The sequence below is a fragment of the Pyrgilauda ruficollis genome, unplaced genomic scaffold (genome assembly GCF_017590135.1).
Source record: "Pyrgilauda ruficollis isolate IOZ18807 unplaced genomic scaffold, ASM1759013v1 scaffold19, whole genome shotgun sequence".
Classification (NCBI taxonomy): Eukaryota; Metazoa; Chordata; class Aves; order Passeriformes; family Passeridae; genus Pyrgilauda; species Pyrgilauda ruficollis.
The window spans coordinates 6,090,407-6,205,936 of record NW_024518095.1 but is presented as its reverse complement, the minus strand read 5'-3'; the positions used below and the strand labels follow the sequence as shown (position 1 = coordinate 6,205,936).

Below are 115,530 nucleotides of genomic sequence, written 5' to 3'. Positions count from 1 at the left end.
GTTTGCTCAACAGCAGGAGTGCTGCTGCATCTGTCAGAAGCACACACACGCTGATGTGCAGCTGGGCCAGGGCAAGGAGATAGCCAGAGTGGGCAGGATGTGTCCTGGAGAAGAAGGGATCCCTGGGGAAAGGTGGGTGGGAGATGCCACAGCCATGGAGTGAGGGTGTCCAGCCTGCCGCTGTGTACTTGCCCAGCACTGCATTGCTTTGTGAGGTACTTCTCTTTGACAGGTTGCATCAATACTGGTATGAGCCCCAGGCTATTTCTTATGTGTGTAGGGCTGGTCACTCCAGAAGGGTTACACACAGAGCCCAACATGCCAAACTCAGCACTGCGTCCATGACTGCCAATACCTTACCTGCACATGGAGAGGGCAGTGAGCCCTCTGCCCCTCTGCCAAGAGCCCAGCCCCTGAAGTGGTATAAAAGCCGCATGGAAAGTTAAAATTTTTGAGCATTGTTTGCTTTAACCACAGAGACTACTAATAAATGTTACTAATAAGTGTTAGTATTACTACCACTTTCTGGGAAGTGGAAGGCACAGGTGTGCTATACACACTAAACTCAGGATTGCTGCCGTTTCCAGAGACAGGGATAACACCAATGGGCTTTGTGCCACCAAGCAAAGCACAGTCAGGGAGACCATCCCATAGGATGTGGAATAGATGGAGTGACAGCCCTGTCACTTGTTGGAAGTTTGCACACAGCCCAATTGCACACAATTATCAGGTGATAATTTTCAACTCGACCCTGCACCATCTTTCTGATGGTGCTCAGCACGAAGAAATAAGGCTTGGCATGGCTCCAGCATCAGCAGACACCTGGAAACTTTGTCTGGCTTGGCTTCTAGCAAGAGTTTCTCCAGCCTCAGGAGGAGTAGCAGGAAGTCACTCCTGCATCTCACAGAGTTGGGACTTCCCTGAGCACGGGAAAACTCCATAGGTAATCCTAACAAAGAGCCCAGGAAAATTGTTGTGTTTGCTGTTTCTCATCTCCAGCTTGGGTACATCAGAGGCTGTACCAGACTGTACTGAAGCAGCACACTGTTGCAAAAAGAAAGCATAAAACCAGCACCAAACATTTCACTCAAAGGCTGTGTCATGGTTTGTCAGCTGCCAACCAAGCATCACCCAGCCCTCACTCAATCCTCTGCAGTGGAATGGGGGAGTGAAGAGTAAGAGTTAGAAAACTCATTGTTTGAGATAAGAGAGTTTAACAGGAGAGAAAAGGAAGTAATAATAATAATAGTAATAAAATAATTGCAATAATAATAAAATTATGAGAGTACATAAAACATTTGCTCATCACCTGCTGGCTGATGCCCAGTCAGTCCCCACACAGTAGCCCCTGGCCCACTTTACCTCCAGTTTACATATTAAGCATGATGTCTCGTGGTCTGGAATATCCCTTTGGCCAGTCTGGGTCAGCTGTCCTGTGTGTCTCCTCCCACTTTCTTGTGCCTCTCCAGCCTTCTCAGGGCATAAGAAGCTGAAAAGTGCTTATATAAGCACTGCTTGGCAACCACTAGAAGCATCAGTGTGTTATCAACGTTATTCTCGTATTATAACCTAAACACAGCACTCTACCAGCTACTGAAGGAAAATTAAGCCTATCCCACCCAAAACAACATCAGGCCTCAGTATTCATAACATTCTCCTGGAGACAGACAGCTGTTTTCTCATTATTTAAATAGGACCTAAACCCTGTAAGAGAAGCTGCAAGTAGTGGTCTCCTTATGTCTCTACACAGGAGGCTTCCCAGCTCTGGCACTAAACCATCTCTTATTAGACAGCCAAGCTATAATTACATCTGGGTCAGAAGGCATTAGCTGACAAGTTTTACTTGGAAACAATAATTGGGAAAAGAAGCAATAACTTAGCGGAGATAATAATTTGGGATCCATTTTGTCCTTCTGAGAAGGCTTTTCACAGATTCTTATTACCCCAGGAATTAATATAAAATCCACATCACGAAGGGTATGCAAAAGAAATTGTTCAAAGAAAATAGGCATAACCAGAAAAATATGCAATAAATTCTGAATTCTCAGATGAACACACTGGAATGGGAATGTGAAGCAGTGGTATAAGGGGTTGCTGTAACATCTGGGGAATTTGGCTATTCTGGTAGGAAAGAAAATATTCCCTTTTTCAGATCTTTGGGAGACAAGACACCAAATTTGAGCATCCATTTTTAATTGCATTCAATGCTATTTCTGAACTCTTGCTAATTACATTGGCTAGTTATTATACCCTTAAAGAAGCCCATGGTGAAATGCAGCCAGGTGTCTTAGCACTGGCTGTCACACACTAGACCACAAGTGCCTTGAGGAAGGCAGTTTTTGTTCCATCTTTTTGGAACTTCTTGTAGTTCAAGCAGATGCCTAACTGAATTAGATCATCAGTGACTGAGCTGCAGCCATGACACATTTATAAAAGCAGTGCCAAGAGGCCAGTAAGAGGGAAAGAGGGTCATAATGGGATTACTGACTGTTTGGCCTGACTTCCTGTGTGATGGATGCCAGTCAGTCATTCCTGTGTGCAGGCCATTTCTGATATTTGTGCTACAAGACATAAATTTGGTCTAACGAGTAACAAACAGACATGGAAATGAGACCTTCCAGGGAAAAGCTTCAGACTGCCAAGCTTTTCACTCATGGCAGCTATCTGAGCTCTGCACGTACCTGCTGCAGACCACGTGCTCCTCTGGGCTTTTCAGCACACCTACCTTGGCTTCAGAGACACCAGGGGTGCAAAACTGAGCAGTGTGGTACCTCTTGTGTGACCCTGTGCAAGCAATGAGTCCCAAATAAATGGTGCCATCCTGAGGGTGCCACAGAGACCAGGTGCTTCAGTAGACTGTACCAAGGAGAAGCCCTTCGACATTTGATACACTGCAGGAAGGTCATGGTGAGCACATCCCTGGCCCTGGCCTGGGAACAAAGAGGAGAAGTCCTTCAAATTCCAGGCTAAGGAGAGAACACTGAGGGAAAACTATGAGCTCTACCATTTCTGAGGCAGGTTAGCTTCAGATGTGTTTTCAGAAATTTCCCTTTCTCGAGGGGACTTGCAATGCCAGGCATAAGATGCTGTCCCTGCTTTGTTAGGGAGGTAAACAAGACATCAGCAGATCAAGAGCAACGTGGTTGGTCTGTCTCCTTTAGCTGTGGCTGTGAAACAAAGCAGTACAGGTTGTGTCTGTGAGCTGCAGAGAGGGGTAGAGGCTGCTCAGCTGTGGTGGCTCCTGGTCTGGAAATAGGTCAAGCACAACAGGGAATCAGACTGCAAAGAGCAGAGGAGACTCTTGTCCTTCATGTTTTCATAAACCCAAGGATCAGTCTCAGCCTGGGGAGTGGCTGACTGGGGAAAGAATAACAGGAGAAGGAGAATGGGGCTGAGAGGGCCAGAGATGAACTTTTCTAGGAATGGGGGAAAAACCATAGATGTATAAAATGTGGAAGGTCATGAAAAGAAGAGTAGAAAGCAGGAAAAGCCTGTGCATGGGTGATCCTGTGGAAGTCCAGGGAGAAGGAGCATTTAAGAGCACAAAACAAGTTCTATTCTTAGTACAGTCTATTACAAACATGTACATTTTCTTTAATGGATGTTAGGTTAAGCAAGGTATACTTAAATCATGTTGAGCACATTGCATGAGGTGAGCAAACTCCTCTGATGCTCCAACAAGGATGTAACATCTTTCTAGCATCTGGTTTTGTGCCTACATCTCCTTATGAGCAGCTCCTTGGTCTGTTCAGTTCTGGGCAGGGCAAGAAAAGCTCACATGAGACTGTGACCACCAAGAGCCATTGGGGTCTGCCAGGGGGGCGTGCCTGGTACAGAGATGTGCTGCATTAACCCTGCTGATGGTCTTGGGATGCAATATGCCTATGAAACGAGGTAAGGATCTGCATACATGCATACCTAACAGTCCACATCAAGACATGTGGTGTCCTGCAAAACCCCTCCCAGGCTGAGAGGACTGTGCTGCAAACCATTCATGTTCACATTAAAAAGGTTAATTAATCACCCACATAGTTGGGATTATGAAGGAATCAACTGATAACATTATTTAAGATCAGTAAGCTAGGCTTGGCATACTTCTCCCATTTTTAAATAGAGGTTCACAGAGGTCCGTCTTTCTAGCAAAGCTCTGACAGAGGCAAAACACCCAAATATTCCTGACATGAGAAAGAAACTTCTTGTGGTCACCAGCATGAGGTCAGATTCAGGTACAATGTGGCCTCTTTCACTCTTCCTAATGTTCCTTTCAAAATACTAATACCACTGTGTTCCTAAAAAATATCAAAAGATCAACCATAAATGGCTGCAACAAACAATACTTCTTGTCCTCATGCAGTTCTTCTCCCTCCAGGGCTACAGATAATTTAATGGGAGAACTGGTTATTTCAAAATGAACTGTTCATTACAGTATTTTCATTGACAGTTCAGTGAAACTGTCAGCTCTTCTTGCTCTAATTGCTTTTGATCAACAAAAGAAAAACATGCACCCTTAAAAGAAAATTATTTTGATGCAGCTGGAACAGCTCCCTCTTTAAAGAGACTGATGTGGCAAAGAGCAAGCAACAGACAATGATGAGAAAATAAAGGAGGGAAAAATTGACACATTTTCCCAAACAATAACTTGTTACTTCAGTGTTTCTGCAGTCAAATGCAGTCACTCCAGAGGAAAAATTTCCATGTCCTTCAGCAACCTCTGCCAGAAGAATTTATCTGGATTAGCTTCTGCAGGCACTCAAGAAAAAGTCAGTTCTCGAGTATTTATAGGGGAGCAAGTGGTTAGCTTGTGTTGCATGAGTCAGGTTTCTCACTGGTGCCATTCAATCAAGCTACAGAGATTAACTTGGGTATACAGTCTAGTAAAACCTGCCAGAGAATACTCATAATTGAATATAGCCTACAACACTAGTCATAGCAGAAGTAGCAGCAATGTAATCTTAAACTCTAGTGGAAAGTATGATCTATCAACACTCAGGGGTTAATGGACTTCTGTGAAACACCTTGTAGAAAAAAACTTGGTTGCTCATTGCCTGCCCTTGGTAACTCATTAAGCATTACTACGTCACACAGAAAACTGACCAAAGCCACGGTCCTTTAAAAACTAAACAGAAATTTGCCTCTGTTTGGTTCACTTCTCTTTCCCAAATACCGAAGTATGTGAGAGAGAAAATAAAACCTTGAATTCCAGTCAGATTTGGGATCAGATTACAAGGAAGGCCTTGCACATTAAGAAAAAGCACAGGAAAACCCCCAAACTCTGGACAAGCACAGCTCACGCTTTCATGGGACTCTGGGTGGCCAGAGCACTGTTGCCCCACAGAGTGCTCCCCTACCTGAGACAGGATGGGGATTCAAGGCCAGGTGTCCCCTCTCCTGCTCATCTGTGCCATTCACTGCCCAGACACGGTCAGCCCTTCCTGACTCCCCTGCTGGTGCTGCACCCCCACTCAGAGCAGTGCTGTGTGGGACCCCACCTCAGCCCTGTCCCCGCTCCTGGCTCTGGGCACCAGCTCCCTCTCTAGGGCCAGGGGCACTGTCGGAACCCAGGACACCCCTCTGGGTGCCCTGGATGGCTCGAGATCCTGGCAGGGGCTCAGAGACCCTGGCAGGAAGCCAAAGACACTTGGGATTTTGATCTTAACCCATGGAGCAAATTACCAACATTATATGAAGAATTACAAGTCCCAAAAGTTTAAGTAGCATAATAGTAGTTGTCACAGGGTGAAAAGTGGAATTTTGGGATTTTTAGAACGGGAGTTTGGAGTCCCAAGATGGAGGAATTTGGGTGTTCCTTGTCCTTCTTCTTTCTCCTTCCTAACCTCCATGTTCTGGGTGATGCTGGCACATTCAGACTAGTTTAGAGTAGAGACAGACTGTCTAACATAGGTGATAGGTATTGGAAAATAACTGTAAATAAGGTACAGGTAGTTCTTAGTATAAAGAGATAGCACCGCCTCAGGGCAGTGCAGTGTGCCCTTGACTGACCTGCAGATCAGACTTCTGTGGGTCTGAGGGAAAATATTTTAGATAATAGATAATAAACAACCTTGTGAACCAGAGCCGAAGAATCCCGAGTCTTTCTTCAGCTGTCAGGCTGGGAAAAAGGGACTCTGGGGTCATCCCGACAGCAGGGAACCCAAGAGAGCACCAGGCTTTGTCTCCAGGAAAAGCCCCTGACAGAGACCTGGAGGGAGATTTCCAAGAGGGTGATGCTGATGAGAGTCCCCATTTGGTTCCTAGCCAACTTTTCTAGGAATAGAAAAGTTAGATCAGGTGTATGAGTTCAAGAAGAATAAAGCCAACTGCTGACCACCTCTGGGACAGGTGTCAGCATGCTCTGAGAAGGACCTGGCTGCACACCAGGCAGCTAACTCATCCTGGTGCTCCTTTCTTCTGGCAAGGGCCTTGATTTCTAAACATGTAAGATTAGAACTGATTTAGTTTGTTTTAAAAACCTCTGCAGCATACATTCTCTCCTAGCCAAAATGGTCACCCTTGGGATTTCAGCAGCATACGTGCTGAAATCACTCAACTCTCCCAGGAACTGAATCACTCTTATTTGTGTACCTAATCATGGCTTTAAAAGCTTAACTTGTAACATGCTGGTTTGAAAAATGCAGTCACCTCCTTCCTGATTGTACACAGCAGACATGGAAAAATAAAAATTATTAAAAAATGTCCCTTAACCTGAAAGAGCTTGTTTTAAAAGCCAAACCAGCACCTCCTGGGAGCACAAAGAGGATACCTGTGTTTAGATGCAAGAGATAAACTGACCAGCTGTGAGACAGGGAGGATGGGAAGAGACCTTGATTTATCAAGTCAAATCCAAGCTTCATGTGGAATTTCAGTCCCAATATAATCCTCTATTTTGAATAGCTGAATCCTCAGGCACACAAAAACTGCAGTTTTGAACTGCAGATTCCAAAATAGCAGGGGGAAAGCAAGAGTACCCATCACCTCCCTGGTAGCCTCTGCCAGCTCCATCTACCCATTTTTGTGAAACATGTTCACCTTGCACATGCAGCGCAATTTAGAAAATAAAACTGGGCTTCATGTGATCACATTTCTCTCATGACCTTGAAGAAGACAAGATGAAAAACCAGTGGTTTCACGATGCCTTTGCAGCCCTGCCTTTGCCCAGCCTGTAATGATCCAACCAGGGAAGGTTTAGATGGGATATTAGCAAAAATCCACTGAAAGGGTTGTCAAGCATTGGAACAGGCTGCCCAGGGCAGTGGTTGACTCCCCATTCCTGGAGGTATTTAAAGATGTGTGGCACTTGGTGACTTTGTCTAGTGGTGAACTCGGCAGTGCTGGGTTTATTGTTGGACATTATGATCTTAAAGGTCTTTTCCAGCCTAAATAATTCTGTGATTCTGCAAGAGTAGCACCTGCAGGAGGCTGCAGAGCCCACATGCTGTATGTAATCCTGCAAAAATATCAAACTTTTTTTGCTTTCTGACTTTTTTTTTCTCCTTGCTCTGTATTTCCCTAGAAACCTCACAGTCAAGTTTATTCTAATTTTGCCCTTTCTTCTGTCAGGTTATTTTTACTCCTGCATTCCTAATGTAGCTTGAAATTAATGCAGCCTTTTTATTTATATATCAGCCTCCTCAGTGATGTATGCACAGTTTGAGGAGAGATATAATTACAGGCTGCTGTGGAAGAGCACAACAGGCGGGTGTCATTACATCCCAGGCAAACTTCAGCTTTGTTTGGAATTCATGGCATATTGGATTCTTTTGAAAATGTTTGATCTGAATGTCATTCCCCTAGACCTGATAATAATCTAAGTCAGATCAGGACACAGGCATTTTCCCTGTGCAGCATCAGGAATCACAGAAAAAGGGGCTGAGAGAGCACATCCCTGCTGCCTGACCGACAGGGCAGTCCTTCATCCAGGGATTTTTGAGCCCAAATAAGGAATGAGGTAGTTTTGATTAATACTTTAGTTAAAGCACTCCAGACAAACACATCTAAAACTAAGAAATGGAGGTACAAAATTAATGAGAAAAACCAAAGTCCCCTTTGCAATGACCCCATTCTTGAATTTGCAATGTGTTGTCAATCTGTGGATAAATCACTTCTTACCAAAAAAAAAAAAAAAAGGTAAACCTTGCATTGCTATCTCAGAGAAGAGGTTCAGCTGTGACCCACTGGGGCCAGCCATGGCTGTGTATTTCACATGGTGAGGATTGCAAATGAGGAGAAAACCAAGGGACATTCACCTGGAGACTCTGACCTGAAGCAGCTGCTAAACAGCAATAAGAAGAGTTAAAAAAGATAAGAAGGATTAAAACTTTCTAGTGTCTTTCTAATGGCTTTTGCTGGGGTATCTTGCTGTGGCCTATGAATATTTAGATAGAAAAAGTAGCAATAAAATTAACATGCTTTTATTTTTTTTAATAAAGCTCACCTCACCTTATCAATTCCCCCAAGGGTACTGTGGTTGAGATTAACTCTGGCTGAAAATGGCTTTCTCATGCTAGGAAACCCCAGATTTCTTAATCTCAGGGTCTTTCACCAAAAAAGAGAAGGTGAAGGGGAGCCTACAGAAAGTACCAGAGGACAAGGCAGAAGAGAAAAAAAAATTCTCAAACTTTCAGAACATTCTTTATATATTAAATAGAGCCCCATCCATGGATGCTATATATCTTTACTGTACAGGAGGGACTGGGGTTTAAACAACTGAGATTTAGCCATTGGATCTGTAATTTCTATTCTTGGCTAAATTCAATTTCCATTGAAGAATATTTGTTGAATCTCCTTAATTTTTTCTTTGTATAAATGGCATATATAATAGGGATGAAGGCAGCAAAAAAAAAGAAACAGTTGCTTATGAAAATGAGACATTTTAATTAAATTTAAACATCATGGTACTTAGTATTATTTAAGTAAGGAACACTTTTTGTTTAACATTGCTATGGGATGCTTTTTCCCTTAAATAAATTTTGCATTCCAGTCCAGGTATCAAACCAGGATTATTCTGAGTACTCTGAATGAACACTGGCCAGTGGGACATTGCACAACCTTGTGGTCTAAAGACCTTTGTAAGTGTGTCAGTAAGCTGATAAATTGGGATGGCACTTCTTTTACCAAGGTGTGGGCTAGATTAGTCTAATTAATCATGGAGGCTCCCTCCTCTGGCAAAGGGGAAAGAGAGCATCTCCAAATGGCAGATCATCTCCTTAAGGGTTTCAGATTTGCAGGTAGAATAGCCTTCTGTGGGTGCCTCTCTGCCTGCTCTGAGCATGGAGCAGAAAATAGAAGAGTGCTTTTGGCATCTGTACTTACTACTAGATGAATAAAAATAGAGATGACCTCATGCTTTAGATCAAGCCTCTAATTTACTAGCTTTGGCACAAACTGTAGCACTAATTACTAGGAATTACTCCCACATTTCAAGGGGAAAAGCCCAACAAAACAAAAATGGAAATAGTAAAATGTGTGGCACTTCAAAAATTCCTGTCCCAGATAAGCAGTTTTATATAAAATGGAAGATCAGAAACCAATTTAAAATGAAAGGGAAGGGGGGGGGGGGGGGGGGGGAGGGAAATTATCTCTGCAGCCTGTACAGTTTCAATCTCATAAGAAACAAACTATAGTTGGTTTGGTTCTATTTTGAAAGGTATATAAAAACATCCCAAAAGGAAATCTCATTACACTATGAAAACAATAAAAACACTTTTTAGCTGACCAGTGGAGCAATTCTAGAGAAATACCTTTGAAAGTACTGAGCAGAAAAACAAGTGGATGGATTTGCTTACGTTTATGCAAAAACCTCACTGGACAGCTTTGGGTGGAAAGAGGGGGAGGCTCAGCTCTGCAGACCTCCCCATTTAGCAGGAGGGAGGACCTGTGTCACACTGTGTGCACTCCCACATATTCATCAGTCATCTAGGGAAAAAAAGATTGGAGATGGACTTTGCTGGATGGCACTGAAAGGCTCTGGAAACCCCCAGGTAACCAAGGGGGGACACTGTGAAATGCTTGAGACTAAAACCAAGGAGTGAGGGACCTCTGATTTGATCCATTCTTATGATGATGCCAAAGTAAGTGCTCCTCTGGTCTGAAACAGGATTCAGCCTTTCCACATCACTGCAAAGGTCCAAGTGATTTCTCCAGTGAATATCAAGAAGAGGGAGCTTATTGCCTTATTGGCCATAGGCACAAGAGGGCTGTAACCCTGCTCTGCCTTGGCAGATCACTCATGTACCCCACGGCCCCTCACCAAAAGCCCCTTTGTTTCTCGAGGGCTGAGTGTTGGATTTCATCAGCATCTCAACCCAAAACCTCTCTGACATGTTTTATTTCTTTTCTCTTAGAAGGCAAGACAAAAAATTCAGCAGTGTTAGTCCCTAGCTAGCTATCAAAAAAATGCACAATTACATATTTGAAGTGGAGATGGGGAACATTAAGGCTATTCCAATTATAAAACCACCCTACTCTTTAGTGAAACCTGCCATCACGAAAAACAAAACAAAACAAAACAAAACAAGCCATATTTCAATGTGATATTTTGTAAAATGGCAATACTGTGATAGTGGTACGATTACTGCAAAGGCTGTATAATTGGATGATTTAGGGTATGCAGGGTTTTTGAAATACATTGGGCTTGTTCCTTTCACTGAGATTGCTAACACTTTCTTTTAAGTCTTTCATTTTACATTAATGAATTAATTTTACAAAATCCCCATCTTATGCTAGTACTAGAAGGAAAGTCAGTTGGGCCAATTTGCTTTCTGTGTACTGTTTGTTAATGCACATCCTTCCACATGTCCCTGCATTCATCTCCACTCTAGCTGAAAAAAATCTATTTTTTCTGTTGTATTTCCCGGAGATCTTTTCCTGCTCTCATTAATTTTTATTGCCTGGTCCAGACCACTCTCTGCTCTGCTAAACAGCAGGCTCACAGAACAGATATCATGTTCCTAGTAAAGTGGACAGCAAATTCCTCGAAAGGAAAAATAATAACCCCATGTAATTTTTTTCCACTATGTCCCTTACACAGTCTGGCACTTGAGTTGGTTTTTTTTTTAAATCCCTAACTACATCAGCTGGGGGTTTTCTGTGTTCTGTCATCAGTCACATCTAGCTTTTCCCCTCCATTCCATCTGCAAATTAATCCAGCATCCCCTGGGGTAAATTCATTGTTCAAGCCATTCCTGTCAGCAGCTTGTGAAGGTCTTGGCTGGCTCGCCAGGGCAAACACTGATCCCAGACCTTGTCACCTCAGCTGGGACACAGCTGCTCAGTGCCATGCCAGGCTGAGTCCTGTCCCATGGCGAGGGCCAGGACACCCATGGCACAAAGATACAGCAAATTTTGTCTCTCAGCAAGAGGCAGGGTTAGGGCTTGCTCTCATTCATCATCCAGGAGGGACAGAAATACTTTTTTACTCCACTGTGTGCTGTAACCTCAAAGGGTTGTGCCCCCCTAATACACACCAAAAACAAAGACCTTAGTTAATTGCTCTTCCCAGTCTGTCTGCTCTAAGGGGAAATAGCTGGTGCCAATGAATAATAAATTGAGTATTTGCATATTTTCTTTTTTTTTTTCTTTTCTAAGTTAAATACTTGGTGTCATTTGCCAACTATAGATCTATTGTCTTATTGCCCCTTTTTGAGGTGATTTATACTCTCAGCAAATAGCTCCTTGGCTCACCTAGAGAAGGTGGAAGTGCTGGCCTGCTGAGCAGTGCCAGTTTCAAAATCAATTATTTCCTTTTTCTTTTGATTAGAAGACAAAGGTGGCAAAACCAGTTTGCTTTGCCTATTGCCTACCTCCTTTCTTTGAGCCAAGTTATTCCCACAATCCATTCAAGGCATCAGAGCTAGTCAGTGTAATGGAAACCCTTCCCTCTGAGCTCACAGAGAGGACAGCCTCAGCTCCTGAGGAGCCCTTCCCCTTGGAGGTGTGGAGACAGGGTGACCACCGAAAGACTGGACTCACTTCAAGCCTCAAAGCATTGGCTCTGTGTGACAGAGCCTCAGCAGCCCCATGGGAAAAGTTATCCTGCCCAGCTGGCCGAGGGCAAAACTGACAGAAAAAACACTCTGTTCAATTTTTTGTTTTAATCTGAATACCACTGAGGTGAAGCTCAACTAAACAACATATAGGGTGGGCCTCAAGTAACTATGTAGAATAAGAAAAATTGTTGTCACTGGGATTTTTAGGTTAGAGGAGCTATTTCAGTGCTTTTACAAGATTGTAAGGATAGTGTTTGAGAGTAATTAATTTTCTAGTTTATCCGCAGAATGCTTGAGTAGAGATAATTGTGTTTTACGGTGCTTGAGAGAATCCAGAAAGCAGTTCAATGTCAACTTTTCTGCTGAGGCAGTCCAATCTTGCAGATTTAATACTGATAAACATACCAAAGATACACAGCTCTTGGTAAATGCTAAAGCTCATCATACTGTAAGTGTAATTTTGATGATGACTATTTTGCCACTAATTCAAAACACCTGTCATTGTGTTTGAAGTAGGCAAAGTGCTGAAACGACAGTGCTGGAAGCTGTGCTCCTTTATTCAGAGACGCCTTACAGAGACACAAGTGCAGCATCAGCTCCTGCAAACCAACTCATCTTCAAGTTTCCACATCTTATGGGAAAGGCTGTGGCTTTTGGAGCATGAAAAAAAATCTCTTTGCTCATCCCTGATCTCTCTACCAAAATAGGGAGAAGCAGAGTGCTTCTACAATACCAGCTTTTGCAAGAGGCTTCCTTAACTGTGGTTGAATAACACACAGATAACATCCATGATACCCTGTCCCTTTGTGACAGCTGTGGGGGAAAACTAAGAGGCAGTGACCTTTGCTCCTAACCTATGCAGAGGATGGTTCATTCACTGCCTTTCATGCTCTGCCTCTCCAAAATCCTGCTTGCTGGGCATCCCTGTATCACCTGAAACCTTCCTTAATGATACAGCTAATTTCTCTGTTCCTGTTTGTAATGTATCAGCCACTATATTCCTTTCATGTTCTTCTTGGCCAATGAAAACCTAAAAGTTAACTTGCCCAAGAAGGCTTGTTGAAGGACACGTACCAAGAACCAGTGGGCTACAGCATCCAATTCCACTGCTTTTGCACCCACATCAGATCAGCCATGGGTTTGCCATGCTCCTCAGTGCTGAGCACACCCTGGTCACAGCCCTGGAAGCAGAGCAGGGCACGCTGGCAGGGTGGGCACAGGAGGGCTCCCATCTCACACTCACGGCCCAAGGATCTGCCCCGGGCAGGGCTGGTGGAGCCCTGCACATCCTCTGCCCTCAGCTTGGGGCCGTGTCACTGCTCACACCAGCCAAGAGCTCCAGAGTTTTCATCATTCACGTGACAAATGCTAATTTACTGCTTAATTACATCTCAGTGAGAAGCATCTTTTTCCCTACAGAAAATATTATTGATGTCAGATGGGGCTAGCAGTGGCAGGGGTGCAGAAATCTATGCTTGAAGTAAGATATTATCAGAGCAGACTGTCTTCCCTTCTTCTGTTTTAAATAACACATTGTTATTTAACAAGAATTTAGCAATCACAATACAAGTTTAAATACAAAGCAACAATTGTAGATTAATTAAAAGATGCATGATTAAAACCAATCATTTTGAAGATTGATAATTTTGCAACTAATTTTATGTTTCATAATTCCTGTTCTCCAATATTGTTTGCAAAATTCAATGGCAATTAATTAACATTATACCATTCAGTCAAAACTAAAAGAACTTTGGACATTTGATTCTATCTGTTAACAGCTCTATTAAACAAAATAGCCAAAGCCCAAACTACATTTTCATAACAAAATTTCTTGATGACAGTTTCTGTCCCCAGCTTCTTGCAAAATGAGAATGAGTTAGAAGAAGCCAGATTTATCCTGAGGGACAAAGGAGGCCACCTCTGTCACATCAAACTGCTCCAGGATAGTGTGAAAAGATGCTGGTCATGTCTACTGGCCTTCACCCAGCCACAACCACTCCAGAGGTGAGCAATCATCTCCCAGCCTCTGCTGCAGAAAAATAATTCCCAATGGGTCATTATACTCTGTGTACTGAGGGGCAAAGCTAAAAATCTCCATTAAAAAAAAAATCTGAAATCAAAGAGAAGAGGAGAAATAAGATGTCATGGCCAGGAAAAGGATACGGCAACTAAAACTGTCGCTTAGGGGACTTTGAAATAGCAAATTAAAATACTTCTGGAACAGAAGCAGGCAAATGTCATACCAGCTAATGATAAAAAATGCAACACCTGAGCCATAAATCCAACAGTCAAGATCTGGAAACCATCTGACCTCGTACTTACCTTTGCCTGCTAAAGCACCTGATGGACAATTAGAGGTGGCTGGGGGGGCTCATGGCTGAGCTGCTGGGCTGGAGATCTCCAGGCTCACCTCACACCCCTCCCCTTCACAGGGCTGGAGCTGCAGTCTCACCAGGAGCACCTGAAGATGAGGGTGCAGAGACCCCCTGCCCACCCAGTCAGAAATTGCAGAGACCCCCCTGCCCACACATGAAAATCCCAGTACTGGGAGTACTGGGGACCATGTAGCAGACAATAAGCCTAGTAATAGATGCATGCAGGAAAACAACTTTAAAAAGCACTGTAGGATTGAAAGTCTTCCCTAACAGAATGCTGGATGTCAGCCTCAGTTGATTAGCATTACAACTGAAATGTGCTTATAAATATGTCATATTTTTGTAGCACTCAGAAACCTCAGGAGCATTAGACAGTCCTCAGGACAGTTTCCCTCAAATGCAACCTACAAAAATGTTCTCATTTTCCTCAACCCGCTGGAGAAAAAGATAAAGGTTTATTGGTACTGAGGCATCACACATAGGCCAAGGGGAACATATGGGCAACGTGTTATTACAGCATTTATGGGCATTTTTCCCAGCAACATTGCCCAGTATGGAACACAGGACGCTGACCTAGGCGTGGGCCTGGGATTATCCTGGAAGGCAGCTCCTACATCCACAAAACAGTGACAACAACCCATTACTGTGAATCTCTCACAGACATCTGTTAATTATTTTATGACAGACAAAGCCAAGAGAGAAAAAATACCAGGGAAAATGCTTCCCCAGTGGCAATTTATGGCTTCACCTTGGTACCTGCAGGCAGAGACAACCACTTTGCACTGATAACAGCCAGAACCTCCAGCTAATGAGTCTTCAGGACTGCCGTGAGCTAAAATGTGGTACATCCTCTCTGGTTTCCAAAGGTGGTGGAATTTGGGGGTGTCCTTTCTTGGTGCTCCTTTCTGCCTAAGAGGAAAGCGTGGACTTTCAGTGTGGAGTTGGCACCTCAGTCATGCCCATGTCCTGTTCCCATAGTCTCCCTCAGGCAGGGCTGGGGGTGCTGCTGCCACACAGGGTGTCAGATCAGCTTATGGGTCTGACCAGGCATTAACCTCAGCCCACTCATTTGATGTGCCAGGTCTCAGTGTGTTCTCAGCCTGCACCCAATGTACCCCTCAGTGTCACAGTGCAGCTACGGACACCCGCACAGAGGGGAGTGCCAGGTGGAAAGGGCAGAGCCAGCCGTCCCCCTGCACTCCAAACTCAGCTTAAGTGCATCAAGGTAGACTTGGTGAAGATGGGTATTGGAGAAGGTGGTTATGCTGCCACTTGGGATGTCTCAGTAGCATCCTCTACATTGATCTGAGCAAGCAGTTAAATATGACCTCATTGCTTCTGTGATGGAACTCAACATTTTATGAATTTGAAACAAAAGAAATAGCACTAAATCACTAAGAACAAGCACCATGCAAGTGCAGTTGGCTGAAAGTCAGATGCATTGGCTGCCAGTGAATTTTAGTTTGTGCCTGTGAATACATATTTTTTGTGCTTTTGTTTATAAAGTATGCAAAAATATCTGGAGACAATATTTTAAGCAGAGGGCACAAGACATGCTCAACAGTCAGACTTGAAAATAGGATTTAATTGTATTTTTTAACTTATTTGATTGTGTCATCATCAAAAGTCAGGGTTGGGATTGTTTCGATTAACTGACCTAAACCTGTTCTTCCATGTGTATTTTAAGAACATATTAAGGAAGACCCATCATTAGCCAAAGCTTGGGCAATACATATGATCTAATTATTAATTGAGTCAAAATACAGATTAAATAACATTGATTAAGACATCTTTTACAAACCTTATTTTCTCTCACCCCTGAAATGAGTATAAACACATAGCTGTCTGTCTTGTCTCTGGAGGGAGATTTACTCAATATTTCTCATGTGATTTTACCTTTTGGAAATTTTTTTTAGAAAATGTCTATGTCCCTATTTATATTATGATTTCTCACCTGATTATTCCTTATTATTTCAGAGTTATACTCTTCCTGGATGCATGTTTGGTAGTCTCCCTTTTCAAGGGTATACAAATGATTAAAAGTTTATTTTCACAAAGTATGTGGAGTGGTTTTCTCTGCTAAATACCAAAACAATATTCAATTGGGAGAATTAAGCTTGTGAAAGAGATGTTAAGGCAATGTCAAAGATCTTTCAGGAAGACGGAACTTCTATGCAATAACAACATGGTTGGATTAACTTTACAACAAAAGGAAATTAGACTGGATTTCTACAGAGTCAGTTTTGTTATTCTAGCTAACAATATGATTAACATTGAATGAATAGTAAAGGCCTCATTCATGCTCCGCTTAGCCCAAATTAATGTGACTGATTACCCAGCTTCTCTGTACTGGCAGAAATTCCTGTGTCTCCTAGGCTCATTTATCTAGGAAGTCTCACTTCTAAGGGAGTTGACCCCAGGTAGAAAAAAAAAAAAAAAACAATAGCTGAAGCCTTTGAAACTTTTGCACTTCATTGCCTTTCCTCTGGACAACCAGCTCCACCTTCATGTGGGGGTAAAAGTCTACAGCCCCAAAGATCCAGCTGGGCTCCCTTGTAGACATGCAGTTTGACAGTAACTTCAGGAACTGTTCCTTTCTCAGGGAGGTTAATTTATTTCTTAAATTATTCCCATGCTCCACATTGCCAATAACCAGACCATCCTAGACAGAGGTTAGTACTAGGCTTGGGATTAGCTGCTTGCCCTCGTTGAGGACCCTCCCTGACTCCCCAAGGTGCCATGAATTAAAGCTGCTGCTGAATACCTCCTTTCTCCCAAGCACCTGAGGAACCTGACAAAATCTTATGGGCTGTGAAAATGACAATATGCACATCAAGTGCTGTTTGTGTTCACAGTGAAAAAACAAGTCAGCACAGACCGACATCAATGTCAGCATGATAAAGGCTGCAGAAAAAACTAAGCTGTAGATTTATCCTAAGAGGCAGGAAACCAGGCAGGAGCAGTTAACTCCCACCCCTCCTGCTGCCACTGCCCCGTCACAAAAGTAATACTGGAGCAATCCACTGCCTCGGCCAAGAGTCAAGAGCCTTGACTTTGCCTTCTCCTCATCCTCACCTAAGTACAACACAGATGAAAGCTGGAGGCAGTGAAAACAGTACACGTGCATAAGCAGGCAATTGTCTCTTCACAAGCTCACATACTCCTTACATTATCCCTCAAAATAGCTTCCACATTCCACTACAGGAGCCTGACTTTCACAAATGCACAGAAGGTACCTGCAAGACTGAGTGCCTTTTGTGGTTTCAAGACCTGCTGATGCTTGAATCCAACACCCACCCCACACCAAGAAAGCCTTCAGCTGGATTTCGAGAGCTGGACTGATGGGAAACCGAATCCTGGCTTTATCCTTATGCATTCATGGCTGACTCAAAGGGAATCCACTAGGGATGTAATGGCCTTGCCAGGGTTCTCACTGGGGTATTGGCACTGACCAGTGGGGATCTTACTGGCCACCCTTCAACTTCTGTCTCTTTAATCACCAGAAAAAGGACCATACTCTCTTAAATGGCACTAATTCTCCTGCTGAACATAGTGCAAGGCAGTGCAGTGCTGCCTTAGGGGCAGAGCCTGAGTGCAAGCTGGAGGACACAAAATGGGAGCAAAAAACATTGAGTCAAACCAGCTGCAGCTTCCTTGGCTTCTGCTACTGGCAAGGTACTGGGAGGGCAGCACCTGGAGATGGCTTTGGGAAGCCGGAGGAAGACAGGGAAACGTGAGGAGGACTGAAGAATGCTCTGATGGTTTGTGGGTGGGAGAGGAGGAAAGCAGGTTGCTCAGAGTGAAAATCCAGAGGAAACTCTGACACACCTAGGGGTGTCACATTATATTGTCACAATACTTCCATTTTTAAAGGCACTCAAAGTTGAAATGCCCTCCACAGTATAAGGAAGTTCATCCAAGCTAGACAATAGGGTATGAATCCTACCACTGGTGAAGTGAAGGCAGCACCTCCTTTTTCATTTGCTCAAAAAGAGCGCCTGAAGGAAACTAATTCTGGTACTAGTCATTCAGTAAATTACTTTGAATGCAATTCTTAACACTATAAGCTAGGTAAATCTTAATTTCTGTGTTCCTTCAGATAGACAAAATACAAACCCAGTCTCATACCAAGACTTGACATTAAACCAATTACTGCTGACTGTGAAGCACATGCACATCTTGACGTCTTTTGATCTTTCAGAATGGGTGACAGAAACTTCTTGCAACACACTCCGTACTGAAATGACCTGGCTGCGGTGCCACGACTCTGAACACTGGCATGTGCTGCAGACAATGTGACTCACAGAAAAAAAAAGCTTTACTCCTTTGCATTGGTCACTGGTTCGAGCAGTGGAAACCAACATTTTTTGGTCCATTTTCACAAACTCACATGAGAAGAACAGGAGGAATTACTGAATACCTCCTCCAAATCCCATGCAGTTGTCACTGCTGGTAGCTCCTGCATGACAGTGTTTGTGTCTCCTGAACGTCTTTCTGGCATCTGCAATGCACATGGCACTGGCAACCAGAACCAAACCAAATCCTCCTTGAGTCCTCTAAGACAAACAAGAGAAGAATGGAAAGTATCCCAATATTCATCCTGGGAAAACTCTACAGAGGCTTAATTTTTATCACCATCATGGAGACTATGTCTGTTAAAGTAAATAAAACAAAGAAAGGAAAAACAAAGGTTTGTCCAATTAATTGCATGTAATTTTCATAGCAGACTAAGTCCTTGAGTCATGCAAAGGACAAAGCTGTGATAAAGCTGGGTGATATAACCCCATTTTTCAGCCCTACATGCTCTAAATATTCACATCTATTTCACATCTAGCAACATTTATGTGTACTCCCAAAAGTAAAATGTGCATTATGATACATATACATATCTGTTTGACTCTTTCCTGGACAAAAAAAAAGATTTGTACATTAAATTGGAAAGCCCCATAGTCCAGAATATAGTTCCAGAATGAAAACAATGTAAAGAAAATTGCATTCCAATAGATTGTATTGTCATACTTAGTCCTTAGCTAAAAGCAAATCCATGTTTAATTTTAAAGATTAGTCATTAGGACATAAATATGAAGTAGCCTGAGCAAGAGACAGGAGAGGTGATCAGATTTTGTTACTTTTTCTGGTGTTGTTTTTTTCATTATAGTTAATTCATCTACAAACTTAACTCTTTGTACAAAATGTTTTGTAGAACTTACTGACTTCATGCTTTTAAAGATTATCCTGGCACAGCCAGTAACACAGAGCATTGTTTTGATGATGGCAATGATGTTGAAAGCCAGTAAGATAACCATTCCCCTTCCTGAAAGAACACATGGCTTTTATGAGCATTTCTAGAAACAAAATAATAATAGTAATATGGCATTTGAGAAGAATGCAGAATTCTTTCAGGATAACACTAAAGGACATTTAAAGCATGTTGAGATGCTGGAGCATGTCCACAGAAAGGCCAACAAGGCTGGTGAAACAAGCTTTGAGGCTCCAAGGCTGGAGACATGTCCTGTGAGGAGCCTCTGAGGGATCTGGGGTTGTTTAGTCTGAAGGATAGGAGGGTCAGGGGAGATCTTACCACTCCCTACAACCACCTGACATGAGGTTGTGTCCAGCTGGGAGCTGGTCTCTTCTCCCAGGCAGCCAGCAACAGGACAGGAGGACACAGTCTTAAGCCACACCAGGAGAAGTTTAGATTGGACATCAGGAAGAAATTCTTCACAGAAAGGGTGACTGGGCATCGGAATGTGCTGTCCAGGGAGGTGGTGGATTCATCATGCCTGGAGGTGTTTAAGGAAAGACTGGATGTGGCACTCAGTGCCGTGGTCTGGTTGAGAAGGTGGTTATGTCATAGGTTGGACTTGATGATCTCAAAGGTCTTGTCTAACCTTGTTAATTCTGTGATTCTGTGGATTTGGGGAGAACAAAGAAAGGACTCAAGTCCTGGAAAGACAAATATGATGCCAGAATCCAGAGTAGGATACATATGGGATTAATTACACAACAGGACAATATACACAAATACATCTGCACACTGCATTACATACCATCTTTTTCTAAATCTAGCAAGTTTCCCTGCTCTGTCATGCACATACAGTTTTCCAGGCTGGCTATTACAGGACAGAAGTCATTTACCCAAGATAACTCCGCCAGGAAATCCCTCGGGAAGGATGAAAAGCAGGAGCTCTCTCTCCCAGGGCCTCCTGCCCTTTGATGTCAGCCGCATGTCCCCGCTTGGCAGCAGGCAGGTACTGCCCACGATGGCCCTGTGCCAGTCACACTGTGCATCCGTGGCTCCTGGCAGAGAAAGCATGTCATTCCTGGGAAGGAAAACCTCCTCTGGATGCCCGGGGAGCAAAACAAAACGACTCCTGGCAGGATGTGGCACAGGGATTGTTCAAGCACAGCAGATCCAGGTATCAGTTTGCAGAGTCAGAGATTGAAAAACTGACAAGACAAACATGACTGGGAGGAGGAGGGACAGAGATACAGAGGGATCTCTCCCCTTGCAAGCCAACTATACTGCTTTTGGCAAAAACGTGATTAAAATTTAATTAATTACTAGGTAAGAACAATCTTAGAATCCCTAAAGGAAAACCCTGAGTTGTTCAGCAGGAATAAACCACCAAATTAATTTTTGTCAGCACTTGCATAATCCAGGCTAAAGTAGAACTATCATTAGACTTAAAAATCCCTGTAGAGCAAATCTTTGCCTTATCCTGGGTGGGATTAAATATCCATGAACATGCTCAGTTGTGGTATCACAAACAAATAGGTTTTCTGTTAAAATAAACATATAGAATAGGTTTCATTGAGCTTATTTCATAAACCAGAACAGGCAAAAAACTCAGAAAGGCTGCCACTGAACACAACCTTGCATCTTCACTCTGAGATGGACACATTGAATGACAAGTGAGAACATCTGGCTTCCACGATCAGCAAACTCTTTTCCCCACAACCTCAATTTCTCCTTCAGAAAGACTCAAGGTACTGTGCTTTCCATGTTTTTGCAGATGACAGAACAACAGAGTAAGGCAAGTATGTCAGCTAAACATCTGCTTGGCTAGTGTCACTTAACATTCAAACCAAAATCTTTCAACAGTCTTAAGAGACAGAGGGACTCCCTATTGAGCTGCATCTACCTTCCAAGCTTGGGCAACAGGGACTCTCTTCTAGTTTCATCACCCTCATCATAAAGATCCTCTTCAGTTTAAAATCATTACACCTTGTCCTGTCACTACAGGTCCTACCAAACAGTTTGTCCCCATCTTGCTTATAAGCCCTCTATAGGTATTGCAGAGCTGCAGTAAGGTCTCCCTGGACTTTGGAGGCTTCTTTTGTCCCAGATGAACAACTCCAGCTCTCTCAGCTGTTCCTCATAGCAGAGCTGCTCCAGCTCTCCGATCATTTTCGTGGCTGTAGTCTGGACTTCCTCTAACAGGCCCATATCTTTTCTGTGCTGGGGACCCCAGAGCTGGATGCAGAGTTCCAGGTGGGGTCTCACCCGAGCAGAGGGACAGAATCTCCTCCCTGGCCATGCTGCTTTGGATGTAGCCCAGGATATGTTTGGCTTTTGGGGCTTCAGGCACACACTGTGGGCACATATCCTGCCTCTCATCTACCAGCCCCCGTAAGCCCTTCTCCACAGGGCTGCTCTCAATCCCATCATCCATCAGCTTCTGTTGGTACCAGGGTAATCATGGCAGTCAAATAAACACAAGAAGCAAAGGGTAAAGAAGTTTTACAAGAAGCTGCACACACACGTAAGCAGTAAAGGACTGTGAAACCTGGGACACCTCATAGTACAAACCTGTAAATACTTCACCATCTGATGCAAGTGAAGCTGTTTTGGCTTGCATAAGAGCAAAACTGGCTGCCACTGCTTCAGGCATGACATAGTGCTTGTGGATCCAAGCCCATGTGTGTCAGATCAGTTGATACAGCTGGAAAACACAGACAATACCTGCTCTCGCCCCCCAGCCTCACCTTGCTCACATTCACTATGGCTCAGTGAAGTTCCAAGAACCAGGCACATAGCCCTGCCAGAGCTTACAGGGGAGCCATGGGACCTGGGCAATTCTAGTGCCCCACAGTCCTGTGTCACAGATGACACCCCACCGCAGAGACAAAATAGCTCTGCCAGCCTGAGGGCTGCTCTGGACCAAAACACCATAGCTATTTGTGAGAACCAGGCTTGGACAGCGATGTTGACATTCCCTCCCCAGGGACACACCAGGCTGCTCAGCAGCAGCTTGTCTAGCTCAAGCCTGCCATCTGCACCCTGCGTGTGTAAATATGCCCTTTGCAGCTGTGCAGCCCCCCTGGATGTTTCACTGACCTATATTCCCACGTGTGCACCGCACAGAGCAGCACCAGTGCTCTGCAAGAGCCATTTCTTCCACACATCACAGCAGCTCCCCGCTGTGCCCACCCATCACCTTGAACACTGCAAAAGGACCGCTTCCAGCACCACCTCAAGCCTCACACAAAAGCACAGCTCTTTGGCTGAGAACTTAGGCATCACCTCAGCTCTGACACTCTCACCAAAAGGGTTCAAGAGATGAAGCAGCACAGCTCAGTTCACCAGATGTACAACTGTGTCTGAACAGCAGTGGGCCAGTATGTCAGGCACTGCAGGAGCTCACTAAACAGGCCCATTAGCCAGAAAAATAGGGCACTCTGCCAATTAAATTATTAACCTCCGGGCGTATTTGCATGCATCGAACATACTCAGCCTTTCCAGTTTTACTCCTTTTGCTACACTCAGTGACCCATACATGTCACAGCACTCTATGTGGCTAGGAAAACATTTTTATAACGTTTTGTAAGTGAAGAATAGCAGAGACTAAGTCCTGCAGAATATCTTATGGCAAGTCAAGGGAAGAGCCTGGAGAAACGCCTCCTGACTCACCATACAGTGCTCTGTCCATCACATCACATCACATCACATTTCAGTGACGGGACATTGCTGTGTCTGCCACATGCTGATAAAGTTGTACAACTACAAACAAAGGTAGTAAGTATGAAATCTTAAATCACGTGGGATTTTTACCTAAGTGAATGGTCTCTTTGTTTTCTGTTCAGCTTCTTGTATGGATGAAGTTATATGCAGCTTAAACCCTTCATAGACCGTGCTTTAAAAGGTGCAAAGATCTTGCACTTCAAAATCTGCAAAATAATAATAATAATAATAATAACAACAAATAGATATAATTGTTCAGCTTGCATGGTACTTTTTCCCTCTCCTTTCTGCTCTGAAGCAAATGCATGTTTCCAATCAATGGCACTCTGGGCTCTGTTGCATGGGGTAAATAACCCTGAAGTGCTATCAAAATGCGCAGCACAGCAGCAGCACAGGCCCCAGCGGCATTATTAGATCCTCTGACTACATTTATGGTCACAAATTTTTGACTGTAGTTACAGCTGAAAAGATGACATTCTTTCATTCCTCAGGTCAAACTAATTCATATTTTAAGCATGTCAAAACTTCTAAAAATCACTTAATCATTTAAATCACAGCCATAGGTGTTTCTTCCCCTAAGTTTGAGCAGGGGAAGTACAGACATAAGCATGCTGGGGGAAGCTCTGCAGCATAGGAAACTCCTAAGTACAGCTCCCACTGGTTTTCAATGGGAATTATGCCCTTCAGTCCCACAAATGCTTTTGAACACTTACTCCACGATGCACATCTTTCTTTGCAAGCTCCATGCCGAGCAGCACTGCCCTTTGGCAGAATGTCTGACTGCTCTCCTGATGTAATGCAAAGAGAGAAGTGAAAGAGAGAGACAAAACCGACCTTAATTCAAATCACAGAGCAGGGTTGTCTGTATTAATCAGTTCAAAATAAGAATATCAAAGAGTGTTTTCCATAATTTAATATATTTGACAGGGCATTTTGAGAGGCTCAGGGATGCAGAAACAACTTTTATATAGTCAGAACAAAAAGAGCAGAAAAAAACAGGTGTTAAAAAGCCTCTAACACTGCAGAGGTTCCCTTAGAAAGTCTGTTTTGATTATCATATTTTAATTTCACACAGCCGTTAGGTGAAGAGCATCTTAGCCATATGCTCTAGCACCATCTAGCTTGTGCCTAAGGTACTTTCTCCTCAAGTAGGGAAGTGGTTAATTTGTCATAAATGTGTCATTTCCTTCAAGTATGACTGTGCTTCAGGTGTTTTAGTTATTTTGACATTATAATCCAAATGAAAGCAAAGGTAGTGAGTACAAAGCAGCCTCACATGTTAAAAGAGGCCCCTTCATGGATAAATTCCTTCAGCTGTACAGTTTTCCATCTGCCAGTTTATCTGTTCCCTCTTTTCTGTGCTTCAATCCTGCCAAAAATACATGTGTGTTAGAGATTTCTAAAGTTTACACTTCCAATTTTGTTTGCTTAAACAAGGTTCCTTAGAGGAGCTCATTAAGAAAAGCAACAAAGAATGGGCCAAAATAACGCAACACAAATTCTAATTAACAAAGGAAAAAGCACCAGCAATGGAAAGCAGAGAAGAACTGCTGTTCCTCACAGGCAAGGCTAATGGTCAGTATTGGGAATGGCTTTCTCATGGAGGATTGAGGTGGTTCCCAGGGGCCCTTGTGCCCCACAGAAGTCACCTTGATGCACTCTCTGGCTCAGAGCTCAGATGCAGGCAATGCAAGTGAGAAGAAAACCTCCACGGAACCACTTAGTGATGTGGGAACTGTTGTTTGACTTGGATCACCCAGAAAATGATATGTGATTCCATTCAATACTCGGGCTGACATGAGCTGTCCTGCCCAGACTCCCAAAAGTGAAACTCATACTTATGGAAACTGTGATAAGGACCACCATTACCCTGCAGCAGATGTCAGAAGATCTCTCCTAAGGAGAGGCCCACTTCTGCCTGGAAAGCACCTCGTAGCTGAGCACTCACCCTTATGGCACAGGTTTACACTGCAGCAGAGGGTACCAGAGGATGAGGCTTGCAGACAACTGTGTGCAGTGCCACTGGGGGAGGTCACATTGAACTGGTGCTCGTGTTATCTCCCTCCTGAAGGAGGGCAGACAGGTCCTAATGCACAGTGTCTGCTCCAGCAGCCCTGGAGAGCAGTCTCAGCTCCTCCACTGCAAAGGCAAAAAGCAGCTGGGGCAGGCATTGATTTGGGTATTGTTTCCATTTTTGCTGAGCCAAAGCTTTAGGGAGGAACTCAGCTGGTTTGTTTTGCTGTCAGCAGCTTCATGACTAAATTAGCTAGTGAGTTTCAAAGTGGTGATGCCAAAAGTGCAGCAATGCAGGGAGCCTGGTCACAAGCAGGTGTATCTAGAGACCAAGCAAAACCCTGTTCTTCTGCCAAAGCTGCACATAGCTTTATGCGCTTATGTGAAAAGCCCTTAAGGCTGTCACTCAGCTTTCAACTTCATTTTGCAGACATGATAAGTCTCCAAGACTTGAGCCTTTCTAATACAAGGTGATGAAAAACCCAGGGACCAGGCTCAGCAGGGACATTGCCCTTCAGAGGGATTTAGAGACTCCCAGCTCAGCACTACGCCAGGACAAACCGTTTTCAAACACCGCATTTTCCTGCCTGCAGGTTACAATATGCTCACAGAGGCAGAAAGCTCATTACTGGCCCGAATCTAAAGGCCAGCCTCCCTGGCTCGGTGTCCCCACGACAGGCCCGTGTCCCTGCTGGCGGGCAGGGTGCGGGCACAGGCGCAGCGCCGCGCGTCTCGCCGCGGCCTTTGGCAGCACGCAGCGATTTCACAGAGGATGCTCCATCTGTCACCGCGCTCTGCAGCAGAGCTTGACCTCACTAGCACTAAGGAAGCCCCAGCAGATTAACATTTAATGATGCTTTCAGTTTCAGCCCTTGTAGTTTTTCATCTCTCAGAGGGCAGACATGGAAGAGAAAGAAAATCGTGTACTATGTACAGCATATGGGTCTTCTTTCAGCCATCTGCTTTAATATGCTTGACTTTGACAGGTTCTGATTTTTTTAAATTATTTCTACTTTGACAAAAAAAAAAATTCTACATATATCTTATTCCAGAAACAGATCATTATTGCTTCTTCTATACCCAGACCATTTTTGTTTAGATTTGTGTAACCGTCATCCCTAATTCAGTTTAAATAAGTAAACACAGGGGATATGGTTCTTGGTAGCTGTCCGAACAGAAGCAAGGAAACTGAACCTTGCCAAGACAAATGGATTAAATGAGATCCTTCATGTCACTCCTTGTTGTCTTGAAAAACACATATAACCACACAACTTAATGCAAAAATAAATCCTTAAGGGACAGTAAAGTGAACCAGAAACACAGATTTTCCATTCCTTTTGTTAAACACTTCTATTCATTTTTTTCTTGTATTTTCTGCTTGTGAAGCATCTGGCTTGTGCTCTGTGCCCACGAGCAGGTGCAGATAAAGCACCTGGAGGTCTGCTCTATGTTCCCAGAGGCCCATCAGTGCTGCCTGGAGCACCTGCTGAAGTCAGTAAGCTCATCACAAGCACAGAAGATGTCGAAAAAACAAAACTGTGGTATGAAAGTTCACAAAGTATATATTTGGTGGCATGGCTGAGCATTCAATGACTAAGGTTAGTATTTGTAGGAAATAGTGACCTGAAAGAGTGATTTACCTGAGAAAGTATAGGGACAAAAGTGATGGCACAGAAGGAAGGAGAAACACAAAACCCAGCAGAGAGATCCCAAGCCCACTGAACATTTCTGGAAGATAAAGGTAAGAATTTTAATTTTGGGATTATAGTTACCAAGAGACAAGGCAATAGTCACATCCTTCAAGCAAGTAGGTCACCTAGGAAAGTGATAAAACAACTGGCACTGCTTCAGCCATGGTACTGTAGAGGGGAAGCTAGATGGGAACACAGAGGTACAGGGGGAGAGAAGGAACTGAATAGCACTACAGTCACTTCAGCAGCCGGAGCCCAGCTGTCATGTGCACTGCAGTAAGAGATGGCAAAAGTCCAGTGCAAGTAAGAGCTGTGCAGTCATGAGGGTAAAAACAAGACAATTAACCTGTCCCACACAGTAGCTTTCATAGTTTGTTTTTTAAGTAGTGCCCATGAGCCTTCAGCAGCCAGCCAAGCAATGCTCACCAGCACCCTACCAGCAATGAGGTTACCTCAACAAGTCGCTAGTGCAAGTTTTCTTTTGCCTGAAGAAATCAGAAGACTATTATCAATTCCTAAAAATACTGACCAAAGTAAATTGGGAAGACAGGAAGTCACTTTTTTGCAGCCAAGACCCTCCAAAGGAAGAAAAAGAAATTGCTTCCTAAAGTTTAAAATTGCAAAATCACAAGGTTGTAGCAGACTCCCAGACAGCCTAGAAACTGAGAATCATGAGTTTGTAGAAAGGGTGCCCAATAAAATCTTAGAACACCTGCAGTAATTTAGAGAACAACTCCATTCATAGATAGAGCTTGTGCTCAGCTGCCCAAGTCACAGCAGATCTGGCTCAGAGGAAACTTCATTCTCTTTGGTATCATGACAGGCCGTGGGTTTCATGGTGCAGGTATTTTATATCTTGCTGGCCCATCTCTGTCCTACTCTGCTGTAGAATAGATACACCTGCCCTGGTGAGAGACATGCTGAGCTGAAGCATATCATTCCTCAGAGGGAAAGAAAACCTTCTGGAAAAATTTGGGACCTTGACTCTTCAAACTGCACATCTCACATCCCCTTGCTAAAGATCAAAGCAGATAGCAATGGTATGAAATCCAAAAGGAAATTCACTCTGAGTAGTAAAAATGGGTGTTTGCAGTTAAATGCAACAATGGGAATAAAAGAGTAAAGCCTAACACAAAACTGAACTCCCTGCAGCAAAACCCTGAGGTATTAGTAGGCATTGTTTATGAGCATCCTCATAGTATGTTCTTTCTGCCCCAAAGGTATGCACAGACACAGTCCCCAACAGCAACAGAGCAGGGAAGGGAAGAGTGCAGCAAAGCCCTGAAAGCAGACCTGTCTCCCTGTGCAACATTTTCAGAGTATCACCCTTAAGTGTAGGGTCTTGGTCCATGTATGGGTGGCATAACTACAGGACATAACCATTATAACCACCACTAGATGTAAAGACATCCAAACACATCAGCAAGAATAGTCACAGTCTCTAATTAACACAGTGAGAAGTCAGAAAATATAGATCATGCTTAGCTACTGCCTCATTTTGTTAACAAGGGATAATTGAAAAAATACATGCTAAAGTGATTGCCTAATCATCACATCAAATTTATTAAAAATTCAATTTGCTGTGATCAAACAGTTATTTACAAAAAAGCAACAACACACAGAGCACATTACTTGTCTGGGGTCTATCTCACCAAGTCTGAACAAACAGCCTTTGTGCAAGGAATTTTACAGAGGAAGGAAGATCAAAACTGTGTCCCAGCAGCTTTTGGGCTAATTTTGGGACACAGAGTATCCTTCCTGCTGCTCCATCACCTACAGTTTGAGAATTATTCGTGTCCCTTTGCTGTGCATCCTGAGGAACCTCTGATATTCCCCCTTGCAGCACTACCCTGACCCCAACCATTCTCCCTCTACCATCAAGGTAAAGGTCATGAGAGTCAACAGGAAGAACTTGCATGACTCTGTGCCTCCAAAATGCAGGATTAGGCCTACTGACAACTAAAGTCCTCTGTCACCTTCACTCCCTAATGATATTCTCTTAATCTAGGTTTTCTGTGAGAAAATGTGTCATCCAAATGCATAACAAATTATTTGTAAGTAATTTACTAAAGAGCTTTGTTCTGAATTCATGTCAAGCTCTGCAGATATGACAAAGCAGTCAGGACACAACTTATTTTAGGAATCAGCAATATGCTTTAGGCAGAAATCTCAACTTGTAAATATTGCATTCTGGCCCAGCAGATTTCCTTCACGATAGACCATGACCACTTCATAATTCTAGGGCAGAACCATGAAGATTAATAAAAAGCAGAAAAAGGATTTTAATCAACACAGCCAGCTGGTCTGTGGTTTGGATTATGTTGTGGAAGGCAAAGTGTAACCTTAAGATTGAATGAAAAATGCAAAGCGCTGATTACCCTGCAGACTATCTACCAGCTAAATTAACATTAAACTCATATTTGCAAATCCTCTGCTTATATTACTGCATGTAGGCAATTGAGATACATGTAACATCAACTAGAAATTTTTAAATCTGCCTTTAAAATAATGAGTTTTGTTTCAAATCCTGTTCACAGAAGTCACTTTCCACCGGTTACTAAGAAGATGACCTATTTTAGATCTCATCCTTTACAAGTATTGTGATGAGTTCCTTTTCTGGAGGGAGTAAAGCAGGACACAGGATGTCTGGAAAGCAACGAGTAAGGGATGAGGACAGGGAGCCTGCTTAAAACCTAGGAGCAGGAAGATGAAGGCTTATCCAATAGAGGGGCATGCAGCCAAAGGATGGGACTTCTGGTCTGCAGAGGAACAGCTCTGGGTGCTGGGAGAAGGTGCCTCCTCCAGGACACAGACCAAGAGAGGCATCAGAGCTGCAGCCTGACCACTGCTCCTGATCAGCAGATGCAGGCTGCTGCCAGCTGCTGTGGGGTGGAGGGAGAAGGGGGGAAACAATCTGGCTGGACCCTGGCCAAGCAGCAACAAAAGGCTTGTGTGCCATCCCCACATCGCGCTGCTCGCCGGCCACCCAGCCCACAGAGCACCATAGCAACCAGAGCTAAAATGGGTCAGGATTGCCAGTGCAAAACCTGTTATTTTGAATTTAGGGTTTGCACTGAAAATGTTCATTCATGTGCTGTTTTGACAGAAAACGTGCTATTTGGTGAAGCTGAAGAGGGGAGAGGAAACTACGCTTACGAGGAAATCAGTGCCCAAAGTGCTGTGAGTGCATGGATTTTTCTTTTTTTACTGGCACTGTTCCTGGACAAGACACTCTAGGACTAACTGAAGTGCCATGACACACCTTGAATTCACTGAGGTTCCAGGCAATATCCACAGTGCATGGGCGCATCAGCCAGGCTGCTCCTGACCACCTGCCAGCATGGCCCAGAGACAAGCAGGAGGGGAAGCAAGTCTCTGGACAAATATATATGATCTAGGACTGGGACATGCTTATGCCTTGGCCTTTCCTTAGAAAGCACAGTTCTTTCAGCTAAATGCATGACTCATAGCCAGCAACTGCCGTTCCAGGTATTATGTGATGGTTTGCAGATGTTTATTAAAATTATTCTGTCCATATTAGAAGAATTTCATAAATACTATGCATGCATAAGTGCAGGGGAGGGGGTGTGAAAGTTTTTTTCAATTAACTTGATCCCCACTGTACAGGAAAAAAAAACATTCATGCTTTTTCTGGAGAAATATTTCTGTAACTTAAGAAAGACATTGAGTTAACATGCCAGAATCAAAGCATTCAAGCTGAAAAGCTAAATCTAGACCTAGTACCTCACTGAGCCTGATTTTTCTAAAGTGTTGATCACATGGTTTTACTAAAACAGGACCTGTTTGATTAGCACAAGACATACATAATCCTGACACATCTGAGCATCTCAGTGTGCCTGATTCATTCACCCTTACAACACTGACCCACTTCCAAATCCTCTTCCCCTTCATGAAGTAAAAACACAATTAGCAAAGTTTTATTTGTGAGCAATGGAGGCATGAAGGCTTCATCAGTGGTCCTAGGTCTATGGAGGAGGAGGACTGCATCCCAGCCTCCTTGTGCCACAGATGTTATCCAAAGCTTTGGAGCTACAACATAAAACTTCCCAGATATCCTGTTTCTAAAAGAAGCATCTCCCTTAAGAAACCTGAGAGACATTACTCAAGATTCTTTTGTCTGGAATGAACTAAATCCTGGCTTTTAACCCAGCTTTTAACCCAACCCAAATTCACAAGCTGAATATGATCATCTTCACTGTTCTGCTTACTAATAATTTTTAGGTACTGACCAATTACAATCAAATTTGATGGAGGCTCAGCCAAATTATGTTTCTTTAAGATGCAAGAAAATCTGAAGCCAGGAAGCTGAAAAATACAAAACTTGTGCCCACAGAAAGAAACAGATAGGAACAATTTAATATTTCCAAAGGCAAGTAAGAAATCCCTGTGTGAGGGAGCATCCAGTTGTAGCCCATCAGTATGAGAAAAGCTCAAATGAAAGCCAGTCCTGCCTTTTGCCTTGTCCAACATGTAGAGAACATGAGAGGAAGCAAACATCTTGAGGAGGAGCAATCCACAAAAGCCAGCAGAGCAGCTGTGATGTTTGCTGTATCTCAGTGATACAGGACACAAATCTGAAGTTGTTTCTCTGTAGCACCATTTATCTGGGACATTAATAGAATTATTCTAAGATGAAGGCAAGATCAGTAAATTATTCCTTATCATGAGTTTCCATCAGTTGGTCAAAGCTTCCAAGGTTTCACATATAAAAGCCATGTCTTCATATAAAGCTACATATCATTAAAAAGTCTTACAGCACTGCAACTGAAAAATAATTATTCATTTTCTGTGTATTTTGAAAGTAGTTTCTATACCTAAAATGAACTGGCTTATTTAAAACACACTTATTTAAAACACATTCATATCAATAGAAAGAGTAAACCTGATATAAATCAGGTTTGCATCTTGCAAATGGATTGGCTCAGGTTCTGTACAACAGATTTGTAGTTCAAGAAGTCCATGACTCTTGAGTGAGGAAGTTCTTGTACTGTGAGTAGAATTTAACCCAACAGCAAATCTTAATGAAAGTATTTTTCTGTTTTTATAAAGGAAGCTAAAATCCTAGAAAAATGTAGATAATCAGGACTTAATAAAAAGCTCACCCCCAGGTCTCCCTTCAAACCTGTGCTGGGCAGGACTGCAAACCCAGTTTTGGGATTGGTGACTTCTCAGGGTGGGTTCACATCATGTCACCAGGCAGCCTCCTCACTACCTACCAGGCATCTTCTGAACAAAAGAGTCACTTGAACTGAGCTGAGGCAAGAGACCACAATTCCTCTTTGCTCACAGCTGCTCACAGATGTGCCAAAGGCCATCAGCCATTCCAGCTGCAGACTCACACCTCAGAACGCTCACTCTGCTCTTCTGCCTTGTCCTGGGTTTCCATGAAGGATTTTCTGCCTTTAAAGCCTCGTGGCTCAATGCACTGGGCTTTGAAGTGATCTCTGGCTCTTACTTCAAATGCTGCTGCCACTGCTAGATCAAACACAGAGAAAGCACAGCGAAGTAATTTGTCTTACAGTCAAGTGAAAACATGAATTGCCACATCACGTTCTTGGTATGCACAGCATGGTTTGAAACCCAGATCAGATGGCACAAGATCACCCCATTCTAGGCCTGCATTTGCCTTCTGCAGCTTACAGCTGTGACTTTCACACAGCCTGGCAGTTTGCCTTGCCTCAGCTCCCTCTTAAATTAGGCAGACATATTCCAGTGATGGATGTCTGAAGGTCTCTTACAATCACATTGTGGTAAAAATAGATAAGGGAAAGAGAATTTCCTGTTCCAAGTAGAATTTACGTAAACCATTAATAATTCACTATTCAGTATTCACAAAAATTCTTTCAACTTAGAATGACCACTATTAAAAAATGTTGTAACTTCGTTACTGAGGACGCAGGAATGGAAAAAAAAACAAACCAAAAAAACCAACAGACATGCTTAAACTTGCTAAAACCTATTCATTTGGAAAGGTCAAACCATACTTCCTTTGGGTGTACAGGATGGAAAATGCTGCTGGCCATATTTTCCCTGTGGTATTCTTTTCTCTGGTAGTTCTAGTTCAATACCATACAAGGGAGAAGGACAGCAGGAGGCCAAGAATGTCACCAGTCCAGTGCTGTCAAGATGAGTTCCCCTTCCCCAAACACAGTAAAGTGAAGGCTTGGCAGTTAGGAGAGTGAGAATCATTCCTTGAGCTTCTATATTTCCAGTCCAAAATGGATCAAAATCTGGCCATGTAGGTCAGTCACTCACTGGGTTTCTGGTGGGGCTGTGTCACAGCCTAACCCCAGTAAGCAGCTAAACAGCACCCAGCCACAGTTCTTTAAACACCAAGTATTTCATTTCTGCTAGGTCTTCTCTAGCTTTTGCCAAGATTGATATTTGTTATCTCAGCCACGTTAGAACACAGCCTTCATGTAGCCACATGTCACCTTAAACCTGAATGAAATCTTCAACAGTATCTTACTACAGACATATGACAGAACTAGAGAACCAGTTGAAAGGACTAGAGAACTAGTTGAAAATTCTTAAATGGGCAAACTGATGTGTAAGTAAATCACCAGAAGCTTTTTAAGAATGAAAATAGTTGCTATCCCACATGCACCTCACGCTAGACTCTAATTACAGAAACCCTTTTAAAGACAGGAAACACTTAAGAGTTTACATTCTCTGCAGGGCTCTGTGCCAGTGGGAAGGGAATTACAATCCAGAATAGTGTGATGAAAACCAGGTGGGCCTGAAAAGGTAGAATTTTTGTTCAAAATGCACATGCATTATCATCTGTGACTGGTGGACTCTATCCTCAAGTATGGACTACAAAAAATTAAAGGCACAAAGTTCTGGTTATTTGTATCCAGAGTTCCAACACCAGTTAGTCTCTGGAATATTACAGAACAGTAGTTTACACCACAAATACTTCCCAGGAAAAAAAAAGTCCACACCACAAAAATCCCCTTACACATATAAGGTCAAACAAATGAGTCATTTAAGGAAAAGAAGCCAGACATTGCAATTGACCCCAGCTAAGCACAAGAATCTAAAAAAAAAGTCAGTGAGAAGGAGATCTTAAAGGAAATCCCAAAACAGTGACAAAAGAAATGCCAAATCAAGACATAGAAACAAATTAAACTCTCCCATCACATTGTCAGGCAATAAATATATAATTGAAGCACACTGGTGTTTACAAAGACTGTGGCAAGGTCTTTTTTAGACATTAATTTTTCTTCCTAATGTTTCCCTTTCACTGCTAAATAATTTCATTCAGAGTACAGTTTTCAAACATAGCTTTCACATCATAAATCTTTAAAAGCCTACAGTCAGTCTATTATATTTACTTTCTCTTCTCTACACAAAAAAGGATTGATCTAAACATACCCTACAACACTATTTACACCTTAGTTAATTATTATATCTGATTTCTTTCTGAGCAACTAATGTAAAATTTCATTTGAATAGCTCTTCCTTAAAAATGTATTTCCTAAATACAAACAGAAAGAATTTTCCCACACAGGTGTGTATCCATATGCAACTTAGAAAGCCACGAAGGCAAGACATTCTTCTTTTCTATTCTTTTATCATACTAACACAAATCACAAACACCAAAAAAAAAAAAAAAAAAAAGTGACCTGAATTTAAGAGTAAATAGTTCATTCCTGTTTCAGAGGGGGAAAAAAAGGTAGCTAAAACATAACTCGTTGAAATAGCAGCAGTGTTGTTAAATCACGCTGCTGTGGTGGTAATGGTGGGCTGCTTTCTGAAATGCAACACTTAGACAACTGAATTGACCTGATGTTCCCTGACTTCTTTTAGAAGGCATTAACAGAGTGCTACATTTCTCTTTTAGAGTTTTGGTTGGTTTTGGTTCTGAGAACAAAAAAATAAATGTATTTGTATCTAAAAAAGGGCAGCAGATACTAAAAGAAGGTGTATGCCTATAGGACAGAAGCAGGTTATTCCTTATTGCAAAGGAATAATAAAAATAAATAAATAAATAACATTTAATAATTATCCCATTTTCTGAAAACTGAAGGGCATCCCAACTCAGCAGTGTTCCTACCCATTTGCTCTTGTCTCCTGTACATACAATATCATATAACTTCACTATGATCCATACAATCATTTTATTTTACACATCTGTAGCAGGATGCTCTGTCTGGGATGCAGTCAAGACTTGAGCAATGCAAATTTTTCAAAGCTATCACTGGGAACTGAGAGGAGGTGTCATGCTGCTTTTGGTGTTGAATTACACAAAACCAAATCTGACTCATCAACTCCAAAGTTAAACATCCTGATAGTGAGGTGAAGGTGTGGCAAATATTGTAAAGTATCCTTGTCTAAAGATGCTGAGCTGACACAGCTGACTTCTCCATAACCATATAGAGACATATGACTGACAGTGAACCACTTTATACCATAAAAAGTACCACTTATATATATACTATAAAAGTGCCAGATGGCAGGGATTTCTAGCACACTCCTTCTTGGAGCATGTGTGGAGATTCCTCCCTTGGGTGGGGACGCCTCTTAAGGTGAGCTAAAGATGTTTGCCCACAATCATTGGTATGGGTGAGTAACATTGATCTCTACTCAATGATTGTTTCTTTTTTGGTAACTTTAATATCATTGCTTTAATACAGTACATTATTATATACTATACTAGCAGTGTTAGCTTCTATACCATGCAGTAAGTAATTCCGGATACGATATATTTGTCTAATCATTTATCATAATAAATCATTCATTTTTATACATCTGGCTTGTCATCCTTAATTCTGCATGACAAAGTTGTACAAAGGTTCAATCAATGTGTATAATTCCTTAGACTTATACCGTTGACCAAGGCTGGGGCTAAGATTGGATCCAACCACGCCCAGACTCCTCTCTGAGGAGTTAAGAAAGCCAGAGGTCATTCTGCACCTTGTGACTCTATGGGAAGTCTTCTCTAATAAACTTTGAAGCTCCCACTCCACCCACAACAGCATCGTATATTCCATTACCTCATGTCTTTTTAGAAACAGTTTCTGGAAATGCAGAGCTATGGTTGTTGTCAAATACTTTATTTTTCTACTTTTTTTTTTAATTTAAAAGTGAAAAAAAAAAACAAGAAAGTCCCATACAACCCAGAAAGAGGCTTAAAAAATATCCAGGATTATTTTCAAGTCTCTTTTTCATATTAAGTGTTTCCTCATCTTTTCCCCAAAGAACAGAATATTTGGCAACATTTTAATTACACTGCCGATAAAAGTAGAAGTAGTAATCAGTAAAAAATATTCCAGCAAAGAAACGGTCAGTTGAGCAGCTAGCAAAACCCTGCAAAAAGAAAAATAAAGGAGGTTCATACAGGAACTTCTCTCAGTTCAAATGCCATTTGTCTTTTGCTATGCTGCCCTTTGGAAAGGCTTACCGGCACAGCTACGCGGAAAGAGTACGCGCTGTCATACAGCTTAGCTACAGGGAGAGCCCAAACGTGCTGCCGTCCCTAGGCGACAAATGAGAGACAGATTAGATAACCTCAATCCACGGGAAACTGGAGAGAAGGACAAATTCTGGAAGTATTTCATTGACAAATGCAGTGCAAGGTAATTATGATACCGAGACTTGATAACTACAGGCAAAGTATTTAAAGATGAAGTGCTGACTTTAAACCCTGCAAATGTGGGTTTGCTCTGATCAGCTCCACGTGGAGGAGAACTGGCAGGCATCTGACTCCCAGTGACACTCAGCTGGCTCTGAATACCTGGATTCCCTCACTCGTTTTCTAAGCAAATTCCCCCAAAAATAGGGATTGTTCCTGATATGCCAGGTGGCCTGAGAGCTTTAATTTGTAATACTAGCAAATGGCAGTTCTGCTGATTTTGGGACAGCAACTTTAGCAGTGCTCAGAAGACATAAAATTTCCTCCATATATTCTAAAGATATAGGTAGAGTCTTCACTCACTATTTCAAAACCAGATACCTGCAAAGTTTCATGCTATTTTTTATTACAGTGTTCTGCCATGCAAAAGTGAAACAACATATTTCATACCTGAAATATTTATGCTACAATGAATAAAACAAAATTCAATCCTCTCTATTACCTAATGACCCACAGTAACTTATATTTCTAGTGTCTCCATTCCTTTGTCTTTCTCTCCTCACTTCACTTTCTGACACATCCTCTCTGCTGGAGACAATATGTTCACGTGACAAAACCTACATGGGACTGGTGAGTCCAAATGATTGCTGTTCTGCCTTTTGGTAGGGAATAAGCCTTCCCATCCCTTGAAAAATCATCTTAAAAGAAACCTCTTCAACTAGGCAGCATTTCTATTCTGAGTCACATCAAATCTGAAAGCTTGCTGCTGCTGAAGGCTAGTTAGCTTTCATCTTTTGATGTGAATTTCAGGTTGACACAGGAAATCTCTTTGACCAGTTTTGTCAGTAAGCTTCAAGGACACTTCTGCATTGTGGAGCTCTCTATGTCTGACTTAATTTCAGTTCTGTTGAAATTACAGCAGACAGATCAAAACTTGGAAAATTTGGGCTTTCGGATGACTATGCCACTGTTACAGAGAAGCCTGAAACATTTTGCGAGATATTTGAAAAGTTGAGCAAAAAGTCAGCTGGAGGTATCTCAAGTGCTGTAATCTGACTAAGCACAAAAAACCCAATATCCAAACAAACAACAAAAGTCAAGCAAAAACATGCTATATATGGGATCATAGATCAGAATTCTGAAGACTCTTCTCCAGAAGAAATTGGAAATTACTTCCAAATTCAGAGATGTTTCTCCTACCATGCGTTCAGAAATGCTATTATCATTACTTCTGCTTTTCCTGCTGTTTTAGCCAGAATAAACATTTCTGAACAAACATTGACAAATGGGGGCCCTGAAGGAGGCCTTTATGTCCAGGGAGCATGAAGAAAGTTTAAAGCCTTCATGAATTTGCTGGAGATGCTTCAAGATTTGGTCACTAAATATTTTTTATTGGGAAAATCTAACCTGTTTTACCAGCTTTTATCCCTGTTGAGGCAATCCAGAGAATGACACATAAACAATTTTGCTTTTAAAATGAAGAATTTTCCCTAGAGGGATTTACTGGTAAACTCCTGTTCACACAGAAGTAAAGCAGAACATTACCATTGTTGCCAACAAATTCTAGACTTTAAAACTGGAATTAATTACCCGTAAGATAATAATGGAAACAATAAAGTAGATGATAGTTTGGAGGACTCTCCTAAAGCTCTGAGAGATAAGCTATTCCCATTTCTTAAATATCTCTGGAGTTATAATAAGTTGTAGTGGTGGCTTAGGCTGCAGCAGAATCAAAACTGTCCTTTCAGAGAATTATTATGGATAGATTTTTATAAAAGTGAGCAGAAAACTGACTCCAACAAAAAGACTGCATCTCATTATGGTCATGCCAAAGCCAGCCATGACTGACAGACTCAAAGTACCAGCATTTGGATTTCTAGTACTTCAACAAAGATCAGAATTTTGCAACCATTAGTTTCATCAAAAGGACTCCCAAAACCCAGAGTATTGCTATAAAAATCTTACCTGTGTGGTTTCTTGAAAATTCTTCCTAGTGTTTTGGCTTGAAGAATAATGAGAGCAATAATTTCCAAATGTGACTTTGCAGAGAAATATAATTAATGGTTCTGTGGTGCTTCAAGAAACAGAGAAAAAGAAGGATAAATGGCTTTATTAAAAATAAAATCAGTTGCCCCCAAACCACAAACCAATATTCAAAATACACTCATACTCAGTGAAACTCTGGATATGATGTATTAATCCCTACATGGGAGGGCTATACTATTGGGTTATAATGGCATACATTTAAAAGACAAATTTTCAGTGGCTGTAGAAAACAAGCAGACACTTCAGGAGTACTGTTATACTTCATCTTATCTGAAAAATGCAGATGTTTACAGGGATAACATTGAAGATCAAAAGACTGGACGAATCCTTTGTTGCAGAGACAGAAGTCATGAACTGTTGTCAAGCAGATTGGCTGCTGTTCTGGCTATTGCTGGCCTTTCTCAGAATAAACCTCCAAAATAAATAACCCTTCCCTCTGTGAGAACACGGTGGAGGTGGGCTTTTGAGGAGAAAACACCTGCTGAAAGGAATAAGTCCGCTGCTTTTCCCTGCTGTAAGTGACAATTTTATGCAACATCAGAAGTTCTGCATAAGAATCTCCCTTTTACAGGGCTTGGCACAACAGGCCAAAGCAGACACTCTCTGGAGTTACTCATGTTATGTTCCTAAAAATATTTCTCTGCAACAAAAGAAAAATCAGATCCCTAGGCCAGAGACCACAATCCTGCTAATGCACACATACGTGCCTGCTCAAATGCTTATTAGGATTGAAGCTTAAGACTTCTGGATTTCAATACCTGCAACATTGGATGAAATCTTCCTTGAGCTGAGAATGGTATTGGGCCTAGCAAGGAATCTACCCAAAAGGTCTACATTAACAATTTATTTGTGTGTCGATTTTTCCCACTCCTCTGAATAGGACAAATTTGTGTAACAATAGACAACAGGCAAGAATTTCTATCAAATGAAGAACGACTGCTGTCTTTTGCATGCATTCCTTTTAATTGTACTTACTTTATTTCCAGTGAGATTTCTACATCCATGGGCGTGTATTTGTTAATAGGAATAACATAGCTGTAGTTTCCAGAGCTGAAAAAGGTTGTATTAATACACATGGGCTTTTGAGATAGAGAGTATCTTCACCAAAACATGGAAATTGCATTTAAACAGAAAAAAACATAAAAAGGTATCAAAGACTACGGTATGCAAGAGGAAACAACTATGACCAGAAGCAGCCAGGCCACAATAATGGTGTTTTGTTCTACTATAGCATAATAAAACAATTATTTTTATTATTGTATTAAATAATAAAATAATAATAAAAATTCACCTACCTGCACTGCAGATTTTTACTACAATAGCGGTTGTCAATGTTTTGCTGAGTTTCCAAAATCTGTATGGAACTGATTGTTGTATCAATCCCTAAAAATATTAAGAACAATAGTTTTTTCTTGATTATCCTAGATAAGAGCATAATAAAACTGCAGTTAGTCTACTGCCTTGATTGCCACCACAGGACTTGCTGCAGGTCTAAATTAGCACTCAGTTAAAAGCCCCTGGTTGAGTACCAAAATTCTGCCACTGGAGATAAGAGCCTTGTTCAGTTTGCAAGGACAAATATCCTGGGAACCTAATATTGCACCATTTTCTTTTGGTCTTCAACATCAACAGATGTTGAAGGCTACTTTGATGGCAGCCCAAGTAAAACTCAAATATGCCAATACTCATTTTAATGTACTAGAAGCCATACTCATTCAAGTAACCACTAACTTGAAAAACCTCATCTTTGTTGAGAGGAATAATATGGAATGCAGCAAAACTTGCTTCTAATTCTCTGTGGATGAAAACTACCCAACTTAAATGAAACTTATTATTTCTTCATATAATGTTGCCTTGGACTTGCAAGAACTTTTGTTTTTGCTAGAATTTTGTAATATTTTACAGATAGATGATGAGTTTATACTCATAATCCAATGAGGTTTATACATGTTTATAATGAGTTTATAATCATCATCTATCTGTAGAATATTACAAAATTAAAACATTGGTTTTCCCTTAGGCAGACACCACCTGTCTGAGAGTGCTGTCCAAATCCTTCCTGAACTCTGGCAGCCTTGGTGTCATGACCACTTCTCTGGGGAGCTTGTTTCAGTGCTTGACCAACCTCAGGGTGAAGAATCTTTTCCTAATAGCCAGCCTAAGCCTCCCCTGACACAGCTTCCTGCTGTTCCTCAGGTCCTGTCACTGGTCACCAGAGCAAAGAGATGGGTGCCTGCCCCTTCTCCTCTCCTGATGAGGAAGCTGTGGGCCATCAGGAGGTGTCCCCTCAGTATCCTCTTCTCTAGGCTGAACAAACCAGGGGATCTCAGCTTCCTCTGCAGACCCTTCACCTGGTGTTACAAGGTGGTGCAGAAAGCACCAGGAGGACTTGGCTCAGCAGGCCCATGCCCTTCACATCAGGCTGTGCACACTGGGTTTGTGTTTCTGCTCCTCTGTTCCACAGCAACCATTCACTGCTTTGCAGAGGAACTTGATGAGTATAGGGTGACCTGTTCTCTGATTATGAAATCTCTGTGTGGTAGTATATGCTTAATTTTCAGCACGCAAATATCTGCAAGTGTCAAAGGGAAATTAAGCACGCTCATCTCAGAGAAGTAGCACAGGGAACACTTCCCTATGACACAGCAACTCATTACTCATAAGAGGATCTCATCTGAGGTGTGTGTTCCCATGCAAAAAAATCAGAAGGGGAATGATTTTTCCCAGATCATCCCACTGGGGCACATCCAGGCAACAAAGCAGATCCGTGTTCTATTCCTCACCTGCTTTAAATGCATGGTCAAGATGTCTAAGTCTAGATGTTTTATCATCCAAACATTGCCTATTCTTTAATCAAACATTTATTAAAAATAATAATAATAATAATATTTAAAAAAAAAAAAAAAACAAGCCTTAAAAGAGAGGATTCACATAAACCAAAAAGACACAAGGCATAATCCTGCTCATAGTGAATGTGTGCCAGAGCATGCTGTTATAACATATGTAGTCAGCAGATACTCATCTTTACATAAAAGAATCAATATTTTCAGCCCAGGCTGACTCTGACAGCAGTGCACAGTCACTAAAAGGGAAACCTGAAATCAAGCCAAGCTTCCTGTGTCAAGGAACTTAATTTCATCTCCTCTGAAGGCAGTGTCAGGATCTGAAGGTAGGGATGGCCCCTTTGAGCAGCTGACATTTTAATCCCTTAGGTGAGATGAGGTAAACCCCAAACACTTCCTTCACACTGTATCATGAGTTTCCTGCACATGAATATCACACTTGTATCCTTAAGCAGAAGATTTTAGCCCCTGTCAAGGAAAAGGCCACTTGTCATTTTATTGTATCTGAAGCCAAGCCTAAGAACTCTCTAGAAAGGGCAGTCAGAATGTCTATAAAAATCTAATAAAGATGTAAGAATAAACTGAAAGTTACAGTGAATCACAGGAACTAGACTCACAAGTGCTAATTCTCTATAATGATGAATTATAACTGAAACTTCCCTAAAGTCCAGAAGCAGAATTCAAAGCCTAAAAGTAGATCTTGAAAGTTATACAAGTAAATATTTTTTTTTTTTTTCATTTAAATATAGGACTTACAGTCATTTCCAAGATCAGGTCTTCCACCAGGTTTTTTGACAGGATCTCCTTTGGGTAACATGTCACTTTTGTTCCCTGTAAAAGGATGAATGTACAAACATCCCCCAAATTAGCCTTGCACGATTGTAACAGTAAAGTATTAATACAAAACCAGAAGATATTTTGTTAATTATCTCTTGAATAAAGACATCCATAACCACGAGAGAGATCTTTAAAATACAAAGCACCTCCATTCAGAAGAAGATATACACAGTCAAAATAAGTTTGCAGATAAGTTTTTGAAACCTACAGACTATCAAAAACATTTCCAAAACATAGCCTAATAGAAAAGACTTCATCACATACAGAAAACACCACCAAATTCTATAACAGAGAGCCAAGCTGAAAGTCAATATGCAGCCAGGCACTTCAGCACAAATCTGAACATAAAGCCACATCTTTCTTATTAGTGAGAAAATCACATTAGGAATTATAGGCATCTGGTGTGCAAATACAGGCTGCAGGAACAACCCAGATTTTTGAATGTGAGATGTTAAGATACTGAGGACTGAGCCAGTACTTCAGAGAGAGTGTGCATAACCAAATAAACAAAGCTAACACAGGTCTCTAATAAATGATCACCATGTTCCCTGATGTCACCTCTGTACCTTCACACATGGAACTAGGCTGTGTAACATAAGCTGACAACTTCATTTTTTGTTATTAAAAAATTGTTATTGTTTTCATTGTTATTCTATTAATTTTCTCAACACTTGCCTAGAAAAGTGAACTTTAAAGGTATTTTGAATAATCATCATATAGTACAACCAGGGAAGGCAGATGACCCTTCAAGCCCTTGGGAAATGGTCTAATGCTATTCCTGTGCCTCTACACAGATTGCCAGCTAAGAATCTGTTCAGAGGCAGGCAACTGGCACTGGGAAATGCTGATCTTGCCTAAACTAACATGTTTCACTGAATATCGCTTCTAGAATACCAAAATACTCCATTACTAGGTTTTCCAAAGGAAACTTTCTGATTTCAGAATGACTGTTTCATGACAAGAAGCAGGGATCAAAATGCATTATTACTGAGACTGAAGCAAGACAGCTGGATTGACCTTATTGTTTTCTTATTCATTCCAGATTTGGATTTCATTTCAGTATTGGGAAATAAGAAAATCCAGACTTTTCTCATGCTAGTAGGTGACCAAGAGCATGGAGCAGCATTAATAAATGGAATCCAAAGGCCCAGAAGCAATGTAATACAAAATCATCTTTGGGATTTTAATCTGCCTTGTGTTTTTTATAAAACTCTCATACTGCTGCCAGCTATTCCTTGAATTCATTTCCTATTTACTAACTCATCATACAGATCTACAGGTTCTGCCAGATTTGGTGGTAACTGCTGCATTCAGTAGTTATCTGCTGTCCCATTTCATTAAATAGTTCCACACACCTAGGAAAATGGTGACTGAACACATGCAATCACTTATACACACACACTTGTCTTGGGGCAGATCTAATAAAAGCCTGTTCATTCTCTCATTCCTCCCTTTAATTCACAAACTAATTGTCACACATTCATTTTCTCCTGACTTCTCTTAATAGTCCAGATATGCTAGCAATGCATTAAACACTGTAATTTTGCATTTTCATTAACAGAGAGCTATTCTGTAGAAAACCTATATCCCCTAGTGGAGGTAAAAGATTGCTCTATGCAGCTAAAATAGTTCAGCCCATGCAAGTGTTGATGGGAATATTTATTAAAAACTTGGCATTAGTAAACACTTAAAATTGTGATTCTTTTGCAGGTGGTGGAAGAAAGCATTAAGCAGTATCAGAATTTTGTACAAAAACCAGGACAAAGACAGATTTCCTTCACTAAGACTTCCACTATTTACACTGAGTCAGTAACCAGCATAGAACTTTAGTTTCACTTGTGTTTTTACTTATCATAGAATTATAATTTCATTGTTCTTTCAGATATTGCAATCTAATTTTTTAATACAAGGTGCCAATTGAGAACACCAAGAACTACTACAAAGCACCACAGCAACCTTTAATAAATTGTAAATAAAATTCCACTCTTTCACATATAGTAACACTGAGGGCTTTCTCAAAGCCCCACATGGGGTGTGAAGATCCAATTCAATAACAAATAACAAGCATGACAAGAATGTAATGAGGAAAACCACAATCTTCAGATATGATTAAGAAAAACTCATCCAATAAATGTAGTATATTTTTTCCCCTCAAATACTCTATGGTTTTAATTCAAGTGAGTTGCAATATTCTGTAGGCAGCATGGGGAAAATCAGCTGATGATTTCTCATCGTGGTGGTACTTTACTATGAATCTGTTAACTGCCCTCTGAAGGCAATAAATGGGAATGCCTGAGGCTGACCAAAATCCAGCAGGAGCTCTCACCAACCTTTTATTGTGAGGGAAGAGACACTGGGGAGAAACAACAAGTAAGGACAGCTCCTGGTTATTGGTGGCACTTAACACTAAGGGGAGAGCAGTGAGCACTAATGGCATGGAAGCAGAGAGCAGGAAAAGCCCAAATGCTGGAGGATATTCACATTCCTCAATTCCACTGAAACCAATGGAAGTTCAAAAGCCCAAATCCTCCAGAGAAATCAGTTAAAAGAAAATGTGAGGAAAAAAGGTCACATTAAGCTAGGTGACATAAAGATATGTTGAGTTTTTGTTTAATAATTTTTCTCTTGCTTATGAATGCTTTTGCTTCTACTTGAACTTTCCGAGCAGACTTTTCATCAACAGCTCCGGGATGCAAAGGATTAGCACCTACAATGCATGCAGTAGTCTGCACCCACAGAATTCAAGTATTGCACGTGGAGCAGCAAAAGGTCTGTAATAATTCCTGAATTAGTATTTAATTTAATTGCAATTTCAAACAACTCTACCTTTCCATGAATCAGACTGATCAGCTGATTCTAAAGCATCCAGTTTTTATCATGATTATTCCCCGTATTTAATGCTTAGCTTTTTTTTCTGAAAACATTTTCCTTTTCATTTATCTTGGCTACAGCTACATTAAACAGCCTGTTGGTTTTCCTTCTGTTTGGATTTCATGTTGACATTGTTACCTTCCATCTGGGGATATATTCAGGTTCATTAAACTTGTGCAGAACTGAAATCTTTCAGTAGCTTGTGTACTGTGCTGATTTTTCACTCTTGGATCCACACTTAATGCTATTTGGAGCATAAAACCTTGAGAAAGTAATGCTTTGTGTTTATTCTTATCTTCTCTTTCCACCTAATATCAGAAGCAGCCAGCTGAGGATAGAAGGTTTTCATATTTCATTTTCATCCATGTATAATTCCTTCACTTATAAATGAGATTAATGTCTTCTTAATTAATCTTTCAGGTTTCAGAGCAATACAAATCACTCAGGTATGACCTCTTGAAAGCTGTATTGAGCTCCATCTGCCACGGCCTTACTGCAGCACTGATCACAAGAATCTCAAGGAGCACTCACATGCAGCTTGTCTGCAGAGGAAAGAATGGCCAGTGGGTGAGCCCCACCGAAACAGCTCACCCTGAGAGTGCCACAGCCACTGGCGACGCCTGCCCTGGCAGACATTTGTACTTCAGAGGCTGAACTGCATCCATCCCCAGTTTCATTCACTTTGTCAACTGTGCTGCAAGGATTGTTCCCAAGGCCAAGATAAGAAGAGTATAAACGCTGGTTTAGTCATAGTGACATTTGCTTCCACACACTGGGTATGTTAAGGACTGGGAGAGAGGAATACAGATTCCTACAAGTTATGCATACCTTTATGCATTAACCCTTTCTTATAAATATGATAAAAGTTGTAAACAACACATCTCATGCACTACACATACAACATCTGGCAGACAGTATCACTAAAATAATTAATTCCAGTAGAAGTTGTAACTATGATATTTTCCCTCCTGAGGAGCTGGGAGGCCCAGGAAAGAAATATAAACAATAACTATTCACTGCTGTGGAATGCAACAGGTGCATCTTCCATTGGTCCATGTAGATTGATGACCAATCACAGCCACCTGTGTCGAGGCTGTGAGCAGTCACAAGATTTTGTTATGCATTCTATTCTATTCTTGTTCCTTCAAGCCTTCTGATGATCTTTTTCTCTCTGTTCTTTTAGTATAGTTTTAATATAATATATATCATAAGATAATAAATCAGCCTTCTGAAATGGAGTCAAGCCTCGCGTCTCCACACTTGGGGTGCTCACAACAAAAACTATTTTATTTTACAGAGCTCTGCTTTCAAATACTACTGTTCAAAACCCCTGCCTTAACAATCAGAGTTTTAAGTGTAAGTTTTATGTTTTCAGGCAGTTGGCATTCTGTCTCTGCCCATAGAAATCATGTAGTACCACCACATTGTAACACAATTCAGGGTTTTTTGGGGTTTTTTGCATCTGTTAACTAATTCTCTACTAGCCCTAATCAACTCACATCCAAGTGTAGGCAAAGGTCAATTAAAGGGATTACTGACTTTCCAGTTCACATCAAATAATTTACCAAGAATGGCCAGGAAAAACAGTGACACCAGCCAAGTCATCTTAGGGTCCCAAATTCTTAAGGGTAACCAGACTGGATTTTTCAAAAACATTCACTGCAGTGATGATTAGTTATATCAAGATTTTTTTTAATCGTCTGGACTAAGTTCTTTTGTAGAAAGCTAACAACCTTTAAAGATTCTGGCCCCTTTCCCCACACTTTCCATACAGCTTCTGCTCAAATTATAAAGAATTACATTTTCAACTTACGTTTTTCCTTTGCATTATTTTTTTCATAACTTAGAAATTTGACTTTTGGTTGATGAATTGGACAACAATAGACCTTGTCACAAGGTAAAATGTCACAGAAATTCACTTCAGGGATCCTGCTGATGGGCTGTGTTGTCTGAGAAACTGTGCTTTCACTGGGCAATGCTAAAAAAAAAAAGCAAAAAACAACGACAAAAAAACCAAAATATAATTCCCACAAATTCTGTGTACTGGCATTTTATAATAGCCAATTATGTGTATGCAGACCAGCAGAGACAGTACCTGCTGTGGTAGTAGAGGGAGAGACTGAAACAGAACTTGGAGTACTGCTGATGAAGAAAAACAATTCATTAAGAAATGGACATTAGAGTTGAAGACCAAAACAAATTGATCCACAGTCTATTAGCGATTCCACTAATTTGAATTCACTAACGGTGATTTAACTACTTGCCTGTAAACTGGATGTTTTTCAAAACGGCTGTCATGAAGGCTAAGTAAATATAGGCTCCATATTGTCAAAGCACTGTAGAAAGAGAATTGTTCTGTAGATTTACGCCCATCTTTCATGCAACACAATAGCAATAATACCTTGACAACATTGTGTCAAAATGCAGTCATGCAAGTGTTAACTATCTGATCACCTTAGTGGGAAAAATTTCAGCTGAATTTAATGGGGTTTAGATCAAATACTTGTATGCAGTATTGTGTTCATGTACTTGCATTCAACACAAAATACGGCCACTTTCCAACCTATATAGAATCACACCACCAGCTCAAAGTACTCAGGTCACAAAAAGATTGATTGTAACCCACAGGGTTTTGGACTGGAGACAGAAAATGGCAATCTCAGAAGTCCAGGGCATACTTTCTTTTCCACAAGTCCAATGTCACAAGTTAAACTTCCAGTCACATAATTGCACACCACAGTGGGAACAAGTTCAGCTTCATTTCACACAACAGAATCACTCTGTACATCAGAAATTGTACTTAGGCACAGAATGACTGGATAAAACATGCAGAGTCCAGGTTTGCACCTGTAGTACAAGCCACTGAGGTAGACTCAAGGTGCACCATTCATTGTGATGTGGAGAGAGATCAGGTGTGTGTCCATCCCATGAGTACCTTACTTTTATACAATGGTTTCAACTTTACAATATTACCAGGGATATTAATTGTTAATCTTAATACATTGTGTTCTTCAAGTAGGAAGGGAAAAGAAAAAGTGCTATATTCTTTCAGATAAGTAGAAAGGGGAATGGAGAAACAAGTCAAATTGTTGTTAATTAATTGTTACCATAGTGCCATAATAGCAATCAAAGCTATTATAGTCACCCGGAAAATCTTCACAGATTTGGTCTTTGATAAGCAAACCTAGGGTAAAAAAAAAAAAAAAAATTGGTTAATTCAAATGGCACATATCTAAGCAACTACTAGTAGATTAAGAAATACTACACTGGGTTGACTTTACATCACCTTTGTTTCTTTCCTGATCACCCCTATATATGGGTCAACATCTACAGAGAAAAACTTTAGTAATTAAGAGGTCCCTAAGACTTTCATAGCACTGTGCATTGTTGATAGTTTGGGGGCACAAACATTGTAGAAGAAGAAAGGATAGATAAAAAAAACAGTTCCTTGTCCTATCTTCCTGCCATTTTTTATACTTTTGAAGTATTTCAAAATCAAAGAACTCAGTAAGTGTCCAGAACTAAAAGCTCAGCAGCTTTCATTATGTGCTCCGACCATGTGAAAGCAGGACTGGTACAAACACAGAAGAAAGGCACTTTCCAAACAAGTAGGATAATCTTAGATGATGGAGCATTTGACTGTCATTATGGCACAAAGCATATTTGACCTATTATTTTCTCTTGCTCTTTGGCACTGGCACAAGCAAAGTAGGCAAATGAGCATTGGTTCATATTAAAGAACAGGGCTTGGCAGCCTAGGAAGACTGTCTTGAAAAAGGTCAATAGATGTATTTCCTCACTCATATGATCCCTTTGAAAAGGGGTATCGTATCCACTTCCTATTCCATGATACAGGCAAGAGAAAGTGAAAGCAAATCACAGTGAATGACTCAGACAATATTTCATTTCACTCACCTTCCTGGATTTTGGTGGGACTGATTTTACTGATGGCAAGAGACTATTAGCTCGACTATACCTGCTGTAAGAGACAAGATCTCTTTAAAATTCAAATGCTTCAGCAAGTAATGAAAGAAGAAAAGACATTTTTAATGTGTTAATGTCACTTGCTTTTGCAATTTTAACATTTACAAAGGGAAAGGCAGAAGTGCCAGCAGATTAATTTTCAAGGATAAAGGTTTCCAGTTAACTCACTCAGGTGAATGCTCTTAAATGCTACATTTGATTTTGAAGAAAACTTGGGGAAATGGATTAGAAAGAGGAAACATTCATCACTTCCACTGAAGCACCAGTGAAAATTCTTTCTTGCAGAAGATGCTCCTCAGATTTGCTTTAGAAACAATTTCCAAGTCCCAGAGCTGTAATTGGGCATAATCTACCCTTTACTTCATGCAGCAGAAGCAATTACAAAAATTACTGCAATTTAACAGCCATTTCAAACATTAATTTCATCAGTGACTGAAGAAATTTGAAAAATTTGGGGTCTTTTGCACAGCTTAAATACTGGAAAATAGCTGAACTCTACTGTCAAGTAAAATCGGTTTTCACCTCTATCGCTTTAGAGATCACCTTAACAACTTGTCTGACAGCTATTAGAGAACATCCCAGCCAGAGGTACCTGACTTTGCTCTCTTCACTGACTGTTGACTTTAAACTGTTGATCCGTTTCAGCCTGGCCAGTTTCCTATTCCACTGTTCCAATTCTTCTATTCTGACTTCAAGATTGTTTGTTAGTTTACAAAGCTGCTTTACAGCACCAACATTCTCCATAAAGATCTGATCCTGAGAAGAAAACAATGACAAAAGTAGGCACATAGTAGGTACATAGTATATTCATCAATCAGGTGTAACAAGCAGAAATGAGTGCAGAATTCACTTAGATAAACACAAGTTATCTCACTGTAGATGGGATGCATGTATGACCATAAAATCCTTTTGCTAGGCATTTAATTTGCAGTAAACTGAAAATGAGAACTTGCAGAAAAATTTGAACTAAAGGGATTTTTACATCAAGAATTTAAACCGTATTTTACCTTCATACCATGCTGAAACCTTAACACTGTTCCAGCAGGCATCTACTACTTGATTTTTCTGTACTTTAGCTGAACACAGATTTTAGCATCCCTTAGCAAATTGTACATCCAGCCCTCTCCCTACAGGTATTAGGTAGGCTCAGACAAACCAGAGTTTCTATCCATGTTGTACAAATAATATTAATCACACAGAGATATGTGAGACAGATTAAAAACCACACCAGATGTCAAGCTCTGATTATATAATATTTTGCTCTCCCCTTCAGCCTCTCAAGTCTCTTACAGGAATCTTGCAGGCTCTAATAACATGATCATCTCTGCAACTAAACCAGTTTAGACACTCTCCATTTACTACTTCTGGATATTTCACTAGGGAAAAGCCTCCTATTCTCCTACCCCTGCTTATCATCTCGGTATCAATCTGCTGCTGGAGATGCCCTCAGTATAATCATCCAGGCAGTATTTTATCCATTTCTGAGTCAAAAATTGTTATTGATCCACTGCAGGAGCATAATAGAAGAATACTTTGTTGTGTGTGAAAGAATGGCTTTCTCATACTAATGTCCAACCAGACTGCTGCCTTTGGATGAAGCAATTACTGCAATTAATGTTGTTGTGTTCCAGTCTGGTCAAGTTAAGCAGAAGATAAAAGCAGTTTTGCCTTTCACATTGTTAAAGCCATGCACACCTTTCTTTTAAAGGTGACTGCATTCCACAAAACCAGCCAGCATTCCATGCAATCAGAATCAGAGCACACTATCAGTTGCAAGTCACAAGCTTCCCTACTGCCAGAATAACAAGAGCCCATTTAAATAAAATGTCACTTCAAAATTATCTCTTGTACCTAGAACTGTGAAATCACTAATACGGACACTTGGCCAATGATACACTGCAGCTGCCCTTTCCATTGTCTTCAAATCAAGCATGAATTGCTTCTAGGTGGCTTCAACTAGCTGAGAATATTGCTCTTCTCACAAAATGAAGGAACACTCTATTTGAGAGGAAAAAACTGACCAGAGTTTTACTGCCCTTCTAGTGACAAAGTACTGAGCACAGTGTGAATGAGAAAAAAAGATTCTGTTTCAAAAGACAAAATTGCATATAGTTGAGACATTTCTCTAGAAAGTAGCAGACCCTGGTTCAAATGTAATGTAATCAATTAGTTTTACAGAGTTCAACAGCTCCAAACTGACAAAGAGACACAACACCAGCCAACACCGTACTTATCTGGAATATGCGAGAATAAAAGTTCAAGGTCTCATCACCTGCCACACTGAAAGAAGAGAAAAACACTGTCCATTTATTATTCAAGCTGCTAAGCTATTCTGGAGCTGGGAGCTCCAGAAATTTAAATCAGATGTTCCACCTGAACAAGACATGTTCCAAATCTCTGAATTCAATATATGTCTTAAACTGCTGGACACTGATCTCTCCCGATCCTGTCACCCCAAAGGTCATGGAATTGACATTCACATGCTCTGCCACAAGTGTTAGGAGAAAAAGGAGAAAGCACAGATTTATCTGACCATATTAAAACACCAAAGTGCCTGTGCAGTAATCCCAGATGCAAATCTAGACAAGTAGTCAAGAAAATTTTAAGCAGCAAATAAACCATTGCTGTAACAATCCAGTCCTGCTTGGACCACATACGCAGCAGGATCATACCCTACGGTCATGAACAGAAAATAGGCATTCTCCATTTGTAGGTCACATCCCTGGGAGACATCCTGGCAAGTGCTCTCCAGAGAGCCAAGGTACAGAGAAGAAAGGGAACATGATGGGCCCAAACAGCAGTGCTGTGAGGCACTGTTTGAGATGGTATTTTGTGTGATATTTCAGCAAGGAAGAGATATGAATCAAAAGCTCAATTCTCCAACCTAAACTTCTGTCAGATGAAAAACCAGAGTACCTCAAAGAAATTTTGGAGGCATTCAAAAATGCAAATGATGGTACAGGTGTCATACCATATAACTGGAAGGCCTAAAGGGCAAAATTAACTTGGAGTCACCTACCACCACTGCTCTTCTGCTAGCATCTAGAAATCAGCTACAGGATGGAACTCTGACCAAATAGAGCAAATTTTCTAAAAATCTCCTTTTCAACAGTATCTCCAGAAGTGCTCTTTCCACAGCTTTATTCAAGGTATCTAATTCATACTTCTTTTATATGGAATACAACCCAGAAGATTTAATTTAAATTATTTATAGTCTATCAAAAGATAACAAGTGAAATATTTTTGTTTTCTCCAACTTTGGTGGTGTAAACTTGTATAGAATAATGAAAGAATGCATTATGATAATGAATGCAGGATTGTGTTCATGGTATCATCCAGACAAGATAGTCACCTTTCTCTAAAACCTCTCTCCTCATTATCAGCTGCAAGTGGGAAAAAGCTGGGAAGTGGTCTTTGGCATGCAGTGAACCAGCACCCAGCAGAGGGGCTGCCTTGCGCCAAGTGCTGTCTGCAGCCTGGTGTGACTGGACTCTGTGACTGACAGTCCCTTGCAGCTGTATTTCCACAGGAAAAGGAGGAGAAGAGAGCACAGGACAATACCTCAGCAGCGTTTCCAGCCTATGAGCATGGTAATTATTTTGTGTGACATTTCATAGCATATGATTTCGAACCTATAAAAAGCATTTCAGATTGCCAAAAAAAAGCCCCTACACATAGAGCTAGCACTTGGATTTGGTATGTAAAGGTTATACCAGGATTAGAGTAAGGAAGTTTTTATTTAACAAACTGAATGCCATCATTGCTTATTCACTTGTGGAACACTTAATTAACTGAAACACTTAAGCACAAAATAATGTTTTGGAGTACCACTTGTTGAATCAATGCTATGAAATCACTATCCACTTCTATTCAGAAAAGTTAGGGCTTTTTCTTTTTAACTGTATGTGTATATAGAATTGTAACCAGTTTTTAATATAGATACTTCTTGTCATTAAAAGATTCAGCCCATTACTAGCAGCTGGTGGTTCAGTTTTTCTCCATGATTCGCCAAACACCCTTTCTGTAACACATTGGGACTACAGATTTTTGTGGGGCACAGCACGTGTTCACAGCTCCCCACATGAAAGAACAGTCTAAATGCACATCCCTACTTTCTCCCTCGAGACCATACCTTGTCAACCATGAGGAAGTTTTCTATTTTTTCTCCATCATTACAAGCAACATCTCCAACTTCTCTAACAGCTTCAGGTAAAAGCTTCTTCACTTCCTGGGCTATTATTCCTGTTCAGGAGGTTACAGAAACTAATGTCAAGAAACACACTGGCATATCCATTGACCACTCTAAAAACTACAGCCAAAGCAGAAAAGATTATCTAGAATTTCTCTGGGGTAGGAAGATCCAGGATTTCAGGGATTTTTCTCCATTCCACAAGAAAAAAACGCCAGAAACCTTTAGAATTCTCATTTTTCTGCAGAAAGAACAAAATAGTTTGTAAGCACATACTTCATTCTCATTAAACTTCTGGAAAATAAACTTCCCATCTTTAAGAATTGAAACAGAAGTTGTAAAAGTACAGACAATACCTAATTTTGGCATTTTTATACAAGAGGTACACAGCAAAGTGTGAAATTGCAGTAACCTAAATAATGAGGATGAAATAGCAGGATATTAAAAGACACTATGGCACAATAAATATCAGTAGATGTTAATGAAAAATGGGAACAGAGCTGACTTTATACCTGTTTCATGGGTATCTTTTATTCCCATAACAGATGCAAATTCAGGCTTGTAGTCATATTCCACCAGCCTCATTTGTGTTATTCTTCTCAACTGCTCATTTGTGTCGACCTAGTTGGAAAAATACCAAGATTTACACGTTGAAACATTAAGCATGGCATCTAGGACACCACTGAGAGAGCAACTAGCCTGACACAGTCATTTGGCCAATCATCACATAGAAAAACACAGACAACTTTCCTGTTGCCCACTACCAGAGTGCTATTTGTATTTGCACTGCCAGCTCCCCTTCTGTTTGACAACTCCCAGCTTCCGCAGAGAGCCTTCTCCAAAGTCTGTAGGCGGTTGTTCTCAGAGCACAGTGGCACATCTGCCCTCTTTAAGCCAGCCTTTCAGCACAGCCAGGATACAGGAGCTGCTTCTCGCGTGGGAACAACGATCCCCCCGTGCTGCAGCGCAGACAGCATCGCCCTGGAGGCTGCACGGGGCTCACCTCGCGAATGTTCTGTTTTGCTCGGCTGTCGGAGGGGTGCATGACCCTGCCCATCACTTTGGCGTTCCCGCAGACCACCAGCGCTTCGTCCGGCGCGTCGGTGTTAATGCCCACGCGACCGTGGTAGGCTACGGTCTCTGGAGCACACCCTCGCTGCCACAGCACATCGCTGTCGTTCTCAAACTGCCCTGGGTTAGATGCCTGGAAGGAAATCGTTTGCTTAAAGATACAGTATAGCATAGATGCACTATTGTTTATTGTTGCGGTGCGATGTCATGGTTTGCCTCACATACCCCGGGTTTCTCCCTGAAGATTCCTTCCCCAGGTGTGTCACTCACCTCTCCTTTCCCCACCCTGACTCCTGCTGAGTACTGCTTGTCAGACCTGGAATTCCAGAAGGCTGTCGAGTGATTGGGCAGATTCAAAAGATGTCCTCCACCCCTGGGGGGCATCAGCCCATCCAGGTGTCCTTTGTCCCTGGAAACTTCCTCTCCCATACCTGGTTGGTGGTCCCCGTATTCCTTCCCTCCCCCTCTCCCCTGGGTAAAAGGGCAAGCAGACCATGCAGTTGGGAGTTCTGTTGGAGCTGTTGCTACATTCAGAGGCCTGCGGGCCAGAATAAAAACCCTGGATTGAAACCCTCCATCAGAACCCACTCCTTCCTTCACCATCACCTTAAAGCTTCTCCAGCACAGGGAAGCCTGTGGAGCGACCCTCTAAGAGAGGCAGCTCATCCCAGCTCCACTGGAGCTCCGACACCCCTGGGCTTGCCCCAGCATGCCCAGCTGCGACTCACAGCCAGCCAAAGGTGTCTCTGAGGTGAAACACCACAGCTGCTGCCATTTGGTTCAGCAGCAGGGCCCAGAGAAGCCAAGGCTTGTCCCATTCAGCAATACTGGTAACTCCAATAGTTTATTCTATTAGAATAGGTTATTCTGTTAGAAATACAGGGAAAATGAAAAGCCAGATCTTAAATATTGAAATTGTGTTCAAGAACTTTTTAACACACTAACAGAAAAAAACAGTGGCATTATTTCTAAGGGTTTCTGCTCACACTGTACTGGCCTCATGCTTTTTTCCCTTGAATTCTACTTTATTAGCCCCTTAAGCTAAGTCGACAATGTCCAAATCTTTCCAAATTTTAACTTTGACATTATACCACATAACCATTCTTTATCTACCACTAAATTTTAGCTGAGACTGGAAATCAGAAAATAGAAAGCAAGGCAGAATTTAAACACATGTGATTCATAAAATCCTCTGTAATGTTTTAAATTAATTCATCTAGAAAATTTCATGTCAAGGAAACAGGGCCTTTTAAAGAACACTAATAAAAGAACAGAATGTGTATAACAAGAAAAGGCATTTTATTCCAATAGTTCATTTTGGGTTGTTTGTTGTTTTGGGTTTTTTTTTTAACTTTGTATTCAGGCCAAAACACAAAAAGAAGCCAGGCTTTCACAAGGCTCTGCCAGCTACAAGGCCTGGCACTGTGTACTCACCACTGTTTGTCACAATTAGAGCATGATCTGATAAGCCTGACAAGCCCCACTCAGCTGGTAGCTTTGCTGTGTTGGAGTGTCTAAAGGGCCAGAAGATGAGCTGCTTTTCCTCACAGTGCATTTGCATGGCTTTGCCACTTTAAGGTAGCCAGTGGCTGATTTGCTTTACCCTGCCACTGAAGCCCTGTTAGACAGTTGGACAATTTCTTTTTTTCCCTTCTATTTTTCCTGTTGATATTTTCACCATTTCAGACCAGAGCTTCTTGATCTGACCTTTTTTTTTCCTCTGTCTGAAATAGTGGCCAGATTTGAAAAATATCATTCCATAAATTCCTGTTCAAAAACTGTCTAACATGAATTGAAGGAGCCCTCTTCATCGAAATTTCAAAAGAATCTAATATTAAAAATAGTTGGAAATGTAAATTTCTAAATCTTACATAAAAATATATATCTCGTAAAGTAACAAGAATGAGACAATTGTGAGAATTCAACAGCTTTCCCAAATTATTAATAATGTGATATCTGTAACAATGTCAGATCCAGAAAAAGAAATTCAGATGAAAACAGGATTGTGGAAATTAATGGACAAGTGAAGGAAAATAACTATATATGCAGGAATGATGCAAACACACTGCTTCAGCATCCAGCTGAAGCAAAAAAAAACCACAGCAGCAGCCAGGATGATAAAACTTCTCAGCCATGCAGAAAACTGCTGAACTCCACATACTGCTTTCAAGGTCTCTTCACAGCTCCACCCAGAATGGAGCTCCAGGCCATGATGCCCCCCAAAAACCGAACTATAACTACAGAAAGAGGGTTTATGGTACAAGAGGATGCTCAGATGAAAAATGAGCCAGGACTGAAATCATCTGAAAGCCCCCAACTTCCTTTGGAAACCCCTGAGCAACACCCCCCATGCTGGAGATTTGCCCTTTTGCTCTCCCCAAACCCAAATGCTAAACCACACCATAGTCACAAGCCTAGGCAGATATGGGCCAGAAAGGATTCAAGCAGTAGCCTGCACAAAACAATGCCAGGACTAAAAGCTTTTGACAGCCCTTGACTTTTCTTTAGAAGCCTCTTCCCAGCTCCACTTAATACACCAGAGCTTTTGGTCTTGCTTGACTCCAGGCCAAAACGCTAAGCCTGTTCCTCTCCATAAGCCAAGGGCTAGGAAGAGTCCATGCAAACAAGAAGTAGCTCTTCAACTGACCCACATCAAAAAGTTCAGTGCACTGCAATCTTCCAGAGGCCCTCTCCATCTTTTGCAGCCCCAGCACGTCACCTTACATATTCCCCTTCTTTCTAAGCCCTAAACTTAATATTCACCCTAGAAATAACTATAACTCCAGACTATGCCCAGCTCAAACATTAGCCACCACCTACCGATCACAAGAAAAAGGGGTCAGGACTGAAAGCTTTCAGCATCCTCCACCTTCCCTTGGCAGTCCCCTTGCAATCCCACTCCTTCTGGCACTCTGTGTTTCCCCTTTCTCCAATTCTCCATAGCTCTTGTTACACTACAGATATTGCTTTTTTCTCTTTTCTGAGTCTAACAGTGGGCTAAAGCTGAGTACTGAAAGAAAAGCCTTCTGTGAACCAGGCAACTGAAAAGTAACAGTTAAGAGAGAAAGAGATTATTCTTCCTTTTGTTGATATTAAACCTATATTGCTGCTATCAAAATGAGAGGTGGGACACTCTGGAAACACACTGGAAAAGCAAAGTTATAGGCCTTAAACTTCCTAGAGCTGCTTGACCTTCTTTCTTTGCTTTTTTTTCCTTCTCATCCTCCTTGGAAACTGAAGACTCTAGCTAATGAAAGGTTTTACAAAATTCTTGGCAAGTGAAGTAAATTGTTTCACTGCAAATGAAAAAAAGTCTGGAAAAATCAATATATTTTGTACTAGAATTCATAACAAGTTTCTTTTGAAATCCTTCTATAGTTCTACTTATAACATTTTTAATTTCTGATAATTAAAAGATAACATACTTATACAACATGCAACTGTAGGTTTTTTTCTCAATCTTTTTGACTCAGTGGTAATTTTTATTCTCAAGAATCATGACCCCTCAATCTCCTGTGAATATCAAAACAGTAAATACTTTTACATGAAAGTAATACAAATTTATACCTACCCTCACAATGATCTTTTCAGAGACATTTGCAGATAGTAAGTAGAACTGGTCCTGAGAGACAGCATACAGTCCAACCACCAGCATGAAGTATCTAATTTAAAATTGATTTAATCAAGACAATAATTGAAGCAATTCTTTCTCACAGAAAAGAAGTTTTAAATACAGCTGTTATTATTGATACATAAAAAGACAGACAATGTTTTTTAAATGTATTTCTTACAATATAAAAGAAATAGTATTTCCTTCACTCTTAAGAAATATGCTTTTACAAGCTCCACAATCACTGCAAACTAGCAAAGAATACAATAATTTTTAGAAATTCAAGTAATGAAGCTTGAAAGATGAAAAGCTTTCCTGCCTCTGAAGAAAATGGTCATTATGTGGGATTTTTTCCTTCCTGATTTTGTCAGCCATTATTCTGGCTATGATTTCTTGAAACTACCTCTAACCATGAGGATGAAGTTTGGGGTGTTTTATTCTCATATCATTCTGTGACTGCAGAGAAAGGCTTTCAAGAACATACCAAGTATTACAGAATTTGGAAAAAACCACAGATTTGATAGCAGCGATTTTTCACAAACATTGTCTCCATTCTAAAGCAGACCTTCTCTTTTCTACTTCTAACACACAGGCCAACTAGCTATGGCAATACCTCTGGTCAGGATTAGGTTTCCCCTTTTTTCTCATATTATTTGCTGTTGTTTCACTGAAATGCAGCCGTCCCAGTGTTACTTTAGTTGTCTGGTCCCCTGGCAGATCAACTCTAAAACAGAAAAGAAAACAAGATCAGGGAAGTTAATATTTGGAGATCAGAAGAATAAACATTGATTCTGCCAGTGAGTTAAAAGCTCAAGAATGGCAGAGCTCCAGAGAGATGCTGCATGCATGTTTCTAGCAGAGGCACTCCCCCTTAAAAAGCACTGTAAATGTATCTCATGCTCATATAGGGCAGGAACATTCTGACATTTTTTAAGATTGGAAATGCATCTGTCATACAGCTCTAAGCAGCGTAAAAGAGTGTTTTAGCTGAATGTAAATATTTTGGATAGCCATACTTAACATGTGCAAACCTGTTGAAAATTTCTCTTAATGAAGTGTGACCAGGTGTGTACTGTGATTCTCTGTGTGCAACCACAATGAAATCTGGATAAAAATCAGAAAACTGGCTTAGAGCTACTGTAATATTTCAAGAAACAGCTACTTCATATTTCAAACCAATCATATATATTGAAACAAAATGGAATAATTTTCTCAAAAATCTTACTTTACAGGATGAAAAGTTTTTTTGCTTCGATCTGATTGAGACTGTTCAATAGCAATTGTTTCATTTGGAGCTTCCACCTATAAAATAAAAATAATTTTCAAAAATGACAAGAATATAAAATTTTTAAACACACAAAAATTGAAATAGACATTAATAGGTAAATTGTGCCTAAAACAGTGAAAATGCACTCATTTCTAATGGAAATCGATGGAGGAACTGACTGCTGGATCAATTGATAATTGGCATCTAATCTGAAGGCCCAAGTCTTTCTGGAGATGTCATTTAAAAAGGAAAAAAAAAAAAAAAAAAAAAAAAAAGGAAAGTAGTGGCATTAATTTACAAAAGAAAGAATGCTTTCTGAATCCAGACTTTTATTAGCTCATTCCATGCTCAAGCATGAGTGCAGATATTCAATGTGAGAACAGAACCTATGTAAGGTAGTTATATGCTCTTGGTGAAAAAAATTATTAAGAAAATAGTTCAATTATTTACCTCATTGCTAATGGATAATTAAAAGTAATAATCTCAAAGAGGCGACACACTTGCCTTAATTCCATAAGCTTTCAAGTAAAACTTTTCTATTGGTTTCCTCCCCTGCTGAGTTTTGACATATTTTGGATGTCCAGTTATTCTAATATGAACGGTGATTTGGAAATGATTCTTCTTTTGGCACACAAAGGCATCATCTGCTGTTGAAAAATTAAATCCTTTATCTGTGACAATGTGATATCCTACAGCAGGTCTACAAAAACAAGGAGAAGGAATGGTAACTTTAAGTACTGACATACCTAAGTGATATCTTGAGCTCCTTTTTTTTTAAATGTGTTGCAAAAATCCACCTGATTTTCAGTGACAAACCTGGACTAAAAATACATCATTACAATCACCAGTTCTACAGTACTTTCTTCTTTGACTGTCAAAGGTGTAAAAATGAAAACACACATAAAATGTCCTCTAATTCTAGTCTGAAAATAAAATGTTTGGAAACCAGAGGTTGAGAGGCTTGCATAATCCTCACTTACAAATCTGATATAAAGGAACTCTGTGCACCTAAGGGCACAAACCAACCTTTTAGTGTATTCAATCGTTCATTACAACAGTGCTACAAACCACAGTCTGCAGCCAGTGCTCCAGACAACAATAAGCTAATGAGCCAGCAAGACTCCCCACTTTGTTCACAAACTCCCACAGCAAGTGCTTCTGCAGAAGCAGTGGGATTCCAGGAAGGCTTTACTTAAGCTAAAAGAAAAGCTATCAATACCATCCCTCCAGCCTGACTTTAAGTTCTCCATCCCACTCTGAGCAAACTCTAAAGTAACTCCATTTTATTTCTTCAAAGGACAATTTGTCACCAAAGAGAAAGAGTATTGTGTGTCTATGACTCACAGGAAACAAGGAAAGGTATCAGAATGTCTTTCGCTAGAGACAGTGAACTCACCATCCCAGCAATGCTTCCAGTCCTCTGATTTAAGGATGGATAATTCTGAAATAACTACATGGCAAGGTTCTCTTATATAGACGTTGGCTTTTCTTGTTAATGAAAGTTTGATAATGGTAATCTTGTACGATGCTACTAAGAACCTCTCATTAACACAATTACTGAAGATGGATTTCCATTACTCTTCCATTATTATTTGGAAAAATCAAAATGTACAGACTTCATAGGAAATATACAGACCTTATTATTGTTTTATAAATTATGAACAGAAGCCCCCTTTCAAACAACTATTGATTACCTGGGACAGGAAATAAAGAGAAAACTACCTACTTCAAAATGACTAAGTCATGTGTTGCTTCATATTTAAAATTATAATGAAGATTCTACCATCTCCTCAAACCATCATTATTAAAGAAGTAAAACTTAATCAGTTTTTTCCTACAATGGGTATATTTTTATATATATATAGGAAATTAGTATATTTCATAGTAGGGAAAGGAGTAGTTTTTCATATTTAGGTGTCAGCAAGGTCATTAGCTGATATTGTTAAAGCAATTTTAGACTATTTTCCTACACACAGGCAACCAGCTTGAGAAGCAAAGTTACAAATGTCCACATCTCCAAGCTGCAGGGTTTGGAACAATGGTTCCCAAAGAGCAATTTCGTATTATAACTTTCTGAGTATGTAATTTATAGTAAATAAGAGCAAACATATATTTTGTTCTGAGTCCACAAAGAATGGTGAGTCATACCAAGCAGTACAGCAAAATTTGGAATAACTTTTAGGTTGCAATAGATATCCCTGTCACACAAGCATCCCTACTAGAAATATGCTTCAAATTCCTCTTTCTACTCAGAATTTGGACAGAGCACCACCAATATCAGACAAAGGCCAAGAATGTGCCAAGCAGACACAATGAAGGGCAGAATAAATACTACAGTAACCTTTTCTAATGAATCTACCTCAACTAACAGCATTTTTGCTGTGAAAATGAAACAACTAAGACGTTCAAGTACTGTATGAATAAAATGGAAAATAATAATTAACCTGAGAAGTACCCCTCAAATGGGTGCAGCAATTTGAAGGCATGGGATAAATCCATGCAATGGATTGCAATGAGAAGCATGTGAGTGTTTTGAGGCCAACAGAATACAGGATCCCTACTCAGAAAATCTGTGCAATGTGCTGTATTTACAGTGCATCTTGGAACAACAGCACAGCCACTGACCTCACTTAAAAGTAATACTGACTTCCTCTGAAAATAACACCTCAGTCTCCTCCCACAGTAATGGCAACACAGAGTGTATTGGGATACTTTATTGCTAATCATCACATAGTCTTTTTTCACAAAGAAATGTGTCTGGAACCTTAATTTTAGGTGTACGGGAAGCAACAAGTAAGTGGGTAGTGGCAGGAGAGCAATCTCCCACCATCAGCACACAGCTCTCATGTAGTCATTGACTGAAAGTGCTGCCAGGAGTTGGGAGCCTTCTTTTAGAGTGAATACTCCTATCACAAATTCAGCTAGAGGTTTCTGGGTCCAGCTAGCTCCCAAGGACTGTAGAGGTCTGCTCTCTTGTGATGTCAATCAATATCTCAGGAGAAGGATTGTGTGGGGCACAGTAAGATGTGCAATGCCCTTATCTCCTGTGTGCAAACAGGGAACATCAGTGTCCAGCAATGACACTGATAGGCACCCAGATCCCATGAGACATTTTGGCAGGTTGGGTGAGAGGAGCATTAAAATTTACTGTGCTATGCAAGTCCCGTGCAGACAGTGACAAACTTTTTGCACCAATCCTGAACAACTAACCAGATGCTGTAGAAAAGGTTTCATTTGTTAAAAGGGTTCATATGCTAAGTATTAGAATGATTAGATTAAAATCAGGGACATAGCGTGAATTTGGAATGATCTTTTCCAGATCATGTGCCAAAAAAAAAGTATTTACAGTTTGATTAACACAGCAAAAATCTAAATCTTTGACTGAACAGCTGCATGTCACCCACATATCTATAATTATTAAGACTTGAGTTGTATGAGCCCAGAAGTAATACCGGTAACTTCTAATGTTTTCCTTTAATATTTTAGACCACTAGAGGAAAAAGTGTTGCATGCTTCATAATTACTTGCCCCAATGCATTTGACAAAATAAACAAAATTTACCAGGTATCTTAACTCACTTTTCTTTTGCTCCTAAATCCCTGAAGGGAAATCAGAAAACCTGGCATTAATTTCAAACAGTGTTTCAAGTTCAATTTATCTGATACACCTGCAAGTTAATATTTCATCATGCCTGTTATACTTCCTTCTCTGTTCTTATTTCCAATAAGAACAAATGATGCCAAATGTATCATTTATTCCTACAAAACTACAACAGATAAAAAAGGGGAAAAAAAAAACAAAACAGAAGAAACCATTGTTTTTTCAAGTGCAAACATCAGTGCTTACAATTTTTCATAATTAGAGTCAAATAAGCTGTTCCACTGAGAAGTTTGATATGGTTGCCATGTAAGAGCATGACAGCATTTTTCCAAAGCTGTATTCTGTCCATCACTGTCATATTCTTGCACTTCAGCAGCACAGTCCTTTACAATTGCTGTAGAGAGATAGTGACAATTCAGTTATTTCTTTTGGGACTAGCAAAAAATCCTGCATAGACACTTTTACAAATATATTTACATAAATGCACATACATATAAGTCATAAATGTATTGCATATATATTTAAATGTGATTAACCTTTGCAGTTATTCCACAAGATTGTGTTATATTCTCTTGCTCTAGAAAATAAATTTTTCAGCTTTCCTGATTTGCAAAACAAATGTTTGATTGACATGACAAGTAGTTCTTTCTATTTTTTATTCTCTCTCTCAAAAGGATGAATAGTTTCCTTCAGGGGAGGGGGGAAGAGAAGGAAAGCTAAGAATTCTACTGTACATCTGCAACATTGCAAGCAGCAATTAAGCAAAATAATTGCATTTGTTTCCCATTCCCTCTACCACAAGTTTGAATTGAAGAATATACTACAGGAGGCACAGTTTTCCAATAGCAAACCCATTCACCACTACATCTGGTCAATCTCCTTCTGCTTTCTGCCTATACATTAGAGAATTCTTTGACAGACAGGGTCAACCTCAATTCTCTGAGATATTATACATTTTATGAAGACAGAGGAGAACGTGATAAGAGAGACAGATAAATAGAGTGCAGTAAGGATAGGAGAAAATCAGTCCTTGAGCATATAACTAAGATCCATCCACAGCCAGCGACAGCACAGTAAAACAGCCTTCAGAGTCACTTCAGGCCCAAGCTTCATTTGCAAGCACCCACTTCTGACATACAGCAGAGGATAGATAGAGAGATAGAGAGATAGAGAGAGAGAGAGATAGATAGATAGATAGATATAAAAACGCCACAGTAAAGAAATTCACACATCACTTCTAAATTATCCCCGTGCCATTTTCACCTATGTCTGTTCTTTTTCCAATGCATGTGTCAGTGAGATGTTATTAAGAATGACACCCAAAGAAAGCTTGTTTCAAAGCTATATCTTTCAGTATTAAAAACAGCAAGAGCAGTTTCAGATATAGAAGTGTCTGCTTGTCTTCTCTTTTCAGCAGTGGTTGACTTAGAGGACTAGTCACAACCAAGAAACACTGAATTAACAAAAGATATCAAAGAAAAAGCAACTTACTAAATCCAGTTGATATTCATTAAACATGTTCTAAAAGATTGATTTAATCCTGACAAATAACTTCCTCTGAAGAAATAACAAGCCACTCAGCTTTTTCACAGACATGGGTAAAATTCCTCAGGTAAACCAGCCATTACAAACTGCTCATTCAGAGAGCCTCACACTTCACAGAAGCTGATTCATTTCTGTACATGCCTAATAAGGTTTTTTGTATCAATTGGTATGAGGTTTTTTTTGTTTTTTTATCTTGATAAAACAATGAACCAAAGCAATATGGGGAAGGTGGGAAAGAACATACAGCTTTTACCAAGCTTGCTTATGCATACACTTTGTAGAAAATTAAACATGGAGTGGAGGAGATAATGGGAAGTGGTAATCCCTTTATTCATCCACCCAGCTAATTCCATGTTCAGCTGACCCAAAATTGTTTCTTTGCCCAGTCAAGTTAGTGCCAAGCAAAGTAAGCAAAATATATTACCATTTCTGTAGTGGAGGTTCACATATGGAAAAGGGCAGAATATTCTATCAAGAAAAGCCTCAGGAAACATGAACTTCTAATGCTCTTTTCTCTTTGCCAAATAGAAATAAATCCTGGTTTTCCAAAAAGGTAAACTGGGTAGTAGAGTACAGACCACTAATGCCATTACCTTGTCTGAGCCAGCAGGAGCTGTGCTCCTCTAGTATTCACTTGTCTGTGGCATAAAACACTAAATTTCCTCTTCACACACGCGCTCACCTTGTCGGGAATCCTGAGACTGGACTGGAGACTCAATCCCATCTCCTAGTAATTGGGACAGCTTCCTTTTTTTGCTTGATGCTGCAGAAATACTTTTGTAAAAATACATGTTTCATTACTCCTTTATAAGTTTAAACATAGATATTACAGAATCATAGCAAAAGAACACCCAGGTATCTCTTATCTCATTTTAACTGCACTGCCATCCAAATTCTGATTTGCTGAGGGAGGAGACTGTTGGTGGGTTTTTAAAACTGAATTATCTGATTTTTTCCTTCCAAAACTTCTTTTTTTTTTTATTTCACATGAATAAAGAAATTGATTCCATTTAAAAATTTCTACAGTGCATAATTGGCACGGGTTTAGTTTCCTGACATTTGCCTTAAAAATCACAGCTTTTATCTTGAATAATTTTACTATTTACCAGTTAATGTTAAAATACCAGAACATTTTAAATAATTGAGCATCCAGAACACATTGGTGGGTTAATATGGCAGATAGTATACAATTACTGCTTCACTTGCTTACATAGATATGACAATTCCTTTTCTCTTATGGTATTGGCTAGAACACTTACAAGATCCTCATGCACAAATCTCTAAAACAGGTATTGCAAAACACCTCAATATTTTTATAATCCAGTTATGAAAAACCTGTTGATTTCTCATTAGCCTTCTATTGTTTTAAAAATTGAAATGTGCTACTACTTGCAATCTAAACCTCGATCAAGGTATTTTAAAGAACACTCAACCACAAGTGTCTCAAAAATGTCTAAACACTGCCATCCTGTGGAAAATCCTACACCCACAGGGATTTACAACCAGTCTTAAACCAGTTCTACTGGCTTTGCATGTCTCACCCTTTGCATAAAAGCTTTATCATTTACCCGGACATCTGAGATGCATTAGGCTGGAAGTATGAATAATTAAAACCCAAACAGCTGGAGGATGTCGAATGATTCCACGGAGTCACAGCATTTTCTGTCTTCAGGCAGGAGCCCTGGGAGGTGGTGCAAGGGTACCCCATGGCACTGGGGTCAGGGTAAGTCTCCATGAACCTGCAGGGAAGCTTGCTCGGTGCCCCGACTGATGGGCACGGGAGCGGAGGCTGCAGCCCACCGGGCCACACAGCACCACACCATGGGGCTGAGAGAAATAAAAAAAGAACGTAAGAACAAGGAAGAGGAGCTGGAGATATTCCTACAGGCTTGGGAGAGGCCAAACTCATGTCACCTACTTTGTAGCTGTGGTGGGGAACACGGTTCTGAGCCAGAGTCTGGTGGGGAGTCTGGCAACTGGCTTTGCCTGGGGATGAAAAAGAGATTTTAATTTCTTCTGGAACAAGACATGGAGGACAACAACAACGAATGCTGAAAGCAACTGGAGGGAGATCACCAGGCTACTGACAAGGGTCTTCAGGAAGCATTGCTCACCATGTTTGCTGCCCCTTCTCACAGGAGCAATGTCCCCTACACTTCATCAGACCATCTCCTGCCTCTCTGCCATGAAGAAGACCCAATCCCCATCCCTTTTCACCCAAATCCCCCTTCACACTTCAATCCTCCTTCCCATGAGTGGTTCTTCAGTTATCTCCAGGCACACCAGTGACTCTCGACATATGGTGCTCACAAGGGATTTAAGCCCCATTCTCTCTAAACTAGTGGTTAAAGATCTGTGGCATCTTCAGCTCTTTTAAGGAAGAGAAAATCCTATGCCATCTTGCTGCCATTCAAAGGAGCTACAGAGGCTTCCTCTGTTACATTAGGAATAGGTGGAGGTTCAAGAAATGGATTCTCAATCCTTTCCTATGAATTGTCAGCTCAAACACTGCTCTGAAGCCTGATCTGAAACACAAGTCTTAAGGTGCATATTAGGCTAAAAATGCTGCAGCAGAGGAAGGATGACAGAAATCTAGTGAGACACACCTCCTGTACCAAAGCTGAGTGTTCTCTCAGAAGCTGAATAAAATAAAATTCCTTAAAGAGACATCCTCATATGTATAAAAGGCATGTTCACACACACAGAGCAAATACTTTCAAGCATCAATGGAAATTTTTCACTCTATTGTTTCCCTGGCAGGTTTTATATTTCTGAGTTTGGATAGCATTAAAGAGAGCAGTTTCATTTTTGGTTACTGCCTGTTACTTTTGACATGTGCTTGTGTATTTCTTAATGGTATTGCTACTGGTCTTCTAACATGTTACATCCACAACCCTGAATTTTGGGTTAGATTCAACCACACAGCTCCTCTTTAAAAATCAATTTTAAAATTCCACATTAGAATATTCTTTAATTTCCTTCAAAACAGATTCTCTGATGCTTTTAAATACCATGACTATAACACTCTAAACGTTGTTTTCGACTTTGAATACTTAGTAAATATTTCATTTTCATTTTTTTTCCTGTGACATATTTGATCCATATATACTGAATGCCAATTGTGCTTTGTAAAATTTTAAAAGATACATCTATAAAAGTCTAAAACTTCCCTTCTGCACATTCAGTTCATATTCTCACTTCAAATGTTGCCTTGGTACTTCATTTCTGCTTTAATGTAGATTATTTCACTAAAATAGAAAGACAGACACTTTCTAGGAGAAAGTATTTATGAAGTAAAGAGATAGTAGGGATATATCTCCAAGTTAGAATTTCACTGAAACTGATACTGTGCTTTTTGAAGGAAAAGAAAATAATCTGTAGTTTAAATGATTCTACATTACAAACAGTATATCAATGAGATGCCTACTCAGCAAAGGACATGGCAACCTTTTTTCTCCTTTCACTGATAATGTGGAAGGTATTACTGTGGGAAAAGATGAGGAAATCACATGATGCTTCACATGTAATGCAAGAGAAGAATAAATGTAATGCTGATCACCATTCTGATGCAAGATGATCTTTAATGGAAATTTCAAGGTACATGCAAGACCTTGGTGGCAATAGCACCCTGTTCATTGCACATGATATTATGGAGTTCTGCATTTTGTATGTGTATTTGGAGGCTTTTAATATTTTTCTCCTTTGAAGTATTTTGACATGTTTCTTTATGAGATTCTATTCTGTTTACGCACAAATTTTCTGCACTACAGACAAATGCTTAATAATTTGACCTGTACAGATCTAATGATTCAGTAAATGTTCTTAATGCCATAAATAACAAAACAGAACTCTAATATTACTGTAAAATCCTGTTCAGCCTCCAAAACTTAATAGTTTTGGTTTTCTTGCATGTAAGTACTTTGTAGCACTATAACATCTAACTTACTTAAGCTACATAATAGCATATATATACACATTTACATTTTGGCGATACTTTATGTATAAAAGCAAAATAACATTTTTAAGTTGTCATACAGGAGTTCAATAATCTCATTAACCTAAAACACGTTTAGTCACTCTAAAAATAAAGTTTATGGATATTTACATACAACCTTCTTTTCATTCTTCTTTACTTTTATAGTGTGGGCAAAGAGAATTAATTCATTATTCATGACTTAGAGCAGTTAGGAGCCTAATTGGCCCACTTTAAATAAACATGTGCTGCTGGATCTATCTAGAATGAAAACTTCCATGCTTAATTATTTTTAAAAATCCCTTCTTGCTCTGCTTCTTGGCAAGTGTGAGTATCACGCTATTAATAGTATTTTGCCTTGAACAACAACCATCTGACAGTGGTCTAGATGAAAGATTTGGTGTTTAAGTCTTTGATAGGTCTGTACCACACAATTTTCCACCCCTGACCATAAGCCTTTGCACTATGTATCCTTTGATAGTTTTAAAGTTAGTCTCAAAAGACACTGATGGACAGTTTCTGTTCTAACTAAGTATTAGGGTGAAAACAGTAGCTCTGCTTCCTTCAGACTGGGGGACTTCTGTTATTCTCTCAATGTATTATACAGTAGTCTCACTTTTATCACTTTTTCTGTACATAAACAGTAAATTAGCACTTACAGGAACGTTAAAGTAACAGCTCTGCATTTAATGTCACAATTAGCTCGACAGTTGTGAATCAACTCAGACATTCTTATCACTCATTCCATTGAATAAGAAAACTACCATATTTCCATTACTGGCTGTAGTTAATTTTGTCTAAGTTCTCCTATGCAGCTTCAAGAAAAAATGCCAAGAGAGCCACAATCCTCTTGAAACTCAGATTTTATCATGGCATAGATAAATTGTTTTTATCTACTAATAAAACAATTCAAGAGCTGCAGCTAAGGAGAGGAAGTAAATGTTGCTATAATACTTACAAAGTTCCAAACTCTATGTCACTACTAATGAATTCTTCCAAGAGGCTTGTATCCACCATGGGATTTTCCAAGGCTCCATGTACATCTTGCCCTAAGGTTAAAAGTAAAAAATACAGAAATTCACAGGGAATTGTCAGTGCTTCAGAATAAGTGATGCTGCCAATTTTCCTACACAAAGGAAAACCAAATCTGCCATGTCTCATGTGTAACAAAAGGGTTATGCTTCTGGTTTAGTCATCTGGGAAAAAGGATGATGAGAAATGCAGAGTAATTAACAAAGTACAGGGGCACTGCAGATGACAGCGCAGCACTGGGCAAACACCACTGAATGCACGGCATTAAGGCTTCGGGGGAATTACTACAGCAGGAGGATAAAGGACCACAGTCTGCAACTGAGAAAAAAGGGTTTTGAAGATAGTTTCCATCTCCTTTACATTGAGGTCTTAACAGTTTTTTGGGTTGAAGCTCAGATATTGTCTTACACAGATCCACTTGGTGCATTAGTACTCGCAAGTACTGCAATGAATTTCTGATCTAAAACTCCATTTTAAAATCCACCATCTGAGTTTAAATAAAGCCCAAATAAAGCCTTAAAAATGTTTGGTGGTTTCCTTTTATTCTTCCTAAAAAACCAGCCCACTAACATGTTAAATGTATTGGCAAATAGAAAAGTTCAGTACTTTGTCCTGTGTTGCTTAGTAACTGAAGGCTATAAACAGGTTTTATGACTATAAAGTTTCCGGAATTCATGACAACTTTTGTAGAAAGTCAACGGGCACTCATTGAAAAACCCAGCCAAGCAGCCTTACTCTGCAGGCTCCCCACCTCTGCAGCAAGCCTTCCATAAACACAGGTGTGGCCAGTCAGAATGCAAACAAGATAAGGACCTCGACATTCCTGCTTGAGCTGCAAGTGCTTCTGTCCCATTTCACACATGATAAAATGGACCAGCCCACACAGCCGGAGATGTGAGGCTCAGCCCCAGAGTCTGACACCAGCCATGTCCCCCCCAGCTCAGCAGCAGTGGGTGAGAACACAAAAGGTTAATCTCTGCCTCTGAGTCAAGGAGTAGTCACTGCTTTTGGCGCACTTGCTGTCTTCTCACTGTACTACCTTGCACAGGACACTTACCCTAATGTATCTTCAGCTCCTTCTCTGATGTCTTTGTCTGATACTGTTCCTTCTTGATCCAGTGTTCAGAAAGGACATTCATGCAAGCAGAACCTAAAAATCCACTACCTTGCACAGGATTCCCTCAATACATAAATCCACATTGCTAATAAACATTTCCCAAATTGCTTTGTGGTCATAGATTAATCTAGGTATTGTTTACTTATTGGTGCTGTAGGCTTAATTTTCACTGCCTTTCACGGGGGAATAGCAACTTGGAGGTGTTCTACTGATAGATCCTCACATCTCAATTTATTGACGTTGTAAACAAAACTGTCCCATGCACACCAGAGAACAGATTCAATAGGTGCAGCCCACCAGCTTATCTCAGCAAAACTGGAACACACAAATTCTCGAAGCAGCAGCAGATCGCTTTGCAAAACCAGTTAGAGAGTGCAAAAGAGCCTGAGTTTCCTTAGCAGACTTCCTCAAACCTGTTGGATTCTCACCCTTTCATTCTTCATGTCTGAATGTAAGGTCTCCCTACCTTGAATTAGAAACCTTTCTCCTTTGTACTAATGTAGTCCACAGGAAAATTATTCTCTTCTCTACTTCTTCTTTTACCCCACCTGTTCTTCCTGTTCAAACCACCAAACCCTCATGAAGAATTATATACTTTCATTACTAACTTGAGGCCAGAGGTCAAATACAAAATGTTTTCCTGTACCATACAACCAAGAATCCATTATTTTGACCAAGATCAGAGACAGGTTCTTTGGAATCAAATACAGCTCTAAATCAAACATGGACAAGGCCTTTCAAGTGGACATCCCACAGTTCAGAGATTAGCTCTGTTGCTAAGTGACGATAACAGAAATGTCTATCATTTCTGCTTAATCTCTCCACTTTGCATGAACAGCTAAGTGGTGAGGAGAATGAAAGAATAAGCAGTGCTGGGAGAGGAAGGAAGTACACCAGGAAGACAGGCCACCACTAATGAATGTTTGTGACGCAGGTACATGGAAGATTGGGTACATTTTGCTGCCCTGCAGATCTCTGTTAATGTACTTTCCAGGTCAGTGCCGTCACGTGCTGGTACTAGCATCCGTTTCAGCAGAGGATGACCTGTTGGATCATAAGCAAATTTATTTGAAATGGTGGCATCCATTTCACAGCTATTTGATCACAGTAAGTACTTAACAGATATGGGCACCAAGCAAGACAGTCCCTCACCTGGATGTTACATGCTTGTGAGAGCAGAGAACTAACTGTGTGTATGTGGCAGGACAAGCCCTACGGTGAGGCCTCTGTGAAGCACAGAACCATGTGCCTGCCTAAGAGCTGCTGGAGGATATGTGGAGTCAGCAGCCTCAATCATCAGCTTGGCTCTGCTTGCAGTTCACAGTTTATGGTGCAATGTGCCCAGACGTCTCTGGAAGAGTCTACACTGAGTGACACATTCAACTTTGGTGTCACTGTGCAGAGGACTACCAGCTACCCAACCAACAGATGAAGATCAAAGGACAAGCCAGAGCCATGACAGGGGTTCACACACAAATGTTTGCAGAACACACACTGCAGTCACAGGCTGCATATGATTATATATTTTTCTCATTTCTTCTTAAGCGTGATACTTCTGTTGTTTGTCCCCAAGTCTAAAATCTGTCAGTACTACCACTGTCTTCTGTTTCCTGTCCATTCTCACCTAGCCTGTCCCTAATACTCAGCCACAGGCCCCCAAGGAGAACTGAACTCCAGCCTATTAATTTGGCAGTTACTCTTTGGCAGACATCCCTTTCTTTCCTCCAGGCATGAGGATCTCACCACCTGGCTCCTCAGCTTGACTCTATGGTCCTGTGACCAAGTCTCAATCCCTAAAAAACCTACCTTGATCAAGTCTCTGAACACTTTCATGTAGCCTTATGTATAACTGCATTTAATTCAGCTGCCTCTTTTTCAGTGGTATCTAAATGGAAAGTGAACGATGGGGGACAGAGAAATAGTATTGACTAAAAATCAATACTAAACTAGTAATTTCCTGACATTAGAAGAGGATGCCAGGAAGCTCCCAGCCAAGTCCAGTTATCTGTAGTAAGATCAGTGTTAAAACATCAGCTACTTTACAGAGGAAACATTCCTTATATACAGCTCAAGGTTTAAAAACAGCAGAGAACATGGTCAGTGTTCAGTAATACTTTCTTGCTGAACAGACAAATTCATGTTTACTACAAAGCCTTGCAACTTGAGGGATATGTTTCTGCTTGAGAAGTAATAACTGATTTCCACGTAAAGACACTTTACCATGAAAATAAGTATTTTTTTTTACAAAAAGAAGCTTCAGCACTTCATGAGCTCCACTATACAGGCTCAGTGGTCCAGCTGAACCTCACTGACTTACACTAAGATAAGAATTACTTAAGGGGCTTATACTTATAGGCCCTTCTTTCATGGTAATGGACTCCAAAACTGGTTGCCATTTGAATTGTGTATAAAAGTTCAGCTCATTCCAGTTTGGACAGACCTGCAGGAACAGATCTGCTGTCATTGACACAAGCTGCAGAGTACAGGGTTGTAAGTACAAACCAGCTGCAGCCAGCCAGAAGATATCTCAACCTAGGTTATTCAACTTCAGGAAGACCTGTTAATACAAATTGTAAGGAGCAAATCTGTGTTGATAGGCTTTTTCCCCCCAAAGTAACATTTTCTATAGAAACAATCTTATCATCAATATTTTGTATTTTCCATTTCATCTTTTATTCCCGTTTCAAACTCTCATCCTTAAAATGCTGTGTGGCACCTCTGAGGTTTAAGTGTTTTGTATTTTAAGGGCATGTCCCCTCAGTGGCTTCATTACTTCCCACAAACTCTAATCTATGTTCCATGTTACCCATGCAGAAGTATGATTATACAGAGAGGTGATGATTCCACTAAGGAAGAGATTTCTTTAGATCACAGACAAAACACATTTCAGACATCTCAAAGTACCTTACAACAGAAAAGACCAAGTTCAACAGTGCAACTAGGATGACCTTCTACCTGATCTCTCTCATTGATAACATCAGCAAGAACAGATTGTTCTGCCACACACAGGTGGAAGAGCTAATTGGGAGCTCTGACCTTACCTTGACAAATAGGAACTTACAGACTCTAAAATGCAGAATGTTTTAATTATAAATACTCATTTCAACAAGAATAATAGGAAAAAAATCTGCATCAAAGATGAAATCTCTAATGTGCAAGTGAAATAAAACAGAAAAAAAATAGAACTTCCCAGCAACACTAGACAAAAGCCATTTACTTGAAGGAGAAAAAGCCATGGTCAAATCCCAGAGTCATATCTAATCTAAAAGGTCTGTCAACTATTCAAAGAAGTGATTGCCAGGAAAACACACATTATATCAGTTTCCTTGAGAAAATAATCCTGTTTCAGATTGTCCCCTCTCAATACTGCAGATGCCATTTCATCTTACCAGTGAGCCTCAAAGCAAATATGGACTGTAAGGAGCTAAAGCACAAGGCAGAGGGGACTCTTTTTGTTCATGAATGTCAAATAATTTTACCAAGCAGATCTATAGATTCATTAACTGCCAGCTGATGCGTTTGTAAGCCAAAACTGAACCACTGAGGAACCACTCACTAGCACCATTCTCCACTTGATATCACAAGATCCAGTTTTTCATAGCCTTGAAAAACAATGTTTTAAGCAATGCCATTGCTATGACTAATCACAGAGACCACCAAATCAACACTAGCAATTTATGACTCTTGCTTCATGAGGTTTTGCCTCATTGAAGTGTTACAAAGCCAGCCCACAAGCTCTAGTGCTATGCTGCAGAGATGCCACTACTTAAAACTGGCTCTGTGCTCAGTAAATACAACCTCTGCTTGAAAAGAGGGCTAACCACCTCTTTACTTCAGCTTGCTCCCTTTGCAGACTTACCTATGGTTTATAAAAGCAAGAGAGCCTACTCCATGCTGAATGAATGATTGGCTCTTGCAGTCTTGACGCATATCCCTGTCCAGATAATGAAATCAGCCATCAAACAGCATCACTGCATGCTGTATGGCCTGAGCAGACCTTTGTCACATTCTAACGGAACACAGCTGAACCACATATTATGGAAGGGACATGACATCCCAAGATGTTTCATTTGTCCTGTGATTAAAAGGAATCAACAGGGCTTCTTTATCCTCACACTGGCATACACGACCAAAAGACCTTCTAAAAAGAGTTGAAGTAATAATTATATAATTAAAAATAGCAATCCTCATTAAAGTGTTCACACAGCTAAAATCCCTGCCACACCTTCTACCATCAAAGTACCACTGTCACAAAAGTCAACAGAATCTAACCTATACTCCCCTAGAAAGTCATGTTTTCCAAGAGAATTCCTAAAAAATGTGCTTTTTTGTAATATTTGTATTCAACAATATTTTGATATTTATCAGCTGTGCAACGCAGCTATTGGGAAAAAAAAAAAAAAAAAAAAAAAAAAAAAAGCCTGATAAAACCAAGCATTATGTTGCTGAAAGCAAAGCCAAAAACTTTGTTAGCCTTTCAACTCCCTGACATAAACTGAACTTAAAGCAACATGGTATTAATTTCCTACCATCTATAAACAATACATTTGCTTTAGCAGCCCTATATTGTAGCTCAGCAATTTAAATTTCTTGGCTTAAATGTATTTCCTTGATCAATTTTTTAATGTCTTAGCTTGAAACTAAAATTTAAAATTTACAGTTGCCACATCTCACCCAGGCCAACAGAGGGGCAGGGAAAAGAGTAACACAGAAAGCAAATCACAAGAGTGATTTTCCCAAGTAGGTAACTTAGTTGTTTCCCAAGTTACTTTGAGATCAGTGAATACCTGCTTTTGAAAACAAGTACAACAAAAGCAGCTTAGAACAGAACAGTTTACATATTAAAAACAAAAAGCAAAGTGCAAACTGGAGGAAGGGAGAGAAAAAAAAGTAGAAAAAGAATACAAAAGTAAAAAGCCTTTGAACACATTACCAGAAAGTCTAAAAATGCAATTTTATTATAGAATCTATTAGGAAGTAAATTGTGTAGTAAGAGAAAATTATGAAACTAATTGGACCAGCTTGAATAGAAAATGTCTTGGAGAAAAAGGCAGGACAGATGACCCCAGCTAAAAGACAAAAATATTCAAGTTTAACTCCTCAGAAGGGTCCTGAGGATACTGACACAATTAACATTTCACGGGTTACAATCAGGCCATTTCAGTTAGTGGAAAGAAAACCCTCTTTACCTGACATGCTAAAACAGAGAAGGAAGTGAGATCTCTAACTACATGAAAATCACTAAGATTTCAGAAGTGTTATACTGCAATGAGTCCTCAGTCACTTCCCAGTTTTTCTTCAAGGCAATTACCTTGCTCATACTGCAGGCTTTGCTGGGTGCGCCTTCCCTTTGGTATTCTGGCCAGAGCACAAAGAAAAAGGCACTGCAGCACATCTGCACTATTTGTAATCATTCTGGTACTGATTTCCACAATAACTTAGTGTAAACACAGCTTTGAGCTTCAGAGCATTTTTTCTTCCTCCTTTCCTCCTCAGTTACCCCCAGACAATTACTGGTTTTGCTGACACTAAAAATTGTTAAGGCTTCTCCTGAAACTAGTCTTACCTTCAAAGAACTGCTGCAAGGCCTCATTTTCTCCCACCACATCCATGAAAAGCCAGCAGAAGTGTTTTGCTTTCCTACTACTTGAAGAGCTCCCGCTGGGACAAATGCAGTCTCCTCCAGATGATTATGAACACGCCAAGGAATACATCATGATTTTGTCATAGACTTCAATGACTTTGTCCCAGCTGATTTTACTCCTCTGTAACTACTGTCAGGATTATACTTAGGCTTTATGTAAAGGACTTCACCTACACATAAAGGAGAATCTAACAAGGCTTTAGAGGCAAGAGATGTGGGTTCTAACCAGTCAATAAGTCTAATGTTCTCGTTTTAAGGACCTTTGGTCCCAGTACTAATTACACATGCGCAAAAAATGCATCAATAAAAATTACTTATCTTGTCTTTGTACTTTCACACAGGTCATGTAATTAGTAGTACCAATGAAAGCAATAGTAATCAAAAATGCAAGAGCAAAGCCATCACTGATAGGGAAGGAGAACTTCTATGTTGTTACTATTGTTAACACAACTAAATCACACATTAGCCTGTTTGTCTAAAGTAACATTGGAAAACATATGGGAAAGCAGAACACGGAACAAAGCTCTTTTAAGGGTAGCAGCAAACTCTACTACACTTTCTCTTAGTTCATCTTTAAACACTGAAAACTGCCCATTCTGTCACCACTAAATAAACATGAGAGAAATATCAAGTGTTTGAGTAGACATCACAAAAAGGCATTTGGTTATGAACAAAAGTTCCAATGAAGTCTGACATTAAGACATTTTTGGAAGTAATTATATTCACTAGACAAGTAGTTGTTGTCCAATTTTTACAAGCCCCAGGCACTCACAGTGACATGGGTTTCTCACAATAAACACCTCATATAAAAATACAGAAAAGAATTTTGGATTAGGGACATGAAGACAGAAGCCAGCATTTACAAGATGCTGATGCAATTGAGTCAGTCATTACTACTGAGATGAACTACATGGGGTAGACCTTTGCACAAAAAAATCACCTCAGCATAATAAATTTTAGATACTACCATGTATAGAAAGGACCCTTTCCTCTGCTTAAATGAGTGACAGGGTTTTGTTTTAAAGAATACCAAATCAGAACAGCACCAGCTACTGGCTAACATTTGCCTACTGTTAGCTAATCATGGAAACAGTTCTATCTCATTATCTAAACTAAGGATTAACAAGCATTTAGGAAGCATTTATGAGCCTAACATAAAAGACTAATATCAATAAACACAGCTTGTTTTCTAAGACCGAGTAAAGCCAGACTTCCTTAGCATTATTGAAAGGATAAACAATCCTTTAACAACTGCTGGTAGAACTATTCCAGGTTTCTACAACAGCAAGTAGTATCCAGTGAAGGGAGTATTCCCTCAGTACTAAACTGCCCAGGTTGGACCTACATACTCCATACTAATAATAACTAGGTTCAGTTGTTTGTTTTACCTTAGCATGGAAATGTCTGGTCAGAGTCAACACTTGCAAAGTGTTTTCACATATATACAAGCAACACAAGCATGGTATTAAATTTCACTGCCCATGCTACTGACTCTTATGAAAATGGAGAACATTGCAGCAAGACAATGACGAATAGTGTTGGTTTTGTTCAACATCGAAGAGATCCACTAAGATGCTTCTTGTTAGAAAAAAACCTGTATAAGCTCACCTTCTAGTCAGTTTACCTGTCAAAGTTTTAATCTTGTGTGCAACTGATAAATAGTTGTCAGGACTGAGATCCAATGTTTTTCCAAAAAGGCAAGTCTAGTTCATACCCACAACCACGTTCCTTGTAACATCAACTGTCTGCTTTCAGCTCAGACAATGCCCAGGAAAAAAAATGACCACTTGAACTTCAAGTGCCAAAGAAACACTCCCAACAGAAAAAGCATCTCTTAAGAGGCCAGGATCCTTTTTGGGGGTTCTCTGACACCATTTTTTTCATTCACAATTCATACACAATTTTCATACACATACAAATTGTAACATTATATGGAAATTATGATCAGCATGTTAAAGAAATCACATAATGGAAATTTCTGAGTTTCAAGAACAACTATGAGGGAACTTATGTATAAGACATTAAAAACTGGAAATCCCAGAAGACTGGGGGGAAAAAACTAATTTAAAGGAATGAAAAAATTCCAGTGAAAGAAAATTAGAGGGAAAGAGAAACTTTTTAGCAGTCATATATGGATAAAAATAGATTTCTAACCAAAAATCAAACAAAATAATTTCATTGTTTCTTCATATTTGAGAAGCACCCCTCCTTAAAGAGAAGATACTCAAGTTTATTGTGCTGTGACTCTTCACTATATGTTTCTTTTCCTGCATAAGTATTTTTTAAAATTACAAGTATAGAAAAGCAGCACTTCAAACAATTCCAAGTTCTCCCAGCTGTCTGTTAACTGTACTGGCATACACGCACAGAGAGCTACATAAGTGTACCTAAACACTACAATGAAGAAAATAACAGGCATTTATTTGCTCTTCATAAAATCAGTTTTATATTTTGGAGTGTCCTACTGGGGAGGTTCACATTCTGCATCACAAAGAACAGAAGACAGAGACTGTTTCAGATTAACACTTTAATCAGAAGTTTTGTTTTTAAATGTAAATTACAATCACTAATACACCTGCAAGTGCTTACCACATTTGTTCAACTAAGTATTATATGTACGCATATACAGCATAGGTCAGTTTAAAACAATCACAGTACTTCTTAGTGCCATCTGCAAATGGAGAAAGATCTTGGACCCACTTTGTGGAAATAAATATCAAGTGACAAAAAGAGGTTCAGCAATTTTAGTTATGTATATTCAATGAAGTTCATGCACGCGCAAGAGTAAAAAGTTTTAGAGCTCTTCCTTGTAATAGCCAAGTTTTGCTAGTGACATCTCTCGTCTCAGCTGCATAACTTCCCAGAACATCTGATCCACTAAAAAAGACAGAAATATCATTACATATACCAAATTCACATTTTATTTCAAGTGATGTATTCAGGCTGCCTTACTCTACATGAGCTATGGGGAACTTCATAACAAACATCTGGTAAAACCAGCATTAGTACGTGTAAGGGTTAATTGTACTCGGTCATGACAAAATTTGTTCGAGCACATATTCTAAACATTGTAAATGAGAGTCCTATTAAAAAATCCTCAGATTTTAGATATCTTTAAAATGGATAACAGAACTACATCAGTATTTTTGTCAGCTTCAATTAATTGTAGTTTCTTATTTAAGCTTTCCTACCCCTTTGCTCATTTTCTGTGAAACTAAATGACCACAAAAAAAAAGGTAGAGCTCATTGGATAAGGACTGTGTCGCCAAAGAATCTGCAATTTTGCCTTTTATAATTCTTCTTGCTCCCTTTTTTCCTACAGTAATCTACTAGCAACAATAAATTGGGTATGAAAGACCCTTTTTTCCTATTTCATCTGTATCTTTCTGATGTGATAAGCCTAATGCATAGCTTAAGCTTCTAGATGTCACAGCAATACAAATCAAAATTATGGGGTATATAATTATTCAAGACAAAATTTCCATGCAGTCAAGATCCTGATATAGAATGTGTACAAATATCATTAACCTGAACAACAACCATGAGGTCTTCCCTACCATAGCTCAAAGACACTTTTGTATAAGCGACCTCTGTCTTAAAAATTATATGGTGCATTAGTAGAAATGCATACAGCATATTATACAGATAATTAGGATGAGTGCCTACATTCTTCTCAATGTATTGTTGAAATCCTTACATAAAGCTAGAAATGTAAATTCTATGTTCTAGTGGTAAAGATGACTGAGCTGAAACACCCAACTTTTTTTTAGAAAAAACTTATTGGGAAGAATAAATCAATCTGATAATGTTGAAAATATTTCATTATATGATGTTAAAAAAAAAAAAATTACGTTTTTTTATCTCAATAGCAAAGTAAACAATTTTTAGTTGAAACTTCATAGGTCTTTTGGTCAAAGTAAAAGCCTTTTGACTGCAAACTATATTAAAACTTAAATAACACATTTTCAAGATCTTCATCAATGCTAGTACATCAGTAAAAATTTCCACCATCTGAAGGTTTTATTAAACATAATTAAGTATAGGAAATAGCTAAATTTCTGGTGAATTCCATGACCCTTTAACATTGAAAATTAACAGCATTATTTTTTGTAATTAAGTGTATCTATCACCTCAGGAGTACTTCAGGTTAGAAATATTTGGGTGTAGCTAAAATCCTGAGCTCTTGAAATTTGGAAACATCAGGAAGAGATGACTATAGGTGAGGTAGCAAAGCAGGGCTAATTCTAGCCAAATTCTTGATGAAGCAAATCCACAGAGACTTGAAAACTGGAATAATGAAATGCACAGACATCCATAAATATTACAATGTTAACTGGTTTACTTTACTTTCTACTTTACTTTCAAAAATGCAACTGAACTTAAAAAAATTTACATTGTCACAGTGAAAGCAAATATTTTAATTTTTTATTGACATGGGGCTAAAGACACTTTTTCCACTATCTGTGCTCAGTGTTTCTGGAAGCCTGGGTGATATGACCTATTTCAAAAAATTTGGACTGAAAGCTGTTTGGCAATATTCTTTGACCCGGACAGGAAATACAATTAAATCAACTGTGTGCAGTTTAAACACAGTCAAATAATCTTTTCCTTTTATAGGGATAAACAGGTATAATGGTCTTGAAAATGAAGACAAAGCTACGCCTCCAGCATGCAATATATTTTTAAATTCCAGAATCAAGTAACTAGGTGTACTATGAATATGTTTTCACAAACATCTTCTTTTATATGGACATATTAGAACCACACAGACCAGCTAAGCAAATGTCTGAATTACTGTGCAGAAACAGTTTAAATAGGCAGTTGTTGGATATGATATTCTGACACAACCAAAGGTACTGGGTAAGAAAAGATTTGGCCATGCCACTTCAATGATCTCATTTCTCAGCTGCATTCGGATGAATGATTACAGGTTTTCTGTATATATAAAAGGTTACCTGTTTACATTTTGCAATGTAACCCAAAAAATTGTCTTTCTTGCCAGTTCCCCCTGAAAAAAAAAGTCTGACAAGAACAGCTGTCTCAACTACCACTGCACAAAACCAGAAGACATACCAAAACACCAAGGTAAAGAAAAAATGGCCCAGATCAAACTTAACTGAAGTTTTTTGCATCCAAAATACCTCCACATTCTGTGAAATTTTATTTTTGAACCACTGTGTAGAAAAACTGTGAATAACTCCCCTAGTTAGATTTTGTTTTAACATTTCTTACTGTATAAGGGGTTTTTTAATGGACTGAAAATCAATGCATTATAATTAATGGTTTTAAAAGTAACTTTATTGGAGAGTGACATATCAACATATTCTCAAAATTACAACAATGACTAACTAATAACCTGCAATGTCAGGTCACAGATAGCAACTTTGTTGCACAGAGAGCAACTGTTAGGAACAGGCATTATGTAAATGTCTCTTTATGTAGGTCAAATACAATTTTTTTATACTCACCATCTTGCTGCTTCAACAGTCCTTGCTGGATGTATCGAATATATGTAAAGAAGTTACACACAGAAGTGATCTAAACTCATAAAAATAATGGTGGTTAATGTAATTTTGTATAGAGGTATGGAAAAAATAGTTAGATAACTACTACACAAAATTAAATAATAGTAAATCTACTTACCCTGTAACGACAGAAAGGAGAAATGTAGTAATAACTGCTTGAATCTCCTAATTTGATTCTATGCTTGCATGACTTACTTTGTCCACTGAGAGCACATTTCCTACAAATATAAAGGTCACATGATTCAATAAACCAATCTGACATTAATGTCTAAACATGCACATGTGTTTATGGTGTTACTGTAACTGCTTCATATTGGCACAGATAGATGAGTCTCTACTTCATTTTACAAGCTGCAATTATTACATTATGCTGTCAATTATTTTAGTTCCACAAGGCCTAATTTCATTTCAATATGATGCTTTTTTTGAATTCTAAAACTTTCTGCAGCTCTGGGAATGCACTTCCATATTCACTAATTTAAATTGGCTTGACAACTCTGGCACAGTGGGATTTCTTTAATTAACTCTCAATATGTCAAATAAACATTTTTAAAATTATCAGTTGATGCCAAAATTTGAACAGATTTTTTTAAAGTTACACTTGATATTGTATTTCATCCTAAAAAAAATCAGCCTCACAGAAGAGCAGTCAATTCTCTGAGATGCATTTTAAATCCAGTTTTGCATTTTTGCCCAAATTGAAATAATATTTTACATTCAGAGTATAAAATCTTCTGGGACAAAGGAAAATGGGCTGTATGGCAGTAATTCTTTCTGTTACCATTACAAAAAGTGAGAGCAAAATAATCAAATTTACTTCTGGTGTATTGCAAATATGCAGTATTCAGGAAAAGTCATTAATCACCACAAACTGTTCCCAAAAAAAAAAACAAGTTAGGAAACCAATGAATTTTTAAAGATGAGAAGAATTTGATTTATTTGGAATGTCTGTATTACAGCATCTCAGATGAATTGGGTTGTCATGGCAACCACTGTTTCATTAATTTTAAAAGCTGCTGGCTCTTCTTTCTCCCATTTCTACCTCATGAAATTGGGGAATCTAAGAACAAGCTGCCTTTCAAAAGTGAAACAAAAATTACTGAGCTTCTGTGGTTGTGAACAGCGGTTCATTGGCCCTTTTAAATTGCCTGCAGCTGGTCCACAGAACCATGTAAGACAGGAGAAAATGGAAGTGTGTACACGATTTTCTATAGCAATTTATGAGGATTGACAGCAGTTCATTGATACAAGAAATCCTAAAGCAGCTGAAGCAAGCTGGATGACAATTTCAGTCTAGCTTTTGTCAGAAGACAAACTTTCAATGCTAGGAAAATAAAACCCTTTTTTTCTTCTGGTTACATAATTGCCTTCTCTGTGTTGTCTTCCATCACAGCAGTTAAAGCAGAGGGCTCCTGCTGGTGACTCAGTTCCGTGCTGTACAGCGCACACAGCTCAGCGCTTTGTTCCCCTTGGGGACAATTATGTGAATCTTCTGGGGAAACCCAGCTGTCTTTTGTTGAGGCAGCACTCCCTACACACCACCACAATTACCATTCAGTAACTTCTGTATCTTCAGAACCTTTCTGTACTACTATCACAGCTTTCTGTCCTTCTCCCCTCACTAGGCTATTTGCGCTGTTACCCACTATTTTATGCATCTTTTTACCCCCACATGAACGTACAACAAAATGCAAATGTACAACAAAATGACTTCTTTTAAAAAAATTACTCTAGCTTTTGTTATTGTTTATTTTCAGTTTGTCTATATTAAGTTTAATATTTAAGAAGACAGTTTCAATTTAAAAAAGCATTTTGCATCGTATAAAAATAAAAACATGAAACTGCTATGCTGATTCAGTGAAAACTGCAACACCTGTTTCCCATTCAGTGCCAGTAATAATATATAAGGCAAAGCACAAGTGCTGTCAAATTACACTTAAATACTGCAGATTCCTTACCTATTACTTATCTACAAGCAGCAGCACAGAAGTCTTTGTCAGTACAGAAGAGTTGGAAAAGGGAGAAAAGATTTGCCTGACCTTTTGGTATATAGCTAAAATAACTAAATTACAACTTGTGCATTGTCATCTCAAAACATGAATCTCTATCTTGCCAAATATTTAAGGATTTTCTAAGTTCTGATTTAAAAGTTATCCTGTACTGGATAAAACAGGTTAAAAATCTCCAGAAATTTCTGAATGATGCAGTTGAGTTTCCTGTCTGAGTTAAGTATTTAATCACATCAAGATGCAGCAAAGTTGCTTGAACCACAATGACTTCAAATTAATTTGTCAGTTGTTTTTTGATGACACATGATTTGTTTCAGTGGTTTCTGAAACCAGATTATCTACTGCTTTCATGGAACACAGATTACAGTGGCAGGTCTTGGACAGGAATTCCCTGCTCCTTGAGTAGCTCCATTATTGGTGTGGGCCCTTCTGATGAGAGGCTGCTACAGCTCAAAGAGCGCGTTCAAGTGACAGGAGGAAGCTGAAAAAAATTTGAATGCTTGAACTTTGCAGGCTAGAAAGAATCAAAGACTAAGTCATAAAACACACCAAACAAATTTTCATTTTATACAGCTTCTCTAAAGAGAAAATAAAGAATTTTCAGATGCATCAGCTGTAGTTTCTCTTCCACTCAGAGAAAAAACAAATAAAAAGCAATGGCAATAAGAAAGAAAAAAAATCTTAGAGTCAGATGAAAACATTTTTATGAAAGTTTTCCATTGTCAAATTGAACTCTGTCAAATCAAATATTAGAAAGTAAATTGTCAACTTGTCCAAAATACTTCCAACAGAAAGCTCAAGTCTTTCTCAAGATTTGGAAGGCTTCGGATTAATATCCAGACTGACCCTGCTTTCTTACTCCAATATCCACTAAGGCATCCTACAATCCCTTTCCTTCTCCACATAATCAAAGCCTCAGTGCCTCAGGCAAGTCCCTCCTACCCAACTTCAATGCTTGTATCAGCACCTGACAACAACTCTTGCTTCACAATTCTCTAGGATGATTCCAGAATTTCTAAAACAATCTTCCTATCATTCAAGCATAATTCCCACTTTAGGTTCCAACTCTCATTCATCTTCATTCCCACTTACATTCCTCCTGCTCAAATTCAGAGGATTAACTCTCTCTATATTTCTCAAATATTTCAGCTACCTTTGTCAGTGTCCTATGTATGTCCTGAATTTTTTATTCCACAAGTACTCCAGATGTCATAAATCCAGCCTGTACTATTTCAATACCTATTTCTTTCATGATGCTTTCTAGCTGAGAGCCCCCAGTTCAAAACCATTTAAGTGACAGAATGCTCTTCTCCAAAGTGGTGAATGTCACTTTCAGGGTCAATGCATCAAAACAAGCAAAAGTCAAGTTCTCCCCAAATGATAAGGTTTGTTCTATATTAGGGGTTTTTTTTTAAGTTTCATTTATTAGTTGCTTACTTTCCCACAAAATTTGTAACAACAATTTTGAAGTCCTAGATTTTAAGGAAATTAAATTTAAGATATACAAATTTGATTGAGGTAATCAGTTGATAGAGGTTTTCTCAAGCCAAGAGAACTCAAATGAGTCAAGAGTATCCCCCTGTGTCAGCTCAACATACTTTGGTCCCCCACATTCAACTGCAGAAGCTTTCACAAATCGAACAGGTTGCAAGCCAACAGGTTCAATGCTCAGAGTGTTGTTTTCAACAGCTTCCAGAACAGCTGAAGCCAACTGCAAGAGAAATTTAGAAAGCAGTTAAAAACAGCTCTGCTTCATCCAGTGCATAAAAGCAGTGGCATATTTCTTCTTCTGGAAAGTTAAGAACACGGCAGGCTGAGGGCAGGGGGGGTTAAATCAACCCTCCAAACAAAAATTCTATTACAAATAAGATTTCACTTTTATCAAGAGCAAGAGGTCCCATTTCCAGGCTCCTGTTTTAATTCTGCCCTACAAATAACCCTGCCTTCCCTGAGGCAATCTAACTTCCTTTACAGCCAGGAATGTAGTGAAGCATGTTTAAAACACTAGCTGTATTTTCAGCCTTTCCTCATATACCCAAATAGCACACATATTTATATATGCTATGCTCTTGTCAGAGACTGAATATTGCACAAACTTTATTTTTTAAAAAATTGGTCTGATTTTATTGTGTTCTGTGAAAAATACAAAATTATGTTCCATACATCTTTATCTTAAATAAAACAAGTAAATGTTATGTCACTGTTCTCAGCTAAAGATAGCTCTAACAAGGTGCTCAAACAAGTGAGACTGAACATTACATAGAAAAGTCAGTTGCAACTTTCAAACACTAGCCTACTTAAAGTAGGCTACTTAAAGTGCAACTTTGCTCAGGTTTTATATGTTCACTCCTTATAAACAATCATAAGACACTGGAAATGTGACCATTTTGCTTGATTGGACTGAACATTTGTCCAAGACCACTGTTTCAAGTAATAACCATTACTTGATTTAAAAAAAGGTGCAACTTACATTACTAATGAAATAATTTTGTGCCAAAGTTCTTTCCTACTAAGTAATAACAACATTTTTTCTATTGTACTTTAATATTTTTAAAACCAGAATGTTACTATTAAGGTAGTCCACGTGAAATACTCTCGCTGCCAAAAGCAGAACACTACACATACACACAAGAGGCTACTGAGAGTTAAAGTAATACTTCAACCATTCACATAACTGCACTTTCAATTATTCAAAAACACAATACATGTGTAACTTATTGTTTGGTTTAACTGCACACTAGCATCAATAGTCAAGTAAAACAGAAGTTGGTCACTACACACAGCATTTGGAAACCATAAATGGTGTAACTGACAAGTGCTAGAAGCCTCCTTCTTCCCTTAAAAGGCAATAAAAATCTACAGTAATTATACTACCAATAAAGAACAAATTCCAAAATCAAGTTGCTGCAAAAGACAACAGGATGGCCTACTTACATATACCGCAGAAGCAATTTAATTCCCATAGTAACCAAGTAAATTTTTTAGTGGGAGAGGTTCATGTGATGCTCACCAACCATAACAAACTGGTATACAATTGACTAAAACACTGCGTGTGCTTATGGCCAGCAAGTAACAGTAGATGAAAAGCATGGGAAAAGAACGTAACACCTCCTGAAAACAACACATGAACATTATGAAGAAACTGTTGGTTTCTATGTGAGGTGTTTAATTTTATTGGGAAAGAATACCAATACTTAGGACTTTAAAATTTCTTGTTCTGATTTTAATGAAGATCTAAGAATATGCTCCCTTTTCCCTACTGACCAATACTACAAGTACAGCCTATAAATGGTGCATAAGAACAAAAACTAAGTAAAGCAGTTGGATCTGCAATCAGTTCCATGTTATTCCCAGGATAGGTGAAACTCCAGTCTTTCCTTTGTATGGGAGAATTTTCCTTGTTTTATTCCTGCACAAAGTCTCCTAATTTGATTCCTCTAAAACCATATTTACCAACTGCCCTTGTTGAATCTTAAATCCCAAAGCCTAATTCTTGTAACTCAAACCTTTCTTCAAGTAAAGACCCAGACTACACTTGCAGTCTGCTTTGACTCATTAGAGAGAAAATCAGCCCACAAAATTAAATATATTGGTCTCTACTGCCTCCTATATAAACAAGACACAGAATACTATTTTTACACTGTGTTTGAAGTATCAGGAAGAAAACTTCCATCCTTTCCAACAAAGATCAGATTCTAACAGACAGGAATAACATTTGAAGAAGCAGACATAAAAGGGCCATATCTGGAAGAGCATAAATGGAATAGAATAGTGAAGAAAAAAATGGTCATTTCAATACTCCAGACCAAACTTTAGAACTTCACTGTAAATTGTCCAAACACTAATGAAACAAAAATGGTTAAACTTCATATTGAAAACAATACAGTAGTCTTTTGGCTCCATGTAACATATTTAAGGGGAAGATACCAGTGAGCACATTTAGATAATTTCCATTACCTCACTTTTGGAGAAAGTTAAACATGGAAAAATATCTTCCCGATAAATTTTGTCCAAGAAAGGACATGTTCTGTCCATAGTAGGTTCATCCTTCCAAGACCTGAAGTCATTGTACAGAGACAGGTCAGCCTAGAACACACAAAAATTCACATATTTTAGTAATGGAATTATCACACTAGTGTCCATCATTTGCAAATATCCACAAGAAAATAATAAGCATTAAAATGCTTTCTATTGTAATGTAAAAATTGAAAGAATGTAATGTGTATAAATTGAAAGATTGCTATCATGGTTCAACTACAAATACCTTCTTAAATCCACTTTTCTAAGCCTGTAAATTCAAGCAAATCAAAACATACAATTTTCAACTGATATTGAAATAATCAATAATAGATGCACAGAGATAATGCATCTACTGGTTACCAGTGCACACTACCACCACAAGCTAATGACCTTTCCCCCATTTCCTAAGTTTACAGAGAGCTTTGAAATACTTAGGAAGAGCCACAAAACAGTTTCCATCTTCATGCATCTTCCTTAAAGTATTTGTTCACCTCCATTTATGTAAGTTAAGAAAAGCAGAGAAATTCAAAGAAAACAACTGCAATCCTAGACATCTCACATGGTCATGCTGCATCTGACTCCAGTATGCTGCTATGCAAACACTAAAAGAAAACAGACTAACACACTGAGAAAAGAAAACACGAAGTCCATGTACAACTCAGTTAAAAGTATACTGTTATTCTTCACTTTTCCTCTTTATGCTAAAACTCTCTCCCACACCTCCCTACAACAGAAAGACAACTATGGTCGCTGGGAATGATTTATGAGCCTGCTCCCTCAAAAGCTCCTCTAGGCAAAGAGGAAATGCTAAAACTACCTACTAAATCATGCTCAGAAGAACTGTGTTCTGTGTTAGGAAAAGATAATTGTACCTGCTTTGAAAACACCTTGTTTTGTCATCTCCAGGCTGAGATCAGTTAGCAGCAGGACAGCACCTATCCAGTGTGGCGGTCCAGAGATGGGTACTAGGTTATCACTAAAAATCTATTTGCATTATGGAGCAGTCTGTCCCACAGGCTTGCTACCCCCTAACAGCTAGAGCACACTGAGGTGCTCCCAGAGCACATCATCTGCTTTAGGGTTACTTGAGAAAAGACCTTTCATCGCCTCCAAGCAGAGTGGGGGTGAGTGCTTCTGACACGTGCTCCCAATCCAACATATACAGTCCCAAAGGGACAGGCAGCACCATCCCCAGACTGTTTTTGACATTCAGCTTCAACACCTTCAGTCTGCTGAATAACAGCAGGCCTATACTCCTAAAACTAAGGATGTACACTGCAGGAGAAAGGTAAGCCAGGATGCGGATTTAAAATTTTTTACAATTAAAGAAAAAACAGATAAGATAATGAAATGGGGAAATAGCATATACTAAAAGTTGATTTTTAATCTTATTTAAAAGTATGCTGCTTTGAACCAACCTCAGTCTCTTTTTCATTCCCCATGCATCACCCTTGTGAGTTCTCAGCACTCTGCCATTATTTTACATATACGCTTGGGGAGTTCTTTTCATCATTTTCAGGGGGTTTTGGTTAAACTTTTTTCTTTTTCTTTTTTTTTCCTTGAAAAATAACTTACAAAAATTAAGACTGGAAATTTTGTTTTTCATTAGAGCCACTTGCATTATGCTCAGGTACAATCAAGAACAACTATCTTAATTAAGCTAATCCATAAGTGTTCTGGTTGCTAAGCTACCAACTTCATTGTAGAAGTGCAATTCAATAGGTGTAACTTGCTTCCGAAAGGAACGTTTCCCATAACTTAAACCCATCTCAGGTCTGGCTTTAAAATTAATACAATCAAGAGATATCAGCTAAAAAACATCAATTTTTTATTTGTACTCTAGAATTCTAGAAATTAAGATGCATTCCTTATTAACTTGGTTATTTTCTGTATTTACTCCATTTTACCTAAACCTACAGTTTATAAAGAAGATGCCCTGAGAAAAATTGTTCAGTGACCATAGCTTGATGATCTTCATTTTCAATCTACAATGTATGATACGTGTGTATCTCCTCCCTGCCTTTACATATGCTTTCGCTAGATCCCATTTTTGATTACCTGAAATTAAATATACAGTCAAATGTAATAACAATTCCAGTTAATTTTTTTATGTTTTCATTACACTAAATATGACATCAGCAAAATATCCCAGCTCTTTGAACAACACTGATGCATTTATCAACATTTCTGGTGAGGCAATGATACCTGTCTGCTTGAGATCTGGGCAGCTTATTTCAATCTTTTTAATATCAAAATTCATTAGACATGTCTATTTATCCTAGAGGTTACTACCACATACTGGGAAATATTTCTCTGGGATGTTGGCAGCTTTCTAGCTCCAATGCAATTTAGGGTGGACAGCCAAACACTCGTGACTCTGCCTGTATTCCACAAAGAAATCTGAGAGCTGACCATATTTACACCCAGTTCCATCCCAAAACACAAAGCTCTAGGTGGTAGACTCTGCAAAAGGCTCCAAATCTATTGGCTCAGGGCCAATACACAGCCCTGAGCAAGAGTACTTTTGAGCCCCTTTAGAAGTCAAGTCACTCAAAATCAGAAGACTAAGATCCAAAAAGTAACAACTCAAGAACTAGCAAGAAGGGGACTGAACTAGTGTTTCAGACCCAAGCTCTGAGAAATGCAAAAAAATTTACCTTACAGCAGCTACAAATAAAGCCAGTAAACAAAATGACAAAGCAGTACATAACAGGAACAGCTTGGAAGGCATGTATCCTCTGCTTAAAATTACGTCCTAGCTCACATGCCAAAGGTATTCTTGCTTTTTTCACCCCATTCTACATTCCATTAAATACTCCTGCTCAGAAGAGAAATAAAAATACTCAAGTCTCAGTGGGTGGAAAACCCATGTGTTTCTTAGTGATTCCTTGGGCCATCACTGCAAGAAAAAATCACCAGTTTGAGCCGCCTTAGGCAGACTTAAGTGTCTCCTTATGCAGCCAACAAAAAGGTGAATTAACTAAAGAAAAGTGTCAGGCAGACTGGTTCTCCTGCAGCATGTCCTCTACAATCACCACATTCTCTCCATGAGAAACTGAGGCATAACAGATTTCTCTGGTCTCTCACTCTTGCCCAACACTTAAAAATTTCATTGAGTCATGACCTTGGTGTGATGTTACAAAGTAACCGGATTCCATTCCAGTTCTCCCCTTCTCTGAAGAGCAACAAGGATTCAGTTTTAGTAAGGAAAAATCCTGGATACCACTGAAAGTGGGAAGTAGGTTGTAAATAATCTGATTTTTTTTTTTTTTTTTTTTTTTTTTTTATGAAACATCAACTGGAAGATGCCTTTATTTTCTAGGTTTATAGTAAAATGGTGTCCAGTACAAATGCAATTAATCATGACTGGTAAAATGAAGTATAAACATCCAGTCAGCAAATTACCCCCCTGACAACAGCCAGCAGCAGCAGAGCTGGCTGAAGAGACATCTGAGGGAAAGGATAGCGATGCGTATTCTTTCACAGCCTCAAAATTTCTAGCAGCCTGTAACTAAAGAAGCTTTCTAAGCCAAACGACATATCTATCTTCTATAGAGCTTGATAGGCTTTTTTTTTGTCACTTTCTGCAACTTTATTTTGAATGCATTTTTAATCTTGCTTCCTCGTGAAAATGTTTCATTATGTAATGACTATAAATTATTTTCCTTTTAGCTTCCAAAGTTTTCATTAATTCATTAATAATTGTTCATCTTTCTTCTTTCCCATGTCACCTGAGATTGCAGAGATTTTTCTTCTGCCTCAAGTATCTCTACACAGAAATCTTTCCATTAGGTTTGACCATCTATGTTACACTTCCTGCTATTTTCAGTGTCCTTTCTGGGATGAATATATCATAGCTGCATGTACAGAAACACTCTCACTACATGTTTATAGAGCAGTACAATACTACTTCTTTTGTTATTTATTCCTTTCCTAAGAACTCCTAAGTCTCTGTAGGTCTTTGACCATCATTGAACACTGAGATGGAGTTTTCAGACAATGATCAACAAGAACACTATGGTTTTTTCAAGTACAATGCAGCTCTTTCCAAGTTCATAACTGCAAACTTGCTATTGACATTTTTTTCCTAAATGCCTCATTTCTCATTTGTTGATTTTTGGATTTCATCTGCTATTTTACTAACCACTAAGTAAAATAAGCTCCTTCTCAACACTTTGGTCAATGTTTGCTTCTACCATTCCAAGGACTCAAGTACCAACTCCTTGCCCCATTATTTCCCCATTTTCCGTGACATGAGTAGATTTTAAAAACAAGCAAATAAACCAACCAAACAAAAAAACCCCAACCCACACCAAAAAAAAAAACCCACATAGGCCTCAGGATTCCATTAAATACTCCTGCTCAGAAGAGAAATAAAAATACTCAAGTCTCAGTGGGTGGAAAACCCATGTGTTTCTTAGTGATTCCTTGGGCCATCACTGCAAGAAAAAATCACCAGTTTGAGCCGCCTTAGGCAGACTTAAGTGTCTGTTCTCTAATAAATTATTACAGCACCTGTTCTCTAATAAATTATTGATTTCATCTTTTCCCTTCCCTCCTTCAGCCACTACTAATCTATAAAATGACTCTTCCTCTTTCTATGACAGTTTATACAATGCTTATGAAAGTTTATGAACTTTCAGTGATGGACTTCATAAAAAGGCCACCAGGACCTATCATTTAGTTATACTGTTTGGTTTGTTGTTTAGGGTTTTTTAATCACCACATGCAATTTCATTATTTGAAATCTCATCTCATCTTCCCTTAATGATTTAAAGGTAAATAAGACTTGGAAAAATCACCACCTATTGCTATGTAAGGAAAGTTCTTTCATTAATGAAAAATATCTCTAAGGTAATAAGCATTAAACGAAGATTTAAGATATACTGTATTTGTTGTGAGTAAAACAAAACAATAAAGCCAGTTTATCAGCAAAAAGAGAACAATCCTTGTACATTACCTCTTTACAGTCTTTTACAATTGGCTGCATCATGGTAAGGTCCTGATGACTGCCACCCATAGCACTGCTTGTACTCTTGTTTCTTGCATGGCCTTTCTTAAAAGGAGTTCTTCCACCAGACTGGAATTCCTTAGTTGGAGATGTTGGTGAAGTAGACAGTACTAGTGTTTTCAATGCTGCTACTTCAGCCTGGAGGACATCAATCTTCACAGGGCAGGGAGGGATAAAGTCATTAACAAACAAAAAATATATTAGTTTATAAGGACGTTAAATCTATTAAAAATATCTCCAGCTGTCTCGCTGCAAATCAAAACTTCATCTTCCAACAGTACTAACACACAGATGCCCAGGCAATTGCATGTTGTAGCAGCATTGGCTTCCTATGCACCTCGCTGGCTGACATGACACTGAAACACCATGTCCATGGGTGTTTGCTAAGAATATGCCAAGCAACACAAAACAACTGAGTATATATTCTAAAAATGTATACAGGTAATCCTCTACCTATATCTTTATGATTCACACTTCAGATTTAAAACCATGTGAAAATACAAAGCAAGCAAGTTGGGGAAAAACTCACCTTTCCTTGTGCTTCTTTTAACTGTTTTTCTGCTGCAGCTTGTTTGACATTTGCTTCTTTAACCATTTTGTGTGCTTCCTATAAAAGATGTTTAGCTAGTGTAAATGCTTCACACAGATTTATGAAAAATCCAACAACTAATGACATACTTTTGCTTCATGAAGACTACTTGTGACTATTAAGATGTGCAATAGTCTGAAATGAAATAGCTACGTTAAAAAAAAAGATCCCTACAGTTCTATGATTTTGATTCGTCATTGGCCAACTAAGGTTCTCCTTGGTCCTGAGCCCAAATTCAGAAATTCAGCAACTCCACCTACCCCACTCCAGCAGGAACAATACCTGTCATGAACACCAGGCTCCAGTCACGCTTCGGTGGCTGACAAGTTCCTTGACCCCAAGGGAAAGACTCAAGCGGTAGCAACAAAAGCAACATAGGCACAGTAGCACATTCAAAAGAACTTCCCCTTGTTGTAGCCAGAATAACCAGTTTCAGACAACTGTAAATTTCGGCATTAAGGAACCAGTCAAACAACTATGAAGTCTAAATTCTTGTCATCAATAAAACAGACAAAACAACTGCATAAAAACACTTCGTTATTTAATAAATATTTTTTAAGTAGAATGGAAAAAGCACTAATAAAACAATCCAAGTAAAGAAACAAGACTAAGCCAATAAAGAAGGAAGCATAAAAGGACTGAAGGTTTTTCCAATGTCCTTTTACCTCATAACTCTAAGCCTTTTGTCTGTATAATGTATTTGTTTAGGCTCTCATCCAGCAATTTGTGCCTAGTCTCAAATTACTGTTCTCAAGAGGTACTTACTGTAGGCAACAAAAATCGAAATATCAGAGCCAACAACCAAATTACTTGGGATAGGATCCTTTTCATATCTGTAAAGCGCCTAGCACATCTGGACACTATATAAATAAAACAAAAAAGTTCATACATTGTCATACCAAAAGATCTGGCTCCCACTAGCATACAACACAGCTGTATAGTATGAGTTTGTAAAATTCTCATAAGTAACAAGACACATGCAAGAATGGGAACATACACATTTATACAATGTGTACAAATACATTTAACATTGACCATGCAGTTCTGCTTAGTGATGCATCTTTGAAAGCAAAGCATGTTACTGTGCTATTACAGAGTAATAATGTAATATATGCACCCAACGGTGCAAAACAAGTCTCAATCCTTCACTGGGATGCAACAACATAAGCCCTAGAATATCCATTTATACGGCTGCTGAAATTAGTGGGATTCAAAATTAAAAATTAATTCAAGGGCTGCAGATCCCAGTGCAAAAAATTCAATAAACCTCACCACTGTGTCTTGTTAGAGCTCCTAAGTGAAATCAAATCACAGAAGAAAACTTAGGGTAACATGCCTGTAACAGTCTGGACAATTCAAACTCAAACTATCATTACTAATAAGCTGTATTTCAAACATATTTTTAACAATCTGACACACTGTTCTAAGCAATGAAATGTCACAAATAAAAGATTTCACTGATAATTTTCATTTTATTCCTCCACAGTTAAAATACCTGCCTGACATTTTCCTCCCCGCAGCACACACAAGTATTTATACTATAAAATACCCTTCCACACTTCTATTTATTTTTTTACACAAAGGAACTGCTTAATATTTTAAGTAACCTTGCTTTACCAGGATGTACTTTGTAATTAGATTTTCAAATGTTTAGCACTTTTATACAACATCATAGGCTTAAACACTGCTTCTAAAACATACCTAATGTTGTATCTTTATGCATATGCTGAAAGCCTATATTTACCATTTAGTAAATGTATAAATCAACCATGGATTATGAAATTTATTCTGACAGTTAAGGATAACATAATTTAGGCCCAAAGCATTCCTATATATATTCCTAAGATAAAATGAGAACTGATCCTACTTCAAGTTCTGGATTTAGCATTTTATTTCTGCGTAATACCATCTCACAATCTTTGCTGGTACTACTGCCTTTTCCTCAAATGCTAAGGTCCCACTGAAAGTTCAGGCTTCTCACTTGGTAAGCAGGTTTCACCTGGTGCTTCACTCAGCACTAATGCTTCTTTTGAAGCCTGTGGGTGTAGCTTGCTGCCAGAGCCAAAATTCAGGAGCTGAAAGCATGGTTATGTACATGCTACCTCCATTCATCTGGAACTACGTTATTTTTTTTATTTAGTCACCATGGCAACTGCAAATTTAGCTCTTATCTAGATAGCCTTGTTGTCAGACAGAGAAGCTGTCTCAAAATAGTTATGCCAAAAAATAAGCTGATTTATTTCCCTTATTTTCTTCATTTTGTGTCTGGGCAGATTGACAAGCTCAATACGGTGTCTCGCATCTAAGTGAAAAGTCTGCTGCTTTCTCTTAAGCCTCTAATTCAACACACCCAAGTCTTCAGGACACAAATCCTTTTATGCGCTTATTGCAAAAAAATTCAGCATACAATACACTGGTTCTACATAAAACATCTGGCTCAGCTTCCCTTAAGTATATCACATCGAAGACTCCAACAAACCTCAAACAGACTAGCTGTAAGTTCTTCCAATTCCTGTCCAAGTTGATCTCGCACTTTAGAAAGCCTTTCACATTCTTCATCTTTTAACTTCAGCTCCTATGGAAAATTGAAAGTTATTTATTCTGACTTAGAGTAGTAATTTGGCCTTTTAAAGCTAATACCACAAGAGAGGGGACAACAAAAAAATTAAAGCAAATAATCAGGAGCATAAAACCTTTGCTAAACAAAGCCTTTCAAAATACATCACAACACTAAAGGCAATTAAATTAATGCTATGCATGTATAGCTGTTTCTTCCTGCTGTACAGAATTATACCAGGGCAATCTAATGTATACCTAAGCTAAACACCAACACTTCCAAAATACTCTGAAGCAAAAAAACCTTTTTTTTTCCCCTGGAAGTATAAAAGGCTGTATTCACATAAAATATAGATCAAATTAATTATTGGGGCAGAGAGAAAACCAGTTCATCTACCCAATCCTTAAAATATGTTTAAAGTAATCCTTTAAAAAAAAAATTTGATTAAAAAATAAAAAAGCACTGGCTCAGAACAACCTGCAATAAATCTTAAAACATATTTTACTATAAATACTGTCTTCCAAAGATCTCTTTACAATGTCTCTAAAATTGTACTTTCATTACATCCTTGTCCTTTATTTATGCAGATTTATTAATAAAATTAAAGCAACTTAATGAAATTCAAAATGTTAGTGTTCACCCCACTAAAATTTGAGTGAGTATCTGACCATACCCATTCTTACAGTAAGATTTTAACACAGATTTGGCACTATAATGGTCACATATACCAAATCTTATCCATACTGAGGATAAAGTGGGGTACTTCTCAGAGAAGTAGAAAAAGGCTGACAAGAAATTTGAAAGAAAGTTCTTCTCCCCTTCTGTATCCATTAAACCCTGGAATCTTGCAGAAAGAGAAAGATGTAGAGATAATGTAAAAGAAAGAAAAGTAGCCAATTCTGACCTTTCAAACTCTTTTTGGCCCTAGCTCCCTTCTCATCCCCATCCATCTCCTCTTTTTCCACTTCTCCCTGCCAAGAAAGGTATTACACTGCCATTGTTCCTGAAATGCAAGACCAAAGACTGTCACTAGTAGGTTAAAGATTTCAAATACAATCTAGCAATGATTTGTTCTGAAAACCTCCACAAGCCAGTAAAAAATAGCTGCCTTCAGAAAACTATGGGAGGCCAGTCACAAGAGAGTCATAAAAAAAAGGCCCAAATGGCAGCTTCTTTTGTGTTTTGGAAGGTGGTTAGTATTTCCTCCAAAGTCTTCATGACTGAAGTAATGTTGCATACAACCACGTGGGAAACTGCATTTTGCCTTGTAGCATGCTGGTATTAGGTCTTGCTCTCAATTTTGGCAGTGAAATTGGCAATAGATTTTTATGTAAGGTGAAGGGTCCTGTTTGACTTCAGGTCCTAGAATGGACAAGAGTTTAGGGACTCTTCCAGAATCATTTAGTATCAAAGGCATTGTTCTATCCTTCTTTTATTTGACTTTTACTTTGAACATTTTGATTGATTTTTAGCCTAGTTTGTTTGTCATTTGGATTTTTTTGCTTCAATATACAACTATTTTGAGAGGTACCACTTAAATGATGGGGATTTTTCCAAATTTTGTATTTCTCAAATTCTATTCAAAACTTACTTGCTAGCTACTACTCTGCACACAGTGACCTCTTTCTCAAACAAAAAACCCCAAAAAGTAGCAGGAAAACAGCTACAGGTGAGACATGAGAAGGAGAAATTAATACAAAAAACCAAACAAAAAAAAAACCAAAAAAAACGAAAACCAAAAAGAAAAAAAAAAAGGTCAAAAAGGGGGGGGAGGGGGGCGGGGGGGGGAATTTAATTAAAGTATTTCCCATATAAAGTATGGTTCTTAATCAGGAAAAGGAAGATTCTGATACAAAATGCTTAAAGCTCAAAAAAGAGTTGAAACTTTATCTATATATGCAGAGGAAACATCAACATTTCCTTTGGCTTACTTCCCTGATTTATAAGGACAGTGCCACATATGTCTTAAAAGCAGATTGTATCAATATTCAGGTTAAGAGTTGTCAAACTAACAATGCAAGTGAAACAACCCCAGGTTCACCTACCACTACTGATACACTGCTTACTTTAAACAGTTACATTTTGCCTGCAACTGGAAAGATTAGGAGAGATTAGATTAAAATTTAGGCAGATGAGTAAAGTTTCCTAACAAAAAGACAACATCAGGCAGTCTACTACGCATGACTGCTTAGCTGGATTTATCCAACTCTACACAAGCTTCCATGACATGATTCAGGAGAAGCATAACATAAGACATTTTTGTCAAGCAAACTAAAGTTCAGGTTTTTTTAGGCAGGGCAGAAATGAAGACTGCCCAAAGCAAAAAGCTTAGTAGTTATCAAAAACATTACTACTGCCTGTGACTTAAAGGCATTTCTGGAGACTTCCCAGCCATACCAAATGAAGAAGCAAAAAAGACAACTCTGTCTGGTAGACTAACCATTCATGCTGCAGTCCTTTACACATTACTGTTCTGAAAAAGTAACTACATGAAGATGAGGAACTATTATAAAGCACACTACAAACACACTTACAGAAGGCAAGAAAAAAATTACCTTGCATGGAAAAAAAACCAGTAAAAAAAAAGTCTGTATCAAAGGGTCATATTGTTGTTTATTTCTCTTTGATCTTCTCAGACTACCCAGTGGGTATTTAAAAAGAACCGTGAGATAAGAACTGCAAATTACTGCTTCAAAACCATTCACACTTTACATTCTAGGAAGAAAATCATCCTACATCTAACTCAGCAATTTAACTAACTCAGAACTAGATGCATAATATCAAGGAAAGAATATTTTCTACAGATATCACGTAAATTCTGAACTGTGGGATACTGCTGAACTCTGAAGTTGTCCAAGAAGTATTTATATTAAATGCCCTCCTATTTGACTAGTCTTCTCTCAGCACACAAGTGTAAACAGCTACATAAAAATCACTCCTTTACAACCAGATTCACAAGGGAGTCTGTCTGATGCGACAGAAGATCCAGAATCTCCTTTCAAACGTAGCATAATTTCACAAACTATTGAATTATTTTATGGTGTGGGTGAAGATGTTTCTAGTTTGCTTTCATGTAGTATTCTTTCTACTTGCATGAAAATATTTCTCTGCCTACAATGCACTGCAATGGCATAAGAGGTGTGGTACCTTTCATCAAAGACAGCCAGGAACTGCTAGAACACCTTCAGAGAACCAATACATCTTTAACCATCACAAGCCTGTGGACTTACAATTCAACTGGAAATTGATTTTAGAAAAGCTTGGAAGCATACATTTCAGTACAGTTCTAATGCACCCTCATTTTTATTGTTAATTTACAAGAAAACAGCAGAAATTTTAAATGCTGACTAGTACTGTATAGTACCACTGGAATTCCTGGGTAGTTATTGTGAAAATGTTTATTATTAATCCATGCAGAGTTTTAAAACATCATGTTTTACTGCAGATCTGAAGACATGAGCTTGTATCACTGCATTTGTTTCTGAGACTAAAAACGTATATAGAAATTGAAGCCTTTGAAAGAAAATTAAAAATCTGAGAATCAGGCTCTCAAACTATGTTGAAATTGACAGTACATTCTATACTATCACCTCTTTCACAAGAATTACTGTATCGTGGGAAAACAATTTTACTCTACTAGGAAAATGTAATTCATTCACATTTTACTACAGAAAGTCAAACATGGTTTTACTTGTTACTAATTATACAGATCTTACTCTGAAAGACCATGGGAATCATGGAAACCAAACACGTTTTACTATCACCTCTGGCAGACTGCTCTTTCATCATAAAAGAGGGCTAAAAAATCTGTTTCTTTGACAAGAAAATAGTTTTGGGTCAAATCACACAAAAATTCAAGAAAAACATGACTATGAAATGCTAAAGCTCAGAAACTACAGGTAAGCTATCCAAAACACATGCAGTATGGTGGTTAACTCTGAGGAAAAGCATCCCTCACAACTCCCTCATAAGGACTCCACTAAATTTGTGTATCAAGAAATACCATGTATCAAATGTATATAGTGATGTATCAAAATACCATCACTATTTTCTGGGAGGCTATCTACATGTGGTTGACCTACGGCCAATAACCACAGTGTCAGAGCTCAATGCAAACATGGCAGAGAAAATACAAATGCATAGAGACACGAGGACATAAGGTCCCAGACATTACAATCACTAAGTCTTTTAACATCTTCTCAATTTCCCTGATGCTGCTTTGGAAGACTAGTGATACAAGAAGGGTTCAGATGATCTAAAGCAAACACTACTCATCTCCACCTTTAGAATATAGCCAGGAGTTACGACTTCAGTGAAAAAATAAGGAAAAAATTATCTGAATGGTCTCAGAGATTAAAAAAAAATCTGTCATTTTAATTAAGGGAGCATTTTAAGGCAAACGTAAAATCGTAAATGCCCCATTAGTACAGAATTCAGCACTGCTGTTAACCTCTGACCCAGCCTTCCTCCTAATCTCATGACATCATCTGATGCTGCAATTGATCTAGATTGAAGTAGAAAGTGTATTTCTCTCTCATCAAGACACAAACTTTTGAAAGACTTTGTTAACAATCTTGCTAGCAATGCCTTTCATTTTAACAAGTCTACAGTCTTATGAAATCCAAGGCACAAACAAAGCAGGAAAAAAAAATAACACTTATTCTCTTACTGAATAATTTATTCAGGAACCATATTGAAATGTCTAACAAATGCATGGCATAAATGCATTATCTAATATTAAAAAAACCTGACAGCACTTTAAGAAAAAAGCTGCACTCCAAGCAAAGTGTAAAAACTCAGTGGATCCCTAAACTTTAAAGTTTCATTTTCCTTTCTAGTTCCCTTTCTGATCACAACTGCAACAAATTCAAAACAATCTTTAATGTATAGTACAATAGCACACCATTTGAGCAGGAAATTTGGAATGAATGAAAAATGCAAAATAGCAAATTTGCATTTACTTTGTTCACTCTCTGTAGCCTGTAAAGCTTCCAGGCTCAATAAGCTTCAAGTGCAAATTGTAATTCTCATTTTTCTAACTAGTAAACAGCAGAGAGAATTACAGAGAATTGAAAGCCATTACACAAAAGACAACCAGTTATACAAAGACACTACCTATTCATTACATCCCTAGAGGGTTTGAACTGAGCACTCATCAACAGAAGTGGAGTGTGCTTGGAAACAGAAGTTTAAAGATTGCATGACATAAGACTATCACAGAGAGGATACAGCACTATGTGAACAGCCATGAGTTTTGGAGGAAAGATAGCAGAGATGAGTTAGGGATAGGAAAACGTAGTCCTTATGCAGGAAGAGGAAGAAAGTGGGTATAATGGAAGGAATAGGTTTATGGTTGTACAGTCTGTACAGACCCGTGCCATGACTAAGCAATTCCAAAACAGTGCAAGTTTAGAAAGACAAGCAAAGCAAGTTACCTCTCCAGTATAACACTGGTAAGAATCACATGAAGAGTTGAGAATTAGCAAGAACTCTGACATCAACAGTCTCATTATAGTGCTGAATTGCTTCTGTTAAGACCACACAAAGAGCTTGAAAACATATAACATGCAGTTAAGTATGTCCTAGCAGCTTTCATTCCAATTCCTTAAGAACAGCCTTAACAAATTTTAGAGTGAAATAGGAAACATTTCCATCTTTAAGAGACAAAGTGGTATACACTGGAATAAGATTTTTAGATCATTCCAAACTATCAGTAGCAGATCCAAGTTGTGGTTTTCAAGTACATGAGCTGTAATTTCATATACTGTAAAGAAGAGCTTTTCTAAAGTTTGGATGTTAATTTGTTCTTATTTTCTAGGGTTCCAAGTTTAACTGCTAGGATTATATATTCACATGCAAGGTCCTCAAGTTTAGCTCAGGTTAATGTTTTCTTTCAGTGGTCAAAAGCTAAGCAAACACACACAATAGCAAAGGAAACCACTACTCAGCAATACAACAACAGAAAAAGCAATGTCTGAATCCATAGTTAAGGTTTGCTATGACAGTAACGATGACTGCATCCAACAAGATAAGGTAACAAACAGAGGGTAGCAAGTTCAAACACAAGATGAGCTTAAACCCAAACAAGAATGGAGTCACCTAGAGGAGAAGAAAGGGCACAGATAGAAATAGCACAAAATCTACTCAAAAACTTAAGCACAGAGAAATGTTAAAATGACAAATAATGGCTTTGCATTTATATAGCATCATCCATCCAAACAAGACAAAGCGCTTTACAAATATTAATGAATTGAGACACAGTGTCTTCAAAGGTATCCATATTCAATTTGAAGTGTAGTGTAACAGTACTCTAAAGAACAGAGGCATTTTTACTGCTTCTTTCCTATGCAAGCATTCCCCTATGAAGCACTCCAGTTTCTAAAGCATTTATAAATTCCATTACACATGCTACACTTTTAAACTCTAGAGGAAAGAAGACTCGAAAGGTATATAATCAGTGTCTATAAATACTTATTCAGTAACAACAGAATGACAGAAAATTACTCCTATTCTCAAATATCAGAATGAAGGAAAGCCTACATTTCAAGAACAGTGTTTAACCAGATATTGCAGCAAAAGCTTCCATGGTTAAGTAGCAGCAGCAGCACTAGAAAAAAGACATTATCAAAGAATAATTCTAAGACATCAGCACTGCACTTAGAAAATTTTACATAAAATAATTACATCATAATAAATCCATACGAAATGAGGAGACTTCAAATGCACCTTCTGGCCTATCTATCATTCTGCAATATTAGAAACACTTTGAAGAGAGAAAAAGAGGGAGGAAACAAGACAACGAACCTTACCCTCTGAGCTTTTGCAAGTTCTTCTTTCAATCGCTCATAGCCCTTTTCTCTTACTTCCAGTACAGATGGGCTCCGTAAGTGAGATAAACTGTCTGTACTCAACCCAAAAATATCTTCATTTCCTTCAGCAACATCTGCTACTGTAGTACCCTGCAAAAGCTCTCTCTCCACGTTATTGCTCTCCTTCCTGGCATTACTGTGATTGAATGCCCCACTCTGGGGTCCAGAGGTAGAACCAAGTACTGTGTCGGTAACATTGATGCTGTAAAGAAAGCAAGATAATTTTTTTTATATAATACATTAAGAATAAGTATTTTAGAAATGGCAGTAGTGATGCTGAATATATAATTATGGACACAATTTAATATTGCAACATTGCATCTTTAATGAAGAAAATAGTTTACTTGCAACAAACATCAACAATTTAAATAAAAAGACACTTCTTTACCTGACACCTGATACTTCTCCACAATTCAGTTGTCTGGGAGATGAATAAACAGGTTGTGTAGGAAGGTCAGAAACATTTAATGCATTGGGTTGGATTGGTGTGGACACAACAGAAGGATGTGGTCGGTAGATTACACTGGGTGAGGTAGTTTGTTCCTGAGTCCCTGGCTCATTTACTCCAAGAAGATCTGGTGTAGTAGGCGAAGCGAGGTTCACTTCATGAAAGCCTTCCAAGGGGTCACTGGCCATAATAAAAGCTTCATTATATGGATCCCTAAATGAAATAATCACATTATCAGAAAGTAAACAGGAAACACTTAAATATATCTGACAGCTATTTGAATTTTAAAACCACTCAAATACGTTCAGAATACTTTGTGATAGAATAGAAACTGTGGACTACTCCAGCAAAAGTACAAACTTCAACCACCAAAAATGTTTTTTCCCATCCATTGTACTGCTGAGTCCAGAAGACCTAACAGCAGACTCTGCATCTAAATGGGATGATGAAATCAAGAACATACTCTACATCATAAAACAACGTTATTCTTAATATAATCTAGAGTTGTTTCATATCAAAACAAATATATTTCATTCATGAAAGAGGGGTAGACCTGGGAATCAGTGAAGAAAAAAAAAAATTTCTAAACCTGAAACTTTCACTTTTCATCTCAATGAAGCAAATAATCTAGGACAGAAATCAGTGAACCTTTAAATAAATTACAGTCCATAGTGGTTTTGGCTCAATTACTCATCTGATCTTTTAACAGTTAACTGAAATGACAGACTTTGCTAATAAGATTTTTCATGAAGTATGTATTTAATTCATCACATGATTAAGTGAACATGACAATTGTGAACAAGTATACCAAAAATATATTATAGTTAAAAAGTACTATGAATTGGCAATTTCACTGACAATCTTTCATTTTTTTTTTAATTACATAAGCTTTTCATAAAATCAATGGAAAACATGTACAACACATGTCCTACTTTCCAGCAATTTCTCAGAGATGACAAAAATCTTTGCATAATTCAAAACTGTATGTTGGAAGGAGTATGAAGAAATTTGTGAAGGAATTACTTAGCACTGATTATTCACTGCAAAAAAAAAAAAACCCACCTTTTCCACGTTACATAAATACAGAAGAGAGAAAGTACTCCAAAAGTTACCTAATGTACAAAAAAAAAAAATCTAAACAAAATAATACATTGTATTTTACAGAGAAAGTTGCTTGGATCCTACACTTGAAAAGACAAGGCAGGAAGAAGATATAGAAAGATGGTGGTCATAACCATGAAGAGAGGATGCCATCAACTTACATGTACATCCACTTCATTAGCTACTTCACAAAACACACAGGAAGACATCAAGAAAAGAATCCCAAAATTATATATGAAGTAATGTTTTAGTAAAATTAAGACTTTCTGGTCACCTTAAACACATAGAACACTACTCAAAACTGTTCTGCATCTCAAGGATTGTGGTGTGCACACACCAGAGTGAAACACGGAGCTTTGCCACATCAGCAGGTACACATGGGAGAAATTCAACCATTCAGACAGCAAGAATATGTTAATTGCTCAAAAAAAAAGAAAAAAAGGCAAGGAAAAAAGAAAATAAAAAACTGACCCCCCTCTAAGAAACTTCAGGGACAAAAAGGACCTTAAATGAACAAAAAGGAATGTTTTTGTTTCGAGTTCCTTTTTTGCAGAAAATTTCATGCAGACATTTGTTTTATTTTGAACTATCAAGAGCAGTTGCACAAATATGATTTACACAGAAAAACACTTTGGGCTTTGAAGCTTTCCTATAACAGCAATGAAAAGCTTATTTTTGAGTTTAAGTAACTTTGGCAAATATTGCTGTTTGTATTCCCTACAATTCTTAACTATTAGAAGCCTTATAATTACATGCTCTACATGATGATAAAGCCTGTTAAGTAGACAAATTAAAATGAAGGAACTGACACAGCTACAGGATGTTTCTTCAAAGTTCAATTTCAAGAATATTTTCAGCTCTACAATGCAATTATTACATAATTGTTTTACATTTAATAAGCTAAAACACTGTCATCTTTATAGTTCATCGCACCAGTGGAAAAACATCCATGGCACGGATCTCAAAGTCAGGGTCACATCTACACAAACAGTTTCCCTTTCTTTGTTCCCACCACTCTCCTGTTCATTGGCCACCAAGCCAGCCATACCCAGCACCACTATACTGGCAACAATACCAACCCACCACTAAAAATTCCCAATTCTTTGGATTCCAGTCTTCACAACTAACAAAAGACACAGCTCTGAACATGGATGCACAAGGGCTGCCGGGATGCCTTGTCTTTTCTACAGCACCTAGGAAAGTGCACCCAAATCCACACAAGAGAAGCAGAAATTGAGACCCACCTGAGACCAAAACAGGAACACATTTCTGCCACACACTCCCTGCTGTTGACTGGTTTCTATTTCAAGTTTGAAAGATGCTAGTCATTGCTAGTCACTCTTAAAACTCACAGTCTGCCTTGATATTCAGGAGCGATATCATGGAACTTCATATCACCAGTACCACTGGCTGAACTTGGCTATGCAAGGTTTTTTTCAAAAACCTGGTTTTTAAGAAAATACTACTTAGCCTTTTTACAAGAATAAAAGGAAAGGCTCAAGAAAAGCTTATTTATTGTTTTTTCATTTATTTTACTATTTCTGTACAAATATTAGGGCTGTCTGTTTGGAGCAAATATTTTAAGAACACAGAGTAAGCAACAGGTTAAAAGATGTTCCATTCCATGTATCTGTGATAACAGACAAAAATTCCTCTACATTCTGAAGCTCAGGAGGCCATGCTGGCTCACACAGAGAAAAAACAATTGAAAGCCTACTTATTACCTTTCAAATATTCAAATGCACTGCTAGCTGTCCCTCCGGACCATCACATCAATTTACCCTGGCAAAATAATATGGTTCAGGGGACAGAAGGGAGGAATCCATCCTACCTACATGGTCCCACTCTACTCTTTTATACAGCTTTTCCACCTAATCTGCCTATATCCTGCAGTATTTTTAACCAAAAAATAAATAAATAAATAAAAAGCCCAAACCAAAAAGATTAGGATTTTTACAAGACTATTATTCAGCTTGTACGTTAAATATTGACCTCAGCCTAAACAGGAAATAAATCCATGCATAACTTCTCAGCTATCAAAAACCAAGCTCTTTCTGATACAGGAAGTTAAAAAGTTTAAAAAGTTATGCAAGTTATTCCTGGAAGAGCTGAAAATAAAGTCTCTCAGCTATATATTTCCCATTGCCTGTCAAATGGGCACTCATAAGCAAACCATCTGTGTAAAACACTTTCCAGTCACAACTTTTTTCTTTCCTAAGATTACTTCTCACTAGGCAGTGAGCAGCAGAAGCTGGGTACACCACCCAGACAAGAGAAAGGAGCCCATATTAAGTATCTCAGTTTCAAGACTCACCAACACCATTACAAACACACATCAGACATCAATGAAACCAAACATATGTCCAAAAAGCCAGGTGGTTGTAAAATTATAAGCTCTCTCGGGAAAGAACTCTTCGAAGCAGTGGTAACCAAAAGGAGAAGGATTAAAAATCCACATTAAATTTCAGTGTCATTAAATATTAGAGGCTTCCTTAAGGCTGGCAGGAAGGATTCATATTATTGACTAAGGCAGCGATGAACAGCCTTGCTGTGAAGGAACATGAAGCAAATGGTAAGCTGAGAGCTTCTCTAGGAGCCAAGCTGACTGTGTGCAAAAAAACCACACACTGTTGACACAGCACTCTTTAGTAGTAATTCTGCTACTGTGAACAAAAGCTGATATTCTGACATTTCAGAGCAGCACACAGGTTAAATAAAATAATTAATTTTCTTAGTATTTCTTCTACCACATTAATATAAGGTGAAGGCTTGGAATCACATTAGTGCCTACTAAATGTGATTATTTTTTTCTTAGTTTATACTATGCAATTAGCATCACACAAAAAATGTCAAGTACTGTAATAAATCAGGATGAAACAACAAAATAATTCATTTCCTTATGCTTTCATCTGGAAATAATGCAAATTTGGAGGGAGCTGACAAATGTCACTTTTTATTACCTCCTCACTGCCACACCTGCACTGCTGACTAACCACAACTTCATGAGGAAACTATGCTCAAATCTGTTATTTTGTCTAATAGTAATCTAAAATGTACTGCAAAGAAACCAGTTTAACACTTCCTAAAGCTTCTAACAGAAATTGAGAAGCACAAACATTTTTAACAGCAGTCAAATCAAAATGCTTAACCTAATTTTTCTGTTACAACTGTAATAGAGGTTTAAGTACTTGTCTGAATCAAAGCACTCAATAACTAAATATTAAAAAGCTCCCTGAAAGGCAGTAATTTATTAAGGTTTGTTTCCTGAAAAAAAAAAAAATTGTTGAAAACCACCTACTACAAACTCTGGAGTTTGTCTTTCACAGATTGCTTTTGAATACCAGACACTCCGTATATAAGATAACATAACTCTGAACAATCTCCTGACTGCTACAGTCCATTTAAAAACAATGCCAACACCAAACATTTCACACATCAGTAACCTCATTTTCAGCTTTAACAGTAAAAGAATGCAATCATAACAGAATGGCTACCTGCAAAAGAGTACAATCATAACAGAATGGCTACCTGCTCGAGTAGGAAGAAAAAAAAATCCCTTAAGGAAGAAAGTTAACACCTCTAAACATTTTCACCGAGAGCAAATTCTAGTTAGTATTTATCAAAAGAATGTGCCCATTAGCCACTGTGGTTTAACCTCCAAGCAGAAGGCCTTTAATATGTAACTGAGTCTCAAAGACTTCAACAGAGTCCAACATGTGCTTCAGCTGATTTGGGAGGGGTCTGGAAACGAATTTTTCCTCAAAACGCCATTAGCCCACCACTGGGCCTGCATTCTTCTCAGTCGGTTTAGGGAAAAAAAATTGAACTATGTGGCATTGCAGAGCCTGGAATGTAATATGTTTTAAACTCTAAAGAACTCAGTAGGGAATTAAGAACAGTGGATTAATGAACACCTTTTAAAGAAGCAGTTTAGTTAAGTACTGCTACTTCAAACCTATCACATGCAAATAGGTGGTTTAAAATTTAAATTGTTGTAAGGGATATACAGGCAATATTTTCAAGTTCAAAACTAATTCAATTACATCTACCTAGTATAAGATACTGAAGAGATGTACACACAGGATAAAATGTGGTAGATTTTCTTCCTAAACTGTTTTTATATTTAAGCTTAGCCAGAGATTTCAAGCAAGTTTAAATACCATTGTCACTGCCAGTGGATTGCATGAACACAAGTCAATATTTGGCATAGGAATTCCTTTAAGGTTTGCAAAAAAATATTTCCCAGTCCTAAAATCTTGCAATTGTAATAGAAATTTCTTCTCCAGAAACCCAAAACAAAGCGTGGGGTTTTTTTGGTTTTAGTTTGGTTTTTTTTGAGCCAGTAAGATATGTCCGAAAAGAAAGCACTGGACTACTCCAGTCTTAACATATTCTACTTTTATTTTATTTTGACCTCACACAATGTATTTACCAGCAAATGATAAATCAGGCATGACAGTAAATGGAAAGTAAGGTGTAAGATCAACAAGTTTACAGAATTTAACAGCTAGCACAAACACTCTTGGTTTAATGTGAGAATATTTTTCTACTGCATTCCCTCTAATGTTGTCATATAATACTATGATGTGGGTCTATTTTTACTCTCACTTTATGCATTGAAAACACTATTTTGCACTGTTTCAAAAGAAACAGTCTACTTGATAGCAGGATTTTATGAAGTTACAAAACTTCATAAAGTTTTGATGAACTGATGATAAAAAAATCTCTTTCAAAAACTTTTTTTTAGGTATATCTTCGACTAGAAAAATATACATACAGACAGCAAGTGTCTCTCTTACAGAAACAAGCAGCACACAAGATTCAATGACCTATATTTATGAAGTGCTTGTGAAACTTATAAATAAACATGGTTAGAGTCTGCTAGATAGTACACCTCTTACTAGAGTGAAAAGTCAGTGCTTTGCAAAGGCAAAGAATACCACAAACTTTCATTGTAAACAAACATTCAAAGAATGCTGTTCTGTTAAAAAAGACTCTCAAACCAAGTTAATTAAGATGAAAATATGATTCTCTTTGCAGTTCCTGTTCTTTTTAAAGCAGAGTATTGTTCTGCCTTATCTTGGAAACTGTTTCACAAGCCCATCTCAGGTTTAAACCTGATCACAATGACTGTAGTGTCATTCTTGCCAAGACTTGGACCCAAAGACCCTCTCGTTTTCAGTTAACACTGAAAATATTCAGTAAGTAAACTTAAACTTCAGTAAAATTACCATGAATTTCCCGACATTGTACCTGCAAATGCATTTAAAGAAATATTTTCTTAATTTATAAAAAGTGGTTAGTGTATTAGTGCTAATGAAGTCTCTAATACAAGTCTTGACAGGTTACAGTAAGACAATATTTTACATGCCATATTAAAAAAGGTCTTAAAAATAAAAATCCAAAGTACGCATCTCCTTTCTGAGAAAATCCATAAACCTAAGTGGAACAGTGAGTGACCATCTCATTTGGTATTTTACATGAATTTTTAAACCAAATCAATAACAGCTATGAAGAAAGCTGCAGTCTATAATCAAAATGCTTCTTGTGACCGTTCTGTTCTCCTATGGAAAAAAAAAAATCCCCTTTTAAATATAGCATAACAAGATAGATATTCCAGTCGCAGCTGTGAGGTGCACTCCCATTTGTTATTTATTAAAAGCATAATGAGAACAGTAAATTATTTATCCTTCTTTGCTCACTAGGTAACATTAACCAAGCACAACGGATGAATGACTGCCAAGAGACAAATACAGAAGGCCAAACTTTAACCCTTCCAAAAACTCATTAAACAGATCTATAATAGAAACAACAATAAAAATATTAAAGCAACAAGATTTCAGGTTTTGCCCTACAGTGAGGAATACAAGTATTTGAACAGATGGTAGCTGCCAATACATACTTCTAGTCTGAACAACCTTACATCTGCTTCGAAAGAGAAGCTGATAATTTCAGTTACACCAAGTCTACACAAGATTAAATAATTAATCTATTTAAATAACTGTTTTTGAGACTTCCTAAGAACATGCATAAAAAGGAATGCAGCGAACAAAGCAAGCAACATAAAATTTAGTATATCATCTGCAAACAAAACAGACAACACTTTCAAACTCATGAAAACACTGTAGCTTTTTGTCAGCAAGACAAACTTTGAGAGTGTCATTAAGGCTTTGGTCATTCTGTTCTCCTGCTTCCAAAGCCCTGCGAGCCTCGGGGAATTACTGGAGCATCAGCACTCTAGCAGTACAAATTTCTGTACAGCTCATCGCTTAAAATCAGCTTGTACCAAAATTTACTTTCTGAGCCTTACTGTCCAATATAACTACATTAGAAATTAAGGCAAAGTCAAATAGGCTACTTCAGCTTACAAGACCACTTATCGGCGACTAAGTATGGCCCTCAATATTGCTCGACAAACCATAAAGCAACGACAAAAGCTACAGGCGCGGGCAGCCCCACTGTCCCACAGCGCAGAACGCCACTCCTGTCCCTGCCCACGCTGCTCTGCACTCCTCGAGGGGGGCAAAATCTGCGACCCCCACAAGGGGCCCTGCCCGGCCCGCCCCCCGCTTCTCTCTCTGCCCCGTTCGGCGCTCTCCCCTGATCCGCACCTGCCGCCCCGCCGGCCGAGAGCTCTGTGAGCGGAGGCGAGGCGTTCAGCACTAGCTCAGCTCCTTCCCGCGTCCCTCCTCTCCCGGTCTCGGTCACCGCCGCCGGGCCGCCCTTCCCCTCGGGCCCCGCACAGGCGCTACGTGGGGGGCACGGCAGCTGCTCCGACCCGCCGGCCCCGGGGATGCCATGGCTCTTTGTCCGCCGCCGCTGCCACCCCCGGGGCAGGCACTTCCCGGGCTGATCCCTAAGAACTACTTATGCCCTGTTTTGCCTTCGATCGCGGCTGAACTCGGGGACAAGCGCATCCCTGCCGCCGACTGCCCCTTCTGTGCCCACGCAAGCCCGACGGATCCGAGGACGCCCTCCCGCCGCAGACGGGCACAGCGGCAGGGCCCGGGCAGAGTCCCACAGCCGCCACAGCCAGCCCGCGCCCGGTCACGGCGCCCCGGCTAGGGACAGCGCTCCCCGGCGGCGCCTGCTCCGCCCGCCTGGGCACAGGCTCCCGGAGACGCGTCGGCGGGCAGGTGCAGCAGCACTAGCGGGGGGCCACAGCCCGAGCAGCCACCCCACGCTCCCACTGGCGGAGCCGGGGCTGGGGTCGGGGCCGCGCAGCCCCCGCCGCACGTACCTGCCGAGCCTCGAGAGAGGAGCGGCCGCCGCCGCCGCCGCGTCCCCTCAGCCGACCTGCGGGGCCGGGCCGCGCATGCGCGGCGCGGCGCAGAGCCCGCAGCGGGGTGGGGGGGCAGTTTTGCGCGGCCCCGCTGCCGCCCCCTAGCGGCGGGGCGGGGGTGAGCTCCGTGAGGGGAGCGGGGCCGGGCGGGGGAAGGAGGGGCCGGGCCCGCGGGGCCTCCGCCCGTCACCGGGCACAGAGCTGAACCCTGGAACACTGCTCCTCCGCAGGGAGCGGCGAGCACAGCCCTGCTGGGCTCTGAGTGTTCTGCTGCCCCGAAAAACACAGGGAAGTTAATAACTCTGTGTTCAGTGCTTTGCAGTAACAGAGGCACGGGATTGCACAATTGAAAATTACAAAATGAAAAATATGCCAGGTGGTTATCCTGCAATTTTCATTCACGGGGCATGCACTGCTCCAAATCATTTTCCAAGCCTCCCTAACGTATTTATAATTTCATAATTAAAGACCGAACTGTACACACAAAATTTCTGAAATGAGGCCACATGTAAAAGGCCTCACTTGCTAAGGAGAGGTGTTTTTCCAGCTCCAGTGGTTTGATTAAGAGCGATTACTGCTATGTCTCATGTGGGCTTGCCCCAAGCCGCCCCCACTGCCACCCTGACACCAGCACGGTACTTAGCGCACTTGAAGTCCCGGTCTGTACTGTTCTGAGTGTCCTGTGTCTTAAAGGTGATAGGCAAAATGTTATAAAGCTGCTATAAATAAGACTCCATGTCACCACTGGTCTGATTACAGTGCCAAAAAATATGCTTCAAATGACAGCAGTATTAGCCGGGCCATGTCCTTTCCTTGCTGTTAGTGCAGCTGAACTGAATCGTGTGCTGCATGGTGAGGAACTTGAGCAAAAAACCAAGGTAAACAAGACCTTGTCCCATTCATCAGTTAAGGAATCTAGGCCGCATTCCAGTCAATAACTGAAACTTTAATTATCTTGACAGCTTTCAAATGTGAATGTGAAAGAATCCTGTTTGGCCAGTCCTGCAGGACATAGCCACAGACAAATAATGTTCTCTGTGGCACATTCCCCATGGCATCCACCAAGCAAAAAGTTCACTGAGAGCAAAAGAATATGGCAAAGATGACGTCCACAGGCAAATGTATCAATGCCATTCCTCATAAAGTAAAAATACAGTACCTATAAATACTAATATCTTCTAAATTATTTTCCAGTATGTAAATCTACGTTGACTGCAATGGGGCTCAGGCAGAAAAATGGCTACAGAAGGTCATCGTCTGTAGCTTTTCTGGAAGCAATCTGAAAACCAAGAAACCAAAGTGCCAGAAGTGGAATATTCAAACAGCAGTATAACTTGAAGTTTGTTTTAAAACCCCAAAAGAGCAGAGACGTTCAGTATAAGGACCTTGAACTTTAAATTATTTAATTTGCTAATATTGACATGAGATAGAATCCAGGAAGTGCTATCAGATTACAGGTTTGACAAATTAGAAGGCGCATCAGAAATTTTTTAAAAACATGATTGCAAAAGAAATGACAAGTGGAGTCATAAGTTGAAAACAACCTATTAAGACATAGTAAACCAACAAGTGTCTATAATTAGGATTTGTAATCCTATAGTTCTTAATCCTGTACAATGACTGTGCTTGGCATGACAGTTTGTCTTAACCAGATTAGACATCTTGCATTTCAAGAAATAAAAGCAATACAGTTCCAAAGACATTTGACTGCTAAAATTAATCACCAACAGATTTATTTTGTCAAAGTACTCCTGTATTTTGCTGTGTATAATACTTTAAAGAGTCAGGCAGCAACAATCCACAGAAAGCATAATTTACATGGTTAAAATTAAAAGCTAAAATAATTTGAATAAATAAATTGAATTAAATCTGGAGTCATAAATAAGAGAAGTTTTTTCGTGAGGCTGGGACAAAAAAAAAATATTTGAAAAGAGTATTTTTATCCAGCCCTTTGCTCCTTCCTGAGCTGCACATCAGTGTCAGGGTGGAGCTACTCCTCCAGGCATCATGAACTGAGAGCCAAGGTCACCAACGAGGGCACAGTCCAGAGCAGAGCCAGGTGGCGAGAGCAACAAGCTTTGCCATACACCAGTGACCATCACCGAGGGTGAGATGTCAAGTCCAGGATCCCTTCAGGAAGTCTTGTCAGGAGGAGCAGGAGGCGGTACTGGAGACGTGTGACCTGTGTACAGACCTACACCTGGAATGTAGGTCTGGGGCTCATCCAAGGAAGGATCATCCAAGAGAGACTCACACAAGACAGTACGGCTTGGCTGTTTGTTTTGAGCTCTGTAGCGTGGCCAAATGCCCCAGATCAGAAATTCCCATTCTCCAGCTAGATAGAACACTGAATAGGTATCTTGGCACAGACCTGGCTGGAGCAATTTATATACTAAAAATTGAGTCTTGACTTGTGTAGCTTCTCTCCAGTCATACTGATGGAAGGTGTGATAAAAACACTGCAAACAGTTCCTGCACTGCACAGAATCCCCCTGAGCTGCAGCTCTGTCTGTCAGAGTCTTCTGTCACATTTGAGCCATCTGTCTGAGAGACTGTATCTTCAAATGTGGTTGTTTCCTTTCCTAATAGTTACAGTCCGCTTGACCTAAGAAACCTGTTTCAGGGAGGAGAAAACTGAAGGGACAAAGGGCTTCTGTTTTGAAGAAGGTAGTCCCAGACCATGGCAGGGCTCTCTGTTGAAGGCAAGGATTGCTGCAGGACTTTGGAAAAAACAAGTGTGCCATTTTTCTTTGATCTGAATTTAGTTAAAGTTTCTCATCTCCACACAGAAGCACAAATGCCAGCTTGGGAGGAGTTAAAGAAAGAGATGGTTGTTCTCTTTGTAGAAGATATTTAAGTGTTTAGTTGGAGAGGATGTCCCAGCAATGTTATGGATAAATAAAGCAAATAAAATTTGAAATATCACTTTCTACTTGTCTATGGTACTTCTTACTTGTTTATTTTATTATTTTTTTAATATTGAATGAACTGTACTTATTACCTCCCTTTTTGTCAAGATGTTACAAAACAATAAACTCAAGAAAGCCAAAGGATAAGTCTATTGACAGCAGTCACACATGTATTGAAACCCCATAGTACAGTGAAAAAAAACCCCAAAGAATGATCCACTATATACAAAAAAAAGATACAGAGACTTTAAGTCTTATCTATTTTAGAAATCCACCCCCCCCTTCTACTAGCTAAGCTGAACCAATGCTCAAAGTACTGGGAAATGTAGTTCCCCACTCAGACATAACTCTTCAGTGTTTAGCTAACCATTTTGAAAGGAAATCCAATTGATACATTGGCAGAAATAAGCTTCCAGCTGACTGGAGCTCTAAAACTTCTCTCCATGCTGCCCTCCGTGTCCAACTCATAGAATGTTAAAACTGGTGAGATCTGTGGTTTTTTTCAAATCTACGCACTATAAAAAGGCCCAGGATAACAGAAAATAAGCAGGATTGATATTAACTGCTCTTTCTCAAAACTTCCAATGATGAAAGACAGAACAGCCTCCCTAAGCAGTACATTCCAGTACTGAACTAACCTTGGAGTTACAAATATCTTCCAAAGTCTAACCTCATCTCCTGTGCTGCAGTGTAGAAGAGGTAGCAAGCTTATCTCAGTGAATACAGGAAGCAGAATTCAGGGCATTTGATAGCATCACCTATACCCTCAATTTCATCAAAGAATAAACAATTATTTTAATCTTTCCTCAAAGGTGATGTTTTTTAGACCTCCAATTATTTTTATTGTTCTCTCTGGGTTTCTTCCTGTGGGTCTTTATCATAACAGTGCTCAATTCCAGGCACAGCACTCCACCTGGGGTCTGATGAGCACTGGCTTTAAGATATCACACATCTG

At 39.3% G+C, this 115,530-nt stretch overlaps 2 protein-coding genes across 7 annotated transcripts; both read right to left on the bottom strand.

Annotated features, from left to right (window-relative positions):
• Positions 1-36,168: 36,168 nt before the first annotated feature.
• Positions 36,169-76,223, bottom strand: MYRFL (myelin regulatory factor like). The gene is made up of 25 exons (XM_041465506.1): positions 76,178-76,223; positions 69,421-69,511; positions 66,408-66,475; positions 66,058-66,316; positions 65,172-65,263; positions 63,191-63,338; positions 59,849-60,044; positions 59,303-59,379; positions 58,691-58,801; positions 58,039-58,129; positions 54,400-54,600; positions 53,909-54,017; positions 53,340-53,449; positions 49,800-49,963; positions 49,139-49,202; positions 48,331-48,407; positions 47,488-47,559; positions 47,319-47,365; positions 47,037-47,201; positions 42,272-42,346; positions 39,968-40,055; positions 39,648-39,722; positions 38,592-38,700; positions 36,456-36,530; positions 36,169-36,361 (listed from the first exon to the last, which is right to left on the bottom strand). The coding sequence occupies exons 1-25, from the start codon at positions 76,221-76,223 to the stop codon at positions 36,275-36,277; spliced, it is 2,697 nt and encodes an 898-aa protein (XP_041321440.1). The 3' UTR covers positions 36,169-36,274.
• Positions 76,224-78,765: 2,542 nt separating this feature from the next.
• Positions 78,766-111,781, bottom strand: LOC121352526 (RAB3A interacting protein). 6 transcript variants are annotated; one of them, XM_041465564.1, is made up of 11 exons: positions 111,625-111,781; positions 103,224-103,496; positions 102,776-103,037; positions 95,889-95,984; positions 93,350-93,427; positions 92,770-92,973; positions 87,747-87,875; positions 85,388-85,500; positions 81,899-81,998; positions 81,724-81,793; positions 78,766-79,132 (listed from the first exon to the last, which is right to left on the bottom strand). In XM_041465564.1, exons 2-11 carry the CDS (start codon positions 103,469-103,471, stop codon positions 79,050-79,052), a joined length of 1,383 nt encoding a protein of 460 aa, XP_041321498.1. In that variant the 5' UTR covers positions 103,472-103,496; positions 111,625-111,781; the 3' UTR covers positions 78,766-79,049. The 6 variants fall into 6 exon arrangements, with proteins under 6 accessions (XP_041321498.1, XP_041321499.1, XP_041321500.1 ...); XM_041465565.1 differs by lacking the exon at positions 111,625-111,781 and adding an exon at positions 110,996-111,564; XM_041465566.1 differs by lacking the exon at positions 95,889-95,984 and having other exon boundaries at positions 111,625-111,780.
• Between the last annotated feature and the right edge of the window lie 3,749 nt (positions 111,782-115,530).

Bases quoted from the DNA above. Each gene is read 5' to 3' on its own strand.
- MYRFL (XM_041465506.1), bottom strand. From the start codon at position 76,223: ATGGATGTGGTGGGAGAAAATGAGGCCTTGCAGCAGTTCTTTGAAG. The intron at 49,964-53,339 runs GTATGGTCTCGA...TTTTCTTCTCAG, and splicing joins ACTTCCTCATGGTTGACAAG to GATCAGATCTTTATGGAGAA. The intron at 42,347-47,036 runs GTAAGTTGAAAA...ATCCTTTTACAG, and splicing joins AAATAATGCAAAGGAAAAAC to GGAACAAAAGTGACATGTTA.
- LOC121352526 (XM_041465564.1), bottom strand. From the start codon at position 103,471: ATGGCCAGTGACCCCTTGGAAGGCTTTCATGAAGTGAACCTCGCTTCG. The intron at 85,501-87,746 runs GTAATGGAAATT...TTTCTCTTGCAG, and splicing joins TAACTTTCTCCAAAAGTGAG to TTGGCTTCAGCTGTTCTGGA. The intron at 81,999-85,387 runs GTATGTTGAGCT...TTATATTTGTAG, and splicing joins GTTGAATGTGGGGGACCAAA to GAAATGTGCTCTCAGTGGAC.